Source organism: Ranitomeya variabilis, chromosome 6 (genome assembly GCF_051348905.1).
Source record: "Ranitomeya variabilis isolate aRanVar5 chromosome 6, aRanVar5.hap1, whole genome shotgun sequence".
NCBI lineage: Eukaryota > Metazoa > Chordata > Amphibia > Anura > Dendrobatidae > Ranitomeya > Ranitomeya variabilis.
The window spans coordinates 318,935,388-319,079,566 of NC_135237.1; the positions used below are offsets into that span (position 1 = coordinate 318,935,388).

Sequence of the window (144,179 nt, forward strand, 5' to 3'; positions counted from 1 at the left end):
CAGCGGCTGCTGGATGTGTGCACGGAGGTGGTGAAAAAGAAAAGTGTCTGAAATAGCAAGCACGGGCTCTGATGAGTGAACTGCATCATTAATCAAAGCTCGGCGACTGCTGGATGTGCGCATGGGGGTGGCGCAAAAGTGTGGTGAAAAAGAAAAGTGGAAAAGAGTGAGCATGGGTGCTAATCGGTGAACTGCGTCACCAGTCAACGCTCGGTGGCTGCTGCTTGTGTGCACGGGAGTGGCGCTAAGGCCGGTGGAGGGGGTAAAAAGAGGGGGAAGGGAGGAATGGGGGGAGGAAGAAAGAGGGGGATTGGGGTGGATGAGGAGAAATCAGGCAGGGATCAGGGATCTAAACACACTTGTCTTTCTTCTTTCTTGTCTTCTTTCTACTCTGTTCTTTGTTCTTCTTTCTTTAGCATTGAGGGATTGTGGTGTCACAAGCTTCTGTTGCACCAAAAGGCCCAGCACAGCAGCAGATCTTGCAGAGTGATTGCTCTACAGAAATCCTCAGCTAGTGTGAGGACATATAGTGCGATCACAGACAGGTCACACCGCTGCTGTGAACTGTCATTGGTGCGATTGATGACATCGATTGCACCAATCAGAGCTGGCCCTGGTGACGCTGGCTTTGCCAGGCAACGGCCTAGGATTGGTGCTTTCACAGCTCTGATCCTAGGCAGGTCACAGCCAGGTCACACCGCGTACTGAGGACTAAGAACACTACACGTGTTCGAAACGCGTTCAGTTGTATTCCAGGCACTTTTCCTCCAGTAACACCGGTATTGTTGTTTAGCAGCTAAGTTTTAATTTTATCAAATAAAAGATTTTTGGATTTTATCTCCGGAGCTGGATACCTTCCTTCTTGTGCAAAGACTACAGTGTCAGACAGAGACGTTGATCCGTGCTCGGACCTTTTGTTGAATACATTCAAGATTTACTAGGGGTAATCTGAATTTCTCTTGTTTTTCACACCGCGGCTGTGCCCTGTGATTGGCGCGATCGATATAATTGTCGATCGCACCAATCCGAGTGGGTTCAGCGATGGCTGGCGTTGACAGGCACCAGCCTAGGATCGTTGCTTTTGGAGCACCGATCGTAGGCTGGGACATCAGAGTTTCAGGCAATAAGATTGGCAACGCTAGCCATTTCTCAAACACTGAGAAATGCTGCAATTGGCTGTTCAGAATTGAACAGTCAATCACAGTGATCATGGTTGCTTTAGGGCAGTGACACCCCCCTAGTTTGACGGCACCATCTATCCAGAGGTAAGTTTGCACCAGAATTTTAATGTGATCACCGCAACTTCGGTTGCAGTGTTGCATTAAAAAAAATTACATAATATTCCGTCCATGGTCAAATAGGCCCAGGTCACGTGGATGAAATATTGCAGAAATGGTTAAAATAAGCCCTAGGAGGCAGATTCTCATGCAGATCATTGTCTGCCCTCTAATCCTGAACTGCTCATTTACTTAGAAGAAAAATGTGGATTTCTCTGGAATAAGACATCGGATCACTGGTATCAAGGTATCATTTTATTCAGCTTCCTATGACTTACATGCCCATATAGATGGCTTAGGAGGGTGTTGATCCTACTGACATGTTCCCTTTAAATTAAAAGAAATCCTATGAAAGTCCCTCTTATAAGGCTTTATCTATGTAACAACCATCAATAAAACGGTTTGCAGAGATTAGTAGAGCCACAAAGTACATATTTTTAATAGTAATATGGATGTAGTCATCTAGACTCTAGAACGCTTGGTTAGAAGAACAGTGTTACTACATTAGAAAAAAAAGATAACATTTTATTTTAATATCAGTTTCCACAACAATATAAAGAAACATAGAAAACTATACAACAACAGTGTATATACAGGAGTTCATACTTACTTATGAACATTGTTTGGATTATCAAAGAATAGCCGTAAAAGCTCACTGAGGTTTTCCACAAACCATGCCTTTTGGAATATTTGTTTCCATATGTTGTATAACAAGATATATTTACAGTTGAATACTTACTTATTGGATAGCACCCTCTTATAATACACAGATGTTTCTGATGTTTAATGATGCCAATGACTTTGGAGAAAATTATTAAAAAGTAACTATTAATGCTGTTAAAGAATCGACTGATATCTGAATCTGACGGTAGATGGTATTTTGGTTTCTTTGAAGTTATCTTTCTTTCTGACCTCATTGTTGACCTCCGTGCACAGGATTCTTTAAGTGGAATATATAATTTTACCCTGGTTGCCCTTACTTTGCATGACTCTCACAGCTACATAGAGAGCTTCCATTAATAATGATATATTAGGGAGTCCTAATACATCATTTATTATTTTTACTGTTTGAGATACATTTTTAGCTACAGAAATGTATTCTCTAACATCAGAATGCCTCAAGTGCTATGATAAGCCACCTATTGTACACTGAGGGTGGGATCAGATCCTATACTGAGAGGTTAGTAAAGTAGTTACTGCCGATAATAAAGTAAATCATTTTTAATTTTCCTCAAGATATTTGGTAAACCCCATGTTCAAAAGATCTCTATGTACTGAACTTACAAAATCTATGACAATTACTCAATAATAACCAGTTAAAACAGATTTGTCAGAACTCACAATATTGCCCTATGTGAGGAAACCGGAATTGCTACAAATAATGCAGTTTAAAGGGGTTTTCCATTACTTAGAATAGATAGTAAATAACAGATATTTGGGGTCAGACACCCAGCATTCCCATAGATTAGCTATTTGCAGGTTTGGCCATAGCTAAACAGAGAACAGAGCTGGAATAGCACGGCCCCATGCTCTATGTAGTGTCCGCAGTCAGTTATTCACATCAATAGGAGCTGATCTGTGCTACAAAATAAAGCCACTATATGGAGTACTGAGCACTGCACATCAGCTCTGTAGACTGTTTACAGACTAGCAGAAATACCGCAGCTCATCAGGAAGGGTGACGGATATTCGACCTCCACTGATCTGACATTGATGAGCTATTCTAACAATAGATTATACTTAGTAATGGACAACCCCTTTAAATAGGTCTGTCATCAAATTATACAATGCAAACTGCATAGCTTATTAAAGGGCTTGTCCACTACTAGGACAACCCCTTCTCAATCTGAGTGTTTGGCCGTGTTAAAACTAAAACACTTATACTCACCTCCCGTGCGGGCGCTGTTCCAGCAGTGTCGGCACTCGCGTTCCCAGGGCTCATGTAAGGTTATGATAATGACGTGAGCCCTGCGGGCAGTCAGTGCTGGCGTCACTGTCCCCACCTTCAGGCATACAAGTTAGCAAGAGGAAGTGGCCGCTCACTTCCTGCTAATTACTTATACATCTAAAGGCGGGTACAGGGACGCCAGCACTGATTGGGCGCAGGGCTCATGTGATGTAACCTCACGTAAGCCCCGGGAATGTGCATGCAGACACCGCAGGGAACGGTGCCCACAAGCAAGATGAGTATAAGCTTTTTTATTTTAATAGGGCCAAACATGGAATGAGACAGGTTCACTTTAAGCTACAGAGTGTAAAATTCTCAATCCTGGACTTGCTTCACAAAGGTAGCAAGTCTGGAGGATGATAATAATTAACAGTATGTATGTAGGAGAGACCACCCTCCTGACTTGTTAGATGAGAAAAAAATCCAGGAGCCAGAATTTTAATGAGTATTTAACAGTGTTTCCCATACTTTTGTATCTGCTTTTACATGAAAAGTAATCTTCAGGGCTTCTTCAAATGAATGAACAAGGAAGGAAGTGTCAAATCAGATCGATTGGCTTCTTGATAGAAGAATGCAATTCACCTGCTTCTGATTATTTATACTCTTTCAGTGCTTTATTAATGATTTATTCTATTGTTTATTGTTAAAAGACAAACCAATAAAATAGTTGTGAACCAAAAAGTAGGCAAACCTCCTAGTAATGTCAATATTCAGCATAAAGATTCACATGACCCTAGTCTAGCTGCCACATCGATAGTTTGTGGCCTCAAGACTAGAACAATGCAAACCTCTAGTGATTAGTAGGCCCCTGTACATCGTTATGTTATGGCGTGACAGACACATAATAATGTGGACGCTGACTAATCAGAAGAAACCCCACAGATTCCACAGGTGGTAAGAGGTTTCCAGTGCTCTGGCCCATTGGCCACCGATTATTGGCATGGCCATTAGGTCAGGGACCTGAAATGTTTTTGCTCCACTCTAATCAATATATATTTTACTTTAGATGACAATGAAACACTCTTTTTTTCGATAATCCTTGTCTATATTTATACTATTGTGCTAGGAAGAAAGTTAAGGTCCTCTTCTCTGTCTTTGTGCGGCCTTTGTTGGTTGTCATTGATGGATGTAGGTGTATATTCATGAGACAGGTGTTTCATCCTGAAGTCTCGTACAGTTCTGATGTACATTGCACACAAGATTGCACTTGGAAGGTACACGCATGCAGCGATAAGGCCAAAAATCGAGACAGCAGCGTCCCCTCCTTGTACTTCACAGTTCATCCAGGTATAACCCCGACGTGCATATAAGCGCTCCCTAGTTTTACAAATGTCAGTAGAATTGACTTTCTTGATGAAGTAAAGGTATAAAGCAATTCCTACAATGTAACCCACACAGCCCAAAACATCAAATATAAACTCCACAAGAAGTAATTTTATAGATACCCTATGGATGGGCTTACCCCCAAGAATCAAAAATACTATTGTTAAGGCGCAAAACGACAAGCTGAAGGCAACGCCTCCGTACACTCCTGGGGCTCTCAGTTGGCTGTATTGCAGGTCCACATCTCTCACTTGCTGCAGTTCTGTGCCTTCGAATGGACTGTATGCTGAATCAATGCTGAAGGAGCCAAAACCGGCAGCAGACGTGTAACCGCTCAGAACCGCGTATGAAGCAACCACGCAGATCAGTACCAAGATCCCGGCTACTATTTCCACAAACTGCAGGACTCCTTCCAAAAGAAAACACAGAAATACATTACTGTTGAACGTAGAACATAAATGGTCATTATTAGCTTTTTAGGTATTCAGTGTTTGAAAAATCATAAGCAATTTTGCCATCATAATATTTCATAAACTTTGTTACATGCAAATGGAAAATTCAGTAGGAATATGGGGTTCGTTAAGTAATCAAATAATCAGCTTTTTTGGCGAAAGCAAACAGAATCTTATGGAGGCCTGTGAGATTTTATGCCCAAAAATATTTTAATATCTTACTTGATATTTTGTCATCAAGCAAAATTGTCAAACGCAAATAGAATCAACCATTAGGTATGTAAGATTTCAGGGCCCGTGGACCGGCAGAATTTTTCTACATGAAAGACCTTCAATTATTGGCTATCCAGTAACCCAAAAATAGTTAGTAGGCCACATATACAATGGTTCAATGGAATTAATTGCAGTATATTTCCCCAAAAACTTTTGGAGTCCACTGAAATTATTACAATATGCTAATCAATTATAAAAGTATTTAGTTTTTAGGACCCAAACAGAAAAGAAAGAACAAAAGTTTGTGTAGAGACAGCAATAATAGAGGTGTAAATGCTAGTGAGGGCCCCAAATTTTATAGTGTTCAAAGAGCCACAGGAATGTCACAACATAAAATTATTTAGAACTACAAATTTGCACTTTTTACCTTTTGGGCTTATTCACACTCTGCGTTTATTTCCAAGGCATTTTTAAAGGATATAAAACACTACAGTACACTGTACCAACAAAGTGAATAAACAATCTGAACTCTCCTGTACATGCTGCTTATTTTTGCCTTGTGAACCATGAAAGTGTTTTTTTGCAAAACTACAATGTCAATTCTTTAATCATTTTTGCAATGTTTTCCAAATGAAAGGAAATCAAAGGAAAAAAACACAACGTATCAAACACATGTCAAAAGTGTGTATATTTTCCACAGTATTTTTCCTGCCAATACTTTTGTTGCAGAAAAAACTGCTTCAAATACTCGTGTGTACACACCTTTCTTGCTCTTCTCCGCAGCACCTTTTTTGATTGTAGGCTTTCAGGAGGGATTTCACTCTGTGTAGCACTGTGTGTTCATGTTTTTGCGCTGTATGGTTTTCTTCATTTACTGCTTCCCTTGTTTGTATAGCACATTGCTGTGTGTTGGTGCCATATACACTCCTCAATATTGAAATTGCAATAGCATGAAGGAAAAGTGTTGGTATTCTAGAAATCACCGGATTGATAGGCATGTTAATTATACACAAATAATGAAAAAATTAAAGCAAAATTTTCAAAATGTCATTATCTATTTAGCATGAAGTATGAGCACCATGTACAGTAATACACTCACTTACACAACATGGCATTCTACCAATAAGGTTAATAATGGTTGCTTGAGGAATGTTCTGCCACGCCCAATGCACTTGGGTAGCAAATAATCAAGATCCGCTGCTGGCAGTTGCCTTCGCAATTGTAAATAAATTACGTCACTGATGTGCTCAAAGTGAGACAAGTCTGGAGACACTGCAAGTCACGGCAGTACGTTTAGACCACACGCTGCTCACAGTAGCCCGAGCAATGTGTGGCCTGGCCTTGTTTTGAAAAACAGCTCCTGTGACACTTTGGAGAAATGTCCATATCTTTGGTTCCAAATCAATGTAACTCAGGACTGTTAGTGTACCTGAAGTGAAGACTAGAGAAGTCTGGCTACTATATATTATGCCACTCCACACCATAATCCAGGTGGATCTTGATGATTTGCATGCCAATTCAGGGTGACAGAACCTTTCTCAGACAACCATTAATAACGGGATTAACATAGTAACATAGTTAGCAAGGCCGAAAAAAGACATTTGTCCATCCAGTTCAGCCTATATTCCGTCAGAATAAATCTCCAGATCTACTTCCTTCTTAAGAACCTAATAACTGTAAGATACAATATTGTTATGCTCCAGGAACTGGATTGATAGCATGCCAATTTGTGTGTATTTCTGTGAATTGCACTAATGCTCGATACTGAATAAATCAAGACATTTTGGAAGTTTTTTTTCCATTTCTTCATTTGAATAGCATTGCCATGTCTTTCAATTTTATGATTTCCATAATTTTATGAATTTTCCTTGTTGGTGTTTCAATTTCAATGTTGAAAAGTGTAAATAATATTGGAAAAATAATATTGGAAGGTATAACTGCTGCTATGCCCTCCTTCCAACCACCTAAGGTTTCACATGTGCCTTTTATAGGACATACACCACGTTGTGTGTATACAGTAGATCACTGAACAATTAACATGACATATATATATATATACTGTATATATATATATATATATATATATATATATATATATATATATATACATACATATAATTTTTTACTAAAATACAAAGGAGATGTGTCGTCTTAACTTTAGGCCTTTTAGAGATCATTTCATCTTCACCTTTCTTAGCTGTTTACAATAATAGTAATTTTGAACAGGGGTGCCCATACTTTTGCATGCCGCTGTAATTGTAAAATATGTAAGCTATTTTATACTTGATAGTGAATATTGAAGCAAGGTTATGACCTTCACTTCAGATGACACAGGTGCAAGGGGATCCCTTGACGGGAACAGGTAATTAAGGAGAACTATCTGAAGGATCGCAGACCAGGCAGGGCTGACAGAGGAATTTTAGGTTGACAGATTTTTGGCTGGTGGAGATAACCTATCACTTTTAGCCTTAGCTTGAACAGAAAGTTAAGTGGCTTGCTTTGAGCTCCTTTGTTTTATTGCATTTATAAATATTGGTTTTTTTTGTATGAACAGGTCCTACAGTTATCAAAGACATTTTTGGAGTTGCAATGAAGTTTTGAATGTAACACATTGTCTTAGGTCACTGGACGGTTGTGACAACACATCCAAATTAATATCGGACAGATGGATGATGCTATACATGCCATGTCTCCTATCTATATAAAGGTAAAATCGTAATGGGAAGCTTGACAGTAATATCTCTTGACTGGGACCTTCAGGGGTGAACATATCGTGGAAGTTGGGGATCTCATCATTTTCTAATAGAACTAGCCACATCCCTCACAAGCCCTGGTATGAGTCAACCAAGGGGAAGTATGTGGGCATGACTTGTGTTAATAAAAGCAAATGCTTAACTATGATCAATATCAGATATGAAAGAACAAAAGTCCTCCAGACATGAATCATAAAATGATATAATATTTATGTAAATTCACAATTGGTGCTATCTTGGTAATATTCTTTTTATACTCATTCCAAAAGGCACATACACCTATTATCTTATATTCTGATTCAGATAATATTTATTATCTCCAGACATAGGTGTCAATTATTTGTCCAGTGTTTTGCTTTTTCCATTTCTGCATGGCTTGTCTTCATCTCCAATAACTTTTTTATGAAGTGTTTTTAAATTGTGAATTTAAATAAAGATTATATCATTTTATGATTCATGTCTGGAGGACTTTTATTCTTTCATATTTGTCTAATTCACAGTCCTCCGTGCTTAATTATTGGGACACCGTGGTTCTGTACTGTTACCCCTCAAAAACGAAGAGCTTCCCTTTATAAGAGGCAGAGCCAACCATGCGGCATCAAGTTTAGTATATTTGATATATTTAGCTTTTTTATTTTATGTAATTGTTTATACAGTATTGTTTTGCCAATTTTGTAACATCTTTGTATATTTTTATAAACACTGCCTAATTTTCGGATTAAATATATAAAATGTAATAACTTTGTTCTGTAAAGGACACCACGCTGCCCTTGTTTATCGAGCCAGTGCGCATGTCCTGAGTTGAGCGGATGGTGCCCAGAGATTCCAGAGGAACGGGACGGTCACGGTGGAGAAGCTTTTTTCAGGTAAGAGGACCTGAAGCACATGACTGTAAGGGGAGTGTCAAGGGGCGGAGATAACCCCTGGACTCCGGGGACTGGAGCTCAGGCTAGAGAAGCCCAGGGGGATGCCAGACAGACGCGGGTCAACCAGGTGACAACACAGTACAGATGGAAACAGACAGAGACATGGTCAATAACAATCCAGGGTCAGAAAGCCGGAGATAGCAGCATAGTATCAGACAGGAAACACAAAGCGGAAGGTCAGGGACAAGCAGAGGTCAAAACCGAGAGACTATGAAAGTACAGAATCAGGTAGCAAATAAAGAAGCAGGAACAGACCGGGTCATACATAAGCAATCACACACAGGCAGACAATATCCTCAGATACACGGGGATCAGGAATTCAGTTGAGGTCAAAAGTATCACTGGCAATGGACAGAGCCCAAAAGAGGCTATTTAAAGCCCTCCCACTGCCAGAGAGAGGCCAACACCAATAAAACCTGAAGCACTAAACAAGGACTTCCATACAGACCATGACATGCTCTTCTTATAACCTACACCCCTGAAGCAATACGCTATATGTAACTGGTGTCCAATTAGTCTGTATAAACGATTGGTGGAGGCAGCTGGTTCATTTTGTTATTAACGATTGGTGGAGGCAGCTGGTTCATTTTGTTATTGTGGAGTTTGGCAGTGACTGTAATGGGTATATATATATATATATAAATCACAAAAACAGGCAGCACTCCACGTTCTAAAGTTGATATGCAGGTGTTTATTGTGCCCACATCTCCATGCAACATTTCGGCTCTGACTGGGCCTTTCTCAAGCTTTTGTGATTTATATGAAGTGGAAACAACCGAGGACGGGTTGTCTGGGCTTTGCACCCGAAGATAAGTAAAGAAGTAGTGCTGTTTCAATTTTTTCTATTACATATATATATATATATATATATATATATATATTCAGTGCGTTGCAATCGGATGTGTATATACTATACGCTCACTGTGAGTTCTCCTATAGCAGCCGTGATATCGTCAATCACTTGTCAGTCAATTGTGCAATTGTCCTGATGAATGGATGATGCCGACTGTGTCTCCTGAAATTGGTGGTAGCGGTGGGATCTGTGTAATTTTCCCTGGTTTAAACTTGACAGTTTTGATTTGTTAAAATGAAAATAATAACCAAACCACTCAAAAAGTACAAAATACATGTCTGACATTTAAAAAAAAAGAATCAGTGATTGATATAGCCACCAGTGATTGATATAGCCACCTGTCTTTTCAATAACAGTCATAAGTCTTCTGCAGCACCCCAGAGTCCTGGTCTTTGCAGTAATGTTATTCTTCCACCGGGGGAGTGATGTTACGTCTGAGGGCAATAAAGCAGATCTCTTTGCCAGGTATCACAAACCACACAACACACTTCACACTCCAGGCCGCCAGGGGGAGCTACGCTTCTATCTATTAGTGCACTCCTCACAATTAGGTAAAACTGGTAGTCTGGACAGGAAGTAAGAGAGAAGCGAGCTGGGTTTCACCCAGTCAGCACCAGTCTGGCAGAGGCTGGCTGGTCTGGGTCTAGTGAGCTGCTATCTGGGCTCCGCTCAGGTAGTGGGTCCCTGACAGGGGTGGGATCCTGTCAGAGGCCAAGACAGAAGGCCACGGAACTGCACCTGCCCCATGTGCGGCAGTATCCAAAGGAAGAGATATTGAAGGGATTTGCGTTGCAGAGAGTGAGAAACGAAGTCACAGCAAAAAAAGAGGAATCCAGAAGGAGTTCTGCCCTGCAAAAGGCTGCCTCCTGCTGAGGCGCAGAATCCGGTAGCCAGAACACCGAGGGAGTAAGGATCTCTACGCTTTACTTCAGAGACTGGCAGGACAGTTAATTCCACGTTAGCTGCCCGACCTTTTACCCAGGAGGCACGGTGGCAACTTGTGGGGGCTGGGGCGTGCTAGAGTCCTTGTAAAAAGCCTCAGGCCATCAGTCATACAGGTTTGTCCTTACCTATCCATCAGGGGGACAGAGAGAAAGAGACATTACATCTACAATAGTTGTGAGGACCTTACCGAGAAGCTCAGCAGGGAGGTACTACAACACTCAGGCGCTAGAGGAAGGCTACTGATTTCCTCCTGGATAAGGGGACTCTGGATTTGCCTTCAGTCCGGCCGGACTCTGCCTACCCTGTGGTCTGTACCCTGGACTGTGGATGTTGAAGCCTTCAGTAAAAGGTAAAGAGACTGCAACCTTGTGTCCTCGTTATTCCCTGCGCCTTACATCCACCACCATCCACCATCTACACTCTGGGAAGCCCTGGGGATACACTTCACCTGTGGGAAGGAATACCATCTAGCTGCCATCACATCACCCCAGCGGACCCCTAAGCAGCGTCGGTCACCCTGACCGAATACCACAGGTGGCGTCACGAACATTATCCCTTTAAAGACCTTTCCCTTATTTTACAACGGACGTCCCTAAGGCCACGGACCGGGTCAGCCACTGTGACATCACCGCTGAGAACCGAAGGGCCCGGCTCCGAGGACCCCATAGCCCTACTGGGGACGCTCCATATCCATCCATGGAGTAATGTTTTCGCTCGCCATAAATCTACCATTAAAGAAGGGCCCAAATGTTCTCAATAGGGCCTAAGTCAGGTGAGGAAGGGGGCCATGTCATTATTCTTTCATCTTTAAGGCCATTACCGTCTAGCTCTGCATTGGAGTACTTCTATGCATTCGTTGGATAAAAATCATGGTTATCTTAAAACATGAAAACTATTTCCTGTACCACTGTGTGAAGAATGTGTCTTTTAAAAACTGGAAGTAGGTTTGGAAGTTGATATTGAGACCATCTTCCACATGAAAAAGGTCCAACTAGCTCATCTTTAAAACATGGTCCAAAGTCAAACTAAATTTAATTCTAAATCTCTATATATTTAGTGCCATAATCTAAGCTATTGTCTAATAAAATTGTATTAAAAATTCTCCACTGTTGCCTAGCTACACTATAATTGCTATTCTTATTCTTTACATGTTGGGATACTCAAGCAAAGTGGCAGCAGTGCTGGGGGTAGCAGCTGAAGTCACTGTCACATCCTCTGCCTCCTCCCTTAAACGGCAACAAAGCGGTGTCAGAATACCCGGCATGCAGTAGACTAGTGCCGCCCCCTCTAGTGACTTCACTGATCTCCTGTATGTTGGGTATTCTGACACTGCTCTGTTTCCGTCTGATTATTACTGATCTGAGCCGACAACAGAGCGGATGCTGTAACTGTGCAGATAACACAGCGCACCTGTTAGGGAGGGACAGAGCGGGGACGAGAACAGCCCCTGAAATGAGTGTCACTGATGACGCTTCGTTTCACGGAGGGGGTAGATGCTGGAGCACTGACTGCAGTCTCTGTCCGTTGCTCTGATGACGCTTCATTTGAGGATCCCAGCATGCACAGGGATTCTCAAACGAACCGTCATCACACAGGAAATAGGAAAAATAATAGAATATCAGTTAGATATTGTAGTTGGGGAACAGGAGAGAATTTTTAATACAAGTATGTTAGAAAATAGCTTAGGCTATGCCACTAAATAGATAGGGATTTAGTTTGACTTCGGACCACCCCTTTAATAATAACAGCCCACCTTGCTGGCATCTGAGTCGAAGTGGAGGTCTGTGCTCATTCTGATCCATCCATGTAGTCCAACAGAAGTCACTCATCTTATCAGTCCATAAAACCTTTTAAAAAATCTGTCTTCAGATATTTCTTGGCCCAGTCTTGATGTTTCAGTGTCTTGTTCAGCGGTGGTCGGGTTTCGGCCTTCCTTACCTTGGCCATATGTCTCAGTGCTGAACACCTTGTTCTTCTGGCTACTCCCGAGAGGTTGCAGTTCTGGGATATGATGGAATTGGAGGATAATGGCTTCCTGGTCACTTCACGTTTGATTCTCCTCTAATCTTTGTCAGTTAAGGTTCGTATCTTTTTCTAAAAAGAGACCCTGTTGACTATTTGCAACAAAACCTTTGATGGTTCTGTGATCACACCCCAACATCTTAGCAATTTCTAGAGTGCTGTATCCCTCTGTAAGACCTGTAGAAATTTTTTACTTTTCAGAGTCAGATAAATCTCTTTTTTGGTCCAATTTGCCTGAGGAAAACAAGCTGCGTAATAATTCTGCACACCCTAATAAAGTTTGGTGATATTCTTAGGCCACAACCTCACTAATGACACTTATACACATCATTGCTTCAAGCCAATACGTTTATACAGTTTGGAGTCAGAAAATCTGCATAAAGTGATGATATGGTTAAAATACTCACTTGCCTAATAATTGTGCATATAGTGTGCTAAGAGGAAAAATGAAATAACATAACTGGAAAATGCCTCTTAGCAATAATCCTGAGAGGTACTGCTGTGGTGGCGAGTCACAGTGCTGTCACCATACCCTCTGTACCTCAACTAACATGTGAATATAGCCCTAACTGTTAATCATGGAACAGTGGGCGCCGGGCGGGCTAACAGAGAGCTCACTGTGACTAGTCACCACTGCAGCACCGCCCAGATGACTATTGGTGAGCACCAAAAGCCAATTTCAGAACTTTACTTTCTCCCTCCTAGTAGATCACCAATTACAACATGGGCATGTTTACAAAGAGTCCCATAATATCATGTGAGCGGTTTCTTTCCAGACACGTTTCCTTTAAATATATTGTCCAGCAATAGCAGCCTTCCAATTTTAATATAATTTCAGTTACAATTACGCGCCAGCCATCCTAATTACCATTCCCTGGCCAATGCCAATATCGCATTAGTACTGAGATTAAGGTCTGACTCAGCAGAAATACAGTATAAGCATTTCCATTTTCTGGCTCCTCTGTCACATTATTATTTCAACAGAAGTAGTGCTGAAAAATGTATGAGGCTAAGAACCTTTAGGCTCTGTTCACAATTTAACATTTTGATAGTTTATTACCCAAAACCAGAACGAAGAAAATCTTAATTCCATATAAGACTGCATTCACACTTGTATGATGCCTGGCGTTATTTCTGATGGCAAAAATAGTGCAGAAACCTTAACAGCACCCTACTAGACTGCTTCTTATAAGTCAATTGGACCCACAAAGATCCATTTGTAAGCAGGACAGACAGAGCAATCATGGCTCCACCAGAGGTAGAGTCAAGAATCACAAGAAATGATTGACTGAAAACCAGAAGGGACAACAGTTTTCTAGCAATTCTTATCTGTGTACCCTGGATTTGTATTTGTGACTGAAACAGAAAATATAGCTGTAAAAGCAAGAGGTTTAGCAGAAAAACGCTCCACCTGTTGCTGGAGTCTTATGTTGTGGTAGGTTTTGAAATTGTTTTTTGTTCTTGAACCATAAATCTTCAAACTAGGAGTTTCAATGACGCAAATGCTCCAAAACATGTGAAATTAAATATTGGGGGAATTACCAAAGGAACTACCTATCCAATTTACAAATATTCACCTTTACACACCATTTTACAGTTTGCAAATACTAAAATCTTTTTTTGCAAACACTGTATTTATCATTACTAACCTTCTACTAATCGTTTTATAGCAATAGTGTTAACCCACAAATCCTAAAGTGGGGTTTCAAGTGTCCAGTTTGCCACTTTCTGTATAATTTACATAACATAGGGTGTTTTCTACAAAGCATGGTTTATGGGTCAGTGTTAGCACTTGTAAAAATGTAATTACTGTATTGTGTTTATTACTCACACATGTACAGAAGTAACATGATAAAATGTTATCCTGCAGCTTCCACTAGAGGGAGCTCACTGCAAAGATATTTATACAGCTCCCATTGAGCTCAATAATAAATGATTATGCAGGAAGCTTCCACCAAGGACATCCGGGAAATATACGAGTTATTATCCAACCTTTATAATATCCCATAGCTACACTTTTATGCTGAAGTTCGCCAATATTCCTTGCCTATTCAGTCTCTTTTTAAAGCTTGTTTGGGTGAATTGCATTCTGGAAATTGTACTTTATAGGCCACGTTCACACACTCAGTATTTTACATTAGTATTTGTAAGCTAAAACCAGGAGTGGAACAATTACAGAAAAAGTATAGTAAAACACGTCACCACTTGTGTATATTTTTTGCACACTCCTTATTTTGGTTTACAAATACTGATGTAAAATTCTGAACATGTGAACGCAGCCTTATACTAAGTATTATACAGTAATGTGATGTAGTGAAAAACAACAACCATCTGAATTGCAGCCCAAGCTCTGGATTATAATGTAGACTGTCCCACAGGACCAGTACAACTATAGGGATGTAATATATTTACAGCTACTCAATTTCCTATGTGACCTATATTTTCGTTCCCCATCGTTGTCCTCTTATGACCGTAGCTCCTCAGATATTTGGGCATCACTACACATGGTCTACTCATGTCCCTCTTGAAACTTTCAGGGCGTGTGGCCAGAATCAATAAATAGAAATGTAAAAAGCTCCTTGGAGTGTCCGAGTATGGGTTGACTTGTCTTCTGGGACCTGCCATGATGGGAGGAAGGAGGATCAGCATGAGGATTATGTGGTACAGACTCTTGGCTAGTGAGACTGGACCATGCGGAAGACAGGGTCATGCTGGGAAACATACTGGAAGCATTATCTGCCATCCAACCGACCACCTGTTCACACTGTCCTGGCTTCATGAGTGATGTCCCACACCCTCCCTGCAAAGTGGGACAGGAAGCTAGGTCTTATGGAGGCAGGCAGTTTCACTTGTCCCACGGCTTCAGCCTCTGCGTGCACCATCAGCAGCACATTCATTTCACCGTCCTTTACTGCATGCTTTGTGCATTTTAAATTGGATATATAGTACATGTCTGCAAAATTTCCACTATTGATAAAGAAAAAAAAAATATTTAGCCCTGAAAAGGACTTTTATTTTTAAGCTGCAGCAGCTGTACACCTATAGAAGAAGGACTGTAAGGCAATAAACTCTGCCAGTATTCCTCCAATCTAAAACTATCCGTCCTGCACCAGCTATCCCTACACTGAATGCAGGTAACATTGGTTTGACTATAGAAATGGACAGTAAGTAGCCCTGAAATTAATGTAACACTGCCTAAATGCTTGCTCTAATCTAAGGTATCCCTCCTAGGTCAACTCTCTGTGAACTGCTTCCAGAGGAGAGTGTGCCAAGCATCACGTCACTGGGTCTTATATATGTGGCCGTCCAATCACAGTAATGCCAGCAGCAAACAGGGCTACGGGATTACCGTGTATGGCAGGCAATCACCGCATATTTATTGGCTGTCTAACAGGCGCCAAACATGTGGGACGGGGACTTGAGCATGGCGCTCCATCACCTGCTATACCCTATCGAGTAATGAGCGTACCTGAGCACCCTGATGCTCGAACGAGTATTGAGTAGTGTCAGCCATGCTCACTGATCACTAGTGACAATGTGTTGATCCCTGGGGGTCTGACTAATGGGACCCCCATTAATCAGCAGAATGGAGGATTTTTATCCCTGTTAGAATAGAGCAGCAGTGGGCATGTGTCCATTCATCATCGGTCACCCAAGCACTGCGCACAGATTTTTCTGGTAGCTCTATAGAGAATCAGTTTAGCAGTCATCGGGTATGTGACCTGCCATTCTAATTGGACTGGGGGGAAAAAAGTTTCCCGTTGGTGATAAAAATTCTCCATTCTGCTGATCATTGTAGGTCCCAGTGATCATACACCCACCGATCAGTAAATGTTATCTACCGGATAGGTGATAACTTGTTTTCCATGGGTAACTCATTTCAGGCAGGAATTCATCTAACACTTTACACCAGAAAATTGGTGCATAAAAGTAGCAAATTTTTGCACAACAATTATTATGTCAGCTGTGACACCTTTCTGAAAATTAGGTGGAGCTTAGAGGGAAAGTCATGGCGGTTCAGACTCGCTATAATTTATCATAACTAAAGCAAACTGAAAAATGTGCAATGTTAGGATATATAAACAGAACAGAAAAGTGAGCCCCTCTCGGAATCCCCCTCTATAAGCACAAACATGACCTTTCTGTGTGTTACATGCTTGGCCTGTCACCTGAACGCCTACCTTTCTACATCTTTCCTGCAGCAAAAACTGTACAACAGGGAGAAGATTTTGTCATTTGCATCACGTGTAGGGATTTGTGTAAGACTAGACTTTCATTATTACAGGGAATGAAATAAGGAGAGCTGGGAACACGTAGATTAAAAACAGTTTAATAAAACAGAACATAACTTTACAAAATACAAAAAGAAAATAAACTGCTTAAAGCTATAGATTTTAATTTAAATTTAAAAAATAAATACCCATACAATGGCTGCAATACAATGCAATAAATAAATAGCTTACATGTATAGGAGGTAGTAAGTGTATGAAAAATACTGAGAAGTGAAAGCTATGAGGTCACGTAAAGACACTTGTTCTGAATTTTAGCTGAAGAATAGCAAGTACAAATCTTCTTAAAGAGAATCTGTCAGTAGGATCAGCCCTCCTAAGCTGACTATATGGGTATGCATGTCCTAGGAAGATGAATAAAATGATATCTTGATATATGCGATATGATGTCTTATTCCAGAGACGTCCACAGGTTTCTTAATCTGTAAATAAAGTGTTAAGAACTCTGGGCGGGACACAGATTTTCCCGGGAGTCTGCCTCCAGAGCTCATTTTAATGCTTAGCGATGCCTCTATATGTAAATGCATCCTTTTGCTGCAATTCTGACGACATGAAAACTCGGGTGTGCGCAGATCACCACTGTCCTCACTTCCTCGCAGCTCTCCAGACACACTCTTGGGAACGTCTCAGTCCCATCCAGAGATTTTAATACTTAATTTACATATTAAAAAAACATGTATTTCTTTGGAATAAGACAGATAATTGAATCACAAATATCTTTGTATCATTTTTATTCAGCTTCACCTGCATGAGCACATAGACGGAGGGTCCGGCCTACTGACTGATTCTATTTAAAAGTGCTGATCAGTAGTCATCAATGATTAGAGGGTTCAACTGGGTGAGTTCTTTACTCGTTTAGCTCAAACTATCTACCCTATTGACATCAGTTTAGAAAAGTTAATTAAAATTAACCTGAATACCTTGAATAAGCCTGTTTCTGCTAGCTTATATTGACAATGTTGCATTGTGATAAGCGCTGTTATTGCCTACTATGGAAGTGAAGTGCATGGAGGGTCCTTGGCATATTATAGCTTCTGAAATATCCTAGGAAACAATGAATGCTGTGTTTTGTACCTGGAAATTCCTTGCACTAATTTAAGAATTTGGCTAATTTCCTATATGTGATGGGATGTATCGCCTCACTGGGTAGCTCATCCTCTTCATATGCAAAAAGTGGAAACCTTATTTTTCATTTACAAAATTTGCTGAAGACCATACCTTTGCTTTGTTTTTTACCATTGCCTGTGTGATAGCAAACATGGCATAAATGAAGAGGATTTAAAATGAATCTGTCTGCTCTCAGGTTCAGGTCTGGAGATTGGGCTGCCCATGGCACGGTTTTGATGTGGTGGTCTATTAATTTTTGCCACAGCTGTATATGGAGGACTATGACATGCATTATACTATGTGGAGGACTATGGGATGTGTAATATACTGTGTGGAGCACTATATGAGGTGGAAGCTTCATTATATTCTATGGAGTGGCTACATTATACTATATGGAGCTGCATTATATTCTCTGAGGTGGCGGCATTATACTATATGGGGGCTGCATTATATTTTATGGGTTGGCTGCATTATACTATACGGGGTGGCTGGATTATACCATAAGGGGTGGCTGCATTATACCATATGTAGTGGCTGCATTATATTCTACGGGGTGGCTGCATTATACTATATGGGGGCTGCATTATATTCTATGGTATGGTATGGTATTATACTGCATGGAGTACTATGAGGTGTGTATTATTCTGTATAAAGTGTGTGTTATACTGTATGGAGCACTATGAGGTGTGTATTATACTGTGTGGAGGACTGAGGGGTGTGTATTATACTATATGGAGCACTATACAGTGTATATTATACTATATCAAGGACTATGGGGTGTGCATTATACTGTTTGGAGGACTCTGGTGTGTATTATACTATGTGGAGTACTATGGGGTGTATGTTATACAATATGGAGGACTATGGAGTGTGTATTACACTATGTGGAGAACTCTGGGGTGCAAAATGCTCCCTATTCATCTAGTGATTGGATTGCTTATGCCGTAACAAAAATCATTGTTCTCAGCAGCACATCGCCCAGTGAAAATTGCAGATATGCTGCTGACAACATGATACAGAATGGGGACATATTGATCCACTAGTGATCATTCTGTCTCCATCATTGTTCCTCAGCCGCTGTAAAGAGGCTAGGAAACATGCGTCGAATTACTTCAAACATGCTTGTTTAGTGGCCTGAACTCAGCGCATGTAAATACAACTGAAATGTTGTATGATGGTGCAATATGTGAGCATTTGGGGACCCATTTTAAACTTTTGCCTATGGCCCCACTTTGTCTAAAACCAGTCCTGTTCACTGTCAATACACAACATACACAGAAAGCTGTTGAGTGGGTGGGGTCAGCTTTCTGAGCTCTGCTACATGCTACATCTAAAAACTCTTGATTGTGTCTCAATTGCAGCAGCCAGTAAACTAAGTGACACATCGCTGGAATCTTATTTTATACATTAGGCTGCTCTCTGATGAGTTTCTAAACGGATCCCTTAGAGTTAATTAGGAGCGTGTGGAGTTTCTCAGGGAGACATGGTAGTAATAGCACTGTCGACTATGCTATACTTGCTCTCCAAAAGCAGTACCAACCCAAGAAATAGGAGGGCAGTGTGTGAACAGAGCCTAAGGTAAATTTGTGACAAACTGAAAAACTGATGCGATTTTCTGACTTTTGCCATATCATTTATGTTATAGCTATGAATAAACTTTTTATGGTTTTGATACATTTATGCTACATGTCTGTGGCAGTTATGTGTGTGTCCTTCGCAGGTAATTTAAGTGCCTAAGAATCTAAAAGTTGAGGTAATCAATACAGGAACAAAAATAAAAGTGATAATGAAGCTAAATGAAGATTCCACTGGGAATGTGCTCTCTTGGCTTATTACTCTCACTTGTGAGATTTTGCAATTCTGAATCTTTTTCTCCCGTTTTGTTAACAGACTCTGAGTTTGGGGTATCGGTGTTAAATTTCGTTTTTCTCAATATAAGGCCAACAAACCCTGCACTGGTAATGTACAGCACATCCAGTATCACAGCAAACACACACACAGCCATCTCTGTGCCCATGATGTCACAGGAGACGGAGGTGTAGCCGCACCGATGGTACAGAGCCTCTCGTTGCTTGCACACCTCTGTAGCATTGATCTGTTTGATGAAGTGAATATATAGCGCAACACATATTATATACGTAACAGCAGACAATACATTAAACACTTCCTCCGTCAGCAAAAGCTTCATGTTGTGGGCAGTGCCAGACTTGCATCTGGCAGCCAGGCATGTCAGTGTTAGAGTCAGCAGCAGAAGACTAATGGCAGCAGCAGCATAAATAGTGGGAAGCTTCATGCGGTTGTACTGCACATCTAACTGTGTCACCTGATTCACTTCATCCCCCAAAAATCCACTCATGCTATAGCCCATGCTATAATATGTAGTGCTGCCAAATCCCCCAAGGCTTGAAAAGCCGGCTGATGCGCTTTGAGTGGCAGAGGCACATATCAAGACCAGCAGGTCTATAAGAATCTCCACCAGCTGCAAAAGACCTGTGAAAAGCCAGCGCAATGGAGCCAATTAAAGCTGGAATTCACAGGTAAAAGTCAATGAGATTCTAACTAAAATTATGCTGAAGTAACAGTGTATGCGGTACATGGTCAAATTGGAAAACATACTTTGCCGACATGGGGCCATGCCATGCTTTCATACGGCAATAAATGGCCATACAATTTTATCTGCAGAATCATGCATCCATTGGCCACCGTTTGCGGGTGTCGTAGAAGTGGCCATAGCATGAAAACCCAGCCTAAGGGCCCATTCATTTTTTTCGTACGAGTGCTACCAGAGTTTTTCACGAATAGCACTCATGCCTATAATAGTGAATGAAGCTATTCACGTCTGTGAGTTTTCAACATCCGTGTCAGATCAAAATCACAATGCAAGTCTATGGGTCAGTGAAAAAAAAAAAAAATTAAGCAGCACTCGGATGCCATTAAAAAGCTGGGGTTTTTTTCACGGACGAGAAAAAACTGCAGAAATTCGGACAACACTTTGATAAAACTCTTACCGAAAACACTGATAAACTTCTGTCAGTTTTTATCGTATGTGAAAAAACTGACATTTTGTATGAGCCCAAATATATGTAATATATTAAGAAAGTCTAGTCTCCGTCCTCCTGCTTGCTTCATGTGGATGACTCGTCCCTGTGTGGATGATGCAGTGTGGCGTCACCCACATGAAGCAAGCAGGAGGACGGCTTCGCAAGAAGATGGGAGGCGCCGGTACAAGAAGAGCGACATCCATCGGACCAGACCGCCCCGCAGGTGAGTATAATAAAAGTCATTTTTCTTCACTTGCAGGTCGGGTTGGGGGCTTATCTACAACATTATAGAATGCTATATATCAGCCCTGAAAGGGGGTGGTCGTCACTCATATTGGCCAAACCTGGTGACAGGTTCCCTTTAATGACTAACATTCTGTGCAACTGGGATGGAGTCCCACCATTTGGGCACAGGTAGTATGTTTGCCCATGTAGCTTTCATTTTTACAGAATCCAAATTGCATATGACAGAACTGTCACCAGCACTAATGATCTGTTTCACACATATTTCATCACTTCAAATTTGTCAGATATCCATTTTTAGATTTTAACATGCTGTAAAATTCTAATTGGCAAACAGCAACTGAAGCCTAAGAGAAAACAACTTGGCATCATTGGTTTTGCACTTTTTTTCTGGAGTAATAAGGCTTCTCATAGTGAACTTATTCGCACTTTGTTCATTATTTAATTTGTGCTTTTTAAAGTTTACTTTATTCAGTTTTATCTCTTTTCCCTAACATTAGAAAACTTTTTGACAGTGAGGGTGGTCAATGAGTGGAACAGGCTGCCACGAGAGGTGGTGAGTTCTCCTTCATTGGAAGTCTTCAAACAGAGGCTGGACAGATATCTGTGAGATGGTTTAGTGAATCCTGCGTTGAGCAGGGGTTGGACATGATGACCCTTGAGGTCCCTTCCAACTCTAACATTCTATGTTGCTATTATGGGTATGCTTTAGTTTTCTAAATGTTTTAGCCTACTTTATCATTTGCAACTTTTTGAAATGTTGCAACATTTTTTGTGCAACTGTATTTCAGTAACCTAGGGAGATACAGAATTTGTCTAGCTTTTTGTTCACATAGTTGAAGACTAGTGCGCAACTATTTGAAGCTTATTGACTTTTTCTGTATAAAAAAAAAAAAAAATGCAAAAAAATAAAAAAAATGGACATATATTTGAATTTGCACTAATTCATCAAACATTGTACATTATTTTGATGAATTTGACGTAAGATCCACCAGCTTGAAAATAAATACTAGACAAAAAGTTTATTTAAAAAAATTATTAATTGGGGTGTAAGGTTCTTTTTACCTTACTGTCATCACATTCATATATAACAGAGCTGTAATTTATTAGATTAAATCAGATCTTGAAGAAACATGTATGACCCATCACATTTCTGTCCATTTTGCGGACATGTTTTTGGCAAGAAATGTGCTTCACCGCTAGTGGAACTTCTGACAGAAAACATTTGAAGGGAATCTGTCCCCAGGTTTTAACCTCTTAATCGGAGAGCATCATAATGTAGAGACAGAGACCCTGATTCCAGTGATATGTCACTTACTGTGCTGCTTGATAAAGTCACTGTTTTCTCAGCAGGAGATTATCACTAGAGAACTAGTAAACCTCCTTCCTCGTGATTACTGTGCTTATGCAGTCTAGAAAGAAAGTTGCTAAATGTGGTGTGGGCAGGGTGATACAGAGCTCAGCATTCACAGAATTGCTAAAGCTGCGGAAGATAAAACCGTGAGTTTATGAAAATGGAAACAAGCAGCCCAATAAGTCATACATCGTTGGAATCACGGTCTCGGTCTCCCTACATCATGCTGCTCTCAGATGAGATAGCGAAAACCTGGTGAAAGATTTGATATAATGCAAGTGTTAACAAATCTTAAACAAAATGCCTCCTCTGTGTAATTAAGGCCCCTGGGTCTTTTGTTTGACCATGTCCCCAACATACGATATATGAACATACCTTCTAGTTATATAAACAAAAATATATGTTAAATGTACAGAGCACATTTAAGGAATATATCAGGGATTTTAAGAGGACATTGCAGCCCATGTTTCTGGTACGTGTGAAGTCTGCCTTCACACGTACCAGAGACATGTAAACACGCACGTTCAGAATCTAGGAGTCCGCTACCTGTGCCACTCTCTCCCATGCCAGTCTATATAGTGATTTGAATACATTTGGCACTTTTATACTGAACCAGTGAGTGCCACCACTTTCTTCATTTTTCATTAATCTATGGGGCTGTGCACGTCTGTGTTTTCAGGCCATGTGTCCGTGTCACCCTTGTCATCCACACGGACACATGTCCGTTTGACAATATGTCCAGCACATGAATTACATCCTTGTGTCATCCGTGTGCCGTTCGTGTGACAAGTACTGGAATAGAATGCAGAATAGAAATTACAGATTTTCACTTATTACAGATGTGCATAGATATCCATGAGATATATGAGATATATGATTTTTGCCTTGTATGTGTAGCTTGCGTTAACTTAATAAATCAATAAAAATGACGCGGAGTCAACCTGGTAACCAGCAAAGGTAAAGCAGACAGCTGTGAGCTGATATTGACAGGCTGGGAAGGTCCATGGTTATTGTGCCCTTCCCAGCCTAAAAATACCAGACCACAACCGTGCCAGCAGTGGCATACCACATGAGATTCTCCAATTCTGGTGCTTCGCCTTTGCTCTTCCCAATTGCCCTGGTGCGGTAGCAATCGGGGTAACGGGGCTTGGGGTTGGCTGGAATCAAGCCCTGGTGTTGGTAAAAGAGGGGTGTCTATCAGACACCCTCATTACTAACCCAGTAATAATAATAAAAGGAAAAAAAAAATCATACACAAAAATGGGGAGTGTTTATTTAAATAAAGTGAGGTTTTTTGTGTGTGTGTGTTTTTATTACAATGGGGTCCTCTTGTTTGCGTGCTGTTCAATAGCATTTACATGTTTTAATGTGGACTAATTCAATTTTGGATTTTATCCCACAGAGCTGGAACATTCTAAGGTTTTTCATTGCTGTTCACGTCTCATAGGGATGGAGTTCTGTGCGCCTGCCACAGTTGTCGGATGAGCTGGCTTTATATCTCACGGATTTCTATTTGTCCATCTATATCTTTGCACATCTTTAACACCTAAAAATCTGTAATTTTTTTCTGCATTCTATTCTGGTATGTGTCACACAGATATCACATGGATGGCCAACAGAAAAACCACACGGATAGAAAAAACAATCCGTGTCACTCATACATTTTTTTTTAAGCAGATGTGTGAAGGGGGCCTAAAGGAACTTGCGTATTTTAACTTGTGAAAGGTTTTCTTAGGGACTTCTGACATAAAATACAAACATATTGTAGATAAGATTAATCTCTTCCAGGAGATCTTTTAAAATAAGTAAGTCTAGCAGAGAATGACGAAAATAAAAATGTGTCATAGGTAAAATAAATCTACTTTCCAATTAAAGCAGTGGGTGAAGACCTTGATTCCGAAACTACTTTATAAATGCTATGTCCAGAACTCATTGTTCCAGAAGTACATAGTTTTCCCAATAGAGGGATTTCAAATGCTCCTTAATGTTCTTTTGTTTCAGAAAGGCTTTCTATAAAGTAAAAAAATAAAATCAATGAACTTTACCATAACAATGGAAAGCATAGTTAATGCTTCAGACTTGAAGAACAAAGAAGACTGTGGAAGAGCAGATGGAAATTCGAGATTACGGACAACAATGTGTATGTGTTTTATTAACCCTGATGAAACCTTCCTCATTTTATCACCACTTACATATAATTCTGTCTCTCTAGTTTTCAATGTTTACCGCAATTAGAGGGCGAAACAATGAAGCTACATTTGAGCCCTATTGTTTTGAATAGTGGTTAATAACTTGTAAAATGTGTGGTCCCATATTGAAGCAATAAGATAAATGTGTTTTGCATTGTTTGCACAATGGTCTGGATTCAGTTGCCTTCAGTGGATTTTCTGCGGTATGTCTACAACACCAGCACAACTCCTGCAACCCTACATTTATTAATTCTGAGAAAACTTAAGAAATGATTGAAAAAAAAGGAGAATGAAGACCAAACATTTCAATCTTGTTGAATTTAACAGTCATGCCCAGACCCTTTTACTATATATGCCTGATTATTTCTGCAAGAACAGTCTATTATATTTTTGAAAGCAAAGCTCTTCCATTTCCTTTTGTTTGTTTGTTTGTTTGTTTGTTTTTAAAGAAAAAGAAGATTATAAAATAATTGTCAATGGAAATGTAGATCAATGTACATTCAGCACTAATTCTTGGATATTAAAAGTAGAGTTTTTATTTCCTTGCTTCAGCTATATGGGGGTCCACACACAAGAGACCTCAAGCCCACCCTGCACTTGACAGGTGAAAAATATGTTTAACCAGATGGCCCAAGTGTCTGCCCAGATTCTACCTGTATAAACTGTGCAGGAGGTGTGGGTTAAATCCGCGCTGCCTTAATGATGAAGTTCCAAGGATCATAAATTTAAACAGTTGTTTATTCAACGCGTTTCAAGGTCAGTGCGACCTCTTCTTCAGGAAATTCCACATACAACATACAGATACAGCGTGCTTACATTGTTTAAATACGTGCAGAATTAAAAAAAACGGCGCCAAGCAGTCAGATGACATGTGGTGTCAAAGTTCATGGTTCACAAAAATGTTTCCAAAACATCAATTTTAGAAACAGATGTAATATCTATTATATATACCTCCTATTGACAGAAAAATTGTTATTCATTTCGTCTTGCAGTAGCTATAATGTGGCTGTTAGGTTGCAGCAGCAAGGACTGTAATGCAATAATCCCTGACTAGATGCCTCTAATATGCTATCCCTAGTCCAACAGCTAACCTTATTAAAGAATAGAATCTATTTAAATTAGCATTGAAAGGACTTTTGCTTGTACATGGCAGCACCAAGCACTGTAAAACAATGAAACCTGCCTAAATGCCTCTAATACACTATTCCTACTCCAGTGCCTAACCCTACATGAATTGCAGCTAAGAGTGGCATTATTATAGAATCAAATCTATTTGAATTAGCCCTAAAAATGACTGTTGGTTTAATGTTGCACCAGCAGGTACTGTAACGTCATAACACACTGTCCCTTCTGCAGTAGAAACTCTCCTTACACTATTTCCAGGTACAATACGCTGAACATGGTGTCACTGGGTATTAAATAGACCCATGCGGCTGGCCAATCACAGTAATGCCAGTCTCCAATTTGGGTATGGCGTTAGCGTGATTGACAGGCAATCCCCACATGTTTAGCTGAAAATCAGCCACAAAACATGCGGGAAGGTGGAATCGAGCATGGTGCCCGGGTACTGAGCGTCTCGAGCACCAGGATGATCGATCGAGTGCTGAGCACACTCACACATCACTAAATATAACCCATTTTTACCAACCAACCTCATATGCATTTAGTTTCCAGTTTACAATCAGCAACTTCTAAATATTTTGTTGGGATGATTCTATCCTATCTCCATGCTCTTTATTGTACTCAAATGCATTCTTACTTAGACAATAGGACTAAATGCTGCTCACCTGTCAGCATTCAGTTACTGCTACAGGCTTTGCATTTAGTCCTTCTGTTTGGCTTGTGTTTTCTCACAATTGCTGATCTCCAAATAAATTCAGGGCAGCATTTTTGCTTCAGCTGCTAACAGTCTGGTACTTCCTGAATGCTCTCATTCAACTTCAGCAATATCAGTGTATTAGCCATTTTAAACACTATTCACATTGGAAACCATGAATTTTCCATGACACCATGGGCTCAAAAGGGGGGCATTCAGAGTAGAATTTCAATATTTGCAGATGACACTAAACTCTGCAGGGTAATCAATACAGGGGAGGACAATTTTATATTACAGGATGATTTATGTAAACTAGAAGCTTGGGCTGATAAATGGCAAATGAGCTTTAATGGGGATAAATGTAAGGTCATGCACTTGGGTAGAAGTAATAAGATGTATAACTATGTGCTTAATTCTAAAACTCTGGGCAAAACCGTCAATGAAAAAGACCTGGGTGTATGGGTGGATGACAAACTCATATTCAGTGGCCAGTGTCAGGCAGCTGCTACAAAGGCAAATAAAATAATGGGATGCATTAAAAGAGGCATAGATGCTCATGAGGAGAACATAATTTTACCTCTATACAAGTCACTAGTTCGACCACACTTAGAATACTGTGCACAGTTCTGGTCTCCGGTGTATAAGAAAGACATAGATGAACTAGAGCGGGTGCAGAGAAGAGCGACCAAGGTTATTAGAGGACTGGGGGGTCTGCAATACCAAGATAGGTTATTACACTTGGGGCTATTTAGTTTGGAAAAACGAAGACTAAGGGGTGATCTTATGTTAATGTATAAATATATGAGGGGACAGTACAAAGACCTTTCTGATGATCTTTTTAATCATAGATCTGAGACAGGGACAAGGGGGCATCCTCTACATCTGGAGGAAAGAAGGTTTACGCATAATAACAGACGCGGATTCTTTACTGTAAGAGCAGTGAGACTATGGAACTCTCTGCCGTATGATGTTGTAATTAGTGATTCATTACTTAAATTTAAGAGGGGACTGGATGCCTTTCTTGAAAAGTATAATGTTACAGGGTATATACACTAGTTTCCTTGATAGGGCGTTGATCCAGGGAACTAGTCTGATTGCCGTATGTGGAGTCGGGAAGGAATTTTTTTTCCCAATGTGGAGCTTACTCTTTGCCACATGGTTTTTTTTGCCTTCCTCTGGATCAACATGTTAGAGCATGTTAGGTTAGGCTATGGGTTGAACTAGATGGACTTAAAGTCTTCCTTCAACCTTAATAACTATGTAACTAATGTAACTATGTAACTATGTATATTGACTTACAAAGTGGTCCAACAGATTTCCATTGAGGTCATGTGATTTTGAAGATAAGAATACGTTACACTATTTTTGCTTTCAAAAGTGATGGAAAACCCCAATGGACCTCTCACCAAAATGCCCTTGCTTAATTGTGAAAATACCATAATATAAAATGTTCTACTAAATGTAGCAACCAAATGAATTTCATTGAAATTATTAATAAAAAAAAATCCATTAGTTCCTATCACAGTAAAAATACCATATCAGTTAATGACTGATCTGAAATTTTGAGAGACCACACAGACCTGTTTAATGATGGATGTGTTTGGTTAGCTAATACGACAGTCATGTCTGAAGACACTGACTTAGTCCGGTTTCATGCATGGAACAATCACTATGAGTATAATTCCTGGACTGCCTGCAAGTACTCTAACCCAAACCCAACACCCTAATCATGTATATGCTTATGAGGCTGTTGAGTTAGCATCAGTAGACCCTCAGCCAATTTGGACATCATGGGCTGTACTTAGAGCGTGAATGCTGTACTTGTGAAACTGGCCTTACATTTAGGGGTAAGGGATAAGTCTTTTAAATGTGCAATTTACTATTGTGTTAGTAAAATAACTTCAAAAGTTGATCTTGCTTTAAAAACTGAGGACCTTTACACTGGTGCACTATCGCTTTATGACAATTTACTTAAGAAGACCACAATGGAGTTATATATACCTAGAGTCTCACAATCATTGACAAATAATACCATGTGTACAACCTTGTGCATCAAAATAGTTATTTTTAAAATAATGACATACCTCTTCTTGAACAAAGATTGGAGCACTTTTCTGAGAAGCTCCGCTTCTGTGAGGGCCGCCTATGACTAGGAGGACTGTACTGTTGAAAAGATCCTTTACTTTGTCTTGAAGGATATTCAGACATGATGGTGGGCGGATGTGAATGTTGACTTCTTACTGGTCCCTGTGAAGACAATCTGCAGAAAACAAAGTATTGTAAAATGTTTAGCTACTACTTGGGATCGTGAGAAGTTCTTCCACTGCTATAGTCATATATCTACCGCTTCCACAACCATTGGCTTCATAGCAACCATGTAATGGTGAATAGCAAAAGCAGTACTAAAGCACAATACCTTCTTTTGGTGAGATTCACTTTACTCTTAGCTTCCTTTCCTCCTTTCATATAGTGGTAGCCTTCTCAACCCTTTCTGTTAAATGGAATCTGTCAATAGGTTTCTGTTGCCCATATGAGAGCTGCATGATATAGGTGCAGAGATTCTAGAGTTGTATCACTTACTGGGCTGCTTGCTGCAGTTTTGATAAAATCACTGTTTTATCTGTTGCAGATCTACCAGTTCTCTGGATGCTGAGCTCTGTTTTAACCCAGTCCACATTGCTTATTGACAGCTTGCTGTGTACACTGTGTGTACTGTTTTGAACAGCTGACATGTGCCCGGAACAGCTGCGGGTGGAATCGCGATCCACTCACTGCAATTAACCCGTTAAATGCCGTTGTCATACTCTGACAGCGGCATTTAACATGCACTTCTGGCAATTGCGCCGGAAATCCGCCCATCGGTGACCCCCATCACGTGACCACAGGTCACCGATGGGATGGCATGACAACCAGAGCTCTCTTGCAGAACCTCTATGGTTGTCAATGCTGGATTGCTATGAGTGCCACCCAGTGGTCGACGCTCATACAACCGCTCATACGACGCTCCAAAAATTATGGAATCACCGGCCTTGGAGGATGTTCATTCAGTTTAATTTTGTAGAAAAAAAACAGATCACAGACATGGCACAAAACTAAAGTCATTTCAAATGGCAACTTTCTGGCTTTAATAAACACTAAAAGAAATCAAGACCAAAAAATGTGGTAGTCAGTAATGGTTACTTTTTTTAACCAAACATAGGGTTAAAATTATGGAGTCACTCAATTCTGAGGGGAAAAAATTATGTAATCATGAAAAACAAACAAACAAAAAAACACTCCAACACATCATTAGTATTTTGTTGCACCACCTCTGGCTTTTATAACAGCTTGCAGACTCTGAGGCATGGACTTAATGAGTGTCAAAGAGTACTTGTCATCAATCTTTCTCCAACTTTCTCTGATTGCTGTTGCCAGATCAGCTTTGCAGGTTGGAGCCTTGTCATGGACCATTTTCTTCAACTTCCAAAGATTTTCAATTGGATTGAGATCCGGACTATTTGCAGGCCATAACATTGGCCTTATGTGTCTTTTTTCAAGGAATGTTTTCACAGTTTTTGCTCTATGGCAGGATGCATTATCATCTTGAAAAATTATTTCATCATCCCCAAACATCCTTTCAATTGATGGGATAATAAAAGTGTCCAAAATATCAACATAAACTTGTGCATTTATTGAAGATGCAATGACAGCCATCTCCCCAGTGCCTTTACCTGACATGCAGCCCCATATCATCAATGACTGTGGAAATTTGCATGTTCTCTTCAGGCAGTCATCTTTATAAATCTCATTGGAACGGCACCAAACAAAAGTTCCAGCATCATCACCTTGCCCAATGCAGATTTGCGATTCATCACTGAATATGACTTTCATCCAGTCATCCACAGTCCACGATTGCTTTTCCTTAGCCCATTGTAACCTTGTTTTTTTCTGTTTAGGTGTTAAAGATGGCTTTCGCTTAGCTTTTCTGTATGTAAATCCCATTTCCTTTAGGCGGTTTCTTACAGTTCGGTCACAGACGTTGACTCCAGTTTCCACCCATTCGTTCCTCATTTGTTTTGTTGTGCATTTCCTGTTTTGGAGACATATTGCTTTAAGTTTCCGGTCTTGACGCTTTGATGTCTTCCTTGGTCTACCAGTATGTTTGCCTTTAACAGCCTTCCCATGTTGTTTGTATTTGATCCAGATTTTAGACACAGTTGACTGTGAACAACCAACATTTTTGCAACATTGCGTGATGATTTTCCCTCTTTTAAGAGTTTGATAATCCTCTCCTTGGTTTCAATTGACATCTCTGGTGTTGAAGCCATAATTCATGTCAGTCCACTTGGTGCAACAGCTCTCCAAGGTGTGATCACTCCTTTTTAGATACAGACTAATGACCAGATCTAATTTGATGAAGGTGTTAGTTTTGGGAATGAAAATTTACAGGGTGATTCAATAATTTTTTCCCTCATAATTGAGTGACTCCATAAATTTTCCCCTATGCTTGGTTTAAAAAAATTAACCATTACTGACTACCACATTTTTTTATCTTGATTTCTTTTAGTGTTTATTAAAGCAGGAAGTTGCCATTTGAAATGACTTTAGTTTTGTGCCATGTCTGTGATCTGCTTTTTTTCTACAAAATTAAACAACTGAATGAACATCCTCCAAGGCCGGTGATTGCATAATTTTTGCCAGGGGTTGCAGCAAGTCAGTAATTCTGCTACATACAGGCAATCTGATCATTGCCGATCGGGTTGTAGCAGCTTCTAGTCTCCCATAGAGACTATTAAAGCATGCCAAAAGTAAAAAAAAAATGTTTTAAAAATATAAAAAAAAAAAAAAAAATGAATGTTCAAGTCATTTCACCACATTCAAAATAAAACAATAAAAAAAAAATCAAACATACACATATTTGGTATCGCCACATTCATAATCGCCCGATCAATGTAAAAAATAATTCACCTGATCGCTAAACAGCGTAGTGAGAAAAAAAGCCAACATGCCAGAATTACGTTTTTTTTGGTCGCCGCAACATTTAATTAAATGCAATAACGGGCAATCAAAAGATCGTATCCAACTCAAGATCAGGAAAAATGGAGATGCTACGGGTTTCGGATAATTACGCAGTTTTTTTGTTTTTTTTTTAAACAAACTTTGGATTTTTTTTCACCACTTAAATAAAAAAAAACCTAGACATGTTTGGTGTCTATGATTCTCCAGATCATTGAGTTCATAATGGCAGGTTAGTTATAGCATTTGGTGAACACGACTAACCAGCAAGGCCTTATACAGTATCTGAAAAAAAATATCAGAAGGAGTAGCAACGGATAACGATTCGAAAATTAAAACATAACTTTTACTGAGTTATTTTTTAAAAGAACTTACCATATATATTAAAGTGCTGTGTCAAAGTGCTAGGTGCATAAAAAAATGAAAGAAATATATATATAAAAAAGGCAAACTTAGAGAGACAGGATACCACTAAATGTATTACTAAGGGACTATTCTCACATTCGGAATGTCACTAAGAGATTGTCTCAATAATCGTGATTCTTACTAAAACATTCTTGTACCATAGAATCCTTTTATTTTGTATCCCGGAAGTGATGATTTTGGCATCCGGAAATGTGGCGCCTCAGTGCACCTATTTAAGGCAGGTAACTAGAGAAGCGCGGCAGCTCTGCTCATTTTTGAAAATGTCATTATCCCCTGATGAATCAGTGTGAGGAAACGCATCAGGAGACATTATGGTAATATGGTACCGTGCAACAATATGAAAATGAGGATTACCGGTGTAGACTATGCCTGAACCGAAGGGTTTCCCAGAAAGTTATCCTGCGGACCCAGATGAGTATATACGGTTTACGCAAAGCACATTCAGTCCACTATTTGAACCCATGCCATTGATTTATTGGCATTGATATATTCGGAATATATAGTGGTATAAGGCTGCGTGATTGAGATGTGACTGATGGGACATCTCAGAAGAAACCTATTGATGAGCATACTGATTGTATTCCACTGAATGGTCTAAAGAGACTGAACGAGAATGATTCATTTATGATATGAGATTGGTCTCACATGATACTGTATTAATATGCCAGGATGAAAGATGTTTTTTTTTTTTTTTTAGGTGAATTGAACATCTAAATGGTTTATTGCATCCAGGCTATGACGGTGTACTGGATTTATACCTAATGAAATATGAATATCGAGACATAGGCAGTATTCAATAAAAGGATTCTATGGTACATGAATGTTTTAGTAAGAATCCCGATTATTGAGACAATCTTTTAGTGACATTCTGAATGTGAGAATAGTCCCTTAGTAATACATTTAGTGGTATCTTGTCTCTCTAAGTTTGCATATATTTATTTATTTCACTTTTTATGCACTTAGCACTTTGACACAGCACTTATATATACACAGTATATATATATATATATATATATATATATATATATTTATATATATATATATATATAGTAAATTCTTTTAAAAAATAACTCAGTAAAAGTTATGTTTTAATTTTTGAATCGTTATCCGTTGCTACTCCATTTGGTGAACATGGTAAGAAAAAATCCAAAAAAAGTTGTGGAATTGGACTTTTTTTTTTTTTAAATTTCACAGCACTTGGAATTTTTTTCCCGTTTTCGAGTACACGATATGGTAAAACCAATGGTGTCGTTCAAAAGTACAACTCGTCCCACGAAAAACAAGCCCTCACATGGCCATATTGATGGAAAAATAAAAAAAGATATAGCTCTGGGAAGAAGGGAAGTGAAAAACAGAAACGGAAATGGCCTGCGGTGCGAAGTGGTAAATACAATACAGGAATAATCAAGGTCAAGCACCACTCATGATTTCACAGAAGCCAAGGGTTTTGTGTTTGTTTGTTTGTTTTTTTTAAGAACAAGCACAAACTTACATATCTTACAAACGTTATTCTAACATCGTGTTTAATAAAATATATGATCCATATAGAAACATATTAAAGCAAAATCCTGTCAATGGCCATAAATATCACATCCTATTAATTCAATGACTCTAAACTCTGTACCTGTCTTGTGCTCTCCTGTCTCTCCTTTCTCCATGCCGTTGTCCATTGGAGCTGGACCGTTCTCTTCTTTGTCCGCCATTGTATGATCTTTGAGAAGGTGGGTTCCTATCACTATTTACATGTCTTTGAGAGTGAGACATTGTCGTTCACAGGAATGCACAGGACCAGCTCACAGAACAGCAGTCACAGTCCTTTCAGCGCTGAGTTGAGAATGACATATCTTATGAGATACATCTGCTGCACAACAATTAGCAAAAACATAAATTAATTCCATGTGTATGGCTTTGTTTCACGTCACATGGTTCTTGTAATATATTTATTTTTTTCATTAGCGCCATCCACAGTTACAATAAAACTATTTCATATTTATATGACTTCTAGCTAAGACGACCTATGTATTTATGTGATACGTATACCTTATAGAAACACACCATAACATAAGTAATATAATGTCACTATCCGTGGTTATTCAAATTAAAGGTTTAGTTTTATTAAAAAAAAAAAAAAATATATATATATATATATATATATATATATATATATATATATATATATATATATATATATATATATATATATAATAAAAATATATTAAAATTAGTGAGGAGCTGTGCACCAAAGAAAGTTCAAGGAAAAAACAAAGGTGAGTATAATAATAATAGTGTTGTGTCCTCTAGAATTACATATGTAATACATATACGGTAAATACGGGTAATAAATAAGTAATAGAACACATAGATTAATAATTAGATATAGTGAAACAAATCTTAGCTGCTATCCAGTAATAAACATTCCGTAAAGAGAACAACAAAGGCATAGAAAACCCCAAGACTCCAACATATGTTTCGCTCAGTAGCTTTCTCAAGACTCCTTGGCAGATGTTTCACTATATAAAATGATTTATCCATGTTCTATTACTTATTTATTACCTGTATTTATATGCTGAAAACTTCTTTTTTGCTATGTATTATATATTTAGTTTTAGAGAATATATTATTATTGTTATTATTATTATTATACCCATTCCCCATACATTTTTCCCATGAACTTTCTTTGATGCACAGCTCCCCACTAATTTTAATATACATGTATGTATTAATGAAATTATACCGGTCATTAAAAATCTTATTGATATTGTGGTTATTCACTTTGTTTTTAGGTTATTTAGTATTCCCTAGGTTACCGATTGCTTATTCCAACACATTTTCAGATAAATATGCTTATGTACGGTACATCAAAAATAAAAATAATTAATTTTTGAAATGGTCTTTTTTGAGTTGTTAACACTCATTTTATTTATATTTTTTAAAAATAAAGAAAAAAAATAAAATGCAAATAAGAACCATCAGTAATTGTTTTGTATTAATATTTATCAGACAGAATTTATGATCTATTGGAAACACACTTCATTGAAAAAATATAATTTAACTTTGTGTAAACAGATGCTCGAGAGTTTTGTGTCTCCATGATTACACACTACATGCAAGCTCTTGACTATAGTCTGGTCCTGCAGTTATTAGCTACATCTTACCCATCCTGCTGTAATGTCTGTATCTAAAATAGGGGCAGATAGATCACCTCTATGCCGTGTAATGATATAGTGGCACTAGGCAAGCTGGCAGCTGGTGTCGACTTTCAACAGATTGCTTATATCTAGAAAAGAATTTAACATTCTCTTTAATTCCCATGGAGGGGATTTAATCTTCCTGTAACCTGGGCGACTCTTTTGATCCAAGGATGATCAAAAAGTGCACTAAGTTCTGAGATCTCTACCTTAGTAGTTCTAAGATGCAAGTTCATATTTAGACCCACAAAAAAAAAATCAAAAGGAACGAAATATTTAAGATCCTTAAGAAAAACGAACACAGGCTGGCCCAAACATTTAAAAAAGGCATTCCAAGTCCTCAGCTGAATCCTAGAGGTAATCTTCCTGCTTGTTGAGGGGGTAGAAATACCCTGGTCCGATCAAACCCTACTTTATAATTTTAACAGTCTCGCTTCAAGTTTCATGATACAAGGTGGGGCATTTCCACTATTGTGTGAAAGGCAAGGCCCTAAGATAGAAGAACTTTCCTGACAGGGATAACCCATGGATCTGAAATGCAGTTTCTTGAGCCATCTGAACCAAACTTACCTTGGCCAAAAAGGGGACTTTTAGCATTACTGTGGCCCAATTCTATCCTATTTTTAAAAAAGCCTTTAGACACAGACAAAAGTGTAAACCTTGAACCCCATCCAAAACTGAGAAAGGTTACCCACTTTCCTGGACTGATCTTTATTAAAAAGGGAGAAGATTCTAGGGCACTTCTTTTGTTCTCGTGGCTATCATGTCTTTATCTGGTCTTCGGCAAAATCTGGATACTTGTGTGAAGACCTGCCAATTAATCAACTCCCAACAAGTTAACTGCAGAGAGGGATAGAAAGTGGACCTCTGTGAGGTAGAAAATCTGAAATAAAATAGACATCGGGGAGGAGGATCTTGTCCCTCCCTCCCTGTTTATGTACAGTCATGTCCAATTTGCCTGTTTTTTCTTGCTCCAATACACAAAAAGGAAACAAACGTGTATAACAAAACATGAGTAATTGCAATAATTTTCCTGGAGATATACCTCTTTTTCCAGAACAGTTTTAAGAGTGCCAACACTTTTGGCCATATCTGTATGCTACTGCTTTGGCATTATCTAGTAGGACTTTCACTTTCTGCTCATCCAAGTGCAGGGGACTTTGGGACATGGACAGCAGAACTGCTCTCAACTACCTGTCATTCTGAGATTCCATCCCAGGGAATGATCTCACACCCCTAGAATAAGCAAAGACTGTGATTGAGCTACTCGACATATAAGGCTTGTGCCAACCTTCTTGGAGAATACCTGACCTCAAGGAAGAGAAATAGAGAGACTTCTAAAGAAAGAATTAACCAATTCCAGGCAAAAAAAGATATAGGGCTGAAAGGGACCCATTTTACTGAAGTGTTGCAAGAGGTCAATAGACCTAAAACTGACATTGCTACCTTTAGGGACACACAGAGAACAGACATTATTTTTTGAGTCAAATCTTACTTTTGGGAATTGGAAGGAAATATATCAGAATTACCGAGTCCAGAATGACACCAATAAAATTACACAAGTTTTGGCGAGACAGGATTTCTCCGTTTATTATTCACCACAGCACTTCAAGACTTTATCACAATAGAAATCTGAAGCTTTATTCTCTATTCTCAATATATCTATAGCTGCCAAGACACAGTCTTTAAAAATATAAAAAACATAAGTATGGATTGATTCCATCAAAAATTTTATGGCAACATGGGTGTTTGTTTAACCCCTTCAGATCTATACAGTGGCACGTAAAAGTTTGGGAACCCTTGATCAAAATTGCATGTACACATATACTGTATGTAATTTCTAATCATATCCATGCAAATTGCCTCTTCTGAGAAAAAGAGGACTTAATTCTATAGCGCCACCTGTTGGAAGTAGCGATCCTACAAGTCACAATCAACCCTTTAACGAGTCGTGCAATATGACTTAGGATAAAAGCCAAATCAGTATCTCAATTCGCAGACACAGTGTTTCGGGCTGTTGGCCCTCGTCAGTGCGAAGCAGGAGAACTGATTTGGCTAGGTGAGAGGCTCTGGACTGGGGTCTAAGGGGTAACGGTTCTCCTTATGGAGAGTGACATACCAGCCAGCCGGCTTGTCAAGGTAAGGAGGCTTATTCGCCATGCAATGCTCCTCTGGGAAATTAAATATGTTACCCCTTAGACCCCAGTCCTAGCCAAATCAGTTCTCATGCTTCGCACTGATGAGGGCCAACAGCCCGAAACACCGTGTCTGCGAATTGAGATACTGATTTGGCTTTTATCCTAAGTCATATTGCACGACTCATTAAAGGGTTGATTGTGACTTGTAGGATCGCTACTTCCAACAGGTGGCGCTATAGAGTTAAGTCCTCTTTTTCTCAGAATAGGCAATTTGCACATTTAATTTCCCAGAGAAGCATTGCACGGCGAATAAGCCTCCTTACCTTGAAAAGCCAGCTGGTATGTCACTCTCCATAAGGAGAAACGTTACCCCTTAGACCCCTAATCATATCTACTACTTTAATAGTAGAATATACAGCAACTGGCCATAACATTACAGCCACTGAAAGGCAAAGTGAATATCAATTTTCTGTCAAAAGGAAATATACAGTGACATGTAACAATTTGGGCACCCCTGGTCAAAATTACTGTTAGGGATCACACTCATCAGCATAAATAAAATATGTCCTATGTTGTTCCTGAAAAGTAGGACAATGCTATTTTTCTCACCTAACATCGGTATGACATGCATATGCAATCCGTCTGCATTCGTTTATTAACAGCAGCTTTTACATATAGTAATCCTCTATCATTTCAAGCTAGTTTACTAACTAATAAAACAATCTTAGATACAGATATAGATAGATAGATGTCTGAGATATATAATCATTGCAGTGTGTGTAGCTTACGCTACATGTATTTAGCTAATTACTAAATAAAGGAAAATGGTGTGGGTCCCCTTACTTTTTCTTACCCAGCTGAAGGAAAGTCAACAGCTGGGGGCTGATGTTTATAGTCTGGGAAGGGGTAATAAACATGGAGCTTCCCAGGCTATTAATATCAGCTCACAGTTGTCTACTTAACCTTTAATGGTTATTAAAAAGGGGTGACAAAAAAATGACATTGAGTCCCCCTATAATTAATAAAATGCAAATGCTTGGCAGACAGCTGCAGGCTGTAATTAATAGCCTAGGAAGGGGTCATATATTGGTCCTCTCCCAGAATAAGAACATCAGCCCTCAGCTCAAGAAATGACATCCATTAGCCTCTGCTCTTCCCACTTGTGCTGGTGTGGTGGCAAGTGGAGTTATAGTATTGGGGTTGGTTAGCTTTGTAAAGTCAGCTAACATCACACCCAGAGATTAGTAATGGAGAGGCTTCTATCAGACGCCCTCATTACTAATCCCATAGTCAAATGAAATAAAGACACACACAGAATAAAGTACTTTAATTGAAATAAAGACATAGACTCCTTTATTTCATATAAACACTCCCCTCCCTCTTTTATCCATTTATTACTGTAAAGTAAAAAAAAAATAAAAAAAATAAAGCACAATATTCCTCACCTGTCTGCAGATAATCCCTATGTGATGCTGCTACATCTGGATGGTTTGATGAGTGGTGGCATGATATGACCACTCAGCAAGTCAGCCAGAACACACGGAGACGAACGTGATTACGCTCCTGCAGTGCCTTGCGCTGAAGTGAGTAAGGTCACCGGAGTTCATAGCCGATGAACCCTTGTCACCTTGCTGATGTCACCACTCCCATTGTGAGAATTTTCTTGTGCTTTAGCAGTATACTTTGGGTTATTGTATTGTTGGAAGGTGTACCTCTGTCCCAGTCTCAAATCACTGACAGACTGAAGCAGGTTTTGGTGAAGAATATCCCTGTATTTTGCACCATCCATCTTCTCCTCGACTTGGACCATTCAACCTGTCCCTGCTGCCCAAAAATATCCTCAGAAGATGATGCTGCCACCACCATGTTTCACTATGGGGATGGTGTTCTTGGGGTGATGATCTGTATTGGTTTGGCACCAGACATAGCATTACCCTTGCTGGCCAAAAAGTTCAAGTTTGGTCTCGCCTGACCAAAGCACCTTCCTTCATATATTTGGGGAGTCTCAAACGTTTTTTGGCAAAAACAAAATGATCCTTACAATTTGTGTGTGTAGTAAAGCCTTTTTTTCTGCCCACTCTTCCATAAAGGACTCCACTATGGAGTGTATGGCTTATTGTGGTCATATGGACAGAAACTCTAGTATCTGCTTGGGAGCTCTGCAGCTACTTCAGGGTTACCTTTAATCTCTGTGCTGCTTCTCTGATTAATGCCGTCCTTGCCTGGGCTGAGAGTTTTGGTGGACAGCCCTCGTCAAGTTTGTTGTGGTACTATGTTCTTAAATGTATATATCCTGACAGACCATGTGACACTAAGATTACACACAGGTGCAATTCTTTTCACTAAGCATGCCACTTATGAAAGTAGCTGCTTGCAACAGAAATTTTTAAGGGCTTCATAATAAAAGTGATGAATACATATGCACATGCCTTTTTTGTTATTTGATCCTATAAATTTAATTTATGCCAATATTTTTCTCACTATTTAGTAGTAGTAGTGATGAGCGAACACTAAAATGCTTATGTTCTCATTAATCGAAACGAGCAGGTCAGATGCTATGACGGGCTCAATAATGCAGCTGAGTTGTTATGCCTCTCCACAGGTAGAGCTTGGTCCCCAGGGCAGTTAGAGGTGTGGGTGGCAATGTTACTAGTGACAGGTAGAGGAGTAGAGTAGATGATGCCAGAAAGAAATGGAAGGACACAGCTTGTTGCAGTTCTCACGGTTTTACTCACAGTTCAGGCTCCCCAGACCGGGTGCTGTGTCCTCCAGGTGTGAAGTCCAGGTAACTCTCTGGCAAGTTGGTCACTTATCCAGAACTCCTCTTTTATATATGCCACTCCTGGCCATCTTTCTGTGCTGGCTATCACCTCTCCTGCCCTGCGCTTGCCACCCAGTGTACCAAGCCGGTGAATGCGGGTCTTGTTGGGTGACATACACTGTCCCCTAGACCCTCTGTGTCCACCTTTTCGGCGAGTAGGTGCAAATGTGGCTGCTGCACCTACAGTCACAGCAGCCTCCGGATTGCTAGCTGGAGCCTGAAGTTTTCCCACTAGTTCAGGGGCTGGTTCCACCACTGCAGCTTGGTTCCTCCACTGACACAGGTCAGCCTGGATACGGGTCCCACAGGTGGCTTCCGCACTACATTTCCAACTTATTTCCTCCACTATATATGAACAATATTAACGTCCTAAGGACTTAGCGTCTCAGTAATGTCTTCAGCAGATAGACGCTGATTTGGGGGCAATAAAGACATCAGCGGTTAATGTCATAAACACAGGTTGTAATGTAACAAAATAGGTAAATAGCCAAGGGGGGTGTGGGGTGAATACTTTCGCAAGACACTGTATAGTGAAGACTCCAGATTCCATAGAAAGAAGGCCCTCAAACATATGGTACTGGACCAACAGCTTCTTGTTTTCTCTTCCACTTGCATAGTGGCTCTTATACTAAGGCTATGTGCACACGTTGCGGATTGGGGTGCAGAATTTTCTGCACAAAATCCGCATCTCCTGGCAGAAAATGCAGGTGCAGATTTTACGCGTTTTTCTATGCAGATTTTGTGCGTTTTTGTTGCGGATTTTGTGTGGATTTCATGCGTTTTTTTTTAACCACTGCGGATTTTTATAATGGAAGGGTGCAGAAACGCTGCAAATCCGCACAAAAGAAGTGACATGTTATTTCTTTTGATCTGCAGCGTTTTACATGTGGAATTTTCTGCACCATTAGCACAGCATTTTTTTCCTATTGATTTACATTGTACGGTAAATCACTTTGCGGATCTGCAGCGTTTCTGAGCCGAAAAAAAACGCTGCGGATCCGCACTAAATCCGCATCGTGTGCACAAAGCCTAAGGCCGGTGTCACACTAGCGAGTTTTACGGACGTATGAGTGCAGAAAATACGTCCAGAAAATACGCATTGCACACGGCCCAATGATTCTCTATGGGGCATCTCCTATCTGCCGTATATTACGCATCCGTAATATATGGCATGTTACGGGCGTAGAAAATCGCAGCATGCTGCGTTTGTCAGCGTATCGAGCAAAAAATCTGCCAATGAAAGTCTATGGGGGCAAAAACAAAACAAACAACAATATTCCATACCTTCCGTCGTTCAGTCTTGTCCCACGCTGTAAATCCAGCTAATGCAGCTGTGCTCCTGACTGTAAACATTGGGGAATGAATGGAATGCAGGGGAATGTACTGTAGTTACTGTCGTAGCTGTTTTCATTCTGACCCAAATGTCAGCACGCCAGATCACCAGTGAGGCCTAATTGTGGAATTACGCCCGTTATTTTACAAGCTCGCTTGGAGACAAAGGACAACTCACACATATCCTGTGAGCAAGTCACTTTTATCTGATATATTAAAAGCCAAAGCAATGTTTTATACCATTTACACAAAATGTATTTCAATGTAACTCATGTAGCCCCCACCATCACCCAGGGTCATACTGACCTTTATTCCTCACAACGTACCAAAAACATGTTGTGACTGACTATTGAGAACATACATGATAAGAAGTGTAGTCTCCTTGAAGGGGAGACCATCAGACTACTGCGTTAACAGATTCTAGTAATTCTAGCAATTAAAGGCAAGAGGCACTTAAAGGCAAGGCAGTTAAAGGCAAACTATTAACCCTTCTATAACATTACCTCGGGTCGTGGTGATGCGCCCTCAGAATATTTTCTCAAGCTCGAGTTCATATGAGTTCATCCAGCAGGGGGAGCATCACTGCGACTCGAGGTAACTACAGTACATTCCCCTGCATTCCATTAATTCACCAAGTTTTACAGTCAGGAGCACAGCTGCATTAGCAGAGCTCCTGGGTGTAAAATGATTTAACCCCTTCAGATGGATTTACAGCGTGGGACAAGACTGAACGACGGAAGGTATGGAATATTGTTGTTTGTTTTGTTTAACTTTATTTCAGGTGACAAGGGTCTTCAGGTGGATTAAGAGTATAATAAAATATTAAAACACCATGTGTCTTTTTATTTAATTAAAATACTTTTTAATAATGTGTATGTTAAGGCTAGCAAAAACGCACCGATTAAATATAGATGTTATTATTGGTGCGTTCGCCGCCCGGGGTCCACCGTGCAGGAGGAACCTGCTGCTAGCAAATGACGGCACTATATGGCGGTTTAAGCGAACTCTGTTACTTCACAGAGTCGCACGGAAACAAGACGCTGTGCCCTGTTAACCCCACAGGAGTTCACAGCTAACTGCTGAGCAGAAGGCAGTCTGTGGTCACGCAAACATACAATCTCACCGGAGGAGCCGGTATTCTAGGGGCTTATTTCAGCCGGGGCCCTAAATCCACGCACACAATCTCCTCGCCGGAGGTGCCGGCATTCTAGGGGCTTATTTCAGCCGAGTCCCTGAACACACACATAAATGTGACCACACTGGCGCATGCACATAACAGATTTGATACTAGCGCATGGCCATGCAAGCCTTATATAGCTGCAGCAAGTAAAAGACCTTCCTAGAAGGACCGATGAGAGACTGCCATACCTGAGCATGTGACCCTAGATCTCCACTGAGAGATCTTGCCCTGGGCATGCTCAGTGTGTGCAAAGCAGGACTTAGTCCTAGCACCTACAGGACCTTCCTGAAAGGACCAATGGACTTAGCTGCAGTATCTAACCATGTGACCCTCGATCTCCACTGAGAGATCTTACTCAGGGCATGCTCAGAACGAGAAAAGCAGGACTTAGTCCCAGAAGCGTCTGCTCGCCGCTGCCCAGCACTGACTTCAATGGCAGAAGCAGGAAAAGCAGCAGTAACTCATTTTACAGAGTGGGACTGAGCAAGACGCTGGGACTGACGTCTCCGCTGAGCAGGCTCCACTGCGGCAGGAGAAGAATGGGAGACCGCAGCAGAGAAGGCCCGAGATTCCCCCTGTGCAGAGGTGGGAACTCGACCCCTAACATTACCCCCCCTCCTTGGGCCTCGCTAAGGCGGCAATGAGCTGCGGAGCCCGAATGTGCTCAACCGTCTCCCAGGACCTATCCTCAGGACCGTAACCCTTCCAGTCCACCAAATAAAACTTTTTGCCACGTACCACCTTGCACCCCAGAATAGCATTCACCTCAAAATCGTCCGTAGACGAACCCGATGTCCCGGCAGATGACTCAGAAAACCGGGACATGTATACGGGCTTAAGGAGGGACACATGAAAGGTGTCGGTGATACCTATGTGTGGAGGAAGAGCTAGACGACAGGATTAACCTGTTCGAGGACCTTGAAAGGACCCAAGTAGCGAGGTGCAAACTTAGTGGACTCAACTCGCAGCCTGATGTTACGGGCGGAGAGCCACACTAAGTCGCCAGGAGCAAAGATCGGAGCGGGGCACCGATGTGCATCGGCGGAGGACCTCATTCTCTCCTTGGAGGCCTGGATGGCATCCTGAGTGCGGTCCCAAATGTCCCGTGCCTCCACAGCCCAGTCTGCCACCCTGGAGTCGGCAGAAAACACGGGCATATGCACAGGAACCCGCGGATGCTGACCGTAATTAAGAATGAATGGAGTCTGACCAGTGGAGTCGGCTACGGCGTTGTTAAGCGCAAACTCCACCCACGGTAGCAAGGATGCCCAGTCATCCTGCCTAGCAGAAACAAAATGTCGCAGATATGTGACCAGAGTCTGGTTGGCCCTCTCTACCAACCCATTCGTCTTGGGATGATATGCTGAAGAGAGATTCAACTCAATGCTGAGTAGACGACAAAGCTCTCTCCAGAACCGAGACGCAAACTGGGGACCCCGGTCACTGACAATTTTGTCCGGCATACCGTGTAGGCAAAAGACATGTTTAGTAAACAACGCTGCCAGAGCCCGTGCAGAAGGTAGCCGTGGAAGAGGCACCAAATGCACCATTTTGGAAAAATGGTCTGTGATCACCCAAATAATGGTGCAGCCACGGGACTTGAATAAGCCCACCACAAAGTCCATCCCGACCATCTCCCAGGGCCTGTCTGCTACCGGCATGGGATAAAGTATGCCAGCTGGCCGTTGTCGAGTAGACTTATTTTTGGCACAGGAGACACATGCCCGAATATAGTCTCTGACGTCACGGGCCATATGCGGCCACCAGTACGTCCTCGCCAGAAGCTCAGATGTCCTTTTGGTCCCAAAGTGTCCACCCACCCTGGACGAGTAAGCCCAAGAGAGAACCTCCGGTCGCAAATTTGCTGTCACGAAAGTCTTACCCGGGGGCACAGACTCTAGCGAAACTGGAGCCACGGTCCTCAGACTCTCAGAAGGGACAATAAGCCGAGGTTCCTCCTCCTCTGCTGATGACACTACGGAGCGGGAGAGAGCATCGGCATGAATGTTCTTCTCCCCGGAGAGAAAATGGAGGGTGAAATGGAACCGGGAGAAGAACAGGGACCATCTGGCCTGGCGAGAATTTAGCCACTGGGCAGTCTGAATATAGACCAAGTTTTTGTGGTCGGTGAAAACTTGGAAGGGAAAACGAGCCCCCTCCAAGAGATGTCTCCACTCCGAGAAGGCCAACTCCCTGTCCCCGATGGAATAATTCCTCTCCGCCGGTGTGAAGGTCTTAGAGAAAAAGAAGCAGGGATGCTTCCGACCTTGAGCATCCTTTTGGAATAGGACTGCTCCAGCACCGACAGACGAGGCATCCACCTCCATTATGAAAGGTTTATCTACATCAGGGCGATGTAGAATGGCAGCACTAGCAAAGTGGGACTTAATAGAGAGGAAGGGCTTGGAGACCTCTTCTGACCACAACTTGGGATTTGCTCCCTTTTTGGTGAGGGCAACCAAAGGAGCTACCAAAGTTGAGAAGTGGGGAATGAACTGGCGATAGTAATTAATCAACCCCGTAAAGCGCTGCACCGTTTTGAGAGAATGGAGTTCTTGCCAGTCCATCACAGCCTGTAGCTTGGCAGGATCCATAGCCAATCCTTGGGCCGAGATGATATAGCCCAGGAAAGGCAAAGACTCCTGCTCAAACACACACTTCTCCAACTTGGCATAGAGGGAATTTGCCTGTAGGAGGTTGAAGACTTTGCACACATCTCTCCGGTGGGAGTCTATATCTGGAGAGTAGATGAGAATATCATCCAGGTAGACTACAACCGAGGTGGAGAGCATATCCCGGAAGATATCGTTTACAAAGTCTTGGAAAACAGTGGGGGCATTACAAAGCCCAAAGGGCATCACCAGATATTCATAGTGCCCATCCCTGGTGTTAAAAGCCGTCTTCCATTCGTCCCCCTCACGGATGCGAATCAGGTTGTAAGCACCCCGCAGATCTAATTTAGTAAACACTCTTGCTCAACGAAGCCTGTCAAAAAGCTCAGATATCAGAGGCAGAGGGTACTTGTTCTTAACGGTGATGGCGTTAAGACCCCTGTAATCTATGCATGGACGTAATTCTCCGTTCTTCTTCTGCACGAAGAAGAAACCAGCCCCTGCAGGTGACACAGACTTCCTAATGAATCCCCTTGCCAGATTCTCCTGGATGTACTGAGACATTGCCTCCGTCTCTGGGAGAGACAATGGGTAGACTCGACACCGGGGAGGCTCAGCACCAGGCAAGAGGTCAATAGGACAGTCATAGGGGCGGTGAGGCGGAAGAGTCTCCGCAGCCCTTTTGGAGAACACGTCCGCATAGGGCCAATATTGCTTGGGGAGAGAGGAGAGATCTGCGGGTACCTCTGTAGTAGCAACCTGAACGCATTCCCTCTGACATCTACCCCCACATGATTCACTCCATCCCAAAATCCTGCCTGTGGACCACTCAACATGAGGAGAGTGGTACCGTAGCCAAGGTATCCCTAAGAGGACCTCATCAATTCCCTCAGGAATGACGAGCAGAGATATTATCTCCTGATGAGATGGCGACATGGATAGAGTAAATGGGATGGTCTGGTGTGTAATCTGTGAGGGCAGTGTCGACCCATTCACCACTCGTACGGTCACTGGTTGGGCGAGCATCACCAGAGGTATTGCGTGCCGTTGGGCGAAGGCAGAAGACATAAAATTGCCCTCCGCCCCGGAATCCACGCAAAGCTCTACCGAATGAGTGGATGAGCCAATGGTAATTGTCCCCTTAAAGGACAATTTGGAGGCAAACGTCGCCGTGTCTAGTGAACCTCCACCTACTACCACTAGACGCTGACGTTTCCCCGACCGCTGAGGACATCTGGTGGCAAGATGTCCTGACTGCCGGCAAACATGACAGATCCTAAGTGCACGAGCGGTCTGGGACTTAGGTCCCGCTCGTAGCACCTCCATGGCCTCATGTGACTCGGGTGCCTGGACCGGAGATTCCAAAGGTTTGGCAAAGGTGGGAGCCAGCCGAAACCTCTGCCTACACTGGGCTCGCTCTAACCTCCGCTCGTTAAAACGGAGGTCAATACGAGTAGATACAGCTATTAACTCCTCCAGTGTGGCGGGAATCTCCCTAGTGGCCAGAGCGTCCTTAACATGGTCAGCCAGCCCCCTCCAAAATATAGGGATGATGGCTTTATCCGACCACTCCAGCTCAGATGCTAAGGTGCGGAAGTGGACGGCAAAATGGCTGACCAAGGACGAGCCCTGAGTCAGTGCCAACAGTTGGAGTGCCGTATCATGGGTGACTCGAGGTCCTAAAAAGACCTGTTTCAGAGTGCTCAGAAACAGCGGAGCACTCTGCACCACATGATCGCCACGCTCCCACAGCGGCGTAGCCCACTCCAACGCCCTGTCCGACAGGAGAGACATAATGAATCCCACCTTTGCCCGCTCTGTAGGAAAACGTGCAGCCAGGAGCTCGAGGTGTATAGAGCACTGGCTCACGAAACCCCTACATGATTTGCCATCACCAGAGAATTTTTCTGGCAGCGGGAGGTGAGACAGGGTCGGAACAGGAGTGGCAGTGGACAAAGCTGCTGCAGCCACGTTAGCAGCCTGAACAGCTACTGCGGTAACATCCACAGCTGAGGTTGTGCACTCGAGAGCCGCCAACCTACCCTCCAGCTGCTGGATGTACTGCAAAGATTGCTGTTTGTCCCCCATTGCTAGCCAGACCCTGGCGCTAGTATTATGTTAAGGCTAGCGGAACGCACCGATTAAATCTAGATGTTATTATTGGTGCGTTCGCAGCCCGGGGTCCACCGTGCAGGAGGAACCTGCTGCTAGCAAATGACGGCACTATATGGCGGTTTAAGCGAACTCTGTTACTTCACAGAGTCGCACGGAAACAAGACGCTGTGCCCTGTTAACCCCACAGGAGTTCACAGCTAACTGCCGAGCAGAAGGCAGTCTGTGGTCACGCAAACATACAATCTCCTCACCGGAGGAGCCGGTATTCTAGGGGCTTATTTCAGCCGGGGCCCTAAATCCACGCACACAATCTCCTCGCCGGAGGTGCCGGCATTCTAGGGGCTTATTTCAGCCGAGTCCCTGAACACACACATAAATGTGACCACACTGGCGCATGCACATAACAGATTTGATACTAGCGCATGGCCGTGCGGCCATGCAAGCCTTATATAGCTGCAGCAAGTAAAAGACCTTCCTAGAAGGACCAATGAGAGACTGCCATACCTGAGCATGTGACCCTAGATCTCCACTGAGAGATCTTGCCCTGGGCATGCTCAGTGTGTGCAAAGCAGGACTTAGTCCTAGCACCTACAGGACCTTCCTGAAAGGACCAATGGACTTAGCTGCAGTATCTGACCATGTGACCCTCGATCTCCACTGAGAGATCTTACTCAGGGCATGCTCAGAACGAGAAAAGCAGGACTTAGTCCCAGAAGCGTCTGCTCGCCGCTGCCCAGCACTGACTTCAATGGCAGGAGCAGGACAAGCAGCAGTAACTCTTTGTACAGAGTGGGACTGAGCAAGACGCTGGGACTGACGTCTCCGCTGAGCAGGCTCCACTGCGGCAGGAGCAGAGTGGGAGACCACAGTGGAGAAGGCCCGAGATTCCCCCTGTGCAGAGGGGGGAACTCGACCCCTAACAGTGTGTGTGTTTTATTAACCATTTCGTACTATTAGATTAATAATGAATAGGTGTCATAATTGACGCCTCTCCATTATTAACCTGGCTTAATGTCACCTTACAATAGCAAGGTGACATTAACCCTTCATTACCCCATATCCCACCACTACAGGGGAGTGGGAAGAGAGAGGCTAAGTGCCAGAATAGGCGCATCTAATTACAGATGTGCCTTTTCTGGGGTGGCTGAGGGCAGATGTTTTTAGCCGGGGGGGGCAATAACCATGGTCCTTCTCTAGGCTATTAATATCTGCCCTCAGTCACTGGCTTTCCCACTCTGGCAGAGAAAATTGCGTGGGAGCCCACGCCAATTTTTTCCGGGATTTAACCCTTTAATTTAATAGCTAGAGATCCCAAATTTTACACAGAGACACTTGTTACATTAGTAAAGAGGAATATGTAATAAAAGAAGGGATATGAGATGGTTTACTGTATGTAACCATGTCTCATATCCTGTCGGGTTTGTGAAGGAGATAGGAAAAGCCGGCAATTGAATTACCGGCTTTTCTGCTATCTAGCGCTGAATTAAATATATATATATATATATATATATATATGTGTGTGTGTGTGTGTGTCTCACTGTATATAGACTGTATATATGTTTTTTAGAATATTTGAGCCGATGGATCCATGATATGTCCCATTTTGCAAGCCTGCGAGAAAAAAACGCCGTACAGAAGCCATACGGATGCCATAGGGATGACACACGGATAAATTTGTGCATAAAAATCGCATCCTCGCATTGAATACGGAACAGTGTTTTGGGACAATTACTGCCTATTACAGCCGTAAAAAACGGACCGTATTTTCATATGCCTAGTGTGACGCCGGCCTAAGGGATCAATTTTCCAGCCTGAAGTAAAGGTCTCCCTGAACCTTCCTCCTATGAGGAGGAGTCAGACACCTAAACTACTTTAGCATTCTAATCAGTCTCAGAAACATTCTTCCCCAATGAATCTGACAGGTAAACTAGTACTAGACCACTTTTTTGAGAAAGTACAGCGAAGAGCGCTTTTAAATTTTTCTACAGAATCACAAAATTCAGCTTTAACAATCTCCTTAAAATTCTGAAGGAGTCATATTCAAATTGCCTCTTCTGAGAAAAAGAGGACATAAACTCTATAGCGCCACCTGTTGGAAGTAGCGATCCTACAAGTCACAATCAACCCTTTAACGAGTCGTGCAATATGACTTAGGATAAAAGCCAAATCAGTATCTCAATTTGCAGACACGGTGTTTCGGGCTGTTGGCCCTTGTCAATGCGAAGCATGAGAACTGATTTGGCGAGGTGAGAGGCTCTGGACTGGAGTCTAAGGGGTAACGTTTCTCCTTATGGAGAGTGACATACCAGATGGCTTTTCAAAGTAAGGAGGCTTATTCGGAATGACCTTACCCACACACATCAGACATAAAGGTTTGGTGTAGCAGCTAGGTAGCTTCTTCATGCCCACTGCACATTCCTTATATTTAGATTTGTGAGTGGTATTCCTCAGGGTAACCTTATTACTCAAGCTGCAGTCATAGCTGCCTGTATTTTCAGTGTTAGGCCGGGGTCACACTAGACCGTAATACGGACGAGTGCTATGCGATAAAAAATCGCATAGCACTCGGCCCAATGTTAATCTATGGTTCAGCTCCCATCATCCGATATTTTCTCCACCGTATTTCGGATCCGAGGGAACTCACAGCAGGCTGCGATTGTCAGCGTATCTCGGCCGAGACTCGCCAATGCAAGTCTATGGGTGCGAGAAAAAATCGGATTACACACGGACCATGCGTGTGCATTGCGAGAAATACGCAGCGGTGTTCTATAGAAAAGCCAGTAATTCAATTGCCGGCTTTGCATTTCTCCTTCACAAACCCGACAGGATATGAGACATGGTTTACATACAGTAAACCATCTCATATCCCCCTTTTTTTTGCATATTCCACACTACTAATGTTAGTAGTGTGTATGTGCAAAATTTGGCCGCTGTAGCTGCTAAAATAAAGGGTTAAATGGCGGAAAAAATTGGCGTGGGCTCCCGCGCAATTTTCTCCGCCAGAATGGTAAAGCCAGTGACTGAGGGCAGATATTAATAGCCAGGAGAGGGTCCATGGTTATTGGCCCCCCCGTGGCTAAAAACATCTGCCCCCAGCCACCCCAGAAAAGGCACATCTGGAAGATGCGCCTATTCTGGCACTTGGCCACTCTCTTCCCACTCCCTGTAGCGGTGGGATATGGGGTAATGAAGGGTTAATGCCACCTTGCTATTGGAAGGTGACATTAAGCCAGATTAATAATGGAGAGGCGTCAATTATGACACCTATCCATTATTAATCCAATTGTTTGAAAGGGTTAAAAAACACACACACACATGATTTAAAAGTATTTTAATGAAATAAACACAGCGGTTGTTTTAATAATTTATTGCTCTCTCAATCCATTTTCAGACCCTCGCTTGGCAAAACAATAAACACACAATATACATACCCTCTCTGATGTCCTATCACGTCCCACGAGGTAATCCATCTGGAGGGGTTAACTAATATTACAGGCACGAGCTGCGATAAACCACTTGCTCGTACCTGTAATCCCCGGGTGCTGAAAGGAAAGCAGTGATCTGTACTTAAATTCAGTCGCGGTGATGCGCCCCTGCTGGATGTTCTCATGAACTGCAGCCTGGGAACTTTTTCCCACGCTCCAGGTCATATGAGGACATCCACCAGGGGGCGCATCACCGCGACTGAATGAAATGTAGGTCAATGACCTATAGTTACCTTCAGTCGCGGTGATGCGCCCCCTGGTGGATGTCCTCATATGACCTGGAGCGTGGGAAAAAGTTCCCAGGCTGCAGTTCATGAGAACATCCAGCAGGGGCGCATCACCGCGACTGAATGTAAGTACAGATCCAGCTTTCCTTTCAGCACCCGGGGATTACAGGCACGAGCGAGTGGTTTATCGCAGCTCGTGCCTGTAATATTAGTTAACCCCTCCAGATGGATTACCTCGTGGGACGTGATAGGACATCAGAGAAGATATGTACACTCACCGGCCACTTTATTAGGTACACCATGCTAGTAACGGGTTGGACCCCCTTTTGCCTTCAGAACTGCCTCAATTCTTCGTGGCATAGATTCAACAAGGTGCTGGAAGCATTCCTCAGAGATTTTGGTCCATATTGACATGATGGCATCACACAGTTGCCGCAGATTTGTCGGCTGCACATCCCAAAGATGCTCCATACAAGGCAGGATGGATCCATGCTTTCATGTTGTTTACGCCAAATTCTGACCCTACCATCCGAATGTCGCAGCAGAAATCGAGACTCATCAGACCAAGCAACGTTTTTCCAATCTTCTACTGTCCAATTTCGATGAGCTTGTACAAATTGTAGCCTCCGTTTCCTGTTCTTAGCTGAAAGGAGTGGTACCCGGTGTGGTCTTCTGCTGCTGTAGCCCATCTGCCTCAAAGTTCGACGCACTGTGCGTTCAGAGATGCTCTTAGGCCTACCTTGGTTGTAACGGGTGGCGATTTGAGTCACTGTTGCCTTTCTATCAGCTCGAACCAGTCTGCCCATTCTCCTCTGACCTCTGGCTTCAACAAGTGCCGCCATGTGATTGGCTGATTAGAAATTAAGTGTTAACAAGAAGTTGGACAGGTGTACCTAATAAAGTGGCCGGTGAGTGTATATTGTGTGTTTATTGTTTTGCCAAGCGAGGGTCTGAAAATGGATTGAGAGATCAATAAATTATTAAAACAACCGCTGTGTTTATTTCATTAAAATCCTTTTAAATCATGTGTGTGTGTGTGTGTGTTTTTTAACCCTTTCAAACAATTGGATTAATAATGGATAGGTGACATAATTGACGCCTCTCCATTATTAATCTGGCTTAATGTCACCTTCCAATAGCAAGGTGGCATTAACCCTTCATTACCCCATATCCCACCGCTACAGGGAGTGGGAAGAGAGTGGCCAAGTGCCAGAATAGGCGCATCTTCCAGATGTGCCTTTTCTGGGGTGGCTGGGGGCAGATGTTTGTAGCCAGGGGGGGGGCCAATAACCATGGACCCTCTCTAGGCTATTAATATCTGCCCTCAGTCACTGGCTTTACCGCTCTGGCGGAGAAAATTGCGCGGGAGCCCACGCCAATTTTTTCCGCCATTTAACCCTTTATTTTAGCAGCTACAGCGGCCAAATTTTGCACATACACACTACTAACATTAGTAGTGTGGAATATGCAAAAAAAAGGGGATATGAGATGGTTTACTGTATGTAAACCATGTCTGATATCCTGTCGGGTTTGTGAAGGAGAAATGCAAAGCCGGCAATTGAATTACCAGCTTTTCACAGATATCGCGCTGAATAAAATATAAATACAGAATATATATATATGTGTCTCAATGACATATATACAGTATATATATATATATATATATATATATATATATATATACACACTCACCGGCCACTTTATTAGGTACACCTGTCCAACTTCTTGTTAACACTTAATTTCTAATCAGCCAATCACATGGCGGCAACTCAGTGCATTTAGGCATGTAGACATGGTCAAGACAATCTCCTGCAGTTCAAACCGAGCATCAGTATGGGGAAGAAAGGTGATTTGAGTGCCTTTAAACGTGGCATGGTTGTTGGTGCCAGAAGGGCTGGTCTGAGTATTTCAGAAACTGCTGATCTACTGGGATTTTCACGCACAACCATCTCTAGGGTTTACAGAGAATGGTCCGAAAAATAAAAAAAATCCAGTGAGCGGCAGTTCTGTGGGCGGAAATGCCTTGTTGATGCCAGAGGTCAGAGGAGAATGGGCAGACTGGTTCGAGCTGATAGAAAGGCAACAGTGACTCAAATCGCCACCCGTTACAACCAAGGTAGGCCTAAGAGCATCTCTGAACGCACAGTGCGTCGAACTTTGAGGCAGATGGGCTACAGCAGCAGAAGACCACACCGGGTACCACTCCTTTCAGCTAAGAACAGGAAACTGAGGCTACAATTTGTACAAGCTCATCGAAATTGGACAGTAGAAGATTGGAAAAACGTTGCTTGGTCTGATGAGTCTCGATTTCTGCTGCGACATTCGGATGGTAGGGTCAGAATTTGGCGTAAACAACATGAAAGCATGGATCCATCCTGCCTTGTATGGACCATCTTTGGGATGTGCAGCCGACAAATCTGCGGCAACTGTGTGATGCCATCATGTCAATATGGACCAAAATCTCTGAGGAATGCTTCCAGCACCTTGTTGAATCTATGCCACGAAGAATTGAGGCAGTTCTGAAGGCAAAAGGGGGTCCAACCCGTTACTAGCGTGGTGTACCTAATAAAGTGGCCGGTGAGTGTATATATATATATATACTGTATATATGTTTTCCCGAACATTTGAGCACATAAATCCATTAGATGTCGGTTTTGCAAGCTTGCGAGAAAATCTCGGCATACGGATGCCATACGGATGTCACACGGATCATTTGATGTGAGGAAATCGCATCCTCGCACTGCACACGGATCACTGTTTTTGAAACATTTGTGCGATTCTCGGCCGTGAAAAACGGACCTTTTTTTTATACGTTAAGTGTGTCCCCGGCCTTAAGAATTCTCTCTATCATTGTGCTTGGTTATAGGAGAGAAGGAACGCTTCATTACAAAACAACAAATGTGAGCTGGCTGGTTTCTCTTTAAGGGCTCACACGATGCGGTTTTCGCAGCGGATTTGCAGCTGCGGATCCGCATCCTTTTTCCATGCAGGGTACAGTACAATGTTTCCCTATGGAAAAAGAAAACCGCTGTTCCCACGTTCCTTTTTTCCGCTGGAAAATCCGCGCTGATTTTCTGCGGAAAAAAAGAAGTACCATGTCAATTCTTTCTGCGGATTCCACTGCGGGTTTCCACCTGCACCAATAGGAAAATGCAGCTGGAAACCCGCAGTGGAATCCGCAGTAGAAAAAGGACTGAAAACCGCAGTGAAAACCACCGCAGGTTTTGCACTGCGGTTTTCCCAAATCAGGACCTGAAAATTCCGCAGCGAAAAAAGGATCGTGTGAACTTAGCCTAAGGCTATGTGCATACATTGCGGATTTTGATGCGGATCGGCAGCGTTTTTGGATGAGCGGAATTGCATCAAATCCGTAACGTACTGCACAAGCAATGTTAGTCAATGTGAAATTGAGAATTGTTGTGCACATGCTGAAGAAAAAAAAAGTGCGGATTTGCAGCATTTTATTTTCCGCCCACAGCATGTCAATTCTATTTGCGGATCTGCAGTGTTTCTGCACCCATTGACTTCCATTGTGTCAGGCCAATCCACCGCAAAACCTCAAGTTTAAAAAAGATCTGCGGTTTTGCTGCGGATGTGCCTGCAAGAAGCGCTGCAGATCGGGAGGAGGAAGAATGTGTGGGCGGAGGCTGTGTGTGTGGGCGGAGACTGTGTGTATGTGTGCGGGTGTTTGTGTGTTTGCGTGTGTGTGCGGTGGTCTGCGGGGCTGTGTGTGTGTACGGGCGTCTGCGGGGCTGTGCAGGGGTCTGCGGGGCTGTGTGTGTGTGTGTGTGTGTGTGTGTGTGTGTGTGTGTGTGTGTGTGTGTGTGTGTCTGTCTGTATGTAGGCAGGCATCGTCCAATTAGCTGCAGTGACAGCTAGCCAGATGATGGGACAGTAGTAGTCCCATCATCCAGTTATTGTGTTCAATTGTTAAAATAAAAGAAAACACATACAGTAGACACATATAGACATACAGATAATACAGTACATACTCACCATACACCTAGTCACCGAAGCCCTTGATCACCTGTACAAAAAGAATAAAAATAATAAACCAACAGTATATTCCCTGATCCAATGTAATCCATTTAATAACTAGTGTCCCACATTGGCAGATGTGACCGCTCTCCAGGGACTTTGGTGATACAATGACAGCAGATATCCTGCCACATTGTATCACTCCGCCGCTCTGAGTGCAGAGTTCATACTGTCAATTGCGGCACCGCTGCGTGGGAAAATTTTCACGCAGCAGTGCTGTAAAGTGAGAGCCCATTGAACCTGTCAGTGTGTCACTGGAGGCCTATAGAGCAGTCACATCTCCTGATGTGACAGCTCTATAGGGGAGATCATCGTTATTATTATATGGACTGCGTCCGACCAAGGAGCATTTGTGTTGGTTTATTTATTTATTTTTTTTGCAGGAGATCGAGGGCGTTGCATGGATTAGCAGAACAGCAAAGATGGCAAAACTGTGTAGTGTTTTATTTAATTAAAATACTTTATTCTGGCTGTGTCTTTATTTAACCCTTTAACATCTATAGGATTAGTAATGGATAGGTATCTTATTGACACATCTCCATTACTAAGCCGGCTTGATGTCACCTTACAATTCAAAAGGTGGCATCAACCCCCAACTATTACCCCATATGCCACCTCTACAGGGCAGTGGGAAGAGAGAGGCTAAGTGCTGGAATTGGTGCATCTTAGAGATGCACCATTTCTGAGGTGGCTGGTGTTTGTAGCTGGGGGGGCAAATATCCATGGCCCTTTCCTAGGCTATGAATAGCAGCCTGCAGCTGTCTGCATAGCCTTTCCTGGCTATTAATTATAGTGGGACCCCACATTGTTGTTATTTTGGGGAGTCCCCGCTATTTAATAGACAGTAAATGCTAAATATACAACTGTGAACTGATACTCATAGCCTGGGAAGATCCGTGGGTATTAACCCCTTCCTAGGCTATAAACATCGGCCTCCAGTCGCTGGCTTTCTCTATCTGGCACAGAAAATTGCGTGGGAGCCCGTGCCATTTTGTTATGTTTACTACTAAACATCGGGCTTGGTATTATCTATCTATCATCTACCTATCATCTATAGATTTATCTATCTACCTATCTTTCTGTGTGTGTAAACATTATTCTTCAATGGAGTATTTAAATGAAGATGTTGGACAATTAATGACATCACAGTTCTTTTTTTTGTTAAATAATAGATCTTTATTTAGCTTACAAAAATGCACACAAAAAAAAACTGCACAAAAATCCGCATAAAAAACGCATCAAATACGTGCGGATTTTCACCTGAGTTTTCTGCCAAGAGATGCAGAATCTGCACAGAAAATTCCACAGACAAATCTGCAACGTGTGCACATACCCTAAAGGGTCAGCACAGAATGATTGTTCAAACTAAAGGTACCGTCACACTAAACGATATCGCTAGCGATCCGTGACGTTGCAGCGTCCTCGCTAGCGATATCGTTGTGTTTGACACGCAGCAGCGATCAGGATCCTGCTGTGATATCGCTGGTCGTTGATTAAAGTTCAGAACTTTATTTGGTCGTCAGATCGGCATGTATCGTTGTGTTTGACAGCAAAAGCAACGATACCAGCGATGTTTTACAATGGTAACCAGGGTAAATATCGGGTTACTAAGCGCAGGGCCGCGCTTAGTAACCCGATGTTTACCCTGGTTACCAGTGTAAAATGTAAAAAAACAAACAGTACATACTCACCTTCGCGTCCCCCGGCGTCTGCTTCCTGCACTGACTAAAAACCTATACTCACCTCCCGTGCCAGCGGTGTCAGCACTCGAGGTTCTGGGGCTCTCGTGCGGTTGTTGTGACATGTGACCCTGGCGCCCAATCAGCACCAGCATCATTGTTCACAGCTTTGGACAAATCAAAAACGGAGGAAGTCCAGACTGCAGTTGCTCTCTTACTTCACCTTCATGTTCAATTCGACTGGAGCCGGGAGCAGTGATGCCAGCGCTGATTGAGCGATTGAGTGATTGATTGATGGAAGGTGAGTGTAAGCGTACATATTTTATCGGGGCCAAGCGTGGGGTATGAGAATAGGTTGTCCAAGTAGTGGCCAACTTCTTTAAGGCTGACAGTCCGAGGGAAAGACAGCACATTGTCCAATAGGAACCCTCACTGAGTATCAAGGACAACCTCATCACATAAGCAGCCTCATCTTCCTTCCACAAGTGGTACAACTAACCCCAAGCCAGGATACCACTTCTACAAAGAAGGAGAGGAAGAGGAGAATCATCCACTGCACTCTGTATGACACCTGCAGGCCAAGAAGAGCCCACTAGAGCCAGACAGGAATCCAGCATCAGGAGGGAAAAGGGACCCAGCTTTCAGGATGAAAAGAGAAAATGAGCAACCAAACTTCCAACAGCTATTAGAGGAGACTTATGATGGCCCAGGTACCATCCTCAACCCATTAAAGATCAGGAGGGGATAGAGGTCTTGCAGCAACAAGAGGGATCAAGAGGAGCAATACATTTTCCCTACCTCTGTTCTTAGATATGAAATAGTAACTGGGGCATAACTCTTTAAAGGGGTCCTGGAGAAAATTAGTTCCTGCTTCCTATCTGGATAAGGAAGTCTCTCTAGTTGGGGCTCTCATGGCCATAAGGGAAATACTGTACTTATTTTTCAGTTATTATTGATTTTGACTTGTCAAATAAACAGACAGTAGATTGTGATAGGTCCATTTTAAGGGTATATTTACATGAACAAGTAAAGGTGTGGAAGAAGGCAGAAAAAGTACTGCATTGAAAAAGTTTCTACAACTGTTCCTATGGAGAACTGTGTATAATACAGCAAGTAAAAGACAAAATAGCACTGCGTGAATGGGATTTCCTTAACTTCTATTTGCAGCAGTGTAACCCTAATATGTGATTACACTGTGGTAAAAGCTCACATTTTACACTATGGTGCACCCCAAAGCTACACTAGAAGCTGACTTTTGTCATAGGCTGTATTTATTTTTGGATCAAAGAAGCAATGGTTTCCGAATAACGTCTACATAAAAATGAGAGAGACGTGTAACATCTACTACACATTGCAATTACTATTTTATTACATATGGTTTATTTTGTTTTCAAAACCAATAATATTAGAGCAAAAACACAATGGAAATAACGTCAGCATATTCCCCAGTTCTTGACAAACAGGAACCATTAAAGATGCAAAAATGACATATTGTAGATCAAAAATTTAGGAAAAACTTTACTAATACTAAAGAAAAGTTGAAAGTATCCTATTCACACTATTATACTCTCATTCTTGAATTCTTCAGCAGAAGGAATAAGGAAAACTTGGGAAAACCTTGGGAAAGCAGAAAGGAATGTGCCTGTGAAAAAGTATGCACTTGTAGGAAACGCTCTAATAAGGCGTGAGACAGGACAGCGATAGTGACACCTGAAATATCAGCACAGATGAACAATGTTGCAAAAAGTAGGAAACTGCGGTCTGCTTAAATTAGAGAACTGTAATGAAATAATAAGTGTTGTCAATCTCCAGCTCCTGCAAAAGCTGCTGTACGTGTCCCAGTCTTGGGAGTTGTGCACTTTAATATCACTACTATGACGTTTAGCAGTAAAATCACTAGGCAAAACAATCACAAGACAATCTGTTCACAAGGTCTTACTAATTAAAACGTTTTATCAGCTCATTACCTTCACTTTCACAGATTACCCAGGTCCCTAGATCCCATAGACTTGCAACAAATTTATATATAAAATATTTCCATGTAATAACTTACCTTACTCAATACAGTATCTTGTATAAGTATTTAAATGTACGCAGGTTGTTATCACATTGAGATCTCAGATCTCTGCGCTCAGAGAAGAGTTTCAGGAGAACAGGTGGGACTGGTCTGGCAACTACAGCTCAGGAGGTTGGAACTGGATAGTTTACCATTAAAAGTGACACAAGCACCACCTTCAACACACCTAGTTTCTGGCAAAGGGGCTCTTGGGTGATAATATCAGTTTCTTCTGAGTTTATTGAATTCAGATACGTCAGTACAAATACATATCACATTCACAGGTATGTTACCTTATACCTCCAGAAACTAACATATAAACTGCATGCATATATATCTGATCCCGTCCACCTGATCTGTCCAGACATGCACCACTTTTCTTGTAATTCTTCCTGAGGCCTCATTCACACATCTATGTTTAAACACATACATGGAAAAATGGGACCAGTATCATCAGTGCTTTGCATCAGTGTGTCATCAGTGTTTTTCACTAATGGATAAATAAATAAATGGCAAAGCTTCTCCTATCATTTGCAGTGTTAAAGAGTACCCAATGGCGAGCCGAGATATACTGAATCCCGCCACCAGATCAATCTGCGACAGCGCCGCATGCAGCTAGGATGGCGCCAGTGCAAAATTTAAAATCAGGAAGAAGACACCAGAGGCAGGAGAGGGGCCATGTCAGAGCTGAAAACCCTATCCACAGTCCTGCCCATAAAAAGTTTAGTCATCCAAAACGTCTAATGCTGATTTAACAAAAAACAAGCTGCATATTTCTATATTGAAGGAATCTGACAGCACCTTTAGTTTAACACACATAATTGTGATGACAGGTTTTCTTTAAATATGTACAACCCTGGATGGTACACTCAGGGTCGTACTGGCCCACCCGGGAACCGGTGGGCCCAGGCACTGACACCTGCTGGCATATTGGCCAGCAGCTGCCTAGGACCCCCACTGCTCCAGGGGCCCCCCAGCCAGTGGCGTGTCACTAATAGCGGCACACCCAGCTGCTATGGGGCTCGTGAGTCAAGGGGGACCCTCTCGATGCCAGAGAGCAGCAGCTGGAGACAGGAGCCTGTCCCCGCTGCTAAAGAGAAATTAATATTTACGCTTCCTCACGCTCCCATGGGCGTGGAGAGGAGTGAATACCATTTCATTTTAATAGCAGGCAGCGTTAGCTGAGGTTAACACTACCCACCAGTGCTGCTGAATCAGGGCCCCGGATTTGGGCCCCTAAAGGGCGGCAAACCCTGATTGTGATCCCTGCAGCTTGGGACCGGAGCGCAGCTGCAGGGATCCAACACCATCCTCCTTCCTGCCTGGGCCGACACTGTGTGTGTCTCTGCCTGCCTGCGTGTGTGTATATGGTGCAGTGTTGTGCAATAGAGTGGTGCGGTGCTGTCTGTGTGTGGTGCTGTATGTGTGACAGTGGTGTTGTGTGTGTGTGTTGGTGTGTGTGTATTGAAGCTATTGGAGATTGGCAATGATGTGGGTGATGGGGTTGGTGGCGGAGAAGGCAATGATGGTGATGGGTGAGAAGGCAATGATGGTGGTGGTGGGAGGCAGTGATGATGGTGGTGTTGGCAATGATGATGGTGGTGGGGAGAAGACAATGATGGTGGTGAGGGAGAAGGCAATGATGGTGGTGGTGGAATGGGAAATGATGGGGTGGTGGGGGTGAAGGCAATGATGGTGGTGAGGCAGAGGCGATGGTGGTGGGGGGAGGAAATGATGGAGGTGGTGGAATGGGCAATGATGGGGTGGTGGGGAGAAGGCAATGATGGTGGTGAGGGTGAGGCGATGGTGGTGGGGGGAGGCAATGATGGAGGTGGTGGAATGGGCAATGATGGAGTGGTGGGGGAGAAGGCAATGATGGTTCTGTTGAAAAGGACAATGATGATGGTGGTAGGGGAGGCAATGATGGAGGTGTTGGAATGGGCAATGATGGGGGTCATGGGGAGAAGCAATGATGGTTGTGGTGTAAAGGACAAAGATGGTAGTGGTGGAAAGGACTCGTGGTGGGGAGGAGGCAATGATGGAGGTGGTGGGTGAGAAGGCAATGATGGAGGTGGTGATGAGTACAATGATGGGGGTGGAGGGGGAGAACAATGATGTGGTGGAGGGGCTGCATTATACCCTATGAGGGGGTTACATTATAATTCTGTGGAGGGCTGCATTATTCTCTCAGGGGGCTACATCATACTATATCAGGGGAACAGCATTATGCTCTATGAGGGGGCTACAGTATATTCTATGGGGGGCTGCATTATACTATATGAGGGGGCTGCATTATGCCATATGAGGGTGCTACCTTATATTCTATGGGGGGGGCTGAATTATACCTTATGAGGGAGTTGCATTATATTTTGTTGGGTGCTGTATTATACTCTATGAGGGGGGCTGCATTATATTCCATGAGGGAGCCTAGATTATATTCTATGAGGGGGCTACCCCAACCCCGGCTACATAGTTAAGACGTGTACTACCTTATATTACACCCTGATATTAGCGTGTTTTACCACACAATTGATGGTCTTGAATTTATTTCTATGTAGCTACATAGTGGGCCCCAAGAATGATTTTCTCTGGTGGGCCCAAGGTGCTCCAGTCCGACGCTGGGTACACTTATGGCGTCTGTGTGCTGTATATAATTTTCACAGACCATATAGACTTGTATAGGCCCTTGTCAACCGTAATACCAGAAAAAATGGATATGTCTCCATGTGTTTTGCATGGACACATGGGCCATGAAAAAATACAGACATGTGAATAGCACCATAGATTATAATAGGAACGTATTGTGGTCGTGAAACAAAATGGATACAACATGTACGTGAAACTCGCATGTCTGAATGAGGGCTAATGCTATGTTGATGGATTTTCTCCCGTGTACTTCTCATTTCAGATTGTTCCACAACATTTCTATACGATTAAGGACAGGACTTTGACTTGGCCATTTCACAACTCTAAAGGGGTTTAAAGATGTATTGGTGGCACTGCTGACATCACGCCAACCGCGCAGCAACAAACCACTGAACTCAGCAACTGTGCCCATGTAGATGTACAGCCCTGCTCAGAGCAGTGGCAAAGATTCAGCACTGGACTCGGGCAAGCTGGTACAAGTCAGAATTCATTGTTCCATCAGTGATAGCACGATATCCTGGCCCAGATTATTATGGACCTGGTGGTTAGGAGCACCCGGAATGACCTGATGAGTAAACTAGTAATCGGAACAAGCTCTGGGAAAGTGGGAACTCTGCTGACCGCAAACCCTACTCCTATCACACACACTAGAAATAGCCGTGGAGCGTACCTAACTCTCCCTAGACGCCTCTTCACAGCCTAAGAGCTAACTACCCCTAAAGATAGAAATAGAAGCCTAACTTTGCCTCAGAGAAATTCCCCAAAGGTAAAGGCAGCCCCCCACATATATTGACTGTGAGTTAAGAGGAAAGTCACAAACACAGGAATGAAACAGGTTTTAGCAAAGGAGGCCAGACTTCACTAAATAGTCAGAGGATAGAAAAGGAAACTATGCGGTCAGCACAAAAAACTACAAAAACCACGCAGAGTATGCAAAAAGACCCCCACACCGACTCACGGTGTGGAGGTGCTACACTGCACCCCAGATCTTCCAGCTAGCAAGGAAATATCATGATAGCAAGCTGGACTAGAATTTAGCAGTACTAAGAAATATATTCAGGCAGCAGTAACAACAAATGAACTAGCAGGGACTTAGCTTCTGCTGGAGTAGACAGGTCCTCAGAGAAGTCCAAGAGAGATCTGAACCAATACTGATACATTGACAGCTGGCATGAAGTAACGATCTGAGTAGAGTTAAATAGGGAAGCCAGCATAACAATAAACGAGGGCAGCTGAGAAAGCAAACCTCAGAGACCAGCAGTTCCGCTCAAAGCCACCAGAGGGAGTCCAAGAGCAGAACTAACCAAAGTACCAGTCATGACCACAGGAGGGAGTCCGAGAAATGGAATTCACAACACCAGATGCAGCAAACTAGACCCAACCAATAATACTACCATCATGTTTCACATATGGTATGAGTTTTTTATGCTGTAATGCAGTGTATTTCTTTCTACAAACACAAAGCTTGTCAATTAAACCAAAAAGGCATATTTTTCATTCATTCACAAAACATTGTTCCAATAGCCTTGGACATTGTACTTTTTAGATATGTAGTGCAGTGGGGTTAGTGCAGGGTGACAAACAGGCAGTGACGACAGGGAAGTTCAAAACAAGGTGTCTTTAATATCCAACGTACTCACAACCGGAAAACAAATGGCATCCTCCAGATAGCTATATGTGACTGCAATGCACTCCAGCGGTCTTAATACTCTTCTATGCGCATCCTGGGGGACACATAGCGACCCTCGCATATAACACCTGTCACTGCCTCCCAGAGAACAGTTACTTTCTTATAACCACCTTGCTGTACCGATCATTCATTGTTCAGTTTCCTCATGAACTCATGAACAATAATACTAGCTACTCTAGGGGCTCTTTCAGAGGTCAGTGTGTCCAGTACGTGTGGTGACATTTTTCACACGTATGTGAATGGGTCTGTGCACATGTCAGTGTGTTTCCACGGACTGTGTGTCCATGGGCAAAATACGCTGACATGTTAGTTTTTTATCAGCAGCATGGGCCACAAATTGTCATGCGCACTAATGACACGCATATGGCATCCGTGTGTCATCAGTGAATCAGTGAATCAGCATGAAGTGGTGCCTGGGAAGCAGTGGAACTGTTTGCGCTGTTCTCTGGCTTTGAGTGCTGAAGACCGTCGCTCTCATCATTCTCCCCTGCTCACATTGCCATCAGCGCTAGCAAGGGAGAATATTGAGAGTTATATTTAACTGATAACAGTGAGAGCAGGTGGCGAACCGATAACAGTGAGAGCAGGTGGCGGCTGATGGGAGTATTCATCAGCCACTGCCTGCACTATAAATAAATACATTAAAAAAACCACATGGGTTCTCCTGTATTTTTGATAACCAGTCAGGCAATACCGACAGCTCTGGACTGCAACCATCAGCTTTCAGCTTCAGCAAGGCTGCTTATCAAGAATATAGGGGTCCCACGCCTTTTTTTTTAGCTATTTAAATAATTAATTTTGAAAAATGATGTGGGGTTACCCCCATTTTTGACAACCAGCCTTGCTAAAGCAGACAGCTGGGGGTTGGTATTTTCAGGCTGCTAAGGGGCCATGTGTCACAGGGGTACTGGGTAGACTATAGCTGATTACCCGGGCCCCTGCAATATCCCTCAAACTAGGGAAACCCTGTCTGTCCCTCTCTCAGAGTTTACACTGAAGGTGTGCATGTCTGGGCCGCCAGGCCTGACCCTGAGTCCTGTTTCAGTACTAAGCTGAAACCTCCACCCGCCACCCAGTGATAAGACCTTACACCAACCCCTACAGAAAGCACAAACAGGGAAAACTAAAAAAACGCACCACGCCGCAGACACACAGGAAAACACTATAATGTGCACAGGGCAAAACAAATACAAATATAGGAAGGAGAAATATAACGAAGGATAATACACCACCAGATACGATATTTCCTCTCCTTGACCACCACTCCAGACCGAGATCACCAGGCACAAAACACAAGCTATAATCGGCGACGCCCAAAGACCAGCAAAACTATTTAAAGGCAATGGGCGTGACTAAGCCTCCAACCCGAGTACCAGCCAGATTAACCCCGGACAATCTGGATCAACCTAGCCGGCGCCACTGAGCATATAGTGGACGAATGAGGAATTACCGCTGTCTGTCGGACGCCCTAGTGTGAACAGCGTCCGACATGACACCATGGATATTGCCCCCAACCTAAAAATAACAGTCCACAGCCGCCCAAAAAAGGCACATTTATTAGATGTGCCAATTCTGCCGCTTTGCTCGGATCCATCCACTTGCCCTTTGGCGGTGGTAAGTGGGGTTCATATTTGTGGGGTTGATGTCAACTTTGTATTATCTGGTGACATGAAGCCCACAACTTAGTAATGGAGAGGTGTCTATAAAACTCCTATCCATTACTAATATTATATGGTGAGATGTAGGGAGAGGGAGAGGAACGAAGGAGCTTACCAAGCTGAGAATGTGTAGCTGGAAATTTGGCCTGGAGTTCCTCCTGAGGTTGCCATTTCCACTGGTGATCAAAGGAAGGTAGATGAAAAAATGGGGAAAGATTCCGGCACAACCATCTAGGGATAAAATGAATTCTTTAATCAAACGTAGTTAAAACATTAAAAGGCAAGGCCTCGTACTGATGCGTTTCAGGTGTATACACACCCTTAGTTATAGGTTAACTAATCCTAGTTATATTGTAAATAAACAAACAGCAAGAATAAAGTCCTTTATTTGAAATAAAAACAAAACACACTTTTCCATTTTTATTTAAAAATAATAAACACAGTTATACTCACCTAACGTCCATTGAGGCCCGCATCTCCTGTAATAAAATAAAAAACAGCAATATCCCTCACCTGTCCGTCGTTCTGACCCACGCCGTAATCCATTTCTGGGGATAAATAGCTTTCAACCTGGACAGTACCAAGATGAAACCGCCCAGGCTGAGAACCACAGATGAATGAGCTTCTGCAAGTGCAGCATCAGTGGGCAGTAGTGACCTCATCGAGGTTGCCGCGAGTCACTGAGCGCCTGTGTTCTCAGCCAGGCTGAACAGCGGTGACTTCAGCAACTTGAGAAAAAGTCACTGAGTTCACAGCAGTCCAGCTCAGTTAGTTCACTGCAGATCACTGTAAGAATGGTGATCTGCAGTGAACTCACTGAGCTGAACTGCGGTAAACTCATTGACATAACATTCTGCCCTGCTAGGGCTGATGGCAACATGAGCTGTGGAGAATTATGAGAGCGGTTTTCAGCACACGGCGGCGGGGAACAGTGCTAACAGTACCACTGCTTCTCAGGCACCGGTACGTGTGGTACTGATGCGGCACACGGGTGGTACATGTATGCCACAAGCACAGACACACGAATACTGATATCACCCCTACTGTTTTTTTTTTTTAGGTAGCGGAAATATCAAGACATGTGAAAGAGCCCTAAGAGAGGCTTTTACTCGCTTAGAGGTTATTTTGGGTTTCCTTGTTAGCGTACTGACTATTATACACCTCTCAGAAACAAAAATGGATACATTTTCACTAATGTGTGAACAGCTGTATCTAAAAATTGTGCAATATTTCAGAAAAATGTCATTAAACATAAAATTGTAAAAACATTGAATATACAATGCCTACAAGTAGTATTCAACCCCCTGCAGATTTAGCAGGTTTAATAAGATGCAAATAAGTTAGAGCCTTCAAACTTCAAACAAGAGCAGGATTTATTACCAGATGCATAAATCTTACAAACCAAAAAGTTTTGTTGCTCAGTTAAATTTTTATAAATTTTAAACATAAAAGTGTGGGTCAATTATTATTCAACCCCTAGGTTTAATATTTTGTGGAATAACCTTTGTTTGCAATTACAGCTAATAATCGTCTTTTATAAGACCTGATCAGGCCGGCACAGGTCTCTGGAGTTTTCTTGGCCCACTCCTCCATGCAGATCTTCTCCAAGTTATCTAGGTTCTTTGGGTGTCTCATGTGGACTTTAATCTTGAGCTCCTTCCACAAGTTTTCAATTGGGTTAAGGTCAGGAGACTGACTAGGCCACTGCAACACCTTGATTTTTTGCCTCTTGAACCAGGCCTTGGTTTTCTTGGCTGTGTGCTTTGGGTCGTTGTCTTGTTGGAAGATGAAATGACGACCCATCTTAAGATCCTTGATGGAGGAGCGGAGGTTCTTGGCCAAAATCTCCAGGTAGGCCGTGCTATCCATCTTCCCATGGATGCGGACCAGATGGCCAGGCCCCTTGGCTGAGAAACAGCCCCACAGCATGATGCTGCCACCACCATGCTTGACTGTAGGGATGGTATTCTTGGGGTCGTATGCAGTGCCATCCAGTCTCCAAACGACACGTGTGTGGTTGGCACCAAAGATCTCGATCTTTGTCTCATCAGACCAGAGAACCTTGAACCAGTCAGTCTCAGAGTCCTCCAAGTGATCATGAGCAAACTGTAGACGAGCCTTGACATGACGCTTTGAAAGTAAAGGTACCTTACGGGCTCGTCTGGAACGGAGACCATTGCGGTGGAATACGTTACTTATGGTATTGACTAAAACCATACCTCCCAACTTTTGAAGATGGGAAAGAGGGACAAAGTTTGCGGCACGCAACGCGCGCTGCGGCAAATTTTAGGCCACGCCTCTGACCACACCCATTCATAATTAGCCACACCCATATCCACGTCCCAACCACACCCATTTAGCACTGCTGATCACACTGTTTCATATACAATAATTATAAACAAAAAAATATGGCCACACAGTGCTCCATACTGTATAATGACCGTACATGATGCTCCATACCGTATAATGACCGCACATGATGCTCCATACCGTATAATGACCACACATGATGCTCCATTCCGTATAATGACCGCACATGATGCCCCATACTGTATAATGACCGCACATGATGCCCCATACTGTATAATGACCGCACATGATGCTCCATACTGTATAATGGCCACACATGATGCCCCATACTGTATAATGACTGCACATGATGCCCCATACTGTATAATGACTGCACATCATGCTCCATACCGTATAATGGCCGCACATCATGCTCCATACTGTATAATGACCGCACATGATGCTCCATACTGTATAATGACCGCACATGATGCTCCATACTGTATAATGACCGCACATGATGCTCCATACTGTATAATGACCGCACATGATGCTCCATACTGTATAATGACCACACATCATGCTCCATACCATATAATGGCCGCACATGATGCTCCATACTGTATAATGACCGCACATCATGCTCCATACTGTATAATGACCGCACATGATGCTCCATACCATATAATGACTGCACATGATGCTCCATACTGTACAATGGCTGCACATGATACTTCGTACCATATAATGGCCACACATAGCTACTCCTACACACGCGGCTGCGCTCCGTACACTTTGCACACGGCTCCGCTCTGTACACACACGCTCCGCTCCATACACCTCGTACACACGTGGCTCCGCTCCAGACACGTCGTACACGCACTGCTCCGCTCCAGACACCTCGCACACACACACGGCTCCGCTACAGACACCTCGCGCACACACACGGCTCCGCTCCGCACACCTCGCGCACACACACGGCTCCGCACACCTCGCGCACACACACGGCTCCGCTCCGCACACCTCGCGCACACACACGGCTCCGCTCCGCACACCTCGCGCACACACACGGCTCCGCTCTGCACACCTCGCGCACACACACGGCTTCGCTCCGCACACCTCGCGCACACACACGGCTCCGCTCCGCACACCTCGCGCACACACACGGCTCCGCTCCGCACACCTCGCACACACACGGCTCCGCTCCGCACACCTCGTACACACACGGCTCCGCTCCGCACACCTCGTACACACACGGCTCCGCTCCGCACACCTCGTACACACATGGCTCCGCTCCACACACCTCGTACACACATGGCTCCGCTCCGCACACCTCGTGCACACTCGGCTCTGCTACATCCACACTGTACACCTCCTGACCCCATACAAGGCATTACTTACCTCCTGCAGGACCATGTGGCAACTGGCAAGGTGGCAGCAACCAGCAAGTCCTGCAATCCACGGAGGTCCCGATCTGCCGATCATGTGACTGCTGACTCCTCCCCTCCTGTGACCTCATCACAGGTCCTGTGCGCAGAAAGCAGGCAGCCATACAGAACTTAGGGTAAGGGCCCGGGGCATGGCTTAACTATACAAGGGGGCGTGTCGGTCCTGCTGTCTGCGCCGCGGGATTAGAGTGCCCCGTGCGGGAGTGCGGGGCAGAGGCTGAAAACCGGGACAATCCCGCACAATGAGGGACGGTTGGGAACTATGCTAAAACCAATGTCCCCACTGCCATGAGATCTTCCCGGAGCTCCTTCCTTGTTGTCCTTGGGTTAGCCTTGACTCTTCGGACCAGCCTGGCCTCGGCACGGGAGGAAACTTTCAAAGGCTGTCCAGGCCGTGGAAGGCTAACAGTAGTTCCATAAGCCTTCCACTTCCGGATGATGCTCCCAACAGTGGAGACAGGTAGGCCCAACTCCTTGGAAAGGGTTTTGTACCCCTTGCCAGCCTTGTGACCCTCCACGATCTTGTCTCTGATGGCCTTGGAATGCTCCTTTGTCTTTCCCATGTTGACCATGTATGAGTGCTGTTCACAAGTTTGGGGAGGGTCTTAAATAGTCAGAAAAGGCTGGAAAAAGAGATAATTAATCCAAACATGTGAAGCTCATTGTTCTTTGTGCCTGAACTACTTCTTAATACTTTAGGGGAACCAAACAGAATTCTTGTGGGTTGAGGGGTTGAATAATAAATGACCCTCTGAAAAGACTTTTCACAATTTAAAAAAAAAATAAACAAAGAAATAACATTATTTTTTGCTGCAGTGCATTTCACACTTCCAGGCTGATCTACGGTCCAAATGTCACAATGCTAAGTTAATTCCAAATGTGTAAACCTGCTAAATCTGCAGGGGGTTGAATACTACTTGTAGGCACTGTGTATATATATATATATATATATATATATATATATATATACAGTATATGTATCTATATAACAAGACATTATAGGGGACTCTATTTCCTTGGGACAGTTTTCTATACATATTCTCATGTTTAGTGACATGCAAATGTCACTGTACAGGAAGGGGGAAGAGGTGAGCTGTGACACTACCTACTGTACCTGCAGTGGAATCCGCACAAACAATTGACATGCTGCGGAAAATAAACCGCTGCGTTTCAGTGCGTTTTTCTCCGCAGCATGTGCACTGCGGATTTCGTTTCACATAAGTTTATATTGTATTGTAAACTCATGGGAAACGCTGCGGTTCCGCAGCGAAATCCGCAGCGTGTGAACATACCCTTATAGACCAAAATCATCCCGCACTTTTTTAAGTTAACCTATCAGATTTATATAAAAAAAGACTGCCAAAAAATGGTTTTAACTGGAACAATAACCTGCTCGTGAATTCACAGCTGATTGGGAGTTAAACTTTTGACTTCAAAGAAAACCATACCATACACCATAATACAATGCATAAAAAAGGAGTGTGGGGGGGTGAGGGTTTGTGTTATCATGAGACCCACATTATAATTTGATAGGTTCCTCATTTTGGCCTCCATCCGATAATTAAGCTCCTCAACCTGGCCCCTTTAATTAATAATGTCCCCCATCTTGAGCCCCTATTTCTCTGGTGCTCGTCTTGCTGGTCCTGTCAACATGTGCCAAGTCCTGGCCCCATGTCATGGCCTCATGTCCTGGTCTTAAGTTCTGGCTCCATGTCTTGGCCCCATGCCCTTTGTCTCATGTCCTTGGTCCTGGTCCCGCATCCACAAAAGAATAGAAAAAAAAAAGATTCTTCTTAGGCTCCTTTCACACTTCAGTTGTTTGGCGTCAGTCTGCTCCGACATTGTGACGGATCCGTCACAATTGTTGAGAAAACGGTTCTAACGGATCCGTTTTTTGACGGATCAGTTACTTGGGGGTTGTCTGGGAAAAGTATCTACTTTTTGGAGCATGCGCAATTGAAAAAGCGGATTGGGGTGACGGATCCGCCGAAATGATGGTCGCGACGGATCCGTCGCCCATAGGCAGCCATTTTATGGAATGGCGGACGCGACGGATCCGTCGCGAACCGCCTTTTCGGCGCAGACAAAAAACTTTATAATGTCCGTCAATGTCAAGACAACGTCCGCCAAATTTCGACGGATCCGTCGCATGGCGGATGGAACAGACGACCATCTGCCACAATCCGTTGCTAATGCAAGTCTATGGGAAAATAGCGGATCCGCCCCCCAAAAATGTCAGATCTGCTATTTGAGGAAAATGGCAGTTTCAGACTGATGCCAAAAGACTGAAGTGTGAAAGAGGCCTTACCGGCCTACGCTCCTGGCGGCACGCGACGTCCTCTTTCTGCACCGCTATACATTTTATCTGAATGTGCGATCCCGCTCTATCCACTTCTATGGAAGCAGTGATGTAATGTGAGACCTTGCTTTGACCACTTTTTATTTTTTAGCCGAGACCCCGGAGAAATACCGATGCTGGGGGTGCTATACCCTTATTTCTCAGCGTCAATAAAAAGCGGAGCTGAGGAATAAGTACCTAGTTTAACTGACGCTGTTAGGTTTTCTACGAACCAAGGCACCACAAGGTGGTGGTTCTGTCATGAATGTGAGGAAATCCAGTTACCAGTACACACATTCATCTTAAAGGGCTTGTCTCACAAACAATTTATAAGATTATCTCAGGACAGGAATTTACTTTTTAACCAGTCCAATGGTGGATTTTATTTTTTATTATTATTATTTATTTTATTTTTATTCTAAGACCTATTGATTGAAATGTACTTTGTTTGTGGGACAACCCCTTTAACCCCAGAGCTTTTTTCGTTTTTGCATTTTCGTTTTTTGCTCCCCTTCTTCTCAGAGCCATAACTTTTTATTTTTCTGTCAATATGGCTGTGTGAGGGCTTGCTTTTTGCTGGACAGGTTGTACTTTTGAACTACATTGGTTTTACCATTTCGTGTACTAGAAAACGGGAAAAATATTCCAAGTGCTGTGAGATTGCAAAAAAAGTGCAATTCCACACAGGTTTTTTGTTTGACTTTTTTACTAGGTTCACTGAATGCTAAAACTGACCTCCCATTATGATTCTCCAGGTCATTACGAGTTCATAGACACCGAACATGTCTAGGTTCTTTTTTATCTAAGTGGTGAAAAAAATTCAAAATTTTGTTAGAAAAAAAAGCGCCATTTTCCGATACTCATAGTGCCTCCATTTTTCGTGATCTGGGGTCGGGTGCGGGCTTATTTTTTGCATGCAGAGCTGATGTTTTTAATGATACCATATTGGTAAAGATATTATCTTTTGATGGACCGTTTTGCATTTTAGCGCAATGTCGTGGCGACAAAAAAAATGTAATTCTGGCATTTTGACTTTTTTCTCGCTACGCCGTTTAGTGATCAGGTTAATCCTTTTTTTTATTGATAGATCGAGCGATTCTGAACCCGGTGATATTTTTTTGAATTAGGCAAAAGGGGGGTGATTTGAACTTTTATATTTTTTAGAACATTTTTTTTACTTTTGGCATGCTTCAATAGTCTCCATGGGAGACTAGAAGCTGCCATAACCCGATTGGCTCTGCTACATAGAGACGATGATCAGGTCGCCTCTATATAGCAGAATTGCTCACTTGCTATGAGCGCCAACTACTGGGTGGCGCTCACAGCAATTCGGCACTGACAACCATAGAGGTCTCCAGGAGACCTCCGGTTGTCATGCCAACACACCAGTGAACGATCACGTGACGCGGGTCACCGGTGGGCGTATTGCTGGAGCGATTGCCGGAAGCGCTTGTTAAATGCCGCTGTCAGTTTGACAGCGGCATTTAACTGGTTAATAGCTGTGGGCGGATCGTGATTCCACCCACGGCTATTGTGGGCATAAGTCAGCTGATCAAAACAGCTGAAATGTCCTGGGAAAGATGTGGGCTCACCGCCGGAGCCCACATCAAGGGAAGGGAGATGTAATTACCAGATAGCCCCATCGTAACAACACCATGCACAAAATTGTGCAAAACGAAACCTCAAAAAAGAGGGATTAACCAACTCCATATTATAATGAAAAAATTGGAGAAAAAAGGAGTAATTAGGTTAAAAAAAGAATATTAACATATCATAATAATACTAAATACAACACACAAAGTAATAAGTGGTGAAAAAGGATGATGTATAGGATCACCGGTGCCACATGCCCCATAGCAGGGAAATATAAAAATGGGAAGAAATTAAGAAGCGAAACGTATGTTGGGGACTCTGCTGGATCTATTCTGTGCCATCTACCCCATCTATTATCTGCTGGTAAGCATTGCACTATATATATTTACTTGAAGACCATTTGGTCATACTACGCTTGCACTTTAGTGAGAGAACGCTTCCCATTTTTATATTTCCCTGTTATGGGGCATGTGGCACCGGTGATCCTATACATCATCCTTTTTTACCACTTATTCCTTTGTATGTTTTATTTATTATTATCATGATTTGTTAATAAAATATTCTTTTCTTAACCTAATTACTCCTTTTTTCATCAAAGGAAGGGTGTCTGACATTGGCGTACGCCCATACCTCCCAACTTTTGAAGAAGGGAAAGAGGGCTAAAGCTTGCGGCGCGCGCAGCGCGCTGCGGTAAATTTGGGGCCACTCCTCTGACCACACCCATTTCACAACTAGTCACACCCATATCCACGTCCCAACCACAGCCATTTAACACTGCTGATCACTCTGTTTCATAAACAATAATTATAAACAAAACAATATGGCCACACATGATGCACCATACTGTATAATGGCCACACATGATGCTCAATACTGTATAATGGCCCCACATGATGCTCAATACTGTATAATGGCCCCACATGATTCTCCATACTGTGTAATGGCCACACATGATGCTCAATACTGTGTAATGGCCACACATGATGCTCAATACTGTATAATGGCCACACATGATGCTCAATACTGTATAATGACCCCACACATGATGCTCCATACTGTATAATGGCCCCCATGATATTACGTACAGTATAATGACCACACATAGTTACTCCTACACACGCGGCTCTACTCCGTACACCTTGCACACACGGCTCCGCTCCGTATACCTCGTACAAATGGCTCCACTCCGTACAACTCGTCTCGTACACACACGGCTCCGCTTCATACACCTAGCACACACGGCTTGTCTCCGTTCCGTACACCTCGTACACACACACGGCTCCACTCTGTACACCTCATACATACCAGTTACCATACCATTGGCCAAAATGGAAACAAAATGGATATGGGCTCTAGATACTGTCTCACCTAGGGGCTTAAATGAAAATATAAGCTTTGCCCCTTTTTTATAATGTGATACCTCTTTTATTCTTATTAATTATATATCCATGAATTATTATCTATGGATAATTGTTTGAAACCTCTTCAATAACTTTTTTATCTTATATGTTTTAGGTTGTTTACGTGGTCTGATTTTAATTTAAGTTTTATATTACTCTATTTTATTCATACATACCTGTTTTTAGGGTGGACGGGGATACTCGAATGAAGGATGGATTTGGCGGTGATGTGGAAACTGAAATGATAATAAAAGAAGTGATGAAGGATATGAGTACCATAAATCTGCCACCTGCACGTATATATATATATATAGTCCAATTATTCTTCCGTCTATGTATTTAATGCGTTTATATATATATATAATTTAAATAGCTGTCTGATCTACTTGTATATATTGATGGGTTGTTGTAAGTGGGATAAATCACTTGTAATATAGTATAAGTACATTAGATGTAAGTGGGATAAATTACGTATAAGTACAAGTACATTATGGTATAAGTACAGTAGATTGAAAAACCTTTATAGATAAGGCCCACTTTAGTGCAAAAATGATGGCCCGTTAACCCCCCTTTTTTTTTTTTTTTTTTTTTTTTATGGGTCGATATGTGTATAATCACTGACCATAAGAGGAGTTGTATACATATTTCACCCATCAACCCATGAACTGACTGATAGCAATCATCATTTTTTTAATTACCGGGTATTGTAGTTATTTTGCTGTAAAGAAGCCTCCTATGCCTCCTCCTGGTGGTGCGCATGCGTGATCTGCGGCCCGGGGTGCGGGATTGGCGTCCCAGGTGACCTTGGCAACGTCGGGACTCAGTCCTGTGCGTCCGGTCACGTGGGGTGTGATCGCGCACTTCCGGGTCCTCCTGACTGCGCATGCGCCGGCGTAGCCAGAGGTGAAGGCATAGGATGGAGTATTATATATAAAGGGAATATTTCGGACCACCTAATAGGACCCCCTGACGAAGGAAAGTGTCCGAAACGTGCGTAGGGGTACGTACACACAGGACACGGCCACCAATAGGTATTTACCTGCAATCTTTGATGATCTCTCTCCTTACTATTTTTACACTGTGTGTGATATTGAATCGGCTGAACATAACGCCGTAGCACTCTGCACTTTTTTTAATCTTTTGCACATAATCCTTTTGCACACTTGCACTTTGAGCCTTATACTGCTGAAATATTTTGGCATAAAGCATGGTCTCTTATTATTAATTTTTATTGGATTTGCTGCTTTTTATTTATTTATATCACGCTTGCACTTTTGGTCATTTAGTGTTTTTACACATAAATTGTGAGGGTTTGGGTCTACTTATGTAAATGTGGCTGGCATATTATATGCTATTATCTTCTCGTCCTGTGTCTTATATTTTAAATTGATTTTAAATATATTATATTACATGTATTGAGTTATTGTGATCTATACTAAATAAAGTATTAACTTTTATACACTTTCTTGTTTTGGTGCTCTCTGGTGATCCATACTAAGGTGTCTGGGTTGTTAGTCTCCACTAGGTGGCGGCAGTCAGTCACTTACACAGTATACCAGGAATAGGTGGATTTTGAATATTGATGAGGATATATAGTGTATTCCCTATATTGGTGGTATAACTGTGTGCTTAATACTACACCTCATACACACATGGCTCCGCTCTGTACACCTCATACACACACTGCTCTACTCCGTACACCTTGCACACACGGCTCCACTCCGTACACCTCGTACACACATGGCTCCGCTCCGTACACCTCGTACACACACGCCTCCGCTCCGTACACACACGGCTCCGCTCAGTACACCTCGTATACATATGGCTCCGCTTTGTACACCTCGTACACACGGCTCCGCTCTGTACACCTCATACACACACTGCTCTACTCCGTACACCTTGCACACACGGCTCCACTCCGTACACCTCGTACACACATGGCTCCGCTCCGTACACCTCGTACACACACGCCTCCGCTCCGTACACACACGGCTCCGCTCAGTACACCTCGTATACATATGGCTCCGCTTTGTACACCTCGTACACACGGCTCCGCTCTGTACACCTCGTACACACACGGCTCCGCTTTGTACACCTTGCACACATGGCTCCGCTCCGTACACCTCGTACACACATGGCTCTGCTGCATCCACACTGTAAACCCCTCCTGACCCCACATATAAACTTACCCTCATCCAGCGCCAAGACAGCACGGTAGAGTCCTGCAATACACGGAGGCCCTTGATCATGTGACTCCTGACTCCTCCCCTCCTGTGACCTCATCACAGGTCCCGTGCGCACAGCAGCGGCAGCCATATATGTGGTGTGTGGCTCTCTGCGGGTGGAGGCAAGTAGCTCTGCAGTGCGGGACAAGTATAGTCCCGCCCGTGACCGCGGGGCACACTCTCAAAATCCGGACTGCCCCGCGGGATATGGGACGGTCGGTAGGTGTGCGTACGCCCGATGTCGGAAAGGGGTTAAGGGCAGGTACAGGTGACTGTATTTTCAGTCTGCGCATCATTAGACAAAACATTGGATCGAACTCGGACCAATGTTATTCTATGGGGCTGTGTGCGTGGGGCCATGCATCATGCACAATTTGCATCCAGATTGCACCTGGCCATGCAAGTCAATGAGTCTGTGGATGATATTGGATTGCACTCGGATGACATCAGAGTGCAGTCCGATTTCCATGGACTGACAGAATGGAGAAGATGGAGATTCTCCAAGAGAATCTGATCACACTCTGCTCAATCTCGTATCAGAGTGTGATTTGCATAATCGTCCCGATACTCTCAGATGAGAGAATATACAGTTTTCTGCACTTGCCCTAAAAGTCTAATACACGGTAAGTGTGAGCACAGATATTCTTCTCCTATTTCTGACATTGTCTGAGCTGATCTTCTGCTGTAGTCGGGTCTCTCAGCATCTTCCATCTTAAAAAAATATAATATCCTTTTATCTGTTCTCGTCCACCCCTTAATAGCCGGCCGTCGCTCACCCTTTTCCCCTCACCTATGACAGCTTTGTCATGGACAAGAGGAAATCTTATTACCGGTGGGATTTTTAATTTACTATACACAGTGGATAATTCTATACAGCGCTGCCACCAGGAATTTCATGGCCCCGTACTGGCAACATTTTCGGGCCCCCTTGAGACTCCGCCCAGGCACCACCCCAGCTCCGTCTCCACCCCCGAACCTTCCAAAGTCCCACCGCCCACTCTTGGAAACACTCCACTTCTGCTTCCCGTCCTCCCCAGTCACAGTAACAATACCCATCAGACACCAGATCACATACACAGCCAGCAGCTTTTGTTTTGGCCAAAAGATTTGTTAAGCCTGCCACCACGACAAGGTAGACTCTCCTGGCAGGGCCCTACTCTACTCTAACCTGGAAACGTGTCTTATAACACCCAATACTCTTTTAGGTATGTTTTTCTTTATGCTTTTAGGGGAATGTGTCACATACATTTTTTAAACTAATTGAGACCAGACTGGGATAATTTTTCTATAATCTGTATTTCTGATTGCGGATTATTGTATTCTGTTTTCTGTACATCTATGGAAGCTGCTCACTTGCCTGTTTGCAGTTATGAACATTGTATATATATATATATATATATATATATATATATATATATATAGTATATGTATCTATATAACAAGACATTATAGGGGACTCTAGTTCCTTGGGACAGTTTTCTATACATATTCTCATGTTTAGTGACATGCAAATGTCACTGTACAGGAAGGGGGAAGAGGTGAGCTGTGACACTACCTACTGTGAATGGTGGATTCTGTTATCTATCAGTGTAATCCTGTTTGTTATGATAATGAAGTGACTGCTGATATGGGATCTCTTCTGGACGTGTCAGTCTATTAGAGAAGCAGTTTGTGTTTATTATTTTATGGTATAAGGGGTGACATAAACTTTATAGTAAATTCTTCCAACACTTTTAACTATGATTATAAGGAATGGCCATTTCTGCTTATTGTTGACCAATCTGTTTAGGATGATTATAAGGCGCTTACTAATATGACCTTTCTTGAATTTCGGCACTAAATATGAAATGTGGGAAATAGAAATATTGGCGATGCTGAATTTCTGCACTAAGTGCCTTTTATTCATCTCACAAACACATTGGGCAACAATAACCTGAGTGGTCAATGCCCTTAACATAAAAGCTTCATAACACTTTCCCACTAAACATTTCGCTAACTAAATCTAATTTTCATAAGAGTCATTTAGTTAAATCTTTTGGTCAATTGTGTAAAGTGCAAAATTATAGTGTCAGTAACAAAACAAACACAAAACAAATAAACAAAAGAAGAAACAAAAACAACACATATAACCAAATATTAGAAGAAAAATAAGATCATTTTGAGAGGCCAGAAAAACATAATATAAAAACAACAAACATTATTACACATGATCTAAGGAACTGAAGCTTAATAATACAGATATATTTCCATAAATCTACCAATAACCAGCTCCCATCCTACGCCCCCATCCTGTCTGCTCCCCCATCCTGTCACGTGCTGCTCCCCCATTCTGTCATGTGCTGCTCCCATCCTGCGCCCCCATACTGTTATGTGCTGCTCCTATTCTGCACCTCCATCCTGTCATGGGCTGCTCCCATACTGCTTCCCCATCCTGTCATGTGCTGCTTCCCCATCCTGTCATGTGCTGCTCTCATCCTGCTCCCCCATTCTGTCATATGCTGCTCCCATCCTGCGCCCCCATTCTGTCATGTGCTGCTCCCATCCTGCGCCCCCATACTGTTATGTGCTGCTCCTATTCTGCGCCCCCATCCTGTCATGGGCTGCTCCCATACTGCGCCCCCATTCTGTCATGTGCTGCTTCCCCATCCTGTCATGTGCTGCTCTCATCCTGCTCCCCCATTCTGTCATATGCTGCTCCCATCCTGCGCCCCCATTCTGTCGTGTGCTGCTCTCATCCTGCGCCCCCATGCTGTCGTGTGCTGCTCCCATCCTGCGTCCCTATCCTGTCATGTGCTGCTCCTATTCTGCGCCCCTTTCCTGTCATGTGCTGCTCCCATCCTGCGCCCCCGTGCTGTCATGTGCTGCTCCCATTTTGCGCCCCCATTCTGTCATGTGCTGCTCCCATCCTGTCATGTGCTGCTCCCATCCTGCACCCCCATTCTGTCATGTGCTGCTCCCATCCTGCGCCCCCATTCTGTCATGTGCTGCTCCCCCATCCTGTCATGTGCTGCTCCCATCCTGCGCCCCCATTCTGTCATATGCTGCTCCCATCCTGCGCCCCAATGCTCCATCTATTAAAAAAAAAAAAAAATCCGGCCTCCTCCACCCCTAAATAGCCGGCCATCACTCACCTTTTCCCCTCACCTATGACAGCTCTGTCATAGGCAGGAGGAAATTTTATTACCGGACAGTAAAACTTACTATACACAGTGGATAAATCTGTATATAGTAACACTTTTAAATCTCAGAGGCATGTGTGAGATGTTACTAAAAAAAAAAAAATCCGGCCTCCCCCACCCCTAAATAGCCGGCCAACACTCAGCACTTGGCTTCTTCCAACCCATGACAGCACAACATGGTGATGCTATCATGAATGTGAGGAAATCCAGTTACCGGTAGGTACACTTTGAAGTGTTTTTCACATGCCTTACAACCATCGGCTGTGCTGGTATTCTGCTGTTTTGTAGCCGGGTCTCTCGACGTCCTCCATTGACATTTTGCGCCCCCATTCTGTCATGTGCTGCTCTTATCCTGCGCCCCCATGCTGTCATGTGCTGCTCCCATCCTGCGCCCCCATGCTGTCATGTGCTGCTCCCATCCTGCGCCCCCATGCTGTCATGTGCTGCTCCCATCCTGCGCCCCCATGCTGTCGTGCTGCTCCCATACTGTGCCCCCATCCTGTCATGTGCTGTTCCCCCATCCTGCCATGTGCTGCTCCCACCCTGCACCCCCATTCTGTCATGTGCTGCCTCACCATCCTGTCATGTGCTGCTCCCATCCTGTGCCCCCATGCTGTCATGTGCTGCTCCCATCCTGCGCCCCCATTCTGTCATGTTATGCTCCCATCCTGCGCCCCAATGCTGTCATGTGCTGCTCCGATCCTGCACCCCCATTCTGTCATGTGCTGATTCCCCATCCTGTCATGTGCTGCTCTCATCCTGCTCCCCCATTCTGTCATATGCTGCTCCCATCCTGCGCCCCCATGCTGTCGTGTGCTGCTCCCATCCTGCGTCCCTATCCTGTCATGTGCTGCTCCTATTCTGCGCCCCTATCCTGTCATGCGCTGCTCCCATCCTGCACCTTCATTCTGTCATGTGCTGCTCCCATCCTGCGCCCCCGTGCTGTCATGTGCTGCTCCCATCCTGCGCCCCCATCCTGTCATGTGCTGCTCCCATCCTGTCATGTGCTGCTCCCATCCTGCGCCCCCATACTGTTATGTGCTGCTCCTATTCTGCGCCCCCATCCTGTCATGTGCTGCTCCCATCCTGCCCCCCCATTCTGTCATGTGCTGCTCCCATCCTGCGCCCCGTGCTGTCTTGTGCTGCTCCCATCCTGCGCCCCCATCCTGTCATGTGCTGCTCCCATCCTGCGCCCCCACGCTGTCATGTGCTGCTCCCATCCTGCGCCCCCCATTCTGTCATGTGCTGCTCCCATCCTGCGCCCCCATTCTGTCGTGTGCTGCTCTCAACCTGCGCCCCCATGCTGTCGTGTGCTGCTCCCATCCTCCGTCCCTATCCTGTCATGTGCTGCTCCTATTCTGCGCCCCCATCCTGTCATGTGCTGCTCCCATCCTGCACCTCCATTCTGTCATGTGCTGCTCCCATCCTGCACCCCCGTGCTGTCATGTGCTGCTCCCATCCTGTGCCCCCATTCTCTCATGTTCTGCTCCCATCCTGCACCCCCATGTTGTCATGTGCTCATTTCTCCTGCGCCCCCATTCTGTCATGTGCTGCTTCTATTCTGCGTCCCCATCCTGTCATGTGCTGCTCCCATCCTGCCCCCCCATTCTGTCATGTGTTGCTCCCATCCTGCGCCCCCATTCTGTTAAGTACTGCTTCCCTGTCCTGTCATATGCTGCTTCCATCTTGCGCCCCCATTCTGTCATGTGGTACTCCCATCCTGCGAACACATTCTGTCATGTGCTGCTCCCATCCTGCGCCCCAATCCTCCATCTATTAAAAAAAAAAAAAAAAAAAAAAATCCGGCCTCCTCCACCCCTAAATAGCCGGCCATCACTCACCTTTTCCCCTCACCTATGACAGCTCTGTCATAGGCAAGAGGAAATTTTATTACCGGACAGTAAAACTTACTATACACAGTGGATAAATCTGTATATAGTAACACTTCTAAATCTCAGAGGCATGTGTGAGATGTTACTAAAAAAAAAAAAAAAAAAAAATCCGGCCTCCCCCACCCCTAAATAGCCGGCCAACACTCACCACTTGGCTTCTTCCAACCCATGACAGCACAACAATGTGGTGCTATCATGAATGTGAGGAAATCCAGTTACCGGTAGGTACACTTTGAAGTGTTTTTCACATGCCTATGAGTGAGCGCAGATGTTCTGGCGCCACCACTTACAACCATCGGCTGTGCTGGTCTTCTGCTGTCTTGTAGCTGGGTCTCTCGACGTCCTCCATTGACATTTTGCGCCCCCATTCTGTCATGTGCTGCTCCCATCCTGCGCCCCCATGCTGTCATGTGCTGCTCCCATCCTGCGCCCCCATTCTGTCATGTTATGCTCCCATCCTGCGCCCCCATGCTGTCGTGCTGCTCCCGTACTGTGCCCCCATCCTGTCATGTGCTGCTCCCATCCTGCGTCCCCATCCTGTCCTGTGCTGCTCCCATCCTGCGTCCCCATCCTGCGTCCCCATCCTGTCATGTGCTGCTCCTATCCTGTGCCCCCATCCTGTCATGTGCTGCTCCCATCCTGCACCCCTATTCTGTCATGTGCTGCTCCCATCCTGCACCCTATGCTGTCAAGTGCTGCTCCCATCCTGCACCCCTGTGCTGTCATGTGCTGCTCCCATTCTGCACCCCTATTCTGTCATGTGCTGCTCCCATCCTGCACCCTATGCTGTCAAGTGCTGCTCCCATCCTGCACCCCCATGCTGTCATGTGCTGCTCCCATCCTGCACCCTCATCCTGTCATGTTCTGCTCCCATACTGTGCCCCCATTCTGTTATTTGCTGCTCCCCCATCCTGTCATGTGCTGCTCCCATACTGCGCCCCCATTCTGTTAAGTGCTGCTTCCCCGTCCTGTCATATGCTGCTCCCATCTTGCGCCCCCATTCTGTCATGTGGTACTCCCATCCTGCGAACCCATTCTGTCATGTGCTCCTCCAATCCTGCATCCCCATTTTGTCATGTGCTGCTCCCATCCTGCGCCCCCATTCTGTCATGTGCTGCTCCCATCCTGCGCCCCTATTCTGTCATGTGCTGCTCCCATCCTGCGCCCCATGCTGTCATGTGCTGCTGCCATCCTGCGCCCCCATTCTGTCATGTTATGCTCCCATCCTGCGCCCCAATGCTGTCATGTGCTGCTCTGATCCTGCACCCCCATCCTGTCATGTGCTGCTCCCATACTGCGCCCCCATTCTGTCATGTGCTGCTTCCCCATCCTGTCATGTGCTGCTCTCATCCTGCTCCCCCATTCTGTCATATGCTGCTCCCATCCTGCGCCCCCATTCTGTCGTGTGCTGCTCTCATCCTGCGCCCCCATGCTGTCGTGTGCTGCTCCCATCCTGCGTCCCTATCCTGTCATATGCTGCTCCTATTCTGCGCCCCCTTCCTGTCATGTGTTGCTCCCATCCTGCGCCCCCGTGCTGTCATGTGCTGCTCCCATTTTGCGCCCCCATTCTGTCATATGCTGCTCCCATCCTGTCATGTGCTGCTCCCATCCTGCACCCCCATTGTGTCATGTTCTGCTCCCATCCTGCGCCCCCATTCTGTCATGTTATGCTCCTATTCTGCGCCCCCATCCTGTCATGTGCTGCTCCCATCCTGCCCCCCCATTCTGTCAATGTGCTGCTCCCATCCTGCACCCTCGTGCTGTCATGTGCTGCTCCCATCCTGCGCCCCCATCCTGTCATGTGCTGCTCCCATCCTGCGCCCCCGTGCTGTCATGTGCTGCTCCCATCTTGTGCCCCCCATTCTGTCATGTGCTGCTCCCATCTTGCGCCCCATTCTGTCGTGTGCTGCTCTCATCCTGCGCCCCCTTGCTGTCGTGTGCTGCTCCCATCCTGCATCCCTATCCTGTCATGTGCTGCTCCTATTCTGCGCCCCCATTCTGTCATGTGCTGCTCCCATCCTGCACCCCCATTCTGTCATGTGCTGCTCCCATCCTGCGCCCCCATGCTGTCATGTGCTGCTCCCATCCTGCACCCCCATGCTGTCATGTGCGGCTCCCATCCTGCGCCCCCATTCTGTCATGTGCTGCTCCCCCATCCTGTCATGTGCTGCTTCCATCCTGCGCCCCCATTCTGTCATGTGCTGCTTCCCTTTCCTGTCATGTGCTGCTCCCATCCTGCGCCCCCATTCTGTCATATGCTGCTCCCATCCTGTGCCCCCATTCTGTCATGTGCTGCTCCCATCCCGCGCCCCCATGCTGTCATGTGCTCCTTTCTCCTGTGCCCGCATTCTGTCATGTGCTGCTCCCATCCAGCGCCCCCATGCTGTCATGTGCTGCTCCCATCCTGCACCCCCATCCTATCATGTGCTGCTCCCATCCTGCGCCCCCATTCTGTCATGTGCTGCTCCCATCCTGCACCCCCATTCTGTCATGTGCTGCTCCCATCCTGCGCCCCCATTCTGTCATATGCTCCTCCCATCCTGCACCCCCATTCTGTCATGTGCTGCTCCCATCCTGCGCCCCCATTCTGTCATGTGCTGCTCCCCCATCCTGTCATGTGCTGCTCCCATCCTGCGCCCCCATTCTGTCATATGCTGCTCCCATCCTGCGCCCCAATGCTCCATCTATTAAAAAAAAAAAAAAAAAAAAAATCCGGCCTCCTCCACCCCTAAATAGCCTGCCATCACTCACCTTTTCCCCTCACCTATGACAGCTCTGTCATAGGCAAGAGGAAATTTTATTACCGGACAGTAAAACTTACTATACACAGTGGATAAATCTGTATATAGTAACACTTCTAAATCTCAGAGGCATGTGTGAGATGTTACTAAAAAAAAAAAAAAAAATCCGGCCTCCCCCACCCCTAAATAGCCGGCCAACACTCACCACTTGGCTTCTTCCAACCCATGACAGCACAACATTGTGGTGCTATCATGAATGTGAGGAAATCCAGTTACCGGTAGGTACACTTTGAAGTGTTTTTCACATGCCTATGAGTGAGCGCAGATGTTCTGGCGCCACCACTTACAACCATCGGCTGTGCTGGTCTTCTGCTGTCTTGTAGCTGGGTCTCTCGACGTCCTCCATTGACATTTTGCGCCCCCATTCTGTCATGTGCTGCTCCCATCCTGCGCCCCCATGCTGTCATGTGCTGCTCCCATCCTGCGCCCCCATTCTGTCATGTTATGCTCCCATCCTGCGCCCCCATGCTGTCGTGCTGCTCCCGTACTGCGCCCCCATCCTGTCATGTGCTGCTCCCATCCTGCGTCCCCATCCTGTCCTGTGCTGCTCCCATCCTGCGTCCCCATCCTGCGTCCCCATCCTGTCATGTGCTGCTCCTATCCTGTGCCCCCATCCTGTCATGTGCTGCTCCCATCCTGCACCCCTATTCTGTCATGTGCTGCTCCCATCCTGCACCCTATGCTGTCAAGTGCTGCTCCCATCCTGCACCCCTGTGCTGTCATGTGCTGCTCCCATCCTGCACCCCTATTCTGTCATGTGCTGCTCCCATCCTGCACCCTATGCTGTCAAGTGCTGCTCCCATCCTGCACCCCCATGCTGTCATGTGCTGCTCCCATCCTGCACCCTCATCCTGTCATGTGCTGCTCCCATACTGTGCCCCCATTCTGTTATTTGCTGCTCCCCCATCCTGTCATGTGCTGCTCCCATACTGCGCCCCCATTCTGTTAAGTGCTGCTTCCCCGTCCTGTCATATGCTGCTCCCATCTTGCGCCCCCATTCTGTCATGTGGTACTCCCATCCTGCGAACCCATTCTGTCATGTGCTCCTCCAATCCTGCATCCCCATTTTGTCATGTGCTGCTCCCATCCTGCGCCCCCATTCTGTCATGTGCTGCTCCCATCCTGCGCCCCTATTCTGTCATGTGCTGCTCCCATCCTGCGCCCCATGCTGTCATGTGCTGCTGCCATCCTGCGCCCCCATTCTGTCATGTTATGCTCCCATCCTGCGCCCCAATGCTGTCATGTGCTGCTCTGATCCTGCACCCCCATCCTGTCATGTGCTGCTCCCATACTGCGCCCCCATTCTGTCATGTGCTGCTTCCCCATCCTGTCATGTGCTGCTCTCATCCTGCTCCCCCATTCTGTCATATGCTGCTCCCATCCTGCGCCCCCATTCTGTCGTGTGCTGCTCTCATCCTGCGCCCCCATGCTGTCGTGTGCTGCTCCCATCCTGCGTCCCTATCCTGTCATATGCTGCTCCTATTCTGCGCCCCCTTCCTGTCATGTGCTGCTCCCATCCTGCGCCCCCGTGCTGTCATGTGCTGCTCCCATTTTGCGCCCCCATTCTGTCATGTGCTGCTCCCATCCTGTCATGTGCTGCTCCCATCCTGCACCCCCATTGTGTCATGTTCTGCTCCCATCCTGCGCCCCCATTCTGTCATATTATGCTCCTATTCTGCGCCCCCATCCTGTCATGTGCTGCTCCCATCCTGCCCCCCCATTCTGTCAATGTGCTGCTCCCATCCTGCACCCTCGTGCTGTCATGTGCTGCTCCCATCCTGCGCCCCCATCCTGTCATGTGCTGCTCCCATCCTGCGCCCCCGTGCTGTCATGTGCTGCTCCCATCTTGTGCCCCCCATTCTGTCATGTGCTGCTCCCATCTTGCGCCCCATTCTGTCGTGTGCTGCTCTCATCCTGCGCCCCCTTGCTGTCGTGTGCTGCTCTCATCCTGCGTCCCTATCCTGTCATGTGCTGCTCCTATTCTGCGCCCCCATTCTGTCATGTGCTGCTCCCATCCTGCACCCCCATTCTGTCATGTGCTGCTCCCATCCTGCGCCCCCATGCTGTCATGTGCTGCTCCCATCCTGCACCCCCATGCTGTCATGTGCGGCTCCCATCCTGCGCCCCCATTCTGTCATGTGCTGCTCCCCCATCCTGTCATGTGCTGCTCCCATCCTGCGCCCCCATTCTGTCATATGCTGCTCCCATCCTGCGCCCCAATCCTCCATCTATTAAAAAAAAAAAAAAAAAAAAAAAATCCGGCCTCCTCCACCCCTAAATAGCCGGCCATCACTCACCTTTTCCCCTCACCTATGACAGCTCTGTCATAGGCAAGAGGAAATGTTATTACCGGACAGTAAAACTTACTATACACAGTGGATAAATCTGTGTATAGTAACACTTTTAAATCTCAGAGGCATGTGTGAGATGTTACTAAAAAAAAAAAAAAAAAAAAAAAAAAAATCCGGCCTCCCCCACCCCTAAATAGCCGGCCAACACTCACCACTTGGCTTCATCCAACCCATGACAGCACAACATGGTGGTGCTATCATGAATGTGAGGAAATCCAGTTACCGGTAGGTACACTTTGAAGTGTTTTTCACATGCCTATGAGTGAGCGCAGATGTTCTGGCGCCACCACTTACAACCATCGGCTGTGCTGGTCTTCTGCTGTCTTGTAGCCGGGTCTCTCGACGTCCTCCATTGACAGGTGTCTTCACCGTCAGTCTTGTCCTCATCTCTGATGAATTCTTGGGAAGATGTTGTGCTTTGGTCCTGTGCCAATTGTAGGTGTTATTAGACGTTCCAGTTCTTCGATGCCTGGGTCCACTCTTCTAGCCATCAGATCTTCTTCCAGGAGCTCAGGAGGACAACTCACTCTGGTGACATTAGAGCTGGTGTCTAGAGGGTTCACAAGGTGACAAATGGTAACCCTCTGAACATGGCCGTAGATGTTACTGGTAAAGGTCCCTTGTTGGCCTCTGCTCGCTCCATGTTGTTCAGCTGGAATTTTCTGGCACGGTGGTGAGGCATAGGTGGCTGTAAGAGAGAAATAAAAATAGATTATGATGTTCTGATGATCAGACGATGCGTCCTAATGACATACTAGCATGTAACATACATGATAGCATAAATTTTGTGTTTTTCTCTCCCATCATGCATACACATCTCTATGCTCACAGGCATTGATTTAGGGTTAAGTGGTTGAATCACAGGGAACTCATGTCCTATCAAAACTGCAGATGCGAACACTGAGAATACAAGGCCAGTGTGTGTGAGAATTCTGTATGGACCCCCTCACTTAAAGGGGATGTTCATTCATCGGACTATGCTTTCACAATCCCTAAGTTTCCCCCCAGTAAAATAACACTTACAGTATCGTCACTACTAGCTGCGGCTGCTCTCACTGCCTCCGGTGGCAATTATGGCCATAGGAGAGGGAGTGAGGCCAGCGCTGATTGGCTGCAGGGATCACATGACATAACAAAGTCTCTCAAGCCCCAGGAGATCCAGTGCTGGCACTGCTGGAATGGCACCAGCACCGGAGGGTAGTATATGTGTTATTATTTTACTAGGGGAAACATAGGGATTGAGAAAGAGTTGTCTGAGTAGTGGACCACCCCTTTAAAGTACAACAAAACATTCTAGAACAAAAACACGTTATAGATTCATCGCATATGAGGGGTTAATGCTGAGATCGGCACTGTGTCTGGTGTCAGCACATGCAGCAGCAGTGTATGCAGGTGACACGGGCACAACACCTGTGCCCCTGCCATCTCTGTGCTGTAACTGTGCGTCACATTGCAGTAAATCACCGGCAATCACAGTGCACACATCACACAAGCACACGTTACATGCGCACAACGCAAATGTTACAGAAGCACAGTGCACGTTACACAAGCACAGCACACATTACATAGGCACAGCGCACGTTACACAAGCACAGTGCAGACATGTTATGCAAGCACAGCACACATTACATAGGCACAGCGCACATTAGACAAGCACAAGACACATTACGAAGGCACAGCGCACATTACACAAGGACAGCGCACATGTTACAGAAGCACAGTGCACACGTTACATAGGCACAGAGCACATGTTACACAGGCACAACGCACATGTTAGATAAGCACAGCACACATGTTACATAGACACGCAAATAAATAGGTTATGTACACATCAGTACATCATGTCACTCACACTGGTATAAATAATTGCCACATCCAGCGCTGACATTCAACAAAGTCAAACTAAGAAGATGAAAGGTCATCCTTGATCATTAACACTTGCATCTTTTTTGGTCCAACTTTGGTGTTAGCGTAGGGCTCCCCTCTCCACTAGGCCTCTATGTAGCCACACTGCCTGCACAGGCTATATGTCCACACCTTCCCTCTGCAGCCCTGGGCACATCCTCCTCCATCTACCTCCTAACATTAGGAAGCATATATTGTCTATAAAATGTGTCCGGAATGTAGAATGTATATATACTTACTATAGGGATGTGTGGCGGGGGCTTCCGAAGGGCTTCCACAGAGACCCAGTCAATATGCTGGAAAAAGTGATGACCTCGGATGTCTCCATGGACTCCTAAGCGTTTGGCAGGATCTCTCTGGAGGAGCTAAAATAGAGAAACGTCATGAGTTACTCCAAAAACCTCTACGAGAAGATTACACATGGAGGCTTCTTCTAGGTGTGTAAAGATGCCTTCCGTACATCTACTACCAGACATATACTATAAAGGGAAACTCCTACCATAATTATTCATTAGATCAGTAACATTTTGTCTCTTAAAGAGGATATCCGGGACTTTGTGAAAAACATAGGCAGCTGAATCGCCGGCAGGTGCGGTTTGTGCCGGCAAAGAACACTGCCAGACACAATAGGTAGATAGGTAGCAGCTCCCTGTCTGTTAGTGTTTAGGCACATTTTTTATTTTTCACAAAGTCCCAGATATCCCTTTTAATGGTGCAGTGTGGGGTGTAGTAGAGGGAAGATGTTTTGCTGTCTGAGGTTTTCAAGTAGTATGGTATAAAATACAGTGGTGTTTTATTACAGCGCCATACTCACCTCTTTGATGATGTCTTCGGCGCCGGAGGATGATGGATTAAATAGTGCTGGATGGTAAGTACACTTACCGGTAATCATTTTATTTAAGATGACGCCAAATGAGTACCAGTCCACTCCGGCGCCATACTCCTCCTCAGCCAGCATCTGCCAGAGAGGAGAGAACAGTTACTGCACAGCAAATACTAAGGAGCCAACACTGTGGACTGACAAGACTCGATGACCGGACTCTACTATATAGAGGGGACATTCACCACTATGTGATAGATTGGTAACACTGTCCCTGGGCTTGTATTGTCCATGCTCCTAATCTCTCCATCTCTCCATTGTGCGTGATGTCAAATTATTAGTATCATTGCATCAGTAAAAAGAGGAAAATTCTCTTCTTCTCACCTCAGGAGCCATGAATTCCTCTGTCCCAGCATATTCGGTGGCTGTGCGGTCTCCAAGCATGTTCTCAAGTGCGAGACCGAAATCTGTGATCTTAACGTGGCCCGACTCAGCCACCAGGATGTTCTCGGGCTTGAGGTCTCTGTGGACGATGCCCTTAGTGTGGAGATACTGGATGCCACACACGAGCTCCGCGGCATAGAATCTGGCACAAAAGAAAATGGAAAGATGTAATGTGAGGAGCACACAGGAGACCCTTAGAAATCCACACTAATCTATAGCCTGACAGGTGAATGTTTTATCTTATTACCTTGCGCTGGGGATGGTAAGCCGCCCCTTCATCTGTAGGAAGTGGTGGAAGTCCCCGCAGCTCATGTATTCCAGACCAAGTAGCACAAGCATCTGTGCCATGGAAGAAACATGGCAAAGAGAAGACATAATTACTGGATCATCCGAACATCTACACATTTACTGTACAGAATACATCAGTGGCTTCTCTAATGCTTGAAGGATTATTCTGGCTTTACCGACAAAGACGATTCTTTGTTTAACGAGAATCTGACAGCTCCTCCATGTCTCCCAAACCGCCACCACGTATTTATTCTTATGATAATGCTCTTCCTAACAAGCCGGTTATACTGTATATTTGATTGTAATGAATGGCAAAAAACATTTTTATAAATTTGTTTGCAATATGCCAGTGAGCATCAGACTAGTCGACGCGATGTTGGCTTCACCAGACTTGTCGTGCCATCAAATATACAAAGGACTTGTTATAAAGTGCAATAAACAAATCAGGCAAAATCCAAATTTGCCTGTTCTCACTGTTTTTTCCTGGGAAATTTGGTGCTCCGAGAAGTTTTTATCCACTAATTTCATGTCCCTCATTATTCTCTGGAGTCAATCAGATCCCAAAACATAATAAAGGTAATATGTAAAAAAAAAAGAAACTTCTCTTTACCCTCCGCTACTCATCGCCTCGCTCCCATCCAGACCCGTCTGCACCTTCTGATCTCCTGCTCATGCTGGAATATTAGGGTCTTGCACACATGACATATAACGTGCATAGGGACCGGCGAGGACTGGACAGAGGGGCCCGAGAGGTGAGCGGTAAAATGAGTATAAGGATTTTTTAAATATTTTTACAACATTTGAATGGCCTTTTTATGATTCAGAAAAATGGAGCCATTTTATTGAATTTGAGCAGAAGCGAATTATAAAAAATTCTGCATTTTGGCAAATTTGGATTTTTGAAAAATTAGTAGAAACATTTTAGTAGAATTAGAATTTATTTCCTCATCTCTAGTATTAATAAAATAATAAATACATGGCAGATTGGGGGGCATGGGGAACTGTCAGGTTTCCTTTAAGGCCTCTTTCACACTTCCGTTGTCTGGCGGCCGTCACAATCCGTCGGCGCGACGTATCGACGGATGCGTCAAAAATAGTGTAAAACGGATGCAACGGATCCAGTTTTTCGACGGATCCGCTAAACTGTTCCATCGAAAAACTGGATCCGTTACATCCGTTTTTCCATCTGTTTCAACCGTTTTTTTGACGGATTCTTTTTCCATACATCCAAATGGGAGGCTCCCAAATGTGATTGGCTACTGGAAAATAATGGAAACCTCTATATTGAGTGTTTTAACACCCCATCTTTGCGAGGGTTTAGAGCAAGTGGCAGAAATTGATGGAGTTCTAGCAAATATTGTGACCATTTATGTATCTATCCATCAGGCAGGTTGCTGGCAGGCTTCTTGCTTGTATGCTTGCTGGCACATTGAGGAATGAAGCCACATGGCAGGTTTATATAGATTTGGGGCTGTCTGGCCAATTGGCTACTAAATACTGAGAATCATCACATGTTTCTCAACGCAGTGATCCCTTTAGGGATGGGGGCAGTGTTCTGGTCATTGCTTGCATTGAGAAACACGTGATGGTGTCTCCGCAGCTTTTCTACATGCATTTGCATATTTCCCTTTAGGGGTGGGGGCAGTGTTCTGGATCACTGCATTGAGAAACACGTGATGGTGTCTCCGTGGTGTTGGATGTTTTGATCTCCCCGAGGTCATTCATCCTTATGTTTATAGTCTTTTCACTAGGCACTGCTCCTAATAGCCAGTTTCCTACTCCACACTGATGAGGGGCAAATACCCCGAAACAGCTGTCTGTGGATGGATACCATGTTTTGGCATAGGTGATTTTCCTTTATTGGATGCTGCCCTTCCCGTGGTTGTTCCTTCCCTGTGAAAGACCTGGCTATTCATTGCTTGCGTTGAGAAACACGTGATGGTGTCTCCGCGGCTTTTCTACATGGAAGTGTGAAAGAGGCCTAAGGAGGTTTTCCAGTACTATTTTCCATGGGCCTAAGAACTAACAGTCACGCAGTTAGTTACTTCTCATCTCTTCTACTCGGCGCCTGCTTTGTCGACGGGGCATGACTGACGGCTTCATGCTGATTGACAGCCGACTTCTTGTAGTTGCTTAGCGTGGAGCCGGCTGTCAATCGGCATGACATCAGCAGTCACATCCCGTCACCAGAGCAAAGTGGAAGAGAAGCTGCTGCTCTGTTGACGTGACGTCAGTGGAGACTGCAGAATCACTGGCAGGAGCGGTCTGTGACTACTCTAAGCCGGCAGAGGTCAGCGCTGGGCACAACAGGCAGAAAACCACCTGCCTGTCAGCTCTTGGGCCCATAGTAAAAAAGATAAGTTAGTTTCAGATAAACCCACTAATTATTAGTTATATAAATTTCCAGTCTCTGCTTGCAATCGCTATGTAGGAACCTGCATTGTTACCCCCAGTGGCTACAATTCCTCTCCTGATCATGTAGTGGACACACAGGCCTCTGTATAAGAAACTGATCCAGTAAGTGTCCTGCAATGAGCCGCGTGTCTGAGTGTCCATCACATGGTCAGGAAGGGTTTTATACACATTGGAGGCAAACAATGAAGATTAGTAACTGTCTGCAAGCAGAGATCTTAGAGACGGAGATGAATTGATGTAGAGAGTAGATTATGTGTAGAATCCATAACCCTGTGTCGGTACTGTAGCTCATTCCCATTCTCAGTACCAGACCAGTTTGCCGGCACATGGCCGGGCGCTCTGTCAGGTTCTGTAGTGATTAGTGTTGAGCATTCCGATGCTGCAAGTATCGGGTATCGGCCGATACTTGCTGTATCGGAATTTCCGATACCGAGATCCGATATTTTTGTAATATCGGATATCGGTATCGAAACAACATTAATGTAAAAAGGTGTAAAAGAAAGAATTAAAATAAAAAAAATCGCTATACTCACCTCTCCGACGCAGCCGGGACCTCAGCGAAGGAACCGGCAGCGTTGTTTGTTTAAAATTCGCGCTTTTACTTGCTTACGTGAATTCCCGGCTTCTGATTGGTCAGGGCGGCCATGTTGCCGGGACGCGGACCAATCACAGCAAGCCGTGACGAAATTACGTCACGGCTTGCTGTGATTGGTCCGCGTCCCGGCAACATGGCCGCCATTAACCAATCACAAGCCGTGACGTCACGGGAGGCTGGACACGCGCTTATTTTGAAAAGCGCGCGTGTCCAGCCTCCCGTGACGTCACGGCTTGTGATTGGTCACGGCGCCATATTGCCGGGACGCGGACCAATCACAGCAAGCCGTGACGTAATTTCGTCACGGCTTGCTGTGATTGGTCCGAGTCCCGGCAACATGGCCGCCCTGACCAATCAGAAGCCGGGAATTCACGTAAGCAAGTAAAAGCGCGAATTTTAAAGAAACAACGCTGCCGCTTACAATCGCCGAGGTCCCGGCTGCGTCGGACAGGTGAGTATAGCGATATTTTTTATTTTAATTCTTTATTTTACACATTTATATGGTTCCCAGGGCCTGAAGGAGAGTTTCCTCTCCTTCAGACCCTGGGAACCATCAGGAATACCGTCCGATACCTGAGTCCCATTGACTTGTATTGGTATCGGGTATCGGTATCGGATTGGATCCGATATTTTGCCGGTATCGGCCGATACTTTCCGATACCGATACTTTCAAGTATCGGACGGTATCGCTCAACACTAGTAGTGATCGGTTGGAGGACCCCAGTGAGCGCTGCGGCCCTCCTGATCTGCTGATCGGGTGACCTATGGGGATATGAGATAAAACACTAGTCAGTATTATACCTTGGTCTGGAATATGAAGTCTGCGTGGACGAGGAAGGGGCTCCCAGATGCCAGCTGTGACACTCGGTGCTCCACCATCACATCCGCCTCATCGCCAGTATCGAGCAGGGATCTCTTGCTGATGATCTTCACAGCATACTTCTGATGGTTAGAAGCATCCTCCGCCAGGACAACCTTCCCAAAATTCCCCTGCCCGAGCACATGATGGAAAATTAATCTCTGCCTGATGTTATCTGAGATTGTGCTACTAGAGCAGGTCGGCCGGACACCGCTGTCCTCTACTAGGGTGAGAAATTACAGGAGACATTTACAAGGACGTTCCCATCTTAGGCATTTATGGCATTTACACTTATTTGGCTCTTGCTATGACCCCCATGGACATTAATGAAGTGGGACACAGGCTGCCCCCTCACTGTTGAAGTGTATGGAGAATGTTGGGAGTTGGCTCTTGGGAGCCTCGGTTAAGAGACGGGATTTATGGCTTGTTCTGGGAATGGAAAAATTACTGTTGCATTTTCACATTTTCATTTTGATGTATTTTCAGAAAGTGGATTCCTGGGTTTACAATATGGATATCCTAGAATAGGCCATCAATAAGACATCAAGGGGGTCTGACTCTTATCACCCCCACGATCAGCTCTTCTGCTGGTTTCCTGCACCTTGTCTACATAGTAGCGACTGTAAATAATCCCAATAGAAAAGGAAGCAATTAAGCCCACATATATTAAAATACTATATAAATATTTATTAAAGAAATATTTAAAATAATGAAACAATGTTTATAAAAGGTGAAACGGGCAGAGAATCCTGTGTGATAGAAATCACTACATATATATATATAAGGTATCAACAGACACAGATGATATACCCTATCTGACTATACTGCATCTGCACTTCATAATATATTCTTTATGCATATACGATTTATGCTTTATGTAAAATATTTATATCACTTTCTCTGGTTGTCTGTATCCCGTCTACCCAAGAAAATCTCATTATTCTGTCTTATCCAGAAATACTTCAGTGTAATTGACTGCACTTGCACTTTTACGGGTTTATATCATTAACTCAGACTTTCTATGTATGTTGCCTGTATTTGACTCCTACTATCTATTTTGACCACTAGGGGACGCTCCACAACCTATGGCATCTGCACTTTATGACTATGAATATCCATATCCAGCATTTCATCATCTTTGTCTGTTGATAGTAATATATATATATATTGATTACTATCGTACAGGATTCTCTGACCTTATCACTTTTTTTAACATTATCTAATCATTTTAAATATTTATTTAATAAACATTTATATTTTAATACATTTAGGCTTGATTACTTCCCTTTCTATTGAGATTATATGCATTTTCTGGAAGTTCGCCAACTTCAATATGAATCTAAAATAGGTTCTGATAGTAGCGACTGTGTTTGGTATTTCAGCGTAGTCCCGTTCATGTCAATGTAACAGAATCCAGCAGTTCTATAGTCTGTAGCCTGCGTGCAGGTAAGCGGAGCAGAAGAAGCTGCAGCACCAATCAGGTTCTCAGGCCCCTTCAAAATGTCATTCAGGTGTTACTGAGAGTTGGTTGGAAATGTCCCTTTAAATGTCTCTTCTTGCTATCAAGTAATAATAAGCACTTTAAATGGAACCTGTCATGTGGAAAAACACTATTTACCGGCCGATATAAGGTTAATCTACAGGATAATAGCGATAAAGTGCTGTCTGTCCACATTAGTGCTGTGCGGCTAGTGGGAGGAAATGACCTTCTATCCTCCCTGCAGCCGCTCGCTGTCAGTCACCGGTTGGTTGTACGGAGCGGTTACACTCACCCGCACTGTACTGGGAGCCGCAGCAGTGATCGCTCCCCGGCAGACTGATTGGCAGCTTTCTCTGCACATACACGCGGCACATACACGCTGCAGAGCGAGCTGTCAATCAATATGCAGAGAAGTGATTACAGCCGTGGCTCACAGTATAGTCAGTGGTGACTGCTCTGCGCACGCCCCAGGGACTCGGACCAGTCGCTCCTGGGAGAATAGAAAGTCATTTCCTCCTGGTAGCCGTGCTTTCATTTAGGCAGCCGGCCAGGGTTATAATGCTGATTACCTGAATACAAACTCCATATCTGCTGACAAATAGCGTTTGCACATGACAAGTTCTGTTTAAAGGGGTTGTCCATCTCAGGGTTCAGTATGTGCGCTGCCAGGATTCACTGTATACATGCGGTCACGTGACGACAAGATGGCAGCGGCTGCTCTTAGTACAAGTGAATTGATAAAAGCCGGACACGTCTAGACACCATGTGGCCGGGAGTATGCAAATCACATACTTGCAGTCACATGACCGCCCGCTCCCAGCACCGGCACAGGGGAAACCTGATAGCGCTACTGTGCACACTGTGAGGATTCACCAGTCTGCAGTCATATACAGTGACCACAGACTTTAGCCCCAAGCCTGGAGAACTCCTTCAAAGTTCAGAACCTGGAAATCCCTTTAACCCCTTACTCACATATATGTCACATGTATAGTCGAAAAAGAAAGTATATTTTGTATTATATTTCTCCCATTTGATAAATACCATAAAATTAAAAAAAAAAGTTGCTGTTTTTCAGGCATCCCACATCCCTCCAAAAATGTAACAAATGTTGTTTGTATCCCAAAAATGGTACCAATAAAAACTAAGAGTACTGGATCTCACATCATAGGAACACAAAATAAGTAAAAACTTTTCTTTAGAGTTTTAAAGGGAACCAGTCAAGTCCCAAACACTATTAACCTGCAGATATGGGGTTAATCTGCAGGGTATAAGCGCTCTGAAGCCGTGCGGCGGATGCTATAAAGTCGGCTTCAATCACCACTCAGCACATAGTGATCGGCAGCTATAACCGCACCACAGCACTGACTGACAGCCGGCTCAGCAGTGCATCAGTACAGAGCCGGCTGTCAGTCAGTGTCGGGGAGTGGTTGCAGCCGTCGCTCACTATGTACTGAGTGGCGACTGAAGTCACACCGGCCGCCCTCTGTGAACTGGAGGCTGCCGAGAGGAATAATGTTCCCTTCCTCCTGGCAGCGCAGCTCTCAGTATTGCGGCCTCACGGCTTTAGATTGCTATTAACCTGCAAATTAACCCCATATCAGCAGGTTAATATCATTTTGGGATGTGAGAGGTTCCCTTTAAAAGCAATAAAATAAAAAAGTCCATATAAGTTTGATATTAGTGTAATTGTAGTGACCTGTAGAATTAAAGGGAACCTGTCAGCAGGACTGTGCTCAGTAACCTACAGACAGTGTCAGGTCGGCGCTGTTATACTGATTACAATGATACCTGGTGATGAAATCCATCTTGTGGTTGTTGTTTAATCTTTATTTTCAGTTTTGAGTTAATGATATGCTCGTGCTCCGGGGCGGCCTGTGGGTGTCTTCGTGTGGTGCTCTGAGCACGAGCATATCATTATCTGAAAACTGAAAATAAAGATTAAACAACAACCACAAGACAGATTTCCTCACCAGGTAGCATTGTAAACATATTAAATAATTCACAGGGTATTTCATTATAAGACAAGTCGTGAATAATGTAATGAACATAATCAATAGTGCAGTCTTAATCAAAAAATTAAGATACAAATTATAGAAAAAACTCCTCTCTGCACAAGCACTTTATGATTGCTGCAATATTCCTACATTTGCACTAGGAGAGTAAATGTTCCCATGATCTTCCAATACTGTATACTTATGTCATTTGTGGAACTGCCTCTTACCCCAACCCCTTATTCCCAGGGCTTCTATTGTGAATCTGATCTTTTCCTTCCTCAATAATTTTTGTGTATAAGATTATATTTGTTACTTATCGTTGTATCAATAAAATCATGTTTAATTTTTGAAGTCAGCACTCCAATTATCTTTATTTCCATCATTGTAATCAGTATAACGGCGCCGACCTGACACTGTCTGTAGTTAACTGTGCACAATCCTGCTGACAGGTTCCCTTTAAGTTACCTGCTCATTGCACTGTAAAAGCCAAAGCTCAGCACCAAGAGTGGAATTACGGGGGGATGGGGGTCTCACCATTTATCCCAAATAGATGTTTTTCCTGTTATCAGCACATTATAGGGTTAAAGTCGAGCAGTGCAGGAAGGACGCTTTATTGCTGCAGACATGTTTGTTTCCCCATAGTTCTGGAGCTATGACTTTTTTTATGTCATTGACAGCCGTATTCGGCCTCGTTTTTTTACGAGACGAGTTATAGCATTGAATCGCGCCATTCAGTTTGCCATAGAATGGACGACAAAGCAGGAAAAAAGTTTTTATTTAGGATAAAATGGTTAAAAAAATTGTAATTTTGCTATTGTCACCAAGGCTTTGTTGTTGTTTTTACAGTGATATGACCTGACCAGTTTCCCTTTAACTACTAATTTGTGTCCAGTTAAAACTTAAAGGAGTATTCTGATCTCCAAGATCCTATCACAATATAGTAGATATAATAATAATATTTTCAATTAGAAATGTATTATAGTTCTTCTGATTAGCTATGTCGCTTTCCCTATGTGAAGGGCATTACAGTAGCTTAGATATCATAGATTAAAGTCACTAACCATGGATATCAAAGCTATTGCCGTGCTCTGCACATTGGGTAAGGGGCATAGCTAATCAGAAGAACTATACTAAATTTCTAATTGAAGGTTTTTGATAATATTATTACTATTACACCTACTACATGTTGGGATAGGATCTTGGAGATGGGAATTTCCCTTTAAGGTTATATTATGTATCATGCTCAGCATTTCCCTTGTATCCTACAGAGGTGAGTGGCATACACAGACACTAGTTATGTCTTTCGGTAGAAGCAGTCTGTCACAGATCACTTTTGCAGTTAGTTCTTTTTCTTTTTCCAAGCACTGCAGACTTGTGAATCCTCACATTGCGCTCACTGTGTGCTGTGAGGAATCTCCGGTGCCGGCACACACAAGTTTGTGGTTTTCATACATGCGGTCACGTGCCATTTAGGTGGCCGCGGTCTCGCTAAATGCAAGTGACTGAGCGAGGCCGGACAAGTCTAGTCGCATTGTGGCCGGAAGTATGCAAATCGCATATCTGCAGTCACATGACCTCACGGGGCCGACATCGGCGAATCCTCACAGCGCGCAGCGCGTAAGATGTGAGGATTTATATGTTTGCAGATAGAGTGACAGCAAACTTGTAGCTTGAGGTCGGACAACCCCTTTAAGAGTCATCATTACCTGGAAAACCCCTTTTAAAATACAATATTACCCAATGTCAAATATAAATCACAAATACTGCATCGCTGCTGTCCCTGTAATGTCCGGCAATGTTACGCCCCGTGGGGGAGCGGCACCAGTGATAAAGGAGAGGATCTGTTATCTTTATTCTCCACTAGGGGGCGCCGCATTCAGGAATGATTTACCGAGGAGAGAACAAACCTTCAATGGTCCTTAGACTATTCAGAGAAGCTGAATTGTGTCTCATAGGGATTTACAGGCTTCCTATAATAAATCATGAAGGGTTTTCTGGGCTGAAAACAATTCTCCATCTTCTCTGTGTGACTGCCGACTGCTGAATCCTGACAGTGTGCAATGCTCTCACTATAACCATTCTCCTGTACTCGCTGTGAGAGTGGGCAGTCATGTGGCGGCAATTGTGGTCATGTACCAAGTAGATCCTTCTGAGATTCTCAACATTGAGAGAAGCAGAAGAGAATCTAATGTGCGTGTGACTGCAAGAACACAAATCGCATGCCGTCATCTGCCCAATCACTCAGCGTTTACAGGGGGATCATGACAGTGTGAGCATTAGACACCGTCCTGATTTAGCGGCCTGTAGTCACATAGAGTGACTGCAAACTTTTCAATTCAGCCCAAAAAACCCCTTTAAGAAAATTTGGCATAACCTTTTAGTTCCATGATCTGTATAGATGTACCCATCCTGCTGTATTTTTCAAACAAACTTTATTAACATTTTTGAAATTTTAACACACAAAAAACAGACTACAAAGTTATGTTAAGAGAACAAGTCACATATAATACAGATGTAGCTTGATCCTATGTTGCTGATAATGGACAGACATAAACATAGTATATTACAGACATTATTCATGCCGTCCTGCTGCCTTGTGCTGTTATATGGACAGGAAATCACTGAGGACTTGTAATATCCTTATTACGTACAGTAGGGGGCAGTATCCCATGTATCAGTATCACTCCCTGTACAAGCAAGGTTCTTACAGTACGGACTTCCCAGGACAGCTAAGCAGAGTACAGGCTGCTGCTCATGGAGGTCAGTGGTCTCTCCATGCAGCATGTGCAGCGGCCGCCCTGCTGACTGTCACTACTGAGGAATCCGAAATCATTCTTATAAGAACATTAAATTAAGTAATTACTACAAAACAGAACCACAAAAGGCCGAATATAAACTTGATTTACTGCCTTAGCCCTGTAGCTAAATAACCAGACCAAGAGCATAGGGCTTGTGACCGCCCCCAGGGAACTCAGCCCCCAGGGCCCCTGCCGTGCTGCCAGCCCCCCGCCATGCTATAAATGTGTATCTGTAATAATGTCACTTGTGTCCCAGATCTCAGTACAACAGAAGAGACTTCATATAATGATAACACTGTGTAGTGGATGTGACTGCGGCTTCTATGTTACTGTGTGTATTTACATATCTACCTGAGTCTTTCGGGACACCCACAAGGTCTTCTCGCTTCTCGATGTCATCTTCTTTCTCCATCAGCGGCTTCTTTGCGTCTTTTGAAGAGATCAGGATGAGTTTTCTCTTCTTGGCACATATTTTCACCATTGGCACATCTTCATCCGCTTGAATGATGTTTTGGCAGGAAGACATTTTCTTAGAGGAGCTGGATGTTATCTGTCTCCTCTTCTTGCTCTTATTCTTGGGCATCTCGTGTTCATCAGATGAGGTCTGGATGGCACGTCGTCTCTTTGGTCCTTTCCTTTTTGAGGCGACCTCTTCATCCTCCATCGTGTCCTGCTCATCAGCCGATGAGTCAGGAATTGGACGTCTTTTTTGTCCTCTTCTTCTCTTCACCACAATCTCATCTTCATCCTCCGTAGTATCCTGCTCATCAGCCGATGAGTCAGGAATTGGACATCTTTTCTGTCCTCTTCTTTTCACCACAATATCCTCTTCATCCTCCATCGTATCCTGCTCATCAGCCGATGAGTCAGGAATTGGACATCTTTTCTGTCCTCTTCTCCTCTTCACCACAATCTCCTCTTCATCCTCCATCGTGTCCTGCTCATCAGCCGATGAGTCAGGAATTGGACGTCTTTTTTGTCCTCTTCTTTTCACCACAATCTCCTCTTCATCCTCCATCGTATCCTGTTCATCAGCCGATGAGTCAGGAATTGGACATCTTTTCTGTCCTCTTCTCCTCTTCACCACGATCTCCTCTTCATCCTCCATCGTATCCTGCTCATCAGCCGATGAGTCAGGAATTGGACATCTTTTCTGTCCTCTTCTCTCCACCACTATCTCCTCTTCTTCCTCACGATCCATTTTAGCGCTCTGTTTGGGGTTAGCAGAGTTCTCCACCATCTCCAGTCACCGACCAACTGCCAACTGCCGCTCACATAGAACCCTGGCAGCTCTGGTCATGTGACCACTAACTGACCAATGAAGCTCAGCCTTGTGTGCCATCCATATATAACAATAATCTAAATGTTAATTATATTATAATCTTTTCTTTAACAAATATTATAATGGATTTTATTTTTCATTCTGGTCTTTAAGGAATACATTGGGAACTAATATCAACAAAAAGTGTCAGAAAAGTGCAGTAATAATGTTATAGAAATATGTGTTGTAGAAAAGTCAGTAGAAACGGGATTATGGAAGCGTTTTGAAGTTGTGATGTACTGTATATGACAACTCTAAATAATTGCACCATGTACCCTGAACACCCTGCAATTGGTATAAGGCGGCGCGGACAATAATTTATCCAGTGACATTTTTAATGTTATTTGCTTCACATTTTGTTTATTTAGAGGGAAAATGTCACTTTCACAGATTTCCCCACAACTATTAACCGCTTATAAGAGGGTGTTAACACTTATGCAACCATATACTTTTAGTTTTGTTATTTTTATTTCCCCGTCAAAAGTCTTACAGTTTGTTTTTCAACGGATTATTAGAGATTTTGGGTGACATTATAGTGGAAAAAAGGTTCTGAAATGATTCCTCTTGGTATGATATTTTAACATTGCAAAAACCTGGCATTTTACCAGGGGTGTGTAGACTTGTATCACTGTATGTATGTGATTCACAAATATATTATATTTCATTGTAACCTTTTCTTTCACTCCACTGCCCACCATAATGACCCATGTGTAGAGACAATTGATTTGCTCAAATATAAATCATGGGTATCCAACTTGATATTCAGCTTTCCACATTGAAAGTAACAGAAAGTTCCAACTTTATTTCCAAAATTAAGGTCTGTTCTCATGGGCCGGAGATGGTGAGCATCTTCTATTGTTCCATGCTACAGTACCAACAACATGGATGAGATTTTACCAAATGTCACCCACCTGCCGAGGAGAAAATCAACTTATGGAATTTAATAATTAAATCCATTTTCTTACTAAGTTCTGTAAGTTTTTGAGAGTCTCTAAATATATAAATTAGAAATAACAGGCTGTGATAAGTGCATGTTGTTAATTACAAGTTTCCCCTTCCAAATATTTCCTCTTCTGTTACTATGGCACTGATTCATGAAAATGTTTTTGATAGAATTTTGGCATAAACACCTTCTCATGTCGCAATTTTTTGTGCAACACAAATTTGTGTAAATAGTTATGCAACAGTTAGAGCCAACTCCGTCAAAGTGGCGAAGCCCCCTGATAAATTAATCAAAAGTTGTGGGGTAACTTACCCAAGACATGTTACTTCAGTCCCTGACTAAAGGAACAATTCAGGGGGGGTGCGCACCAGTGATAAAATAAGAGGTGTCTCTTAGCGAAAAAAGGGGCATCTTACTTCTGCTCGCCGATGCCAGTCTTAATCAGACCCTAAGGCCACATTCACACATTCATTGTTTGGTCAGTATTTCACATCAGTATTTTTAGGTCAAAACCAGGAGCCATGTGAAATATACAGAAGTGGTGATTTGTTTCTATTATACTTTTCCTCTGATTGTTCTTCTCCTGATTTCGAATGACAAATACTGATGTAAAATACTGACTGTGTAAACGTGTCCCAAGTGTCTAAGGCCATGACTCAAATCTTGTTGATATCTCTTAGGAAATAAAGATATTTGGGATGATAAGGGAGAAATAATCTCATTTACCATGTTTAAAATATAGCAGAAAATCCATGGACTGGGCATAAATGTGCTTTTTCTCCTCGACTTCTGATATTATTATATAGCACGGTAGCAGCTAATATTCTCCTTACTGCACATTATTATGAAAGGTTTTATTAGACAAAATACATACTTTGTCCAAGACTCCCTTTGCAGTACCATGTAGCATAAAACAAATGAGGACTCTGAGATTTAGTTTTCAGTGCCTCAGCTGCATGATTTACATCTGTTAGCCAGCATAAGTACATGTGGGGATTCCCTAGCAACCAGGCAACCCCCACATGTACTTATGCTGGCTAAAGGATGTAAATCATTCAGCTGCGGCACTGAAAACAATCTCCGAGTACTTTCAAATTACTCGGAGGACACCCGAGTCAAGAACACACAACACCTGCAAGTAAATATCGCCATCTGCTGGTTGGACTGGACAGGTAGGAACTAAAGGACAAAGAATGTGTTCCCTGAGGGAAGAGTTTGAAAAGAACACTGGGTCCGTTGATGCGAGAGTTCAGTTGGCACCAGGGTGTGAGAGAGAGAGAGGGTCTGCGTGAGTAGCGGATTGGGCTCATGGTTGACACTGCAGTAGAAGGTTTGGTGAGTGACCTGAGTTGAGAGGACCTGGCTTCATGAGTCCAGTGCTGAAGACCTGACTTTGTCGGTCAAGTTCCAAAGACTATCACTTTGCTAAAAGGGTTGATCCCATCTTGTAAACTGATGGCATATTGTTAGGATGTGCCATCAACTTATGATCACTAAAGATCTGTCTTCTTACCCACCCCGGTGTGCAGGAGTTGTAGCACGGTCTCATCTATTGACTTGTAATGAACAAGTTAATGGGTGAATCAAATGTACGCTTGTATTACTGTGGACAGATTCCATGGTTGATTTTATCACTGAGTCAGGAATTAATTAATTTATATCAACTCAGAACCAGTCAAGGAACAAGGAGTGTAAATAAAATCAATAAAGGTTATTCACAAAAAATGCATAAAATTGTTCAACTATATACTGGATGCCTCAAGCCAAACTAGAAGACCAGCAGGTATCAACACACAAAATCCCATAATACTGAATTAGTAAAAATTGCATGGTAGGGCCATGTTCCTCACAAAAAACAACCATAATCCATGAATGAACCTATATTTCACTACATATGGTAAAATTACCAATTCCAGGGGGCCCCCATCAGGCTTTCATATGGGAACTTAGTAAAGCAACCTTTATAGTATCATAACTATTTATTTTTTGGTAATTTCACCGTATATAGTGATATATAGGTTGATTCATGAATTGTTGTTTTTTTGTAAGGAACATATGGCCCTACCATGCAATTTTTATTAATTGAGTATTATGGGATATCAAAGCAACCTGGGCTTCCATAACACCTCAGCAATGCCACATGCTGATCGCCTCCATGCCACGCTGCATTGATGCAGTAATTGATGCAAAAGGAGCCCCGACCAAGTACTGAGTGCATTTACTGAACATACATTTTAGTAGGCCAACATTTCGGATTTTAAAATAATTTTTGAAGCTGGTGTTATAGAGTATTCTAATTTACTGATATAATGACTTTTGGGTTTTCATTGGCTGTAAGCCATAATCATCGACATTAACAGAAATAAACACTTGAAATAGATCACTCTGTTAGTCTTTTCTGTAAAATATGTTTTCATATTTAAAAAATGTAATGAAATTGGATTTACATTTCATTAATATTATTAATCCTTAAAAGTCAGAAGCCTCACTAGAAAAGAGCCCTTCACTAACAGGCCAATAAAACTTAGCTTTATTAAAAATACTACAACAATTCAATATTCAACATGTCAAGAAGATTTAGGCTATGTGCACACGTAGAATGGTTCACTGCGGATTTTTCCGCAGCAAATTTGATAAATCCGCAGGGCAAAAACACTGCATTTTTCCTGCAGATTTATCGCGGATTTACAGCGGTTTTTGTGCGGATTCCACTGCGGTTTTACACCTGCGGTTTTCTATTATGGAGCATGTGTAAAACCGCTGCGGATTCCGCACAAAGAATTGACATGCTGCGGAATGTAAACCGCTGCGTTTCCGCATGTTTTTTCCACCGCATGTGCACTGTGGATTGCGTTTCCCATAGGTTTATATTGTACCGCAGCAAAATCCGCAGCGTGTGAACGTAGCCTAAAAGAGATAAAGCTCAGTTGTTACGTTGGATATTATTATAAAAAAGTAAATAAGGACACAGTCCATGCTTAATTCTTATGGGAGACAGCAGTGCAGGTTACAGTCACTTAAATACTATTCCTGAAAGGGAAACTGACAGCTTATATATGCTAGAAATATTCAAAAAGATACTCTGGCACTCAAATTGTAAACTCAAGGAAATTTTTATTTATGGACTCTCACGAAAAAAAGAAAATTCACAAAGCCAACGTTTTGGACATATTAAGCCTTTTTTTCAAGGTCTATCTGTATACATTTTAACCCCTTAGTGACAGAGCCAATTTGGTACTTAATGACCAGGCCAATTTTTACAATTCTGACCACTGTCACTTTATGAGGTTATAACTCTGGAACGCTTCAACGGATCCTGCTGATTCTGAGATTGTTTTTTCGTGACATATTGTACTTCATGTTAGTGGTAACATTTCTTCGATATTACTTGCGATTATTTATGAAAAAAATGGAAATATGGCAAAAAAATTAAAAATTTAGCAATTTTCAAAATTTGGATTTTTATGCCCTTAAATCAGAGAGATATGTCACAAAAAATAGTTAATAAATAACATTTCCCACATGTCTACTTTACATCAGCACAATTTTGGAACCAACATTTTTTTTTGTTAGGGAGTTATAAGGGTTAAAAGTTGAACAGCAATTTCTCATTTTTACAACACCATTTTTTTTAGGGACCACATCACATTTGAAGTCATTTTGAGGGGTCAATATGATAGAAAATAACCAAGTGTGACACCATTCTTAAAACTGCACCCCTCAAGGTGCTCAAAACCACATTCAAGAAGTTTATTAACCCTTTACGTGCTTCACAGGAACTGAAACAATGTGGAAGGCAAAAATGAACATTTAACTTTTTTTTGCAAACATGTTGCTTCAGAACCATTTTTTTTTATTTTCACAAGTGTAAAAACAGAAATTTAACCATAAACGTTGTTGTGCAATTTCTCCTGAATACGCCAATACCCCATATGTGGGGGTAAACCACTGTTTGGGCGCACCGCAGAGCTTGGAAGAGAAGGAGTGCCGTTTTACTTTTTCAATGTAGAATTGGCTGGAATTGAGATTGGACGCCATGTCGCATTTGGAGAGCCCCTGATGTGCCTAAACAGTAGAAGCCCCCCACAAGTGACCCCATTTTGGAAACTAGACCCCTTAAAGAACTTAACTAGATGTGTGGTGAGCACTTTAAACCCCCAGGTGCTTCTCAGAAGTTTATAACGTAGAGCCGTGAAAATAAAAAATCGCATTTTTTCTACAAAAATGATCTTTTTGCCCCAAAATATTTATTTTCACAAGGGTAAGAGGAGAAATTAGACCACAAAAGTTGCTGTGCAATTTCTCCTGAGTACATCGATACCCCATATGTGGGGGTAAACCACTGTTTGGGCGCACTGCAGAGCTTGGAAGAGAAGGAGTGCCGTTTTACTTTTTCGATGTAGAATTGGCTGGAATTGAGATCGGACGCCATGTCGCGTTTGGAGAGCCCCTGATGTGCCTAAACAGTGGAATCCCCCCACAAGTGACACCATTTTGGAAACTAGACCCCTTAAGGAACTTATCTAGATGTGTGGTGAGCACTTTAAACCCCCAGGTGCTTCACGGAAGGTTATAGCGTAGAGCCGTGAAAATAAAAAGTCGCTTTTTTTTTTCAAAAATGATCTTTTTGCCCCCAAATTTTTATTTTGACAAGGGTAACAGGAGAAATTAGACCACAAAAGTTTTTGTGCAATTTCTCCTGAGTGTGGCGATACCCCATATGTGGGGGGTAAACCACTGTTTGGGCGCACCGCAGAGCTTGGAAGAGAAGGAGTGCCGTTTTACTTTTTCAATGTAGAATTGGCTGGAATTGAGATCGGACACCATGTCGCGTTTGGGGAGCCCTGTTGTAAACTCTGTTTTCGGGCTCCCTCTTGTGGTCACAGATGGTATTGTGTGAGTTTTGTTTTTGGGCTCCCCCTGGTGGCTTTGTTTGTTATCCTGCGGATCTGTGGCTGGATCAGCTGCCTCGTTATGCACTAGGGAGTTTCCTATTTAGCTCTGCTTCACCTCCACTTGTTGCCGGCTGTCGATGTATTCAGTGCTATTCTGATCTCCCCTGATTATCTTCGTTTTCAGTCTCTTCTGGAGAAGCTAAGTTTCTGTTTGATTATTTTTTGCTCTTCAGTCTGCAATATGATTTCAGTGTATGATGAGGCTCGAGCAATCTCTGCGTGGATATTTTGCTTAGGGTTTTCTATTGACTGCACAGCTCCCTTCCTATTTTCTGCTATCTAGTGTTAGCAGGCCTCATTTGCTAAATCTATTTCATCTCTGCGTTTGTGCTTTCCCCTTAACTCACCGTTAATATTTGTGGGGGGCTTTTCTATATCTTTGGGGTCATTTCTCTGAGGCAAGTAAGGACTTTACTTTCCCTCTAGGAATAGGTAGTTTCTCAGGCCGTGAAGAGACGTCTAGGATTTCCAGGTAACGTTCCACGGCTGCCTATAGTTGTTTGCGGATAGGATCAGGTTGCGGTCAATCCAGATACCACTTCCCCAGAGCTGGTTGTCGGTTTAGTTACTTAGCTAGTCAAACTTGCGATCCTTGCCACTAGGATCATAACAGAGCCCCTGATGTGCCTAAACAGTAGAAACCCCCCACAAGTGACCCCATTTTGGAAACTAGACCACTTAAGGAACTTATCTAGATGTGCGGTGAGCACTTTAAACCCCCAAGTTCTTCACAGAAATTTATAAAGTAGAGCCGTGAAAATTAAAAAATCCTTTTTTTTTCCTCAAAAATGATTTTTTAGCCTGCAATTTTTTATTTTCTCAAGGGTAACAGGAGAAATTGGACCCCAAAATTTATTGTGCAATTTATGCTGAGTAGGCTGATACCCCATTTGTGGGGGTAAACCACTGTTTGGGCGCATGGCAGAGCTCGGAAGGGAAGGAGCGCCGTTTTGGAATGCAGACTTTGATAGAATGGTCTGCGGGCGTTATGTTGCATTTGCAGAGCCCTTGATGTACCTAAACAGTAGAAACCCCCCACAAGTGACCCCATTTTGGAAACTAGACCCCCCAAGGAACTTATCTAGATGTGTGGTGAGAACTTTGAATGCCCAAGTGCTTCACAGAAGTTTATAATGCAGAGTCGTGAAAATAAAAATAAAAATTTTTTTCCACAAAAAAGATTTTTGAGCCCCCAAATTTTTATTTTGACAAGGGTAACAAGAGAAGTTGGACCCCAAAAGTTGTTGTCCAATTTGTGCTGAGTACACTGATACCCCATGTGTGGTGGGGACCACTGTTTGAGCGCATGGCAGAGCTCGGAAGGGAAGGAACTCCATTTTGGAATGCGGACTTTGATAGAATGGTCTGCGGGCATTATGTTGCGTTTGCAGAGACCCTGATGTACCTAAACAGTAGAAACCCCCCACAAGTGACCCCATTTTGGAAACTAGAGCCCCCAAGGAACTTATCTAGATGTGTGGTGAGAACTTTGAATGCCCAAGTGCTTCACAGACGTTTATAATGCAGAGTTGTGAAAATAAAAAATATTTTTTTTTTCCATTTTTTTTTTCCACAAAAAATTTTTTTTAGCCCGCAAGTTTTTATTTTCACAAGGGTAACAGGAGAAATTGGACCCCAAAAGTTGTTGTCCAATTTATCCCGAGTACGCTGATGCCCCATATGTGGGGGTAAACCACTGTTTGGGTGCACGGCAGAGCTCGGAAGGGAGGGAGCACCATTTGACTTTTTGAGCGCAAAATTGGCTGTGGCGTTTAGAGACCCCCTGATGTACCTAAACAGTGGAAACCCCCCAAATCTAACTCCAACCCTAACCCCAACACACCCCTAAGGCTTCTTTCACACTTCAGTTGTTTGGCGTCAGTCAGCTCCGACATAGTGACGGATCCGTCACAATTGTTGAGAAAATGGTATTAACGGATCCGTTTTTTTTACGGATCCGTTACTTGGGGGTTGTCTGGGAAAAGTATCTACTTTTTGGAGCATGCGCAATTGAAAAAGCGGATTGGGGCGACGGATCCGCCGAAATGACGGTAACTACGGATCCGTCGCCCATAGGCGGCCATTCTATGGAATGACGAACGCGAACCGCCATTTCGGCGCTGACAAAAAACGTTACAATGGCCATCAATGTCTAGATGATGTCCGCCAAATCTCGACGGATCCGTCACATGGCGGATGGAACGGACGACCATCCGCCACAATCCGTCGCTAATGCATGTCTATGGGAAAATAGCGGAGCCGCCAAAAAAATGGCGGATCCGCTATTTGATGAAAATGGCCGTTTCAGACTGATGCCAAAAGACTGAAGTGTGAAAGAGGCCTAACCCTAATGCCAACCCGATCCATAATCCTAATCACAACCCTAAGGATAATCGCAACCCTAACCTCAAAGCAACCATAACCCTAATCAGAACCCTAAATCCAACACACCCCTAATCCTAATCTCAACCCTAACCTCAAACCTAACCCTAATCCCAATACACCCCTAATCCCAACCCTACCCTTAACCCTAATCCCAAACCTAACCGTAATCCCAAACGTAACCCTAATGCCAACCCTAATCCAAACCCTAATCCCAACCCTAACCCTAACTTTAGCCGCAACCCTAGTCCTAACTTTAGCCCCAACTCTAACTATAGTCCTAACTTTAGCCCCAACCCTAACCCTAACCCTAAATTTAGCCCCAGCCCTAACCCTAAATTTAGCCCCAACCCTAACCCTAAATTTAGCTCCAACCCTAACCCTAAATTTAGCCCCAACCCTAGCCCTAACCCTAGCCCTAACCCTAACCCTAATTTTAGCCCCAACTCTTCTCTCCTGCCGGCCGGCAGATGGCAGCAGAGAGCGGGCGCACTGCGCATGCGCCCGCCATTTTCTTTCTATAGGAAGAAGCCGTCCGGCAGGAGAAGACACAGGAGGACCCAGGGACACCGGTAAGTATGATAGGGTTCCCGAATCCCCCTATTTCTCTGTCCTCTGATGTGCGATCACATCAGAGGACAGAGAATTACACATCACTTTTTTTTTTTTTGTGGTCGCCGGTAAACAGTTAATTACCGGCGATCGCAAAACAGGGGTCGGTACCGACCCCGATCATGTTCTTTGGGGTCTCGGCTACCCCCAGCAGCCGAGACCCCAAAGATCTCACAGGTGCCGGCCGGCGGGCGCACTGCGCGTGCGCCCGCCATTTTTAAGATGGCGGCGCCCATGGGGAACCACGAGGAGCACCGGGGGAGACAGGTGAGTATCGGGGGGGGCATCGGGGGCGACCAGGGACCCCATTTCTCTGTCCTCCGATGTGCGATCACATCGGAGGAGGACAGAGAAATTAAATGGGAAATCGCGTTTTTTGTTTTTTTTTTGCGATCGCCGGTAAACGGTTAATTACCGGCGATCGCAACTCGGGGGTCGGTAAAAAAACCCCAAATCATGTTCTCTGGGGTCTCGGCTACCCCCGGTAACCGAGACCCCAGAGAAAATCCGACTCTGGGGGGCGCTATTCACTTTTTCCACAGCGCCGTTAATTAACGGCGCTGTGGTTTAAGTACCCTTAGCGGCCGCCGTTAAAAGGCGTATCGGCGGTCGTTAAGGGGTTAAAGAAAAAAAAAAGAATCATAAATATGAAAAATACTATTCATAAACAATAATAATTAAAAATAATCAACGGGGTACGATATAACATAGATTAAAATATGAATACAAATATCAACATGATTTGAAGAAGATAATAATTGCATAGAATTAATAATTAGGACCATAAGTGATCCATATGAATTAGTTGCTTCCCAGGGACCATATCTGCTGTCGTTGATGCCTCATGCTAAAGGATTTTTCATGTAATATAATAGCATCAAAGAAGAGGTATATATACACTAGTGCTTTATGAAAGAATCCGGATAAATATAAAAATTGTGTTAATGGGAGAATAATCCCTATGAAATGATAGAAGTAAGTCGATGAAAGGAAATAGATGACCAAAAGAAAAACAGAATACGACAAATGAAAAACTTTACAAGAGGTAAAACAAAAACAGATCAGAAAAAGGCACGTGAGCCAAGTGGGCATAAAGGTAAAATATGGTGTGTATGAGCAGAACGTGCTGTGTGCAAGAAGTAAACATGTCACTGATAAGGCACCATAGGACCAAATGAATGTCCCACCAAATTATACAAAAATCACTGACTGTAGTGGAAAAATAGTTACACTTAACTTTTAATAATATTAATAATATATGTCATCCACTGTACTTGCGTGCAGTCTGTCCACCAGACCCCTAGATTACATCAATAGGGGGTTTGTGGAGGACACTGATACAAATCTAATATATAATAGGACGCTGTATTGTCAGAGTCATTGACACATAAATACTCAATAGTGAAACACCCCCTCCACTCATTCACTACCTCACTGTATACCTAGTGATGAGGGAGTGTTCCACTAGGTAACATTTACTATGAGATGTGCTTAGTAATTATTGCTCTATGCCCTTATCCTGAGGAAATTACACTGTCATTGCTAATTACTGATAGTATAATATCTAGGAATTGCCTATCAGTAAATTAAAGTGCAGAACTTATTGCACATTATCCCCATTGGACATACCAAAGTGACATTAAGGCTCTTGCTGACAAGCCAATATCAGCATTTAATCATTTACACATCACTCAATGTGTCAATCTCATCAAAGATTCAGTGGTTAAATATACAACACACCACCTAATGTTCTGATCCAGTGTCGCTATATTTAAAATACCACAACTTTAAGCTCCTTAAACACAGTAAGACAAAGTAGTGACATCGCGTGACTAAATGAATCGCAAATTGCCTCTTCTGAGAAAAAGAGGACTTAACTCTATAGCGCCACCTGTTGGAAGTAGGATCGCTACTTCCAACAGGTGGCGCTATAGAGTTAAGTCCTCTTTTTCTCTGAAGAGGCAATTTGCATATTTAATTTCCCACAGAAGCATTGCACGGCGAATAAGCCTCCTTACCTTGACAAGCCAGCTGGTATGTCACTCTCCATAAGGAGAAATGTTACCCCTTAGACCCCAGTCCAGAGCCTCTCACCTCGCCAAATCAGTTCTCATGCTTCGCACTGACGAGGGCCAACAGCCCGAAACACCGTGTCTGCGAATTGAGCTACTGATTTGGCTTTTATCCTAAGTCGTATTGCAAGACTCGTTAAAGGGTTGATTGTGACTTGTAGGATCGCTACTTCCAACAGGTGGCGCTATAGAGTTAAGTCCTCTTTTTCTCAGAAGAGGCAATTTGCATATTTAATTTCCCAGAGGAGCACTGCACGGCGAATAAGCCTCCTTACCTTGACAAGCCAGCTGGTATGTCACTCTCCATAAGGAGAAATGTTACCCCTTAGACCTAAATGAATCGCCTCATTCCAATTCCGCCACTAGAGGTCACCCCCCATGAGCACATGCTGTCCCTGTAACCCGATATGGGGCTGATCAGTTCACAACCTAGCATCGGTGCTGAGCCCTGATAATGGGCTCTGTAGCACCCAGGCAATGGGTAAACCCTCAACACGTTTCGCCCTTCGCTATTATATAAGGGTACATCAGGAGGCCTATAGGTTCACACAGGAGCGTCATACTCCCGGCCACGGAGGCTGTTAGATGGGTACGGCGGTGTGGTCTGGGGACGCTATTGGCTAAGACAAGACATTGAAGTCTGCTACCAGTTTACCCAGAGAGTATATGTTTATTAGTTTGTTATTGGTAAGGGCGATTTTTACCTGGATAGGTGTTCCCTGATGGGTTGTCCAATTTCTTGTTCACTTTTTGAAGCTTTTACTTCCCTTTTGGAATGGGTGGTGAGGGATACTTCTAGCATTCAGTCCGTCACTTCCTCAGGGTCAAAGATGGCAGATTGCCACAAAATGCATCGGCACAATAAAGCTTTAAAGAACATTTCCATCGTGTATGGTCAGCGCGGATACATTGAGAAACCCGCTCTTCTCCTTCCTTCTTTGTGACATTGGTATCCACGGGAGTCTGCAGCAACCACTGTTTCTTATCATATTCTTCAAGGGGTTGTGACCTTTCACAACCTCTAAAGGTGAGTGCACCTACCGCGTATTGTCATCCAAATTATCCCTTTTTTTTATCGCCCTATGCTGAAAATCTCGGCTTATACACGAGTATGTACAGTACTTTCTCTGTATTGCTGGCTCTGACTTCACAGGCAGATTGTACTGTTACATTGTATACATCAGCGTATTTTTATGTCTCTGTATTCTAAAGGGAGAATAAGAGATTTTTTTAATCTTATAAAATTACTAAAAATTAATGAAAAACACTTAAAATATTGTAACTTGCATCACACAATGCAGTAACAATCTTCTCTGATTATTGCGTGTCTTCTGCTTTTTTTTATGCGTGTTCCCCCATATTTGATGCACTTTTGGTGCAGATGTGAAGCTGAATTTTTAGTGCTTTTTAATACTACAGAAAAGCTTTGATTCCGCGCTTAGTAATGTAACAGCATTTTTTTCTTCAGAAGAAGCCTGTAGAGAAAAAATGCACCAAAACCGCAGAGTTCAGCGGCGCCTTTAGATGCACTGAAGGCGAAGATTTCATGGAATCACATCCACTAGTCATAGACTCTTAGTCCATGTTCACATGTAGCGTAAATGCTGCGTTTTTTTGCATGGAAATTCTACATAAAGATATGAAAGTTCTGGAGGATCCGTGTCATGTCGGACGCTGTTCAGACCAGGTCGTCCGACAGACAGCGGTAATTCCGCTTTTGTCCACTATGCGCTCATTGGCGTCGTCTAGATTTTATCTAGCTGGTCCGGGGTTAATTTACCTGGTGCTCGGATTGGAAGCTGGGCCATGCCCACTGCCTTTAAATAGTTCTCCTGAACATTGGGCGTCGCCGATTATAGCTTCTGTCTTGTGCTTGGTTATGTCGGTCTGGTGTGGTGGTCTAGGAAAAGGAGTAACGTATCTGGTGGTGTATATTTCCCTTTGTCATATTTTCCTCCCTCCTATATTTGTATTTGTTTTGCCCTGTGCATTTATTGTATATTCCAGAGTGACTGCGGCGTGGTGTATATTTTCTGTTATCCTTGTCTGTGCTAACTGTGGGTGCTGGTTAGAGGTCTCTTCACTGGGAGGTGGGTGGAGGTTTCAGCCTAGGGTTGAAACAGGAGACAGGGAGAGGGTGGAGGCCCAGACATGCACACCTTCAGTGTAAACTCTGGGTTGAGGGTCAGTCAGGGTTTCCCAGAGTTGAGGGAAATCGCAGGGGCCTGGGTTATTAGCTCTTGCCTACCTAGGCTTCCCGTGACATTATAATCGGCCAACATTATTTGAATTCCATGGATCCCATGACTTCCGTAACCCGCCAGTTGAGGGCACTGTTCCTACAGGTCACTGAGTTGAGGGGGGCAGTGCAGCAACAGGGACTAGCAGTATCTAATGTGCAAGCTGAATCTACAGGTAGAGTTACTGAGCCTAAGTTTCCTTTGCCTGAAAAGTTTACTGGGGAACGAAGTAAATTTGTTATTTTTCGTGAAGCTTGCAAACTGTATTTTCGGATGCGTCCGATCTCCTTAGTTAATGAGGCTCAGCGTGTGGGCCTGGTGTTGTCATTATTAATCGGTGATCCCCAAGCATGGGCGTTTTCTTTGCCTCTGATTCTGCTGCATTTAACTCAGTGGAGAGTTTTTTTTTCTGCTCTTGCACACATTTACGATGACCCTGACAGAATGGCTCTAGCAGAATCTAAGATACGTGCTATTCGCCAGGGGGAGCGTGTTGCAGAGGATTACTGTTCTGAATTTCGCCGCTGGGCGGTCGACACACACTGGAATGATCCAGCGCTGCGGAGTCAGTTTGTTCATGGGGTTTCTGGAAAGGTTCAAAAAGCCCTCCTGATGTACGAGACTCCTGCTTCTCTAGATTCCGCTATGAGTCTTGTTGTCTGCATTGATCGCCGTTTGCGTCAGGGGGAGCATGAGACACCGCCTATGGGAGAAGGTGTATGTTCACGTGAGGTGAGCCCACGGAGCCTATGCAAATTGCAGGGGTGTCACATGTTAAGCATCGAGCCCCTGTGCTCAGAAAGCAGGGAGCCTGTTTTTACTGCGGTAAAACTGGTCATTTTATTAATATCTGTCCTCTGCTGTCAAAGAAAAACGCAACGGCGGAAAAACTTCTAAGCTCAGAGGGTGTGGAGGAGTCCAATCTGAGCTTATGTATATCCTCCATGATGGTTTCTCAGTGCATGCTCCCTGCCAAAGTTGTTGTCGCTGGCAGAGAGCTGCCAATCACTGTTTTCGTGGATAGTGGTTCTGCCACAAATCTCATTGATGAGGAGTTTGCACGCACTGCTGGTTTTAGGATCGAAAAACTGCCTCATCCTATCCGCGTGGTCACGATCAATTCTGCTCCTCTCCCACAGGGGGAGATTACTGAGTTTGTGGCTGAGGTTAAACTCCACATTGGGGTTCTTCATTTCGAGCAGGTTACATGTAAGGTGCTCAAGAGTCTTCCGGCACAATTGGTTCTGGGTTTTCCATGGTTGTCTACACACAACCCGGTTATTGACTGGAAAACTCAGGACATAATTCAGTGGAGTGATTTCTGTCAGGAAAATTGCTTGGCCACATGTGTTTCTGCTGTGACTTCAAGCATTCCTGAGTCACTTCTGGATTATGTGGATGTGTTCTCTGAGAAGGGTTGTTCAGAGTTGCTACCACATCGCTCCTATGACTGTACTATCAGGTTTAAACCAGGGGCCAAATTGCCTAAAGCAAGGATGTTTAACATCTCCGGTCCAGAGAGACAGGCGCTAAAGGATTACATTACTGAAAGTTTGAGCAAAGGGCACATCAGGCCTTCATCCTCACCAGTGGCAGCAGAGTTCTTCTTTGTTAAGAAGAAAGATGGTGGACTACGGCCGTGTCTGGATTTCAGGGAGTTAAACCAGATTACAGTTCGTGATCCATACCCTATGCCATTGATACCGGATTTGTTCAACCAGGTGGCAGGTGCTAAGTGGTTTACCAAGCTTGACCTCAGGGGGCGTACAACCTCATAAGAGTCCGTCAAGGTGATGAGTGGAAGACGGCTTTTAATACCCCTGAGGGTCATTTTGAAAATTTGGTGATGCTATTTGGGTTGACAAACGCACCTGCAGTGTTTCAACATTTCATTAATGATGTGTTCTCGCATGTTTTGGGGAAATTCGTTATTGTGTACCTAGATGACATCCTCATATATTCTTGCGACCGTGATACTCATTTAGATCATGTCAGGCAGGTGTTACAGCTTCTCAGAGAGAATAAGCTATATGCAAAACTGGAGAAATGTGTATTTTCGGTGCAGGAGTTGCCTTTCTTGGGCTATATTGTGTCTGCTTCTGGTTTTAAAATGGACGCCGCTAAGGTGCAAGCGGTGTTGCATTGAGAACGGCCTGATAACCTAAAAGCACTTCAGCGGTTCCTTGGGTTTTCTAACTACTATAGGAATTTTATCAAGGATTTTTCTATCATTGCTAAACCGCTAACTGACATGACTAAAAAGGGTACCAATTTCTCCGTTTGGCCTGAGGCTGCTGTGTGCGCATTTGAATCTCTTAAGAACAGGTTTGTTTCGGCTCCCATTCTTGTGCAGCCAGATGTATCGAAACCTTTTGTTGTAGAAGTCGATGCGTCTGAGGTTGGTGTGGGGGCAGTGCTGTCACAAGGCTCATCCTTGAGCGGTTTGCGTCCATGCGCCTATTTTTCCAAGAAACTGTCGCCCGCCGAACGTAACTACGATATCGGCAACAGAGAGTTGTTGGCAATCAAATTGGCCTTTGAGGAATGGCGACACTTCTTGGAGGGGTCGGTTCATCAGGTTACTGTTATTACCGACCATAAGAATTTGCTTTATTTGGAGTCTGCCAAGCGTCTGTCTCCCAGGCAGGCTCGCTGGGCATTGTTTTTCACGCGGTTCAACTTTGTTGTCACTTACAGACCTGGTTCTAAAAGCACTAAGGCGGATGCTTTGTCCAGGTGTTTTCCGGGGGGGTGAGCCTCGGGAAGATCCAGTACCCATCCTCCAAAAGGGTGTTGTGGTTTCGGCTCTCACTACTGAGGTTGAGGCTGAGATTGACGAGGCCCAGGAGGAGGTACTATCTGAGCTTCCCGTCAACAAAACGTTTGTACCGCTTCATCTCCGCTTAAAGGTTTTGGCGGAGCATCATGATGCTGTTCTGGCTGGCCATCCAGGGGTTAGGGGTACCTTGGAGTTGGTGTCATGTCGGTTTTGGTGGCCCAAGATCCGTCAGGACGTGGTCTCATACGTGTCAGCTTGCACCACGTGCGCTAGGACTAAGACTCCCCGCTTCCGTCCTGTTGGCACACTACTTCCTCTCGAGGTACCTAGTAAGCCATGGACGGAAATCTCCATGGATTTTATCACGGACTTGCCCTCGTCAGCTGGGAACATGATCATCTTGGTGATTGTTGATCGGTTCTCAAAAATGTCGCACTTTGTGTCTTTGCCTTCATTGCCTAACGCTAAGACTCTGGCTCAGGTATTTGTGCAGGAAGGTGGTCAGACTTCATGGGGTTCCGTCTGACATCATTTCTGATAGGGGGTCTCAGTTTGTGGCAAAATTTTGGAAAGCATTTTGTTCACGGCTGGGGATCAAGTTGTCTCATTCTTCGGCGTTTCATCCTCAATCAAATGGTCAGACCGAGCATAAGAACCAAAATTTGGAACAGTACTTACGCTGCTTTGTTTCAGATAACCAGGAGGAGTGGTCGAAGTTCCTTCCTTTGGCTGAGTTTGCCATCAATAATCACCGCCAGGAGTCATCCGGAGAGTCTCCGTTTTTTTGTGTTTACGGGGTTCCAGCCTCGGACGTTCATGCGGATCGGCTGGTCAGGTTGTTTCACCGCCGCCATTCGGACATGCCGGGTCCTGTAAGCCGTGAGGGCCCTGGGGTCCCTCGTAGAAGGCGGGGTACTGTCATGTCGGACACTGTTCAGACCAGGTCGTCCGACAGACAGCGGTAATTCCGCTTTTGTCCACTATGCGCTCATTGGCATCGTCTAGATTTTATCTAGCTGGTCCGAGGTTAATTCACCTGGTGCTCGGATTGGAAGCTGGGCCATGCCCACTGCCTTTAAATAGTTCTCCTGAACATTGGGCATCGCCGATTATAGCTTCTGTCTTGTGCTTGTTTATCTCGGTCTGGTGTGGTGGTCTAGGAAAAGGAGTAACGTATCTGGTGGTGTATATTTCCCTTTGTCATATTTTCCTCCCTCCTATATTTGTATTTGTTTTGCCCTGTGCATTTATTGTATATTCCTGAGTGACTGCGGCGTGGTGTATATTTTCTGTTATCCTTGTCTGTGCTAACTGTGGGTGCTGGTTAGAGGTCTCTTCACTGGGAGGTGGGTGGAGGTTTCAGCCTAGGGTTGAAACAGGAGACAGGGAGAGGGTGGAGGCCCAGACATGCACACCTTTAGTGTAAACTCTGGGTTGAGGGTCAGTCAGGGTTTCCCAGAGTTGAGGGAAATCGCAGGGGCCTGGGTTATTAGCTCTTGCCTACCTAGGCTTCCCGTGACAATCCGACTGTGAATGAATGAACAAAAAAATTAGTCAACAGGTCCCAACTAGAGATGAGCAGGATGCATAGATGACGTCCTGCTAGCACTGGTTAATCAAAAGTCCGCTGGGGACACTGGAAGGTAAGAGATTCGCTGCCTCCTGTCCAGCCACCAGGTAGCACTGACTTACACACTGGACCATAGTCCTGTGAATCCATCCGCTCATCTCTAGTCCAAACTGTCCTGGATACAGCAAACAGTCCCGGATTTGGGTCTACACCCTGCAGTCTCGGGTGTCTGCTGAATTTCCCTCACTGCTACCGTCCCTCTGACATCTCCTTCTGCTGGGGGAGAAAGAAATGGTAAATGGGAGTGAATTGGGGTGTGGCCAGGGCGTATCTAAATTTTCCGCCACGCACGGCATAATTTTTCTCTTTCTGATCTTCAAAAGTTGGGAGGTATGGCCGGTGTACTGTTTCCCTGCACAGTTAATAAATCTGAAGGGAAATAGCTGTTTCAGCTGCAAGATAAAATGATTGTGCAGGGAAACGGTATAAAGGCCATAGTGGCACAGGGCTGCTGCAGTTTAAAGTGGCAGCTCGACTGCCACATGTGAATTCATCTTTATGGCTCTGTAGGGAGGTGTACGCAGTCAGCGGTTTCTTTTGCGTGTCTGTCCGGAACTGTCGGGACTGTCACCAATATTCCAGGGGGAAGAGGTTTCTGACTGCCACAGTTCTGAACACCTGATCGCTGAGGGCGGGTCCGACATAAACAGCAGTTTGAGCGGGAAGACGGGACACTTGGCAGGGAACGAGCTTGTGAGCAGTGAGAAGGTTGACTTCTTCTTGACGGACCCACGCCAGCTAGCTATACCTGTGTTCCCGACTAGCGATATTATTATTATTATTATTTATTGTTATAGCGCCATTTATTCCATGGCGCTTTACAAGTGAGGAGGGGTATACATAATAAAAACAAGTACAATAATCTTGAACAATACAAATCATAACTGGTACAGGAGGAGTGAGGACCCTGCCCGCGAGGGCTCACAATCTACAAGGGATGGGTGAGAATACAGTAGGTGAGGATAGAGCTGATCGTGCAGCGGTTGGTTGATCGGTGGTTACTGCAGGTTGTAGGCTTGTTGGAAGAGGTGGGTCTTCAGATTCTTTTTGAAGGTTTCGATGGTGGGCGAGAGTCTGATGTGTTGTGGTAGAGGGTTCCAGAGTAGGGGTGATACGCGAGAGAAATCTTGTATACGATTGTGGGAAGAGGAGATAAGAGGGGAGTAGAGAAGGAGATCTTGTGAGGATCGGAGGTTGCGTGTAGGAAAGTACCGGGAGATGAGGTCACAGATGTAAGGAGGAGACAGGTTGTGGATGGCTTTGTACGTCATGGTTAGGGTTTTGTACTGGAGTCTCTGGGCAATGGGGAGCCAGTGAAGGGATTGACAGAGGGGAGAGGCCGGAGAATAGCGGGGGGACAGGTGGATTAGTCGGGCAGCAGAGTTTAGAATAGATTGGAGGGGTGCGAGAGTGTTTGAGGGGAGGCCACAGAGCAGGAGGTTGCAGTAGTCAAGACGAGAGATGATGAGGGCATGGACTAGGGTTTTTGCAGATTCTTGGTTGAGGAATGAACGGATTCGTGCAATATTTTTGAGTTGAAGTCGGCAGGAAGTGGAAAGGGCTTGGATATGTGGTTTGAAGGAGAGATCAGCGTCAAGGATAACCCCGAGGCAGCGAGCTTGTGGGACTGGGGAGAGTGGGCAGCCATTTACTGTAATGGATAGGTTCGTTAGGGGGGTCACGTGAGATGGGGGAAAGATGATGAATTCTGTTTTGTCCATGTTAAGTTTCAGAAATTTAGCGGAGAAGAAGGATGAAATAGTGGACAGACATTGAGGGATTCTGGTTAGTAGGGAGGTGATATCTGGTCCAGAGATGTAGATCTGTGTGTCATCAGCATAGAGGTGATACTGAAAGCCATGAGATTCTATGAGCTGTCCCAGGCCAAAGGTGTAAATGGAGAAGAGCAGGGGCCCAAGGACTGAACCTTGTGGGACTCCGACAGAGAGGGGGCGAGATGAGGAGGTGGTGTGTGAGTGGGAGACGCTGAATGTCCGGTCTGTTAGGTATGATGAGATCCAGGATAGGGCCAAGTCTGTGATGCCAAGGGATGAGAGGGTCTGTAATAATAGGGAATGGTCCACTGTGTCAAAGGCAGCCGACAGGTTGAGGAGGAGGAGAACAGAGTAGTGTCGCTTGCTCTTGGCGGTTAAAAGGTCAGTGGTGACCTTAGTTAGGGCAGTTTCAGTGGAATGGTGTGACCGGAAGCCAGATTGTAAGCGGTCAAAGAGGGAGCAAGAAGAGAGATGGGAGGACAGTTCAAGGTAGACGTGTTGTTCCAGTAGTTTTGAGGCATAGGGGAGAAGTGATATAGGGCGATAGCTAGATACAGAGGATGGGTCAAGAGAGGGCTTTTTGAGGATAGGTGTGATGGAGGCATGTTTAAAGCTTGAGGGGAAAACACCATTTGTTACTGATAGGTTGAAGAGATGGGTTAGGGTTGGGATGAAGATTGTGGTGAGGTTTGGGATGAGGTGGGTTGGGAGCGGGTCAAGTGCACAGGTGGTGAGATGCGATCTTGAGAGTAGAGTGGCGAGTTGATCTTCTGTAATGGTGGAGTAGTTGGCCGACACGTACTACCCTCAACCCAGAGAGACATCCATGCCGGGTAGTGACCAGGATAGAGTGTGTACCTTGGCTCTGTTCATCACCGCGGATGCACTGCTTAGTCCCATCTTTGCGGTGCCTGCTAAGGACCGACCCGTGCCTGTGGCTGTGTCCGCTGGACTGCGTGCTTCTACTGTGGCCTTGTCTACTGAACTTTCTGCCTCTTCCACTGTGCTGCTGAACTTTAACTCTACCCCACCGTTTGCCCAGACCAGGAGGTCACGTGCCGAAAGACCCAGAGGATTTATCATCACAAGGAGACAGTGCATCGCCCTTCTACGGGAGCGGATCAGAGACATCTTGTGCCGCCTGCGGTTCTTTCTTTTGGTAGAGATACTCAAATAATAGCCAAATGGGGCATACTAATGCCTCTTTTAAATGTGACTCTGGCACCCTGAAGTTAATTCTTTAAGGGAGACAGAGTCATGTTTCCTACAATTATGCAAACTGCACAGTCACTACGACCTAAAATCTCTGAAATGGCATTTTTGATTAAGGATTTAAAATCTATGGGATGAGGAACAGACAGGAGCACATTGACAATCCAACCCCTCCTGGAACTGTCCAAGACCTGTACAGGAGCCTCAACATCGCCAGAGTTCAAGCCCCTACCAGGGGGCAAACCCGGCTGCTCTGATGCTTAAGATCGCAGGTCATCTTCATCCTCAGACCCCGGTCCCCTGTTTAACCAGGAGACCGCAGCGATTGAGGTGCTTGCTTGCAGGCTTCTTCTCCTCGGCGTCGCTGAAACTGTTGAGCGGTGAATGTAGAAGAGAGTACCAGGCTGCAAGTGCTGCTGAAGCATCGGGTCTGGAACTGCCGAGGCCGTGCCTCATGTTGCAGGGGGGAAAGAAATTGAGGACGGAGGAGACCCATGACCTGCAGGGAGGGGGTGTGGTGAGTCAGTATAGTATAAGGAGGTTTGTACCGGAACAGAGAGGGGCTTCCCAGAGGCCAGGGCCGGCTCCAGGTTTTTGAGGGCCCCGGGCGAAAGAGTCTCAGTGGGCCCCCCCCCCTTTAACACATACCACGATTCATGATGCCCAGATACAGCAGAGAAATATAGGTATAGTACAATGCCAGATTTCACTTCTTACATGAGTGATAGCTATTGTAAATTCTGCAGTGTATATATACAGGACAGGAGGAGAGGTACTGTGCAGTGTATATATACAGGGGAGAGGTACTGTGCAGTGTATATATACAGGAGGAGTGGTACTGTGCAGTTTATATATACAGGACAGGAGGAGTGGTACTGTGCAGTGTATATATACAGGAGGAGTGGTACTGTGCAGTGTATATATACAGGAGGAGTGGTACTGTGCGGTGTATATATACAGGAGGAGTGGTACTGTGCGGTGTATATATACAGGGGAGAGGTACTGTGCAGTGTATATATACAGGGAAGAGGTACTGTGTGGAGTATATATAGAGGGGAGTGGTACTGTGCAGTGTATATATACAGGACAGGAGGAGTGGTACTGTGCAGTTTATATATACAGGACAGGAGGAGAGGTACTGTGCAGTGTATATATACAGGAGGAGTGGTACTGTGCAGTTTATATATACAGGACAGGAGGAGTGGTACTGTGCAGTTTATATATACAGGACAGGAGGAGAGGTACTGTGCAGTGTATATATACAGGAGGAGTGGTACTGTGCAGTGTATATATACAGGAGGAGTGGTACTGTGCGGTGTATATATACAGGGGAGAGGTACTGTGTGGAGTATATATAGAGGGGAGTGGTACTGTGCAGTGTATATATACAGGGGAGAGGTACTGTGCAGTGTATATATACAGGAGGAGTGGTACTGTGCGGTGTGTATATATACAGGGGACAGGTACTGTGCAGTGTATATACTTCAACAGCCGCCCAGCCCAGGCCCCCAGCACCTGTCCTGTATATATATTATATACACTGTATCTATACAGGCTGTGCTGGGGGCCTGGGCTGGGTGGCTGCTGTAGTATATAATATATATATATATATGTCAGCTGCAGCCGCCCAGCCCATGGCCGCCCCAGGTCACCCAGACTGTCAGAACATACAACGATAGCATGGCACTCAGGTGCCGGTAGGAGCTCCTCCAGTCCGGAATCTGCCCATGCCTGATAAGTTCAGCACTGCAGCAGCCAGGAGAGTAGAGCAGGAGAACTCTCCGCCCACAATGTCACGCTGGCTGTGTCCTTAACCCCTATGTGCCTGGCCCTGCACTGACTGAGAAGATGCTTGTGCCAGGCAGGGCAAATTGAAAGGGTAGAAAGGGTTAAAGCGGCCAGATGGATATATGACTGCGTGAGTGGGCCCCCCTGTCTTGTTAGGGCCCCGGCACTTGTCCGGGTATGCCGGGTGCTGACGCCGGCCCTGCCAGAGGCATAGCTAGGGGTTCATCTCAGGGGGAGCGAAACATGTGTGTGGGCCCCTAACAGGCCGACATATCATTAGTGCAAACTATGCGGCAGCACATGGGCCCAAGAGTTAAGGGGGCCCATTTCTACCTCTAAATTAGGTACAATTTTGTATTTTTAGAAGTTCTTGGGCTGCAAAGGGCCCATATATTGTTCTTGCACATGGGCCCTTTTCTGTCTGTGCCCACCTGTGGCCCTTAACCAGGTAACCATGATTGTAACTACGGTGGGTATAGGGGAACCTCAGGAGATGACCGCACTATTATTGAAAATAAATCTCTATACAATAACCAGCACTGATATTACCGCCATACGGTAACACCATATAGTGGTAGATACCAGTCCTGCATGACACACAGTTATAGATGGTGACTTACAGAGGACATTCTTTCCGGTGGAGACATTTACTTTTCCCATCTTTTCCACCTGGCCCAGACTGACAAACTGTGTATACTATTACTTCAACATTTTTCAGTCACCGCTCTGTGTATAGAGAGTGGCGGCTGTAACTGATGCCCAGGGACAGACTGACAGCCGCTACAGCACTATCTGCCACCCAGTAGTTAGGCTTCAATGCTTCGTAAGTGCCTACTTAATATTTAGGAGTCCCCCTATGTACAGTAATAATGGCCCCAGCATCGCTCATGAGAGCAGGAGGTCATGTGACGATTTTCTTCTATTGAGAGAAGTCAAACTTGTCTAGTCAACACGTGCAAATAGCAAACGTGGTCGCATGACCGCCTGATCACACCAGTGGTCTTGGGGTCTCATGACGGCAGGTGCACCCCATCATGATTTGGCAGTCTGTAGAGTGACTATTATCCCAAGCCTTTAATAACTTAAAGGGAACCTGTCACCCCCCCCAGGGCCTATTAAGGTAAAAGAGCCACCTTCTTCAGCACTAAGGCTGCATTCTGTGAAGGTGGCTCTTATGTATTTATCCCTAATAACGCTGAAATATTCACTTTTATAAATTGTGCGCCATACCAGTATTGAGTCCGGGGGGTACGTTTTCTCCCCCTATTAACCCCCTATTCTCCCCCTATTAATATTAACCTTCTTTGCTATGCTTGTTTTACTAATACTTATAAAAGACCTAGCTCGCAATAATAAAAAGCCCCCGACCTCCCCATCTCCAGCCCCCAAGACAGCAACTATTAGGGTATGTTTCCTCGGGGTGTATTGCTTGGGTTTTTTCTGGGGATTGGACGCTGTGTACATCCGCAGCGTCAAAACTGCAGCTTCCAGATGTTACAGCATAGTGGAGGGGATTTTATGAAATCCCATCTCCACTATGCGTACATAGACGCAGGTGGCAGACCTGCGTAACCGGACATGTGGCGCGTCTTTCTAGACAGCAGCATGTCTATTTATCTTGTGGAGATGCTCCGTCTCCACAAGATAAATAAAACAGTCTATGAATAGGATGCGGTGATTCCACCTGTGTTCAATGAATATATGCGGAATCACCGCGCGTACAACAGGGCAGTGCTTTGGGCGGAGCGGGGTATCTGCTGCGTCCAAAGCGCTGCCAATACACCTGGAGGGCACATACCCTCACATATGATGGAGTGAATATCTCATAACATTAAACAATAATAATCAGCCCCCTTGTGCCCTCACCCACGTCAGCCCTCACAATACCCTCAAACTCTCCCATTCACCCCCAGTACCCTGTCCCCCTCCCACAATACCACCATCCTCTCTCACTCACCCCCACAGTGCCCTGTCCCCCTGCACACCCACAACAACCCCCATCGTTTCACATTTACCCCACAGAGCCCTGTCCTCCTCTCCCACTTCAGCCCCTACAATACCACAATCCTCTCACATTCACCCCCACAGTGATCATGATATGCCTAAATCGAATTACTCTAATAAATTCCATCCCCACTAAACTGATGAAGTTTTCAGGCAGTGAGGAGAACCAGGAAGTGTCCAGATAGATGCGGGGAGGGCAGTAGGACCCTGCGTGCCTCAGCCAAACCCAGCGTGCACACTGTTGTGAATTCCGCTTTTGGGCTCCCTCCGGTGGTTGTAAGTAGCACTTTTGTGAATTCTGCTTTTGGGCTCCCTCCTGAGGTTTTGAGTGGTATAGCTGCTTCTTGGATTTAGCAGGAGCAGCTGCTTCCACTGATCGTCTTTCTGGCTCGGCTATTTTAGTCTGGCCTTATTCCTCAATCAATGCCAGTTGTCAATTGTTCCTGCTTGGAGCCACTGCTCTTTTGGATTTCCCTGACACTCTGTCCAGTTCAGCAAAGATAAGTCCTTGCTTGTCCTTTTGCAGTCCACTTGTTGTGGACTTGATTGTTCAGCACATTCTATGTTTTGCTCATTTGTCCAGCTTATCAGTATGGATCTATTCAGCTAAGCTGGAAGCTCTGGGCTGCAGATTTTGCCCTCCACACCTTTAGTCAGGTGTGGAAATTTTTGCATATCTCTGCGGTGGACTTTTTCTAGTTTTTATTACTGACCGCACAGTGTTCTTTCCTTACTATCTATTTAGCTAGAAGTGGCCTCCTTTGCTTAATCTTGTTTCATACTACGTATGTCATTTCCTTCTCCTCTCACAGTCAATATTTGTGGGGGGCTGTCCTATCCTTTGGGGATTTTCTCTGAGGCAAGATAGCTTTCCTGTTTCTACCTTTAGGGGTAGCTAGTTCTCCGGCTGTGATGAGGTGTCCAGGGAGTGACAGGAACATCCCACGGCTACTGCTAGTGTTGTGTTAAGATCAGGAACTGCGGTCTGTATAGTTACCACCTGCTCAGAGCTAGTCGCATGTCGCTCCTAAATTACCAGTCCATAACAGCACACACTGCACAGCCAGAAAGTAACTGCAGCTGCTGCTGCCAGCCAGGAAAAGATTCCTCGGGTGAGACCACATGCACTCTGCACGGAGGGAGGCTCTGCAGCCGGCATTGTGCTGCTCTCTCCCTGACACCTCAGACTCGGCAGTGGATCTCCCGGTGGGCCCCTTCAGGTGACTGGGCCCGGCGCAATAGCCCGCTACTGGGGCTTCCCATCGGAGGGCTGAGTGAGTGAGGACCCGCGCCGTGACGTGAGCAGCGATAGGCCGCGTGGCAGCGATAAGGGTCGGGGGCAGTATTAGTAAGGACCCGGGAAGCGTCGCCGAGCGTGCAGGTCAGAGCACGCCGAGCGGGAATTTGTTGGTAAAGGCTCCCGGCCACAAAGCACAGAGACACACGCCGAGCAGACCATTGTGGTTCGGGCATCCAGGTATTGGCAGGTGCACAGGAAGGCTACGTTGCGTTGTTGGGCGCAGCGTCGGCGACGCATGCGTTGTCATAAGATCCTACAGATCGGGACTTTCGGCGCAGGGAAAACGCTACAAGTAGCGTCCCCTGCGCCCTGTCTTGTGCGTCTATATGATGCATGCGTCGTAAAACGCAGTACAACGCATACCGGCGCATGTCCATGCACCCCCCATGTTACAGATAGGGGCGCATGACGCATGCGTCGGTATGCATCGACGATGCTGCGCCCAACAATGCAAATGTGAACGTAGCCAAAGCACACACTGAGTAGAGACTTGTGCAGAACTCCCGATTGCAGAACATGCCGAGCGGGAGATTGTGGTAAACGACTCCTGGCTGCAGGAGCAGCGTAATGGACTAGGGGCTCAGCGGGCAAAACCGGTGACCGCCCGCTGCTGCCAGAAGTAGGACCTTTGTTAGGCGGGAAGCCTGAAGACTTAGCACCGGCCCCAGCCGGGATCCAAACAGCCATTGGACTCTGAGAGAAACAGACAACCGAGTCATGATAAGTGAAACTGATAGACTGTTAGTCTGAATAATTTACCCTGTTTAACCCCCATCCCTTTAACTGTATTTCCCTTGTTTTCTCCCTGCGAGGAGGTTTATCCCTGTATAGGTAAAGTGAATAATTGTTTTACCCTTGCTCTGTGCGTCTGTGTCACTGCATCCGTTTACCTGCTTTACAGCGCTATCTCCGCTTGTACGGCAGCGACAGCTAGATGAGCTTGGAAGAGCGCCAGATGTTGCGTCACTGCCGGTCGCCCTGGAATGACGTTGGCGGTCACGCGATGGTTTCCGGGACTCGCGGGGAGGCGGTGCTGGCTTCCGGGTCGCAATTACATTGTGGCTGGATGGTGGCGGTGGTGAGTATGGGTCCTGGCTTTTCCTTTTCTTCCGCAGTATCCTTGTGGAGTCAGCTTCAGCTGGCGCAGAGAGGACCGGTCCGCTTTCTTCATAGCATCGGTGATCTTCATCTTCTTACTCCGCAGATGTACCTAGGGATAGGCACCCCTTCCTCTTCAGCCCTCTTAACAATCTCCTGTAGCAGGTTCTTCATGCTTCATTTTTTTGCAGGTTTAATGAACAGCTGACATAAAACTGGGATATTAAGGCCATGTGCCCACGCTGCGGATTCCGCTGTGGAATTTTCCACAGCGGACTTGATAAATCCGCAGTGCAAAACTGCTGCGGTTTTTACTGCGGATTTATCGCGGTTTCTAGTGCGGTTTTCTCTGCGGGTTTTCACCTGCAGATTTCTATTGGAGCAGGTGGAAACCTGCAGTGGAATCCGCACAAACAATTGACATGCTGCGGAAAATAAACCGCTGCGTTTCAGTGCGTTTTTCTCTGCAGCATGTGCACTGCGGATTTCGTTTCCCATAGGTTTACATTGTACTGTAAACTCATGGGAAACGCTGCGGTTCCGCAGCGAAATCCGCAGCGTGTGAACATACCCTTATAGACCAAAATCATCCCGCACTTTTTTAAGTTAACCTATCAGATTTATATAAAAAAGACTGCCAAAAAATGGTTTTAATTGGAACAATAACCTGCTCGTGAATTCACAGCTGATTGGGAGTTAAACTTTTGACTTCAAAGAAAACCATACCATACATACACCATAATACAATGCATAAAAAAGGAGTGTGGGGGGGTGAGGGTTTGTGTTATCATGAGACCCACGTTATAATTTGATAGGTTCCTCATTTTGGCCTCCATCCGATAATTAAGTTCCTCGACCTGGCCCCTTTAATTAATAATGTCCCCCATCTTGAGCCCCTATTTCTCTGGTGCTCGTCTTGCTGGTCCTGTCAACATGTGCCAAGTCTTGGCCCCATGTCATTGCCTCATGTCCTGGTCTTAAGTTCTGGCTCCATGTCTTGGCCCCATGCCCTTTGTCTCATGTCCTTGGTCCTGGTCCCGCATCCACAAAAGAATAGAAAAAAATAAGATTCTTCTTAGGCTCCTTTCACACTTCAGTTGTTTGGCGTCAGTCTGCTCCGACATTGTGACAGATCCGTCACAATTGTTGAGAAAACGGTTCTAACGGATCAGTTACTTGGGGGTTGTCTAGGAAAAGTATCTACTTTTTGGAGCATGCGCAATTGAAAAAGCGGATTGGGGTGACGGATCCGCCGAAATGACGGTCGCGACGGATCCGTCGCCCATAGGCAGCCATTTTATGGAATGGCGGACGCGACGGATCCGTCGCGAACCGCCTTTTCGGCGCAGACAAAAAACGTTATAATGTCCGTCAATGTCAAGACAACGTCCGCCAAATTTCGACGGATCCGTTGCATGGCGGATGGAACAGACGACCATCCGCCACAATCCGTCGCTAATGCAAGTGTATGGGAAAATAGCGGATCCGCAAAAAAAAATGGCGGATCCGCTATTTGAGGAAAATGGCGGTTTCAGACTGTCATCAAAAGACTGAAGTGTGAAAGAGGCCTTACCGGCCTACGCTCCTGGCACCACGCGGCATCCTCTTTCTGCACCGCTATACATTTTATCTGAATGTGCGATCCCGCTCTATCCACTTCTGTGGAAGCAGTGATGTAATGTGAGACCTCGCTTTGACCACTTTTTATTTTTTAGCCGAGACCCCGGAGAAATACCGATGCTGGGGGTGCTACACCCTTATTTCTCAGCGTCAATAAAAAGCGGAGCTGATGAATAAGTACCTAGTTTAACTGACGCCGTTAAAAGGCTTATCGGCTGTCATTAAGAGGTTAAAAAACATCCGGCCTCTTCCACTCCTTAATAGTCAGCCATCATGCACTGTTTGGTTTTCTACGAACCAAGGCACCACAAGGTGGTGGTGCTGTCATGAATGTGAGGAAATCCAGTTACCAGTACACACATTCATCTTAAAGGGCTTGTCTCACAAACAATTTATAAGATTATCTCAGGACAGGAATTTACTTTTTAACCAGTCCAATGGTGGATTTTATTTTTATTCTAAGACCTATTGATTGAAATGTAGTTTGTTTGTGGGACAACCTCTTTAACCCCAGAGCTTTTTTCGTTTTTGCGTTTTCGTTTTTTGCTCCCCTTCTTCTCAGAGCCATAACTTTTTATTTTTCTGTCAATGTGGCTGTGTGAGGGCTTGCTTTTTGCTGGACAAGTTGTACTTTTGAACTACATTGGTTTTACCATTTCGTGTACTAGAAAACGGGAAATATATTCCAAGTGCTGTGAGATTGCAAAAAAAGTGCAATTCCACACAGTTTTTTTGTTTGGCTTTTTTACTAGGTTCACTGAATGCTAAAACTGACCTCCCATTATGATTCTCCAGGTCATTACGAGTTCATAGACACCAAACATGTCTAGGTTCTTTTTTATCTAAGTGGTGAAAAAAATTCAAAATTTTGTTAGAAAAAAAAGCGCCATTTTCCGATACTCATAGTGCCTCCATTTTTCATGATCTGGGGTCGGGTGAGGGCTTATTTTTTGCATGCAGAGCTGATGTTTTTAATGATACCATATTGGTAAAGATATTATCTTTTGATGGACCGTTATTGCATTTTAGCGCAATGTCGTGGCGACAAAAAAAATGTAATTCTGGCATTTTGACTTTTTTCTCGCTACGCCGTTTAGTGATCAGGTTAATCCTTTTTTTTATTGATAGATCGAGCGATTCTGAACCCGGTGATACACATATTTGGTATGTTTGATTTTTTTTATGTTTTATTTTGAATTAGGCAAAAGGGGGGTGATTTGAACTTTTATATTTTTTAAAACATTTTTTTTTACTTTTGGCATGCTTCAATAGTCTCCATGGGAGACTAGAAGCTGCCATAACCCGATTGGCTCTGCTACATAGAGACGATGATCAGGTCGCCTCTATATAGCAGAATTGCTCACTTGCTATGAGCGCCAACTACTGGGTGGCGCTCACAGCAATTCGGCACTGACAACCATAGAGGTCTCCAGGAGACCTCCGGTTGTCATGCCAACACACCGGTGAACGATCACGTGACGCGGGTCACGGTGGGAGTATTGCTGGAGCGATTGCCGGAAGCGCTTGTTAAATGCCGCTATCAGTTTGACAGCGGCCTTTAACTGGTTAATAGCTGCGGGCGGATCGTGATTCCACCCACGGCTATTGTGGGCATAAGTCAGCTGATCAAAACAGCTGAAATGTCCTGGGAAAGATGCGGGCTCACCGCCGGAGCCCACATCAAGGGAAGGGTGATGTAAATACCAGATAGCCCCATCGTAACAACACCATGCACAAAATTGTGCAAAACGAAACCTCAAAATAGAGGGATTAACTAACTCCATATTATAATGAAAAAATTGGAGAAAAAAGGAGTAATTAGGTTAAAAAAAGAATATTAACCTATCATAATAATACTAAATAGAACACACAAAGTAATAAGTGGTGAAAAAGGATGATGTATAGGATCACCGGTGCCACATGCCCCATAGCAGGGAAATATAAAAATGGGAAGAAATTAAGAAGCGAAACGTATGTTGGGGACTCTGCTGGATCTATTCTGTGCCATCTACCCCATCTATTATCTGCTAGTAAGCATTGCACTATATATATTTACTTGAAGACCATTTGGTCATACTACGCTTGCACTTTAGTGAGAGAACGCTCCCCATTTTTATATTTCCCTGTTATGGGGCATGTGGCACCGGTGATCCTATACATCATCCTTTTTTACCACTTATTCCTTTGTATGTTTTATTTATTATTATTATGATTTGTTAATAAAATATTCTTTTCTTAACCTAATTACTCCTTTTTTCATCAAAGGAAGGGTGTCTGACATTGGCGTACGCCCATACCTCCCAACTTTTGTAGAAGGGAAAGAGGGCTAAAGCTTGCGGCGCGCGTAGCGTGCTGCGGTAAATTTGGGGCCACGCCTCTGACCACACCCATTTCACAACTAGTCACACCCATATCCACGTCCCAACCACAGCCATTTAACACTGCTGATCACTCTGTTTCATAAACAATAATTATAAACAAAACAATATGGCCACACATGATGCACCATACTGTATAATGGCCACACATGATGCTCAATACTGTATAATGGCCCCACATGATGCTCAATACTGTATAATGGCCCCACATGATTCTCCATACTGTGTAATGGCCACACATGATGCTCAATACTGTATAATGGCCCCACATGATGCTCAATACTGTATAATGGCCCCACACAGTGCTCCATACTGTATAATGGCCACCATGATATTACGTACAGTATAATGACCACACATAGTTACTCCTACACACGCGGCTCTACTCCGTACACCTTGCACACACGGCTCCGCTCTGTATACCTCGTACACATGGCTCCACTCCGTACAACTCGTACACACACGGTCTGCTTCATACACCTAGCACACACGGCTTTGCTCCGTTCCGTACACCTCGTACACACACGGCTCCACTCCGTATACCTCGTACACACATGGCTCCGCTCTGTACACCTCATACACACACTGCTCCACTCCGTACATCTTGCACACACGGCTCCACTCCGTACACCTCGTACACACATGGCTCCGCTCCGTACACCACGTACACACACGCCTCCGCTCCGTACACCCGCGGCTCCGCTCAGTACACCTCGTATACACATGGCTCCGCTTTGTACACCTTGTACACACGGCTCCACTCTGTACACCTCGTACACACACGGCTCCGCTTTGTACACCTTGCACACATGGCTCCGCTCCGTACACCTCGTACACACATGTGTTGTGAATTCTGTTTGTGGGCTCCCCCGGTGGTGTTTTATGGTATTGCCACTTATTTGCCTTCTTCTATCCTTGATCACCTGTTGACACCCATTAGGGGAGTTTCCTATTTAAGCCTGCTTGGCTGCTGGTCTGATGCCGGCCAACAATGTATCAGTAGCATTCTGTTGCATTCTCCTGCCTCAAGTTCCAGTTCAGCTAAGTTGAATTTTGTTCCTAGTTAATGCTATTTTTTGTCCAGCTATCTGCAATGTGACTCTCTGTAGCTGGAAGCTCTCGTGGACTGAAATTGCCACTCCAGTGGCATGAGTTGTCACTGGAGTTTTAAAGTAATTTCAGGATGGTGTTTTTGAGTAGTGTTTTGAAGTTGACCGTGAAGTAACTCTTTCCTGTACTTCTGCTATCTAGTAAGTGGACCTCACTGTGCTAAATCTGCTGTTCATCCTACGTATGTCTTTTCCTCTTGACTCACCGTCAATATTTGTGGGGGCCTCCTATCTCCTTTTGGGGTTCATCTCTGGAGGTAAGGCAGGCCTGTATATTCCTCTGATAGGGGTAGTTAGATCTCCGGCTGGCGCGTGGTGTCTAGGGCATCGTAGGAAACACTCCCCGGCTACTTCCAGTGTTGTGTCAGGTTCAGGTCACGGTCACTTTAGTTTCCATCACCCGAGAGCTAGTCCGTTTGTTATTTTTGATTTCCCTGCCATTGGGAAAATCATAACAGTTTGGCCGGCCCACATGTGTTAAAACTGTGCACTAAAGCAGGAAAGGATATGAAAAGGTTTTTTTTTTTTTCTCCTTCTGTGTTTGGAAAGTGCACCTTAGTGCTTATTTGTACTCCTTGCTTAAACTGCAGTCTTCAGCCTTTTTTTTTTTTCCTCTCCTCTTAATCTCTGAATGGCTTTGGTTACACCTGTTTGAATCATGGATCCACAGAGTTTGGTTGCAGGTCTGAATAACCTGGCTACAAAGGTCCAGAACTTACAAGATTTTGTTATATGTGCTCCAATGTCTGAACCTAAGATCCCTATGCCTGAATTTTTTACCGGAGACAGATCCCGTTTTTTGAATTTCAGAGAGAATTGTAAATTGTTTTTGTCTCTGAAATCTCACTCTGCTGGTGATCCTGCGCAACAGGTTAAAATTGTTATTTCTCTATTGCGGGGTGACCCACAAAGTTGGGCATTTGCATTGTCGCCAGGGGATCCTGCGTTATTAAATGTAGATGCGTTTTTTCTGGCTTTGGGGTTGCTTTATGAAGAACCTAATTTAGAGATTTTGGCTGAGAAAGCCTTGATAGCTCTTTCCCAAGGGCAAGATGAAGCTGAGATATACTGCCAGAAATTTCGTAAATGGTCGGTGCTTACTAAATGGAATGAGTGCGCTCTAGCAGCTAATTTCAGAGAAGGTCTCTCTGATGCCGTGAAGGATGTCATGGTGGGGTTCCCTGTGCCTACAGGTCTGAATGATGCCATGAAATTGGCTATCCAGATTGATCGGCGTTTACGGGAGCGCAAATCTGTGCACCATATGGCGGTATCTTCTGAGCAAAAATCTGTGCACCATATGGCGGTATCTTTTGAGCAAGAACCTGTGCACCATATGGCGGTATCTTCTGAGCAAAAACCTGTGCACCATATGGCGGTATCTTCTGAGCAAAGACCTGTGCATCATTTGGCGGTGACCTCTGAAGAGGCACCAGAGCATATGCAATGCGATAGTGTATTGTCTAGAGGCGAACGACAGAATTACAGGCGCAAAAATGGGTTGTGCTTCTATTGTGGAGATCCAGCTCATGTTATATCAGCATGCTCTAAACGCATAAAGAAGGTTGATAAAAAGGTTGATAAATCTTTTTCTATGGGTACCTTGCAGTCTAAATTTCTTTTGTCCGTGACATTGATTTGTACTTTATCATCTGTTACTGTGGATGCTTATGTGGATTCTGGCGCCGCTCTGAGTCTCATGGATTGGTCCTTTGCCAAGCGTTGTGGGTTTGATTTAGAGCCTCTGGAGGTTTCTATTCCCTTAAAGGGTATTGATTCTACACCTTTGGCTAGCAATAAACCACAATATTGGACACAAGTGACTATGCATCTTTCCCCAGACCATCAGGAGATTATTCGTTTCCTTGTGTTATATAATCTACATGACGTATTAGTACTTGGATTACCATGGTTACAAATTCATAATCCAGTCTTGGACTGGAGATCAATGTCTGTGCTGAGTTGGGGATGTCGGGGGATTCATGGGGATGCACCTTTGGTTCCCATTTCTTCATCTACTCCCTCTGAGATCCCAGCATTTCTGTCAGATTTTTATGATGTCTTTCAGGAGCCTAAAACTGATTCTCTCCCCCCTCACAGAGAGTGTGACTGCGCTATTGAGTTGATTCCCGGTAGTAAATTTCCTAAGGGTCGCTTGTTTAATTTGTCTGTACCTGAACATACTGCTATGCGGGAGTATATCAGAGAATCTTTGGAAAAGGGTCATATTCGCCCCTCTTGGTCTCCATTGGGGGCAGGGTTTTTTTTTGTGGGTAAAAAGGATGGTTCATTGAGACCTTGTATCGACTATCGACTTCTGAATAAGATTACTGTTAAATACCAGTACCCGTTACCTTTACTGACTGATCTTTTTGCTCGCATAAAGGGGGCGAAGTGGTTCACTAAGATCGATCTACGTGGTGCGTATAATTTGGTGCGGATTAAGCAGGGGGATGAGTGGAAGACCGCATTTAATACGCCTGAAGGCCATTTTGAGTATTTGGTAATGCCTTTCGGTCTCGCGAATGCCCCTTCCGTTTTTCAGTCCTTTATGCACGATATTTTCCGTGAATATCTGGATAAATTTATGATTGTGTATTTGGATGATATTTTGATTTTTTCGGAGGACTGGGAATCTCATGTTCAACAGGTCAGGAGAGTTTTTCAGGTTTTACGAGCTAATTCTCTATTTGTGAAGGGCTCAAAGTGTATTTTTGGGGTTCAGAGAATTTCCTTTCTGGGATATATTTTTTCCCCTTCATCTATGGAGATGGACCCTGTTAAGGTTCAGGCTATTTGTGATTGGATACAACCTACTTCTCTAAAGAGTCTTCAGAAATTCTTGGGATTTGCTAATTTCTATCGCCGATTCATAGCGGGTTTTTCTGCCATTGCTAAACCTTTGACTGATTTGACCAAGAAGGGTGCTGATGTTGCTAATTGGTCCTCTGCGGCTGTGGAGGCCTTTCGGGAGCTTAAGCGCCGCTTTTCTTCTGCTCCTGTGTTGCGCCAGCCTGATGTTTCGCTCCCGTTCCAGGTTGAAGTAGATGCTTCCGAGATCGGAGCAGGTGCAGTTTTGTCGCAGAAAGGTCCTGACTGCTCAGTGATGAGACCATGTGCGTTTTTCTCTCGAAAGTTTTCGCCCGCTGAGCGAAATTATGATGTTGGAAATCGGGAGCTCTTGGCCATGAAGTGGGCATTTGAGGAGTGGCGTCATTGGCTTGAGGGTGCTAGACACCAGGTGGTGGTCTTGACTGACCACAAAAATCTAATTTATCTTGAGTCAGCCAGGCGTCTGAATCCTAGACAGGCGCGCTGGTCGTTGTTTTTCTCTCGATTTAACTTTGTGGTCTCATATCTGCCTGGGTCTAAGAATGTGTGGGGGCGGATGCCCTCTCTAGGAGTTTTAAGCCCGACTCGCCTGGTGATTCCGAACCTACTGGCATCCTGAAGGATGGGGTGATATTGTCAGCTGTCTCCCCAGACCTGCGGCGCTCTTTGCAGGAGTTTCAGGTGGATAGGCCTGATCGCTGTCCGCCTGGTAGACTGTTTGTCCCTGATGACTGGACCAGTAGAGTTATTTCGGAGGTTCACTCTTCCGCGTTGGCAGGTCATCCTGGAATTTTTGGCACCAGGGATCTGGTGTCTAGGTCCTTCTGGTGGCCTTCCTTGTCTCGAGATGTACGTATTTTTGTGCAGTCTTGTGATGTTTGTGCTCGGGCTAAGCCCTGCTGTTCCCGGGCCAGCGGGTTGTTGTTGCCCTTGCCTATTCCTAAGAGGCCTTGGACGCACATCTCTATGGACTTTATTTCTGACCTTCCTGTTTCTCGTAGGATGTCCGTCATCTGGGTGGTGTGTGACCGTTTTTCCAAGATGGTTCACTTGGTACCTTTGCCCAAATTGCCCTCCTCCTCTGAGCTGGTCCCTCTATTTTTTCAGAATGTTGTGCGTTTGCATGGTATTCCTGAGAATATAGTGTCTGACAGGGGTACTCAGTTTGTGTCTAGATTTTGGCGGGCGTTCTGTGCCAGGATGGGCATCGACTTGTCGTTTTCGTCTGCGTTCCATCCTCAGACTAATGGCCAGACTGAGCGTACTAATCAGACCTTGGAGACTTACTTGAGGTGTTTTGTGTCTGCTGATCAGGACGATTGGCTTGATTTTTTGCCATTGGCAGAGTTTGCCCTTAACAATCGGGCCAGTTCTGCCACTTTGGTTTCTCCATTTTTTTGTAATTCAGGGTTTCACCCTCGCTTTTCGTCCGGTCAATTGGAGTCTTCGGATTGTCCTGGAGTAGATGCTGTGGTTGATAGAATGCATCAGATTTGGGGACAGGTTGTGGACAATCTGAAGTTGTCCCAGGAGAAGACTCAACAGTTCACTAATCGTCATCGGCGTGTCGGTCCTCGTCTTTGTGTTGGGGACCTGGTTTGGTTGTCTTCTCGATTTGTTCCTATGAAGGTCTCGTCTCCTAAGTTTAAGCCTCGGTTTATCGGCCCTTATAGGATTCTGGAGGTTCTCAATCCTGTGTCCTTTCGTTTGGACCTCCCAGCATCTTTTACTATTCATAATGTTTTTCATCGGTCATTATTGCGGAGGTATGAGGTGCCGGTTGTTCCGTCTGCTGATCCTCCTGCTCCTGTGCTGGTTGAGGGTGAGTTGGAGTATGTGGTGGAAAAGATCTTGGACTCCCGTGTTTCCAGACGGAAACTTCAGTATCTGGTTAAGTGGAAAGGCTATGGCCAGGAGGATAATTCTTGGGTGACAGCATCTGATGTTCATGCTCCTGATTTGGTTCGTGCATTCCATAGTGCTCATCCAGATCGCCCTGGTGGTTCTGGTGAGGGTTCGGTGCCCCCTCCTTAAGGGGGGGGTACTGTTGTGAATTCTGTTTGTGGGCTCCCCCGGTGGTGTTTTATGGTATTGCCACTTATTTGCCTTCTTCTATCCTTGATCACCTGTTGACACCCATTAGGGGAGTTTCCTATTTAAGCCTGCTTGGCTGCTGGTCTGATGCCGGCCAACAATGTATCAGTAGCATTCTGTTGCATTCTCCTGCCTCAAGTTCCAGTTCAGCTAAGTTGAATTTTGTTCCTAGTTAATGCTATTTTTTGTCCAGCTATCTGCAATGTGACTCTCTGTAGCTGGAAGCTCTCGTGGACTGAAATTGCCACTCCAGTGGCATGAGTTGTCACTGGAGTTTTAAAGTAATTTCAGGATGGTGTTTTTGAGTAGTGTTTTGAAGTTGACCGTGAAGTAACTCTTTCCTGTACTTCTGCTATCTAGTAAGTGGACCTCACTGTGCTAAATCTGCTGTTCATCCTACGTATGTCTTTTCCTCTTGACTCACCGTCAATATTTGTGGGGGCCTCCTATCTCCTTTTGGGGTTCATCTCTGGAGGTAAGGCAGGCCTGTATATTCCTCTGATAGGGGTAGTTAGATCTCCGGCTGGCGCGTGGTGTCTAGGGCATCGTAGGAAACACTCCCCGGCTACTTCCAGTGTTGTGTCAGGTTCAGGTCACGGTCACTTTAGTTTCCATCACCCGAGAGCTAGTCCGTTTGTTATTTTTGATTTCCCTGCCATTGGGAAAATCATAACACACATGGCTCTGCTGCATCCACACTGTAAACCCCTCCTGACCCCACATATAAACTTACCCTCATCCAGCGCCAAGACAGCACGGTAGAGTCCTGCAATACACGGAGGCCCTTGATCATGTGACTCCTGACTCCTCCCCTCCTGTGACCTCATCACAGGTCCCGTGCGCACAGCAGCGGCAGCCATATATGTGGTGTGTGGCTCTCTGCGGGTGGAGGCAAGCAGCTCTGCAGTGCGGGACAAGTATAGTCCCGCCCGTGACCGCGGGGCACACTCTCAAAATCGGAACTGCTCCGCGGGATATGGGACGGTCGGTAGGTGTGCGTACGCCCGATGTCGGAAAGGGATTAAGGGCAGGTACAGGTGACTGTATTTTCAGTCTGCGCATCATTAGACAAAACATTGGATCGAACTCGGACCAATGTTATTCTATGGGGCTGTGTGCGTGGGGCCATGCATCATGCACAATTTGCATCCAGATTGCACCTGGCCATGCAAGTCAATGAGTCTGTGGATGATATTGGATTGCACTCGGATGACATCAGAGTGCAGTCCGATTTCCATGGACTGACAGAATGGAGAAGATGGAGATTCTCCAAGAGAATCTGATCACACTCTGCTCAATCTCGTATCAGAGTGTGATTTGCATAATCGTCCCGATACTCTCAGATGAGAGAATATACAGTTTTCTGCACTTGCGCTAAGAGTCTAATACACGGTAAGTGTGAGCACAGATATTCTTCTCCTATTTCTGACACTGTCTGAGCTGATCTTCTGCTGTAGAGTAGTCGGGTCTCTCAGCATCTTCCATCTTAAAAAAATATAATATCCTTTTATCTGTTCTCGTCTGTTATGACCCCAATGGCAGAGGGTCTCAAAAGTACATACCAGTCTGCAAACACAAAAAACCAGCTCATAGGGCTGTGGTAACTGGGCTGACCATATATCTAATCCTAGCACCACAAATAGCAGCAGCCGGGGAACGTGCCTACGTTGGTTCTAGACGTCTCGCGCCAGCCGGAGAACTAACTAACCCTAGAAGGGAAAAGATAGACCTTTCTTGCCTCCAGAGAAAAGACCCCGAAAGTTGGATACAAGCCCCCAACAAATAATAATGGTGAGTGTTATGACCCCAGTGGACAGGGTCTCAGAGGAACGTGTAAGTCTGCGAGATTAAAAAATCCAGCTCATAGGGCTGTGGTAACTGGGTTGACCAAATAGCTACTCCTAACGCCAACACTAGAAGTAGCCGGGGATCATGCCTACGGTGATCGCTAGATGACTCGCGCCAGCCGGAGAATCTAACTACCCCTAGGAGAAGAAAACAAAGACCTCTCTTGCCTCCAGAGAAAGGGACCCCAAAGCAAGATACAAGCCCCCCACAAATAATAACGGTGAGGTAAGAGGAAATGACAAACACAGAAATGAACCAGGTTCAGCAAAGAGAGGCCAGCTTACTAATAGCAGAATATAGCAAGATAACTTATCTGGTCAACAAAAACCCTATAAAAATCCACGCTGGAGATTCAAGAACCCCCGAACCGTCTAACGGTCCGGGGGGAGAACACCAGCCCCCTAGAGCTTCCAGCAAAGGTCAGGATACAGATTGGAACAAGCTGGACAAAAATACCAAACAAAACAAAAGCAAAAAGCAAGAAAGCAGACTTAGCTTGAAATACAGGAACCCGGATCATAGGACAAGAGCACAACAGATTAGCTCTGATTTCAACGATGCCAGGCATTGAACTGAAGGTCCAGGGAGCTTATATAGCAACGCCCCTGAACTAACGGCCCAGGTGAGGATATAGGAAAAGACAGAAGCTCCAGAGTCAAATCACTAATGACCACTAGAGGGAGCAAAAAGCAAAATCACAACAGTACCCCCCCCTTAGTGAGGGGTCACCGAACCCTCACCACGACCACCAGGGCGATCAGGACGAGCGGCGTGAAAGGCACGAACTAAATCGGCCGCATGAACATCAGAGGCGACCACCCAGGAATTATCTTCCTGACCATAGCCCTTCCACTTGACCAGGTACTGAAGCCTCCGCCTGGAGAGACGAGAATCCAAGATCTTCTCCACCACGTACTCCAACTCGCCCTCAACCAACACCGGAGCAGGAGGCTCAGCAGAAGGAACCACAGGCACAACGTACCGCCGCAACAAGGACCTATGAAACACGTTGTGGATAGCAAACGACACAGGAAGATCCAGGCGAAAGGATACAGGATTAAGGATTTCCAATATCTTGTAAGGACCAATAAAACGAGGTTTAAATTTGGGAGAGGAAACCTTCATAGGAACAAAGCGGGAAGAAAGCCACACCAAATCCCCAACACGTAGTCGGGGACCCACACCGCGGCGGCGGTTGGCAAAGCGCTGAGCCCTCTCCTGTGACAACTTCAAGTTGTCCACCACAAGATTCCAGATCCGCTGCAACCTATCCACCACAGAATCCACCCCAGGGCAGTCAGAAGGTTCCACATGACCCGAAGAAAAACGAGGGTGGAAACCAGAGTTGCAGAAAAACGGCGAAACCAAGGTGGCGGAACTAGCCTGATTATTAAGGGCAAACTCAGCCAACGGCAAGAAGGTCACCCAATCGTCCTGATCAGCAGAGACAAAACACCTCAAATAAGCCTCCAAAGTCTGATTAGTTCGCTCCGTCTGTCCATTAGTCTGAGGATGGAAAGCAGACGAAAACGACAAGTCAATGCCCATCCTACTACAAAAGGATCGCCAGAATCTGGAAACGAACTGGGATCCTCTGTCTGACACAATATTCTCAGGGATGCCGTGCAAACGAACCACGTTCTGGAAAAACACAGGAACCAGATCGGAAGAGGAAGGCAGCTTAGGCAAAGGAACCAAATGGACCATCTTGGAGAAGCGATCACATATCACCCAGATAACAGACATGCCTTGAGACACCGGAAGATCAGAAATGAAATCCATGGAGATATGTGTCCAAGGTCTCTTAGGGACAGGCAAGGGCAAGAGCAACCCGCTGGCACGAGAACAGCAAGGCTTAGCTCGAGCACAAGTCCCACAGGACTGTACAAATGACCGCACATCCCTAGACAAGGAAGGCCACCAAAAGGATCTGGCCACCAGATCTCTGGTGCCAAAAATTCCTGGGTGACCTGCCAACACCGAGGAATGAACCTCGGAAATGACTCTGCTGGTCCACTTATCAGGCACAAACAGTCTGTCAGGTGGACAAGAATCAGGCCTATCAGCCTGAAATCTCTGCAACACACGTCGCAGATCTGGAGAAATAGCTGACAAGATAATACCATCCTTAAGAATACCAACAGGTTCAGCGACTCCAGGAGCATCAGGCACAAAGCTCCTGGAAAGAGCATCGGCCTTCACATTTTTTGAACCTGGTAAATACGAGACAACAAAGTCAAAACGGGAGAAAAACAATGACCAGCGGGCCTGTCTAGGATTCAGGCGTTTAGCAGACTCGAGATACATCAGATTTTTGTGATCAGTCAAGACCACCACACGATGCTTAGCACCCTCGAGCCAATGACGCCACTCCTCAAATGCCCATTTCATGGCCAACAACTCCCGATTGCCCACATCATAATTTCGCTCCGCAGGCGAAAACTTCCTAGAGAAAAAGGCGCAAGGTCTCATAACAGAGCAACCAGGGCCTCTCTGCGACAAAACGGCCCCTGCTCCAATCTCTGAAGCATCCACCTCAACCTGAAAGGGAAGCGAGACATCAGGCTGGCACAAAACAGGCGCCGAAGTAAACCGACGTTTCAACTCCTGGAAAGCCTCCACGGCAGCAGGAGCCCAATTAACCACATCGGAGCCCTTCTTGGTCATATCCGTCAAAGGTTTCACAATGCTAGAAAAGTTAGCGATAAAACGACGGTAGAAGTTAGCGAAACCCAAGAACTTCTGAAGACTCTTAACTGACGAGGGCTGAGTCCAATCAAGAATAGCTCGGACCTTGACTGGGTCCATCTCCACAGCAGAAGGGGAAAAAATGAACCCCAAAAAGGGAACCTTCTGTACACCAAAAAGACACTTTGAGCCCTTGACAAACAAAGAATTTTCACGCAAAATTTTAAAGACCATCCTGACCTGCTCCACATGCGAGTCCCAATTATCAGAAAAAACCAGAATATCATCCAGATAAACGATCAAAAATTTATCCAGATAGTTCCGGAAAATGTCATGCATAAAGGACTGAAAAACTGAAGGGGCATTAGAGAGCCCAAAAGGCATCACCAAGTACTCAAAATGACCTTCGGGCGTATTGAATGCGGTTTTCCATTCATCCCCTTGCTTAATGCGCACAAGGTTGTACGCACCACGAAGGTCTATCTTGGTAAACCACTTGGCACCTTTAATCCGGGCAAACAAGTCAGACAACAGCGGCAAAGGATACTGAAATTTGACAGTGATCTTATTTAAAAGCCGATAGTCAATACAAGGCCTCAAAGATCCGTCCTTTTTAGCCACAAAAAAGAAAGAAAAGACGGACGGATGTGTCCTTTCTCCAGAGACTCCTTGATATATGAACGCATAGCGGTATGTTCAGGTATCGACAGATTAAACAGTCTTCCCTTAGGAAATTTACTGCCTGGAATCAAATCTATTGCACAGTCACATTCCCTATGAGGAGGCAATGCACTGGACCTGGACTCGCTAAAGACATCCTGATAATCAGACAAATACTCAGGAACTTCCGAAGGCGTAGAAGAAGCAATAGACACAGGCAGGGAATCCTCATGAATACCACGACAGCCCCAACTAGACACTGACATAGCCTTCCAGTCAAGGACTGGATTATGGGTCTGTAACCATGGCAGCCCCAAAACAACCAAATCATGCATTTTATGTAGAACGAGAAAACGTATCACCTCGCGGTGTTCAGGAGTCATGCACATGGTAACCTGTGTCCAATACTGCGGTTTATTTTCTGCTAATGGCGTAGCATCAATACCCCTAAGAGGGATAGGATTTTCTAATGGTTCAAGAATAAAACCACAGCGCTTAGCAAATGAGAGATCCATAAGACTCAGGGCAGCACCTGAATCTACAAACGCCATGACAGGATAAGATGACAGTGAGCAAATCAAAGTTACAGACAGAATAAACTTAGGATGCAAATTACCAACGGTGACAGGACTAACAACCTTAGATATACGTTTAGAGCATGCTGAGATAACATGTTACATAGTTACAT

General features: G+C 44.5%; 2 protein-coding genes across 5 annotated transcripts; both read right to left on the reverse strand.

Annotated features, from left to right (window-relative positions):
* Nucleotides 1-1,519: 1,519 nt before the first annotated feature.
* LOC143782369 (MARVEL domain-containing protein 3-like) lies at nt 1,520-68,760 on the reverse strand. Of its 4 annotated transcripts, none has more exons than XM_077269749.1 (5): nt 68,728-68,760; nt 65,153-65,268; nt 33,797-34,033; nt 28,836-29,011; nt 1,520-4,957 (listed from the first exon to the last, which is right to left on the reverse strand). In XM_077269749.1, exons 3-5 carry the CDS (start codon nt 33,934-33,936, stop codon nt 4,275-4,277), a joined length of 999 nt encoding a protein of 332 aa, XP_077125864.1. In that variant the 5' UTR covers nt 33,937-34,033; nt 65,153-65,268; nt 68,728-68,760; the 3' UTR covers nt 1,520-4,274. The 4 variants fall into 4 exon arrangements, with proteins under 4 accessions (XP_077125864.1, XP_077125862.1, XP_077125861.1 ...); XM_077269747.1 differs by lacking the exons at nt 65,153-65,268; nt 68,728-68,760 and adding exons at nt 55,267-55,297; nt 59,041-59,145; XM_077269746.1 differs by lacking the exons at nt 65,153-65,268; nt 68,728-68,760 and adding an exon at nt 59,041-59,174.
* A 20,806-nt stretch (nt 68,761-89,566) lies between these two features.
* On the reverse strand, nt 89,567-94,529 carry LOC143781130 (protein kinase C delta type-like). The gene is made up of 3 exons (XM_077267638.1): nt 93,822-94,529; nt 89,970-90,061; nt 89,567-89,864 (listed from the first exon to the last, which is right to left on the reverse strand). The coding sequence occupies exons 1-3, from the start codon at nt 93,897-93,899 to the stop codon at nt 89,630-89,632; spliced, it is 405 nt and encodes a 134-aa protein (XP_077123753.1). The 5' UTR covers nt 93,900-94,529; the 3' UTR covers nt 89,567-89,629.
* Nucleotides 94,530-144,179: the final 49,650 nt, after the last annotated feature.

Bases quoted from the DNA above. Each gene is read 5' to 3' on its own strand.
- LOC143782369 (XM_077269749.1), bottom strand. From the start codon at position 33,936: ATGTCTCACTCTCAAAGACATGTAAATAGTGATAGGAACCCACCTTCT. The intron at 29,012-33,796 runs GTACAGAGTTTA...TGTTTTCTGCAG, and splicing joins GACAGGAGAGCACAAGACAG to ATTGTCTTCACAGGGACCAG. The intron at 4,958-28,835 runs GTATGTCATTAT...TTCTTTTGGAAG, and splicing joins CAATCTTTGTTCAAGAAGAG to GAGTCCTGCAGTTTGTGGAA.
- LOC143781130 (XM_077267638.1), bottom strand. From the start codon at position 93,899: ATGGTGGAGCACCGAGTGTCACAGCTGGCATCTGGGAGCCCCTTCCTC. The intron at 90,062-93,821 runs GTATAATACTGA...TCCATGGCACAG, and splicing joins ACTTCATATTCCAGACCAAG to ATGCTTGTGCTACTTGGTCT. The intron at 89,865-89,969 runs GTAATAAGATAA...CTTTTGTGCCAG, and splicing joins CTTACCATCCCCAGCGCAAG to ATTCTATGCCGCGGAGCTCG.